Here is a 126,378-nt window from a genome sequence, read left to right on the forward strand (position 1 = left end):
AAGGAGCTTATGCGTCTCAGGATACCTGGCCTTTGCCTCATGAAGGACCTCACTGACATAGTAGACCGGCTTCTGGACGGTCCTGACTCTGCCAGGCGGACTGGATCCTTCAACATGGGCTGGGGACCCGTCGGCCCCCAAGCTGCTTAGCACTTCTCCGGGTCGGAACCCGGCCGGTCCCTCCGAAGTAGGGCCGGTTGCTGGAGCGGAGGAGGCCGGGCCTCCTTCTCCTGCAGGGGGGTCTGCAGGGGCCCCCTGCGAGAGAAACTCGGACCTCTCGGTGACCAGCACCATGCTGATCACCTCGGTCGTTGCTGCAAGATAGAGAAACAGTGTCTCACCTGGGTCCGGAGCGACCAGGACCGGCAAGGAGGTAAGGTACTGCTTCATTTCTTGGAAGGCACGTTCTGCCTCTTCGGTCCATGCGAATGGGCCGGACCCCCTCAACAACTTGAAGAAGGGCAGTGCCCTCTCCGCCAGCCTCGAAATGAAGCGGCTGAGGGCTGCAAGGGACCCCGTCAACCTCTGTACATCCTTGAGGCGCGCAGGGGGCCTCATTGCTTCAATCGCCCGGACCTTATCCGGGTTGGCTTCGATCCCCCGGTGGGAGACCAGGAAACCAAGGAGTTTTCCCGCCGATACCCCGAAGACGCACTTCTCGGGGTTAAGCTTGGTGGAAGTCGCCCGTAACTTGTCGAAGACTTGAGCTAAGTTTTCTAAGAGGGAATTCGACTCTCTAGTCTTGACAACGATGTCATCAACATACACCTCGACTATATCTCTAACCAAATCACCTAGAGTGATGTTCATCGCTCGAGCAAAGGTGGTTAGAGCATTAAGCAATCCATAAGGCATCACTATATAACAATAAAGACCATCCACTGTTACAAAAGCTGTGTGCTTCCTATCATCACTAGCCATTTTGATCTGGTGGAAACCAGAATAGGCATCTATGAAGGACAGCAAATCACACCCGGAGGTGGAGTCTACAATCTGATCTATTCGCGGGAGTGGATAAGGGTCTTTTGGACATGCCTTGTTAAGATTGGTGTAGTCGATGCACATCCGAAGCTTCCCGTTGGCCTTTGGGACTACAACCGGGTTGGCCAACCATACAGGATGGTAGACCTCCTCGATGAAGCCAGCCTGCAGCAGCTTGCGGACCTCTTCACGGATGAAGTTTTGCCGCTCGATGGACTGCTTGCGTGGCTTCTGCCGGACCGGCCTGGCGTCAGGGTGTATCCTCAGATGATGCTCAATCACCTCCCTAGGGATCCCGGGCATCTGTGACGGTTCCCAAGCGAACACGTCAACATTTGCCCGGAGGAAGGCGATGAGCGCGCTTTCCTATTTCTCTCCCAGGTTACCACCAAAGCGGGTGGTCTGGGAGGTCTCCGCTCCGACCTGGACGGTCTTTACGAGAACATCGTCCGTGTCAGACGGACGGACCTTCGGTGCTTTGGCCAGGGCCTTGGCTCGTGAGGTCGAGGGGTCGGACCCCTGGGTGCCAGCTGCAGGGGCAAGCCCCGTAGCCAGCGCATGGAGCTTTTCGACCGCTACAACAGCAGCGGCCCGATCGCTTTGGACGGTGAGGACGCCTGCCGGAGAAGGCATCTTCAGGACCAGGTACCCGTAGTGGGCTACGGCCATGAACCGGTACAGGGCCGGTCTGCCGATGATGGCATTGAAGGGGAGGTTAACTTCCGCGACCTCGAACTGCACGTTCTCGGTACGGAAATTGTCCTCCGTCCCGAATGTAACCGGTAAGGTGATGGTCCCTACCGGGTACACGGGATCGGGGCCCACCCCTGAGAATGGGCGTGATGGAGCCAGCTTGGACTCCGGGATCTGCAGGTGCTTGAACGCCGCATAGCTGATGACGTTGAGGCCGGCGCCTCCGTCAATCAGCACATGGTGAAGGCGTACATTGGCGATGGTGGGTGCCGTGATGAGCGGCAGCACCCCTGCACCCGCCATGTTCTCTGGGCAGTCGGATGGCCCAAAGGAGATGGTGATGCCCTTCCACCGCTGGTGGGGCGCCGCCCTCGGCACCCCTGGTTTCACCGAGAGGACCTCCCGGCGAAGGGCCTTCACGTCCCGTCGGGAGACGAGCTCCGAACTGCCACCGTACATAACATACAGCTTTTTGCGGCGCTCATCCCCGCCGGACTCGGAATCGGACTGCTGGAACAGTCCCTTGAGGTCTTTATTGGGGGCTTGATACCCCAACTCCCTCTCAGTCGTAGCTGCGTCGGCATCAGAGGCTTTCTCCTTGCCGGACCGCCGCGGAGGGGAGGGGCCTTCCTTGGAGGCATGGTCACGCCTCTTGCTGAGACGTTCCGCGAGCTTCTGGATCTCACGGCACTCAGCGGCGCTGTGGCGAGCCCCAGGATGAACAGGGCACGATCCGGGGTCGGTGCGCTGCTGTCGTGGGCGCTTGCCGTGGGAGTTCTGGCCCCCGGTCGTTGCAGCCGCAACGGCCGGACCCCCAATCCGTGACTTGTCGAAGCCACGGCTCTTCTTGTTCTTCTTTTTGCCGCTGCCCGGTGCAGCGACACTGGGCCCACTCGTCTGAGCAGGTCCTGCTTGGGTTGCAGAGTGCCAGACACGGCCCTCCGCAGCCCGGGCGCACTTGTCCGCCAGAGCGAACAGGGTGGTGACTGCTTCCACTTGGTGGGTCGCCAACTTCTCTAGCATCTTCTCGTCTCGGACCCCCTGTCGGAAGGCCGTAATAATAGATGCATCGGAGATACGCGGGATAGTTCCACGCACCTTGGTGAAACGGGAGATGAAGGCCCGGAGGGTTTCCCCGGGCTGTTGCCTCACGGCGTGGAGGTGGGCCTCCACGCCATGCTGCTGGTACGCGCTGGCGAAGTTCGCAGTGAACTGTGCGCAGAGCTCACCCCAGGACTGGATGGATCTCGGGGTAAGGTTCATTAGCCAGGTCCGGGCTGGCCCGGTCAAGGCTACATGAAAGTAACTTGCCATGACGGCTTCGTTACCTCCAGCCGCCGTGATGGCGGTGATATAGACCTGCAGGAATTCTGACGGGTTGGAGGACCCATCGTACTTTTCCGGCAGGTGCGGCCGAAACTTGGATGGCCAGGCGACCGCGCGGAGGTGGTCCGCGAGCGCCGCGCAGCCCACTCCCGACACCGGCGCCTGGGCGGGTTCCTGCGGCCTGGTCGCAGCCGCATCGAGCTCGGGCGCAAGAACCCGACCCTCAACGTTGAGCCGTCGGTTGCGTGCTCGCTCGATGGAGATCCTGGCATCCTCTCCCGCATGCCTGCGGTTGAGCTCTGCCCGGAGGTCTTCGGTCCGTGCGCTCCTCACCGATGGTGAGTGCACTGAACCGGATGCGCCGCCCTGGCGACGGCGCTGCCTGGACACAGACCCCCCCGCTGAGCCCGGGGAAGCCTGTGCCAGGTTGAGGAGGCGGTCGACGTCGTCGCGCCACTGTCTGTGCGCGTCTGGCGACGCTGCCTCACCAGGGGGGTTGCGGAGTAGCTCCCTGGCTGCCATGAGGGGCCCGCTCGGTGGGAGCACCGATTGGGCCACAGAGGCCCGCTCCGCTGCACATGGTGGAGCAGCACGCGGAGCCACCCTGGAGGCGGGATGACGCGAGGCGTGTGGCGCCGTCGACGCCACTTCTTCACCGATCAGGAGGTCATGGTGACCATTTTCCTGCGCCATTGAAGTCGCGAAGGTCGACCGAGCGCAAACCAAACCTAAGTCCCCTACCTGGCGCGCCAAATGTCGGAGGAATTCTCCAGCCGGGTGGCGGAAAGCACCCGCCTAATCCTAGTTAAGGATGGGTTTGGAGGAGACTTAGGAGCACTCGATCGGTGGACAGATGGTCGCAGGAAGGACACGATGATTTAGAGTGGTTCGGGCCGCCGGAGCGTAATACCCTACGTCCACTTTGGTGTTAGTGTAAGCATCTAGGCCCTTAAGGTATGTTTCGGTGATTAATGACAACCATTATTGTGACTAATGAGTTTGTGCAGCTTTATAGATCATTATTGCTCATTGGGTTATATGTCAAAAGAGGCCCCTAATTTTCATTGTTCAAAAAGGCGATCTCGGCATTCAACTCTATAATGTGTCAAGACTAAGGATCTTTCTAGTCCTAAGTGTCATAAGGTTGAGAAGGACACTTAGGTTAGTATAGGTTTTGTAGTTTTGTAGTGATCGCACTATTAAGAAGGGTTTAGGCTTAGTAACTTGAGCATGGACATGGTCATTTGAAAATGGATGCACACAATGGTCACTCAGGTTTCTAGAAGCTCAAATAAGTGGTTCTCAACTTATATCTCAAGAATATTTGGACTTCATTCAAGACTCAAGTCAGAATAGGCAAAATCAGAAAAATCCTATTCACCGGTTTAACCGACGCTTCAAGTTTTATATACGTCGGTTAAACGAGGTCAGCAGGTCTGGACAAATCAACACACCGGTTAAACCGACGTTATTTGAAATTGGACGTCGGTGCAGTTGTCCAGAGACTCGGTTTTCAGTTGATCAGTGGACAAATAGACTCACCGGTTAAACCGACGATATTTGAAAATGGACGTCGGTGCAGTTGTCCAGTGACTTGGTATTTCTGTTGATCAATGGATGATTACACTCACCGGTTAAACCGATGCGACGACGGTTAATCTGCCCAAGCTGTAACGGCTAGTTTTCAGAAGTGGCAGTTTAGATTCACCGGTTAAACCGACGATGACTATTGGAGCGACGTCGGATTAACCGGCGCTACGCAGTTTTCTGGCAGCTTTTTCTCCAACGGCTCTATTCGTGTGAGCTGCCTATATATACCCCTCCAATGGGTCATTCTACTACTCTTGACACCAGGCAACATCCAAACACACATACTATAGTCAAGAGCCACCTTGAGCTTCAACATTTCATACACTTGTTCATTCAATCATTCAAGAAGCAAGATTAAGGACTTGAGTAGAGAGAAGCTTGTGTGCATCCATTCTTTGTGATTGGTTCTTGCTCAAGTGAAGGCCTTAGCTTGTTACTCTTGGTGATTGGCATCACCTAGGCGATCTTGGTGATCGAGGTGATTCTCGCGGAGCTTGCCAAGGATTGTGGAAGCCCGGAGAAGAGATTTGTACGTGGCTTGATCTCCACCACACCGGGATGGTGAACGGAGACTCTTAGTGAGCGCCCTCGTCTTGGTGTCTTGGGAGGTGACAATACTCTTTGTGAGTGTCACAACGTGGATTAGGGGTGTGTGCCAACACATCGATACCACGGGAAAAAATCCGGTTGTCCCTTGTCCACTTTACTTTTTCAAGCATTATCTTTCATGCAATTCATTCATGTGCTTGATTTAGGAATCACTAGTTAGCTCTACCTTGCTAGGCTTTATCTCTTTTCATCTTATCTAGCTTGTGTAGGTAGTCTAGTTATCCGGTTCGTGAATTGGAGCCTTTCTAGTTCTTGCATAGGTTAAGGTTGTTTTATCTTGTTTTAGAAATTGAAAAAGGCCCAATTCACCCCCCCTCTTGGTCCATCGATCCTTTCAATTGGTATCAGAGCCTCGTTGCTCATTTGGATCGTTAGGCTTCACCGCCTAGAGCTATGGCCAAGATGGGTGGTTCGCCGCCTCACTTCGAGGGCAAGAACTTTGCCTATTGGAAAGTTCGCATGGCCGCATACCTTGATGCGATTGCCCCCGAAGTATGGTTGGCAACTAAAGTCGGGTTCACCGGAGATCCCACCCCCGACCAATTAAAATGGAATGCTAGAGCTAGAAATGCAATTTTCGAAGCTATCAGTGAGGAGGTCTTTGCTAGAGTTAATGGCATGGACCTAGCAAGTGATATTTGGAAGGAACTCATTGAAATACATGAAGGTTCCACCAAAGTTCGTGAACAAAAATATCACTTGTTTAGAGCTAAGTATGATTCCTTCAAAATGCTAGCTCATGAAAATTGCAATGATATGTATTCTCGCTTGAATGTCATTGTCAAGGACATTAATGCACTTGAAATATCCAAAATTGACAGTGCATCCATCAACCGCAAGATCCTCATGCTCCTCCCGAAGCCCAAGTATAACATTATCAATGCTATGCTTCAAAAGGAGGATCTCGCCACAATGGAAGTAGGAGAACTTGTGGGCGAAATTCGCGCTCATGAAATGAGCATTCTTGGTATGACCGAAGAGCCAACTTCAAGCAAGTCAATTGCTCTAAAGACCAAGACAAACAAATCCCGCAAGCTCAAGATGGTCAAACAAGACTCAAGCTCAAGCAATGAAGAAGATGATCATCATGAAAGCTCATCCGATATTGAAGATGATGGAGAACTTGCTCTCATGATGAGAAAGTTCACACGCTTGAATGAGAAGATCAATAAGAAGGGCTTCAACTTTGACTCCAAGAAGGGAATGTTCCGGCCAATGGATGTCAAGAACAAGATTTGCTACAATTGTGGCGAAAAAGGACACATCCGTCCAAATTGCCCCAAGTCGGACAAAAGAAGCAAGGACAACAAGGGTAAGCATCGCCATGATTCAAGCGATGATGAAGAAGAGGAGAGGAAGAACAAAAACAAGAGATTTGGGAAGAAGAAGACCCATGATAAGAAGACCAAGCTCTTCCCAAAGAAGAAAGGGCATACCAAGAAAAGTTTTTTGGTGGAGAAACAAGAATGGGTGACCGATGTCTCATCAAGCGAAGACTCAAGTGATGAAGAAGACATTGTCACCATCGCCCTCACCAATGAAGAACCATCTCTACCTCCGCCTCCTATGTGCCTCATGGCAAAAGGTAACACCAAGGTATGTGAGGTAGATAGTGAAGATGATAGTGATGAAGAGCTTGATTCAAATGAATTTACTAACCTCATCAATGAGTATACATCCGTCATCAAGAGGGAAAAGGGCAAAGTTAAAGTTCTTGAGAGCACTCATGCCAAGTTAGAGCTTGCCCACTCCGACTTACTTAGTAAGTACAATGACTTGCTCAAAAAGCACAATGAGTCACTTGTACTTGCTAAGCAAGTTGAAGAAAGCCACAAAAAGCTCAAACAAGAGCATAGGGAGTTGGCTCACAAGTATCAAGAACTTGAATTTGCTTATGAAGTAATTGACCCAAGTCTTGAGAAAGTTGTTAATGAAAAGGTCAATGCTTCTACTTCATGTGATGACCTACTCATTGATGCATATGCCACTAATGTTGTGCCCAAGCTTGCCTCTTCTAGGGAAAAGGAATTGATGGATCAAGTGGCGAGCCTCAAGAGTAGTGTGGAGAACTCTCAAGGGGAGAATACATCCACAAGGAGATTCTCTTTAACAATGCCCGTGACTATGGTAAGAGAGGTCTTGGTTCATTTCCGGAGCCAAACATGGCTACAACTCCTTCTCCGGAGATCAAGACAAGCTTCATCAAGGAAGTTGGCTCATATTGTCAACATTGCCAAGTCACGGGCACACACTAGGGAGTGCACTTTTACCATCACGTCCTCTTCCTAAATTACCCAAGAATTACTCATCAATGTTTCAAAATAATCATTTTCTCTTGAGTAAAGTGAAGGGCAAGGTGAAGGCCAAGTTCATTGGCAAAATTGCTAAGGAGTCAAAGAAGAAGCTCCCAAGCAACTTTGGGTCCCAAAAGCTCTTGTCACACATGTGCAAGGCCCAAAGCTTGTTTGGGTTCTGAAAACTCAAAAATAAATTCTCATGTGTGTAGGTGAACTACAAAGCCGGTGGGAAAACATTGGGTACTTGATAGCGGTTGCTCTCAACATATGACCGGCAATGATAGCATGTTCACCTCACTTGAAGACCCGGCGATCATGAACATGTCACCTATGGTGATAACTCTAAGGGGAAGTCTTAGATTTGGGTAGAATTGCAATTTCAAAAGATTTATCCATTTCAAATGTTTTGTTTGTAGAAGCACTTAGTTTTAACCTCATTTCTATTGCACAATTGGTTGATCTAGGACTAACGTGTGCCTTTGACAAGAATGGTGTTGTAGTGACTCATGAAAAAGACAAGTCTTTTGGTATTCACGGGGTTTAGGCATGGCAATATCTATTTGGTGGATTTCTCTTCAAGCAAACAAGCACCATGACTTGCCTCTTCACCAAGTCGTCTCTTGGGTGGCTTTGGCATAGAAGAATTGGCTCATATTGGCATGAGCAACCTCAAGAAAGCCCACAAGAGAGGGATGATCACCGGCATTAAGGACGTCACTTTTGACAAGAACAAGCTATGCAAAGCGTGTCAAGCCGGGAAGCAAGTTGCAACTCATCATCCCATCAAGACGATGTTGTCTACCTCCAAGCCGCTCGAGCTGCTACACATGGATCTCTTTGGTCCAACTTCATACAAGAGCATTGGTGGTAACCTCTATTGCCTAGTAATCGTTGATGATTTTTCACGTTACACTTGGGTCATGTTTCTAGGCGATAAGGGTGAAACTCCGGAAATCTTCAAGACATTTGCAAGAAAAGCTCAAAGGGAATACGATTCCCCAATCGTGAAGATTCGGAGTGACAACGGCACCGAGTTCAAAAAATATGAAGATTGAAGAATGGTGCGATAAAGAAGGAGTCAAACATGAGTTTTCCGCCACCTACACGCCTCAACAAAATGGAGTGGTGGAAAGGAAGAACAAGACACTCATCACCCTAGCAAGAGCATGTTGGATGATTATGGCACGTCCGAGAAGTTTTGGGCGGAAGCAATCAACACGGCGTGTCATGCATCCAACCGTGTGTATCCTCACCGACTACTCAAGAAAACTCCATATGAGCTCATCACCGGGAGGAACCAAATATATCATACTTTCGAGTCTTTGGTTGCAAATGCTTCATATATAAGAAGAAAAGGCTCGGTAAGTTTGAAAGTAGATGTGATGAAGGTTTCTTTCTTGGTTATGCATCAAACTCCAAAGCATATAGAGTATTCAATCAAACCTCCGGGTTAGTTGAAGAAACATGTGATGTGGAGTTTGATGAATCTAATGGCTCCCAAGAGGAGGTAGTTGGATATGAAAATGTAGGGGATGAAGAGATTGAAGAAGCCTTGAAGAAGATGTCCATTGGGGATATCAAGCCGGAAGAGGTGCATGAAGGCAATGATCAAGGGGGAGGACCTTCCACATCTACACCAAGCACCCCCACGGCACCCCTAGTGGATGAAGATCAAGATAAAGTTGATCCACTACCTCAAGAAAATGTGTCAACGCCAACGCCCCAAGTCCAAGAACAAGAAGAGCAAAATGTTCCACCACAAGCACAAGTCACTCATGATCCACCCCAACAAGCATCCACGCAAATACCGCTAGTGAAGCATGGTCGCATCTCCAAGGATCATCCAATTGGTCAAATCATTGGTAGTCCTTCCAAAGGAGTAAGAACTCGTTCTAAGCATGCTTCATTTTGCGAACATCACTCGTTTGTTTCTTGTATTGAACCCACTAGCTTAGAGGAAGCACTTGAGGACTCGGATTGGGTGATGGCCATGCAAGAAGAGTTGAACAATTTCACCCGCAATGAAGTGTGGGTCCTCGAAGCTCCTCCGAAAGACAAGAACATCATCGGCACAAAGTGGGTCTTTCGAACAAGCAAGATGAACATGGGTGGTGGTACGCAACAAAGCAAGACTTGTGGCAAAAGGGTTTTCTCAAGTCGAAGGTTTGGATTTTGGTGAAACTTTTGCTCCGGTCGCAAGACTTGAAGCTATCCGCATTCTTCTTGCTTACTCTTCACATCATAATATCAGTTATATCAAATGGATGTGAAAAGTGCTTTCTTAAATGGCTTTATTAACGAACTTGTTTATGTTGAGCACCTCCCGGGTTTGTAGATCCGAGGAATCCTAACCATGTTTATAGGTTGCACAAGGCACTCTATGGACTCAAACAAGCTCCAAGGGCTTGGTATGAGAGGCTTCGTGACTTCCTAATCATGCAAGGCTTCAAGATCGGGAGGGTGGACACCACCTTGTTCACAAAAGACGTCAACGGGGACCTTTTTATTTGTCAAATTTATGTTGACGATATTATCTTTGGCTCAACTAATGATTTACTAAGCCATGAGTTTGCTACCATGATGTCTAGGGAATTCGAGATGTCCATGATTGGCGAATTGACCTTCTTCCTTGGTTTTCAAGTCAAACAAATGAAGGAAGGGACATTCATTTATCAAGAAAAATATACTAAAGATATCTTGAAGAAGTTCAAGATGGATGAATGTAAGCCAATCAAGACACCCATGGCAACCAATGGGCATCTCGACTTGGATGTGGACGGTAAACCGGTTGACCAATCTCTCTATCGCTCTATGATAGGGTCTTTGCTTTACCTTACCGCATCTAGGCCCGATATAATGTTTAGTGTGTGCTTGTGTGCCCGTTTTCAAGCTAACCCTAAGGAATCACATCTTTCTGCTGTGAATAGGATCCTTCGGTATCTCAAGCACACTTCTAGCATAGGCTTGTGGTACCCCAAAGGCGCTAGCTTAGATCTCTTGGGATACTCGGATTCGGATTTTGCCGGAAGCCGTGTCGATCGCAAGAGTACCTCCGGGGGTTGCCACTTGCTTGGGCGTTCTCTAGTTTCTTGGTCGAGTAAGAAGCAAAATTCCGTGGCTTTGTCCACCGCGGAAGCGGAATATATAGCTGCCGGTGCATGTTGTGCCCAAATTCTATATATGAAGCAAACCCTTCTGGACTTTGGTGTGAAACTAGGAAGAATACCACTCCTTTGTGACAATGAAAGTGCCGTAAAAATTGCCAAGAATCCGGTTCAACACTCTCGCACAAAGCACATTGATATTCGCCATCACTTCTTGCGTGATCACGAAGCCAAGGGGGACATTTCCCTTCAAGGTGTGAGATCCGAGGAGCAATTGGCGGATATTTTCACAAAACCTTTAGACGAGAGTACCTTTGTTAGGCTAAGAAATGAGCTAAATGTGTTAGATGCGGCAAACGTCATGTAAGTTGTCATGTCATATAGAAAAATGCATACATATAGGACACTTGTCTAACCATGGTAAGATAGTGATGAGCAAGGGTTTAGCTAGAGGTGGTGGTCCACTTGTTTTCCTCTAGGCTTGTAGAAAGGCTCATCATGATGAAGCTTTCCGTGGGATCAAACTTGACAAGTAGATCTTAAATTCTCGCTATGCATTTCTTGTCATATAATTATGCATCTCATGTTTACCTTTCTTTCGCATATGTTTGTAATTTGCATTATCATTGCATGCGTAAAAGTCACAAAGGAGATCACTTGATGAAGATGAGACTTGTTTTTACATGCAAGATCTTAATTCATGAGAAGTGAAAAGAGTAAAGTGTTAGGTGCGTTATTGCCTAGTGAGCAATGTCATGGTGAGTTTGAAGCTTTTCTCCTTCAATATTCCTATGACATGGCTCATACATTTTAATTTGGCGCTTTGTCTCTCTTGCGACTTATCCTTGACCTTGAAAAGAAAAACTATTTAAGTTATTAAGCTATCCTACTTTGAGGGGTAAGGTCGCCTATGCAAGTCCATTAACTTGAGTTTAGTTGAATCTTATAAGTTCATTGGACTTAGCATAGAAAAGTGAGCTGAGAGAGGGTTTTTGGGTTCACCGGTTAAACCGACGTTCAATGGATCTATACCCATCGGTTTAACCGGCGTTACTAAGTGTCAGCCACAGCTCAGTCATTTCAGGCGTTCAACCGGCGTATACACAATTTGCAGCATCGGATCAACCGATGAACAGAACACAATTCTGACCTGAAAATCAACTGTTATTTGCATCGTTCAACCGACGAGTTCACTTTTCAGATCATCGGTTCAACCGGCGTACAGATACAGATTTGGCAGAGCTCCTGGTAAACTACACCGACGCAATCAACCGGTGTTCAAAACCTAAGCGTCGGATCAACCGACGATAAGAAAAATTGCGGGGTCCACATGTCATATTTCTCTCTTGACCGGTCACGACCCTTCACGCGCTCTCTTTTCCCGCTCGACCTCTCGCCTTCGCCCTAGCTCCCGTCACGCCGCCGCCGTCCGCCGCCACCTACTGCCGTCGCCATCCGCCGCCGCTCGTCGTCCGTGCGCCGCCGCTGCTCGCCGTCCGTGCGCCGCCGCGTTCCTGCGCCCGCGCCCGCGCCCGCTCGCGTCCTCGCATCGCCACACGCGCCGCTGTCCGCAGCTCGTGTGCGCCCTCGCCGCCGCACCGCCCGCGCCGCCGCCGTCTGCCGCTCGGCACCAGCCGTGCCCGCGTCTTGCATCGCTCCGCGCGCCCAGCCGTGCGCAAGCACCGCCTGCATTGCGACCGCGCCGCCGCCTTTCACCACTTGCGCGCCACCGCACCAGCGAGCCCTTGCGCCACCGCGTCGACGTCACTGCCGTGTCACCGCGTCTTGTTGCTATCTGTGATCGTGATGGGCCGTGACAAGAGGAAAGGAAAGGAGATCGTGGTTGAGGAGCCCGCGCGCAAGCGGACTCGCGCAGCGAGAGAGGCCGAAAGGGCCGAGATGGTGGCTAAGGCCGCCGAGGAGCAGGCGTCTGGCCGTGCTCGTCCATTTGCGATCAGGGATCCGCCAGGCAGAGGCAGAGGCAGGGGCAGAGGGATGGGCAGAATCAGAGGAGCCAGGGCCACCAGAGCCGCAGCAGCAGCAGCAGAGTCAGCGCAGTCAGTCTCAGCGGCAGAGTCCGAGTCAGAGTCAGCGACAGACCAGTCTGAGCAGTCTCAGGGGCAGGCTACACCTCAGTCACCAGCTCTACGACGTTCTGGCCGCACTCGGCAGACGTCCCCTGCAGAGCAGCCCTCACCTGCGACCGAGCGTCGCACTGGACCTAGGACGCGAGGAGGTCACCAGCCACAGGAGCCTCGCAGGTCCACCGCAGCAGCAGCAGCAGCTCGACGAGCCGAGGCCCTAGCGGCCGAGCGCGCAGTGTTCCGTATGGACACTGTCGTGCGTCTGGAGCCAGGTGTGCTGCTCCAGAACTTGACCAAGGCCAATGCGGCAAAGGTCAAGAGGCTCAGGTGGAGTGTACAGGAGGAGGAGTGGTTTCCCGTGACACGAGACAGCCGGGTCGATCGCAGATTCTGGACACTTCTTCAGGCCAGTTTCTACGAGACCTACCAGAGGCGGGGCCACAGGATTTTCCCTCACAGGGTTCTCGACTGGGTTTCACTGAGGACAGCTGCAGGGGGAGCAGATGTCAGGGAGCACTTCGAGCACTTCAGAGGTCTGCCCAGGTTGCTCTCGATTGAGAGGAACAGGTATATTGAGGATTGGGTCAGGGTTTTCTACGCCACAGCTTGGATTGCCCCAGAGCGCAGAGCAGTTCACTTCATGTTTGGAGGGCAGGTATTTGGATTGTCCAGAGCGACACTTGCTGGGATACTTGGAGTTGATCTTGTTGACGTCTCTCTACACGAGATGGTCTACGGTGATGCAGATCCACCTCGCAGGGCCATGATAGGCGGGATTGCACCTTCTCACGAGGCGATCTCTCAGTGCTTCCGCCAGCCCTTTCCAGCCTCCTACGCCAGAGTCCCCAGCTTGCTGACCCCAGAGGCCTACGCAGTTCACATGGCACTCCGGAGGACTTTGCTCCCGAGGAGTGGCTACCCAGAGGGGTTCACAGGTCTGCAGCAGCTACTGCTTCTTCACATCCTCACTCACGAGCCGTTCGATATTGTTGATTTCATTCTGGCAGAGATTGAGGATGTTATCACTGACGGGATGGGCGTAGTACGACAGTTTCCTTATGCTCACTGGATCAGTTTCATTTGCTCCATGATAGTACCAGCTGAGTCACCCGTCAGTGCAGTCTACCGGCAGGACGAGGTCCCCTGGTTTCCAGTCTACAGACCGACAGCACCCTCAGACAGGAGGAGAGGGAGACAGGCAGATCGTGCTGCCATGGCACGTTTGTCACCGGAGGTACAGGCCCGAGTGGCCCAGGAGGACGAGGCATTACTTGCTGCAGAGGCACAGCTTCCCGGAGGAGATGATGAGATTCATTGGTCAGACCTAGAGTCAGACTCCTCCGAGGATGAGGAGTACTTCCCTGCACCTGCTCCAGCTAGTCATGATCACGAGGCAGGGGGTTCAGGAGAGCCAGCTCCAGTGACAGCTGCTACTACTACAGTTTCAGAGTCTCAGGTGTCTCTGCCGTCTGAGCTCACCGCACTACTACAGCAGCTGGTCACACAGCAGAGGGAGGATCGCCGGGCACAGGAGGAGGCCAGGAGAGCCCATGAGGCCCAGCTTGCACAGATACAGAGGGAGGCCGCCCGAGAGCGAGCCGCTACAGAGGAGCGTTTTGTCGGCCTCATTGACCGAGTATCTCAGAGGACAGACGCTCAGTTTCAGCAGATGCAGCAGGGCATGATGGCGATGTTCGGGATGATTTCACAGTTATATTCTCACACCGGACTCGCTCCTCAGCAGCCAGGACAGTCAGGCCTTCAGGGCACCGGAGCACCTCCACTTGCAGTCACACCAGCTCCGGCCCCTACTGCTCCAGCTTCCTCCGCGACCCCAGAGATCATGTTCTCACTGTCAGCACTTCTTGGGTCTGCGAGTCGTCCTCTCTTCTCTCCTCTGCCTGCGACCTCACTCTTCCAGGAGTCACCCTCTGCCGTACAGTCAGTTGGCCTCCCCGCAGTACCACAGCCACTACCTTCAGGGGGAGGCGGAGAGGTGTCCTTACTTCAGCAGTCTTCACAGCCGGCAGCTTCAGCACTCACCACTTCAGATGTTGACACATCTTCTGCTGAGCCGGCTACTACTTCCACGGACCCTCTCCCAGGCAGTGCTAGCACCAGGGCCTCGACGACAGCCTCGACTACTGCTACACCTCCGGTCAGCTCAGCACCAGCAGGTCCTTCAGATCAGCAGCTACCGGCAGTCACTGAGGATCCACCGTCTGACGACGACGACGACGATGACCCGGATCGCTTCCTCGCCGTCCCGCGGCACCCAGATCAGTAGCCTTTTTGTGCTTTGATGCCAAAGGGGGAGAGGGAGTCAGGGGGAGGATAGCTTTAGAGAGAGCTCGATCAGGACTTTGTTGTTTCTTATTGTATCATATATTGTCTTATATTTGGTTTTAGTTCATGGATATGTACATTTGTCACTTGAGCATGCTGAGCTTTTGAGACATATCTATGGATTTCGTTTGAGCCTTTGAGCTCTTTGGTTCCTTTCTTTCGAGTTTGCCTGTGTTTATTCTTGCCATATCCTTCTCGCTCTCTCGTTATTTATGTCTGTGTTATCATCAATCACCAAAAAGGGGGAGATTGTAAGCATCTAGGCCCTTAAGGTATGTTTCGGTGATTAATGACAACCATTATTGTGACTAATGAGTTTGTGCAGCTTTATAGATCATTATTGCTCATTGGGTTATATGTCAAAAGAGGCCCCTAATTTTCATTGTTCAAAAAGGCGATCTCGGCATTCAACTCTATAATGTGTCAAGACTAAGGATCTTTCTAGTCCTAAGTGTCATAAGGTTGAGAAGGACACTTAGGTTAGTATAGGTTTTGTAGTTTTGTAGTGATCGCACTATTAAGAAGGGTTTAGGCTTAGTAACTTGAGCATGGACATGGTCATTTGAAAATGGATGCACACAATGGTCACTCAGGTTTCTAGAAGCTCAAATAAGTGGTTCTCAACTTATATCTCAAGAATATTTGGACTTCATTCAAGACTCAAGTCAGAATAGGCAAAATCAGAAAAATCCTATTCACCGGTTTAACCGACGCTTCAAGTTTTATATACGTCGGTTAAACGAGGTCAGCAGGTCTGGACAAATCAACACACCGGTTAAACCGACGTTATTTGAAATTGGACGTCGGTGCAGTTGTCCAGAGACTCGGTTTTCAGTTGATCAGTGGACAAATAGACTCACCGGTTAAACCGACGATATTTGAAAATGGACGTCGGTGCAGTTGTCCAGTGACTTGGTATTTCTGTTGATCAAAGGATGATTACACTCACCGGATAAACCGATGCAACGACGGTTAATCTGCCCAAGCTGTAACGGCTAGTTTTCAGAAGTGGCAGTCTACATTCACCGGTTCAACCGACGATGACTATTGGAGGGACGTCGGATTAACCGGCGCTACGCAGTGTTCTGGCAGCTTTTTCTCCAACGGCTCTATTCGTGTGAGCTGCCCATATATACCCCTCCAATGGGTCACTCTACTACTCTTGACACCAGGCAACATCCAAACACACATACTATAGTCAAGAGCCACCTTGAGCTTCAACATTTCATACACTTGTTCATTCAATCATTCAAGAAGCAAGATTAAGGACTTGAGTAGAGAGAAGCTTGTGTGCATCCATTCTTTGTGATTGGTTCTTGCTCAAGTGAAGGCCTTAGCTTGTTACTCTTGGTGATTGGCATCACCTAGGCGATCTTGGTGATCGAGGTGATTCTCGCGGAGCTTGCCAAGGATTGTGGAAGCCCGGAGAAGAGATTTGTACGTGGCTTGATCTCCACCACACCGGGATGGTGAACGGAGACTCTTAGTGAGCGCCCTCGTCTTGGTGACTTGGGAGGTGACAATACTCTTTGTGAGTGTCACAACGTGGATTAGGGGTGTGTGCCAACACATCGATACCACGGGAAAAAATCCGGTTGTCCCTTGTCCACTTTACTTATTTCAAGCATTATATTTCTTGCAATTCATTCATGTGCTTGATTTAGGAATCACTAGTTAGCTCTACCTTGCTAGGCTTTATCTCTTTTCATCTTAACTAGCTTGTGTAGGTTGTTTAGTTACCCGGTTGGTGAATTGGTGCCTTTCTAGTTCTTGCATAGGTTAAGGTTGTTTTATCTTGTTTTAGAAATTGAAAAGGCCCAATTCACCCCCCCCCCTCTTGGTCCATCGATCCTTTCAGTTAGTATTGGCAGCGTAAGCCTGAATGAAAAACGGCCTAGCTTGTGTGTGTGCTACCTGAAATCTGTCTTCTAACGAGTGCACTCTCCCTTTTATAGTTCAAGGGGAGTGCTTACACTGTGCGGGGCCCCGACAGGTGGGCCCGGCCAACAGGGGCCGTTCTACGAGAGATAAGGAGGTCTTCTCCTCGAGCTCCTCTCCGTAGTCCTCTCAATCGAGAAGTTGATGTGCGTATCTACAGCCAGGATATGGCCGCGTACAGCCTTGTCTTGTACAGTGCTTGGTGTCAGCGTTGCCCAACAGTGAAGCCGTGCTGTCACTGTTGGGATGGGACCTCCTGTCAGGGGGCGAGCCGGCGCTGGCTCGTGCCATGCGCACTGTTACAGCGCAAGCCTTAACACGCCTATTACAGACCATCATCACACGCGCAGCGCCGTGACGGGACTGCACACAGTCCGCGCACTGTGCGCGGTGATACGACGCGCCGCCTTCAGATCAGGCGGGCTTCCCGTGGTGTCAGCCTACCTGCCCCGTGTGTCAGTGGCAGGCCGCGCCTTTTGACTTTGGCGCACCCGACCCAGCCACCGCATTAAATGCGGGTAGGTGGAGAGGCGACCCGCAAGGGGCCTCCGGCCGCAGGCACGCGGCGGGGCCGGCCCCGCTCCTCCCGCTGGGCTGCACATGGCGGCACCGGACCCCCTCCCGGGGGAAGGGGGCTCCGGGCCCCCGAGACCGGTCAGAGCGGGCTGGCCTGTGATAGTCCGGCCATCACACGTGGCGCCCCCGGGCCTCCCAGGGGAGACCGGGTCCGCGGGGCTACTCGAGAGCTCTCCCACCCGTCTGGGCGTGCAGAGGCCCCGGACCTCATGGAGCTTGGGGAGGGTCCGGAGACCGTGGTCCCAGCTGTCAGGCCCGGAGGCCGTATGCCACGTGGCCCAGAGGCGAGGGGGAGCGTGGATTATGAGAAGTACCAGGGCCTGGACACCCTAGCAGGAGGTACCCCTATCTGTATGTACCGACAATTACGGAGAAGGAAATGTGATTTATGGGCCGAATGGGGTAGATTTAAGTGAATTCAACTGTGCGGTCAGAGGAATTACCAGACCGCACGAGAGGACATTTGAATCCTTATGCAACTGGTTAATGAGGGGACTAAAGATTAATCAGGAGACACACACTGTGAGTGTTCAATGCGTCATAAATCGTACCACTCACGCTTTGATCTGGGAGCTTATGCCACTTGCAAGCAACGAGGACTGGTTAACTTATCTGCAAAATGCAAGTCATTGGCAGTGGCCACTGGTACTCCTTGTCAGTGTGCACCAAAACCCTTTGATAAACATTGAAGCTGGTCCGGGGGATGAAAATATTGATGAAGAAGTCGAGGAGGCAAACATTGAGGCAGGTGACACCGCAGCACCTCAATGCGTAGCTGATGAGGGGGAGAACATACCCTTTATTGTTGAACAGCTGCAAGACGAAGAACGTGAATTGGATGAAGCAATGAATGCCGATTCGTCTGATGATGACGATGATGTGCCTCAAGATTGGGTAAGCAGCGACTTCAGTCATCTTGTCGTAGATGACGGATGTAGCTGGCCTTCGGATTGCAGGGAGAATGAAATTATCCAGGGTGCAAGGTACCACTCAATTGAAGAGGTGAAGGAAGCTGTTAAGTGCTGGTCTCTCTCTCTTATGCGAGAGTTTAAGACAGTCGAGTGCAAATCTCGTAAGTACGATGTAGTATGTGTGAAGGATGGCTGTCCATGGCGGGTGCATGCCTACAAGGGTAAATGAAAAGATTATTGGGAATGCTCCATTGTCACTCAGCACACTTGTCATTTGCCTGGGGTGCAGAAGAGCCATCGCAACCTCACGTCGCAATACATCGCAAATGAGATGTACGGGACGATAGTACAGAACTTGTCATATGAACCAAAGTCTATTATCAGGTACATTCAGGAAAAGTACAAGTATACCATCTCATACAGTAAGGCGTGGAGTGCAAAACAAAAGGTGTTGGAGATGAGGTTTGGTACGTTCGAGGCTGCATATGATAATGTTCCTCGAATGCTGGCCGTCCTATGTCAGAGAAATCCTGAAAGCTACTATGACCTGAAAACTCTAGACAGAGGAGAAGGTCCGCCCCACATATTGCAGCGGGTCTTTTTCAGCTTAGGTCCATGCATTAACGCATTCCATCACTGCCGGCCTATCCTGTGCATCGACGGGACCTTTCTCACAAGAAAGTATAGATTGCAAATGCTGACAGCTATTGGAGTGGATGGAAACAATCAATTGCTGCCTGTTGCTTTTGCTTTTGTTGAGAGTGAGAACACAGACAGTTGGTACTGGTTTCTGGAACGGGTTAAGCTTGCAGTCGTTCGGGATAGGGAAGATGTCTGCCTGATTCATTATCGTCACGCCGGCATACTGAGGGCAATTCTAGATTTGCAGCAGGGGTGTGTGGAGACCGGAGAGCCGCCCAAGTGGCGTGATATTCGCAGTAGGTGGTGCATGAGGCATATCGGTGCAAACATTTTCAGGCAATTCAAGAACAAGCACCTTATGGATATGTTCAAGAGGCTATGCAAGGAAACGAATCAGCAAAAATTTAACAAGCAGTGGCAGAAACTTGATGAACTGACCGGGAAGAAAAGAGCCGAGGACGCACCAAAAAACATAACTGCACAGGATGAAGCAGAGGCTTTGTGCTCTTTGCCAACAGATACTGCACGTACTCGCAGAAGATCTGGGTCAGCGGTGAAAAAATTTTCTGAATGGATTGAGAATGAACCTAAGGAGAAGTGGGCGTTACTTTATGATACCGATGGTGCAAGGTACGGTATAATGACCACCAACTTCGCCGAAGTTTACAATTGGGTGCTGCGAGGTGTTCGTGGGCTTCCACTGGTTGCAATTGTTGAATTCATTGTCCGCGGGTGTACCGATTACTTTCGGGAGCGGTTCACTAAAAATCAGATATTCATGCGAGATCCAGACAGAAATTTTGGATTCAAGGTAACAGAATATATGACTAAGAAGGCAGAAAGCGCCCGGCTACACCATGTACGGCAATGTGGAACACAGGAGCTCAAGTTTGAGGTATCTCCTAAAGATAGGGCGCGACATGGCATGAGACGTCAAACTCCTGTAAAGGAGTGCATTCTCAAGTTCGATGGAACTTGTTGTTGCTCATGCATGAGGCCCAAGTTGCTGCACTTACCTTGTTCTCATGTAATGGCTGCTTGTGCGGATATTGGACATCCTGTCGATATATATGTTTCACATTACTTCAGAAAGGAGACAATTGCTAGCACCTGGCAGTATGAGATCTATGGGTTCCGTTTGGTTGGATCGTTCACTGAGACAGCGAATCCTGTTATCTATATTCCAGACCCAAGATCATCACGGGTTAAGAGAGGACGCCGTCAGTCACGGCGTATTCGTAATGATATGGATGAGTCAGAGCTCCGTCCGAGGATACAATGCTGCAGTGCATGTAATCAGATTGGACACACGTATAAACGTTGTCCAACCAATGATGCTGGCCCCAGTTGTGCTGAAGCTGGCCCTACAGGTGATGCTACAGATGGAAGACCTCCGGTTGCATCAAGAAGTGGGAGACGTCGCCGATCGAGTGCTAGTACGTCATCAGGCATCATTTAGTTGTAATTTTATTTAAACGTTGTTTGCTCATATGTAATATTTGCTGCGTTGAGATTCTATCAGACCTAGATACGTATTTGTAATATTTGCCGCATTGACTGAAGACACAATATTTGGATTCATGTATTTGTAATATTTGTAATGTTTATTATCATATTATTTTATTTTAAATGGCTTCATGTATTGTACTATCGTAATATTTAGATTCTACGTTGCAAACGTTATCGTTTAACTATCTTCGTACGAGTTTTAGATACCGTAATCTTCCTTGGAAAATTGAATTAAAATTTTATGTGCATACATAAGAGTATGGCGAATGAATCTTATATTTGAAAAAATTCTGAATTTCAAATAGTTTCTGAAACAAATAATCTAAGAAAAAATATAACAAAAATGGACCAGGAGCATAAGATTATAGGTTTTAGAACTTTATAGGTTTTAGAACTTTGACTATATATTAGATATTAAATAATATCACATTAGAGAATAACAATAGATTTTAATTATAAAAGGGTTATAATTAGGTTTAGTTAACATTTCAAATTTGAAAAATTCAAGACAAAAGAAGTTAAATTTACATCAAATTTGAGTTTAAAACTTTGCACAAAGGTACCTAGAGTTTATAGAATAGTCATACCAAACTTCATAAACAACAAACCATGAAATCCTAAAGTTAAGCATAAACTTTCTTTAATTTTAGTTTTAAAATAGGGGTAAAAGTATTTTGTTTCAAACTAAACTCCATTAACAAAAGTTATAGAGTTTGAAATCTAGTTTCTAACAAAACTAGTTTTGCTATTTTTGGATTTTTCTGTGAATTGTTACGAATTTTGGAAGCCAGAAAACACACACACATGAAATAACAATGCACCAGGAGGCATCCCGCCCAGTGGCCGGGCGGGAGGCCTGCTTCAGGGACCTATTCGCGAATAAAAAAAGTTTTCTTATCCGCGAAGAGGTCCCTGGAAATTTTTTTTGAGCATCCCGCCCTATGGTTGGGCGGGAGGCTCCTTTCCGCCCTCCCAGCGGGCGGGAGGCACCCATTTCCCTAAATTTCTCCAACTGGCACCCCTTTTTCGAATTTTGTTTTTTTTTATCCCCTTTTAAAAAAAACTCCTCCGCCGCGGGGCTGCCTGTTTGCGTGGCCCGACGTGGTCCACATTTCTTCTCGAGTGGGCCACGTCGGGCCACGCAACGTGGCGCGCAACTTTTTTTTTCTGACGTAAACAGGCCACGGTCGCCAGTGCAGCCCGCATTGGCGTCGAGATAAAACAACAAGAGGGCTTTGGGCGGATCAGGCCCAGCACAGCACGCGGGCGCGCAGCCCATTGGAAATGCGATCTCGCCGAGCAAACACGCAAGCCCACCTGAGTGAAAGCCTTGCTTGCGGTGAGTCCACATAAGGGCCCCGTTTGCCGTTTGTTCGCTTCCAGTTCATCAAAACAGGGTCAGATGTGGATTTCTGTAGATTGTAGCCATAGTCCAAACTCAAACGGTGTACTCCAGAAGTACAGGATCAGGCTCGATCAGTCTATCTGGTGACAAAAAGATTACAGAATTTTTAAAAATCAACTTAGAATTGTTACTCCACGTATGATGTTAAGATATTATTACTTTTTATATGCCTCACATTCTATAATAATAAGTGGTAACAATTCTTTAAAATACGTTTCTGTTAACCATGTTAGAGATAAGCTATGTTTTGCTGGAATTTTAGTGGGCTTGGCCCATTAAAAAATTCAGAAATTCTAATAAATTGAGTCATGTGTGCAAGAGAAAGTTGTATAAATTTAGTCCCACCTTACTGATGAAGGAGTGGGATGATCAAACATAAATATGAAGGTTGTCTCCACTACTCTAAGTTATGTGATAGAGGAGGGAAGATAAAACACCACACGCGTGCACGCCTCGTCTGGCTCGGGTGGGGTGAAGGCGTGAGACACCTAGCTATGCTGTTTATACTGACTAGTACATGAGATTTATGCATGCTGGTTCCTATGTTTATCATGATTTATTTTATACGGAATTTAATATTGTATTTGTCTATATTCTCAATATGTTTCATATGTAATATGAGTTGTAAGATAGTTGGTTGCTGTACACGATTTGGATCCTCACATAGTTAGAGATACAGTAGAGATAAATTCTTGTTGTAACTTGTAGCAAGTCCAAGTCGCGATCTAAACCAACTCTTGTAATCTTGGGGCCTGTTTAGTTCCATCCGCAAAAACGCAAAAAAGCTGTAAACGCAAAGATGCTAAAAGAATCTTACTAATTTGAAGTATTAAATGAAGTCTATTTACAAAACTTTTTGCATGGATGGGTTGTAAATCGCGAGACGAATCTAATGAGCCTACTTAATCCATGTTTTGCAACAGTGATGCTACAGTAACCATCCGCTAATTATTGCTTAATCATGGATTAATTAGCATCATTAGATTCGTCTCGTGATTTACAACCCATCCATGCAAAAAGTTTTGCAAATAGACTTCATTTAGTACTTCAAATTAGCAAGATTCCTTTGCTACAGTGAAATTTTGCAAAAACTCAAAATGCCCTCGGCTGTTTAGCCCCTATATAACATGCAGCCGTGGTATGCCAAGGATCAGGCAACCACGTTCCATCCACTTTTACAAACCATGGGTCCCACAGATTGGCCTGATTGAAACTCCCATCTACCGCATCATTTATTTCAATTCTTCCCCGAAATTTTATATTTTTTTCCCGCATTATGTTGTTTGCTTCGTATTCAAACATGATGGTGAAGAAAGATGAAAACAATTGGAGGGAAAGGGAAGCACGAACTAGTGCAGGCAGCGAGATGGCGGGAAATGCCGGGAAAGGAATTCCCATCTCCCGCCTCTGCTTCCGGATAGCCCGCCTTTCTCAAATCACAGACACAGGGACCACCGCCGCCCATGTTTGCCAACTGACAGGTGGATCCCATAGCGGACCGCGTTCCTGAGACCCCACCTGTCAGGTGAATCTTCCAGGGCAAGGAGAGGGAAACATTTCGCGGCAGCGGCGGCGGTTCCCCCAAATTTCCCTCCCTTTTCCGCTCCGCGTCCCCAAATGGTTCCCTATTAAAATCCACCCATTCCCCTTCATCCCTCCCTCCGCCGCTCTCCCCTCCCAAACCCCGTGCGCCCAGATCCTAGGGTTTCCCGATCTCCTCACCCTCCCCATCCGCCGCCGGCCGCCGACGAGGAGAGCGCCGCCGCGATGTTGGAGCTACGGTTGGTGCAGGGGAGCCTCCTCAAGAAGGTCCTGGAGGCCATCCGCGAGCTGGTCACCGATGCCAACTTTGACTGCTCCGGGACCGGGTTCTCGCTGCAGGCCATGGACTCCAGCCACGTCGCGCTCGTCGCCCTGCTCCTCCGCGCCGAGGGGTTCGAGCACTACCGCTGCGACCGCAACCTCTCCATGGGCATGAACCTCAATAACATGGCCAAGATGCTCCGCTGCGCCGGCAACGACGACATCATCACCATCAAGGCCGACGATGGATCTGACACCGTCACATTCATGTTCGAGTCGCCCAGTAAGTGGCCAATCGCTTCTCGCCTTGTGTTTTTCTTCCTCCCTGCTTCTAGTGGCTGTTATCTTATTCCTGACCGTGGCTATTTCGTTGTGGAAATGAACAGAGCAAGATAAGATTGCTGACTTCGAGATGAAGCTCATGGACATCGATAGCGAGCACCTTGGCATCCCGGATTCCGAGTACCAGGCCATCGTCCGCATGCCGTCTGCTGAGTTTATGAGGATCTGCAAGGACCTCAGCAGCATCGGGGACACAGGTACATAGATTTATTCAGTAGGCTATTTGTCTTCGTTGCACATGGATGGTCCTAGCTCTTGTCGTTTGAACAGTTGCCATTTCATGATGTAGTTGTCATCTCGGTGACTAAAGAGGGCGTCAAGTTCTCAACCTCAGGAGAAATTGGGAGCGCAAACATTGTCTGCAGGCAGAACCAAACTGTTGACAAGGTACCTTTTAACCCTGTTATCACCCCCAAATTGGAACAAATCCCATCCTCTGAATTTATGTGTGCTTGTAACCTGAAAGCTCTAGGGACAATAAAAGCAAGGGATGTTTCCTTGTAGGTACTTAATATCTGCTGAAGTTACCAAATGTGCATGCATAATTTCTCAACCAGGTCGAACATGCCATACATTCATAATACCTACTGAAGTTGTGAAAGAAATGGAATTCAGATGATAGGCTTTGTCGCCCTAGCTTATAATTTGTTATCCATTACAGTGCCAGCGTTCTGTTAATTTGTCTAGCCAGTACACTAGATATTTCAGAAAGCAGAGGTTGCCACCTTCATTTGGTTGGTTGAATTGGTATTGCTAACACTGAATTGAATCAGACACTTGTTGCTTATTTGATATTTAAAAGTTAAATGCAAATAAGGTTCTCTATTATTGTAGCCAGTGAGTTTTTATCTCTTTATGATAGTGTTTTATTCAGTATGTTTTTAACAAAATATTGCAGCATTAATGAGATGCTTGCACTGGCTAATGGATACTGATTGTATCAATGCAGCCAGAAGAAGCTACCATTATAGAGATGCAAGAACCAGTTTCCCTGACGTTTGCCCTGAGGTACATGAACTCCTTCACCAAGGCATCTTCACTGTCTGACCAAGTGACTATCAGCCTTTCATCCGAGCTACCAGTGGTGGTTGAGTACAAGATCGCAGAGATGGGCTACATTAGATTCTATCTGGCGCCAAAGATTGAGGAAGATGAGGAGATGAAGCCTTGATGACCACGATATGAAGCTCATGTTGCCTACATTTCCTTGTCTTCCAACCATCGTTTGCTTAGCTATTGTTTGCAAGCAAAAAAGGGTGTTATGTGTTATCTCTTAGGCCAGACTGCTTAGCTACTTGTATTTGTGACTGCTCTGTGAATCCATGGATTTACAGTGAATCTAGATTAGTGGGCTTGTGTTTTGTGCATGTTGCTTCTATTTGCCCTTTTCAATTCAGTCATGAAATTCTTTACTGGAGAGCACAATGTGCCTTTGGTAATGACCCTGGTGGTTGCCGGATAAAGAAGCCTTCCTTGAATCTTGACAAGCATCAGGTTCCATGTTAATGGGATTGTTTCCTCCTACGCTCTCGAGAAAGTGGCAATGCATAATTTCTGTGTTGTGACCTGTGACTGCTTCATTTCGATTCATATGAACAGCCTGTGTGAAACTACAGGGCAGCCATTGGTGCATCAGCGCATGTATGCAAATGATTTTGGGGAATGTTGCAATATATAAACACTGGCATCAAAATCCTGATTCACAGGTACGAAGAAAAAAATTCAGAAAGCGAGAATTCCCTCATCTTGTTCTTCCTCTGCTCCCCAGTCTCGCTCCGCGCCTCTTCCTCCCCGTCACAGCGGAGGCGTGCAAGGATGGGACGCCGAAGCCGATGGGAGCTGAGCCGCATCGCCGCTGGATGCCGTGGCCGGCTGGCCGCCGGCCTTCAAGGAGTCGCAGGTGCAGCCGTGCAGGCCATGACTCATTGACTCCCAAGGCCCAAACCCATGTAACGCAAATACGGCCCAATTATCCATTCACCAGCCTAGCTCGTTTATCTTCTTCCTCCGCCAACACAACTCTCTCTCTCTCTCCCTCTCTCTCAATGGCGGGCTGGCCGCAGCCGCTGCTGCCCGGGGCATCCTAAGGGCAAGGCCTCCTTTGCTAACACACCGGCCGACCCGCGTTTGTTTTAGCTCCGCCCCTGCTCCCAGCCCCCCGTGGTGCCGTCCCAGCCTCACGCACCACGAATCCTACCCCATCCCGCGGGGCCGCACGTCCCTGCACCACCGAAGCCGTAGCTGCAGCCGCGCCTCGTAGGTTCCGGCGTTCCGCCACCCGTTGGCGGTGAAAGAGATCACCCACCACGCGGTCCGAGGTTCTCGCCGCCGCCCGCCCGCCGTCTCGGCCGTGAACGTGAACCTGCGCCGAACACCGGTGAGTTCAAAGTTTAATATTTTGAACAGAAAGTTTAGGTTTGATGTTGAAAATTTCAAGCCCGCAGTTTCCAATTCGAGCTGAAAGGTCAAATTTGTCCCTGTTGTTCCCAAATGCTCAACAATACTGTCATTACACTGGTTTTCAGGGTGGATAACGGCAGGGCGAGATGCTGATCCCGTGCGATTGCTTCCTCCATGTTCCTGCACTGCCACTGACTCCATTACAGAATTCTACAGCTTCGGTGCCCTGCAGAGATAAAGGCCTCACTTTGCAGATCAACTCTGTATATGCACCAGCTAGAACCTATGAAATTTGCCCGGAATTGACAGTTACATGCATGGTTGCCAGACAGACTGGCAAAGGGAAGAAGAAAGGCAACTGGATCCATTACAGTGGGTCGCTTCCAGCAATGCTGAAGGCACTGGATGATGTCCAGGATGTCGGGGAAGCGCTCTGGCCATGGAAGGACACACTGAGCAACCAGGAGAGGACGATTCTCCTCAAGGAGCAGAAAGATTGGAGACGGGCTGTTGAGATCTTTGACTGGTTTCGCAGGGAGAGGGGCCATGAGCTCAATGTGATTCACTACAATGTTATGCTATGTACAGTTGGGCGAGCCAGGAGATGGGATCTCGTTCTTAATCTGTGGCATGAGATGCATTCCTGTGGTGTGGCACCAGACAACTCGACATACGGTACATTGATCGATGTATGTTGCAAAGGGGGAAGAGAACATGCGACTTTGCTTTGGCTCGGGGACATGTGCAAGCGGGGTTTGATTCCTGATGAGGTCACTATGAGTATCGTGCTGCAGGCGCTTAAGAAGGCTGGAGAGTATGAAATGGCCGAGCTTTTATTCAGAAAGTGGTCCTCAGACTCAAGTGGAAGGATGGAGGGACACCCTCGCTACAGCTTGTACACTTACAACACCTTGATTGACACTTATGGAAAAGCCGGTCAACTTGAGAAAGTATCAGATACATTCAATCAAATGTTGAAAGAAGGAGTTGCGCCAAGTGTTATTACTTTCAACACAATGATTCATGTTTGGGGTAAACACCATAGAATAGAGCGAGTTTCTTCTTTGGTGAGGATGATGGAGGAATTCCAGTGCTTTCCTGACACTAGGACTTACAATATACTGATCTCACTGTACAGAGAAATCAACGATATTGATGTTGCAGAGTACTACTTCTGGAAGATGAAGGCAGAAAATTTGGTACCAGATGTAGTGAGCTGCCGCACACTCTTATATGGATACTCTATCAGGGGCATGGTCACTAAAGCGGAAGCCCTTCTAAAAGAAATGGATGAGAGGGGCTTTTTGATAGATGAATACACACAATCAGCTTTGACGAGGATGTATGTAAGTGCTGGGATGCTTCAGCAAGCATGGCATTGGTTTGACAGATTCCATCACCAGATGAATTCTGATTGCTTTTCTGCAAATATTGATGCATTTGTTGAGAAAGGATACATAGTTCTTGCAGAGAAGGCTTTTATATGCTGCCTAAAGAAGAAGATGCTCAGTGTTTCTGTCTGCAATGTTATGATCAAAGGATATGGGTTGGTAGACAAGCTAGATGAGGCATGTGAGGTAGCTGATGGCATGGAGAGGTATGACATTTTACCTGATTACGTGACATACAGTTCTCTCATTCAACTTCTGTCAACAGCTAAACTGCCAAAGAAGGCTCTTCACTACTTGAAAAAAATGCAAGCAGTAAAACTGCTGTCAGACTGTGTTCCATACTCTGTGGTAATTAATAGCTTTGCTAAAAATGGTGATTTAGGAATGGTTGAATACCTATTTAGAGAAATGATCACTTCAGGGATCCGTGCTGATGTTTTCCTCTACTCTATTTTAATTGATGCTTTTGCTGAAGTTGGAAAGGTCCAACAAGCTGCAGCATATTTTGGTTTGATGAAAAAAGATGGCTTATGTGAGAGTGCTACAATCTACAATTCTTTGATTAAGCTCTATACAAAGGTAGGGTATGTTGCAGAGGCCCGAGAAACATACAAGCTACTCAGATCATTGGATACTGATACCAACCTTTATGCATCTAATTGCATGATTGATCTCTACAGTGATCATTGTATGGTGAAAGAAGCACGTGAGATTTTTGAAAGTTTGAAGGCCAGGGGAAGCGCTAATGAATTCTCATACGCAATGATGGTGTGTTTGTACAAGAAAATTGGTCGCTACGATGTAGCGCACAGGATTTGCAAGGAAATGCAAGCTCTAGGACTTCTGACTCAAGCACTAAGCTATAATTCTGCGATCCAAATGTATGTATCTGGTGGAAGAATGGAGGATGCTTTTAAAATATTTAAGAAGATGTTGGTGTCGAACACACCACCAAATGATGCAACATTCAAGGCGCTAAATGTTATTCTAGTAAGAAGTGGAGTTACAAGGAAAGAGATTAGGAAGCTAGAATTGATAAGAAGAAATAACACTCAGGATTGCTTGCATCAATGGTACAGGGCAATATCCCTTTCCCTTCAGCTGTAAGATCAAGTGTATGTTCTTTTCAACATAGTATTATTGATCAATCTGCTACAAGGGCACACCCTTTTGACACTGACAATTGTATGAGTAGAAAAAGGAGTACAAGAAAGCAAGCAACTTCAGAACTGATTTCAAATGGTTGAAATCTTAGATGTAGATGCACAATTGCGGCACTTCTGTCTACTGAACTCTATACAGAGACGGTGCATACCATTTTTGAGTAAAAAATGTTGATAGTTGATTGGCTGATGCACAGAGAATTCATGGAAATCATTTTCCCATATGTGTGGATCCTGTTAGATCTCTGCAGGTGAGTGTAATAACTTATATGCCCCCAGTTTCTACGTATCAGAATATAAGGTACATGCTCTTGCAACGTCATGGTTTTGCTAAAATTGAACTGCTTCAGCTTGCATGACTTCCACAAAAAGATTCAGTGATATGATAATCTCCAACTTTGCGATGTTTCTAAGTTCTGCCTGTTGTGATTTTACTTAATTACATCACAGTTACTTGGCAACATAAATTTTCAATAATGGCATCATACTTCTTGCAGTGCCCTATTATGTTATTAATAATTTGTCCTGATAAATCTGCAGTATATATTTATTTGGCTTATATTCAATAAATTTGTGTTCCCTTGTTGGTGGCTAATGCTGGGTTTCAGCTCTAGCCTATCACAACTTCACCGCTGAAAGCCTCAAAATTTAAGTTCCAATTTTATGGCATGATGCGCTTTTCAATTTGTGTCACTTTGTATTGAGGAACATGTAATATTTCACAAAAAAATATACAAGTCAGAACTATAAATATAATATTAATTTTAAACTTCCCTGATCATCATACTCCAGTGCCATTATTATATTATAATATGCTCTTCTATAGCCATTTCTTTTTTCATATTAGCGCATACTTGATCACTAAGGACATCTGTTTAACTTTCTGCCTCCTAATAGGCCTGTATGGTTGGTAAGCAAAAACCATTCTTTTGGCGTTGCGGGTGTTGTACATTTGCAGCACTTACGAAATGTGCACCATGGCTAGTGATTCATCTAAAAGATGATTGAGGAAGTGCAATTTGCTGGAGGAACCCTTCTGATTGGCTTCTGCAAACTGAGGTATATCATTTTTTTTAAAAAAAATTGGTCACTTCATGTTATCATATATGAAATAAATAATAACAGCTTATTGAGTCTATTTTGATAATAGGCAAGAGGGAAACTTTCTAGTATAAGTATTAAAATAGTTTATATGCATCTAGTCATTGTATTTTCTCCAAGCTCAGTGTTGATTCTGTTGGACCAAGGATAAAGGCCCCCACCCCTCCCACTATAACACCTGGGTTTTATGGTCGGGTTGGCTAGGTGGGACGTTCTAACTTGGTACCAGAGCCGAGGTCCTGGGTTCGATCCCTCCCGGCCACGCATTTCCGCTGCGCGATTTCCCCTGCGTCTCTCGTGTGCTGAGACCTGCTGCGGGCTACGCCGGACTCGCACGCCGTAGGGGGAATGTTGGACCAAGGATAAAGGCCCCCACCCCTCCCACTATAACACCTGGGTTTTATGGTCGGGTTGGCTAGGTGGGGCGTTCTAACTGATTCCTCCGTCACATTTAAACTATGTTTTTGTTTCATCCCTAGATCCTTGGAAGATTAATTCTGAACAAGAGTAAGTTACCTACTTACCTTTGATGTTTAGCTTGGACAATATTATCACAATGCATCCCGCAAACCCTTTTGTTAATATTTGTTACTGCTGAGGTCGCTGACAGGAATACTTTGTTTGCTGGTGACAGAATGCCGACTTCACCAACAGCATATAGGTGAGTGCGTGCATGACATAACTTTACCTTTGCTATCTTTTCTTCTATGATTATTTCGTTCATGTAAACTGTGCATGTTCTTTTCTTGAATTAATCATTTTCGGAGCTTCTTTAGCAGCTTGTCTTCAACTCTTTATAATGATTAATGACAGTGCATGGTTGACCAATAATATGCGTAAAAGTATTAGAATGTCCGCTTTTAAATGTTATCAGTAGATATGATTACCATTTTTGGTTTCAGTCTTTGCTATTATGTTTTTATAAAAAAAATATGGCCATGTTGCATCTTGGAGACTGGAAGTCGAAAACACCACATTTTTAGAATTGATGGGATACTTTTTTTGTTTTTACCTGGCTAGTTTTTAGTACTTAGTGGCACAACTGGAATGTTTGGTAAAATAACGATTTGATGAGGAATATGGTTAATTTTCTGATGATGTAAACCCTCAGAAAAGAAATCCAGTGACTTATCTTCCTTTGTCTAGTGCTACTGTCCCATCAAGATGAAGTGCATTTCCTACGCAATATTAATTCATGGAGACACTATCATGCTTATTTGAGAGGACGTATTTTGCCGGTGCGTGGTGGATGGAAATGGAATTCAACGCCATGCGTACTATACCTGGTAGTCGGCCTCGCTCCGGAGGAGGTTCTTGTGGCCGGCCTCACGATGCCAAGTCTGCTGCTGCTGCTCCCTGCCGCCGGCGCCATTGCAACGCGCTGCCTTCGGTTCGCCATCGCACGATTTCACTGCCCGGGGCCCGGGGATAGCTGAGCGCCGTGCTGAAGAACCGCGAGCTGATGCTATGGGCGATGAGAGCGGTTCTCTGTCAGTTTTTTGCAGCCGCTGTGTCTTATGGATGTGTCGGCGTCGGCCTCGTCGCGCACTCAGGTGCGCCTGTCCTGTGAGCTGCGAGGCCGTGGCCATCAGCGGCCGTTTGGGCCTTACGTTTCATGAACAAGAAAAAGGAAGGAGAGTTTGTGCCATTATTCCAATTACGTTTCGAAATCATTGCTCTTGGTAAACTCATGGTATTAGTACTACATAAACCTTGTTCTGTTTATGGTATTGCCACTGCCGTACCAATTTTGGCGTCAAAACTTGCTTGATCCTTACCACTGGAAATGGTACAACAGTAGCATAAATGAAACAAATTTTATGCAGCATGAGTCCGAGAATACTACAAAAGCAATGCAAATATTGATGCTGGAATTGATAGTGACACAAATCTAATATTCCCAAAAGAAAAACCTCTGCCTGCTTCAGGTTGCTAGGCACGTCTCCAGCTTGCCTTGATCCTGCATCCAGTCTCTTATATGGCCATGCCTGTGCCGTTGCAAAACTCCAGGTTTATCCCGATTTAATCACTGCAAATGTCGATAGCATTATATTACGGATACCTCAAGAGGCACTCAGAATCACAGAAGTGGGAGTATGGGATGGGCTGATGGCCAGGCATTCCAGTCACCCAATTACTGCTCAGTGTGGCCTTACTAATTCATCATATGCATGATTATATATCCCTTAGGTCCATAGTGGATATATTTGCAAGTTGACTGAGGCCTTTCTTTACAAGTTAGTCTATCAGACTACAATCTGATATAGCTGCTAACATTCAGATCGACAAGGTGGGACTGACGATCGCGGGAACTTGCTTCTCCTAGTTAGTACTCTTGCATGTCCTGCCAAAATGAAGCATCCTAACGGGAAAAGCATTCAGAACAGTCTATCCATCATGCAGCTAGCTTGATTCTGCCCTCAGACCTCCGTTGGCGTCACCGCTTTGCAAGCTGACCATGGTTAGAAAAAGAACAAGAGTCACAGATTTGAGCTAATATGTACTTAAAAAGTAGAGGCACCAGATTTCTTGAGAACAGCATACACGCTTTTGATCAGAGAGGAAGCAAACTAGCAAAGGATGCTGTATAATTGAACATTGTCCTTCATAATAATCTAACAAAACCTAAGTTGACCAAATTCATGATGAATGTGGAAAATTTTCACCAAATTCACAGGGTTATGCTAGAGCAATAAAATTACCTTGCAAGTAAATTCACAGGCTTTCAGCAAAGGGTTAACTTGCAAGTAAATAAATTACCAGCATCAAAATCACTAACTGAAACGTAAGCTCACAGGAGCTCGTCATATAGCACAATGCCTTTCTCAGAAGTAGTATAAAATCTTGCGGAAAAAGAAGATGACGATATTATACTGTTATACCAAACAGACCAATCCAAATAGAGAGTAGACAATTGGATATCATCACTGATTTTGGAAATGTTTGGAATTAGAAGGGAAGATATTAACATCTTATTTTTCAGACAATCCCTTTTCATATTTAATAGAGACAATGTCTACTTAATCTCTTTGTGGGCCAAAAGGAAGCTTACCTGTGCAAGTATGGCATAAGTAGTACACTTTCAGTGTTTTTCGGCATCATGTCCCGTGCTACTTCTTTCCTTTGTGAACCTCTATCGAAACGACCAGAATTAACCATACATGTTTCCTGACTAGCAAGCTTGAGCTCATGCCCTATTGAAGGAACAAATTAAGGGGAAATCAGTAAGAAGGCTAATGTTCTCATCAATGGGCAAACAATGGCTGTTCAAACTGTACGATCTCTAAACCTGGTAAAGACGTGGTTTCTTGAACGGAAGTTAGGTGATGCTTTAACATCATGTCCTCCTTGAAGATCATCTATATGGGTTAGTTAAGAAACAGATCACGAAAAATACATGTGAGGTATAACTAAATGTTTGCAAACAAGCGTGTTCATGTCAAACTTGTGCTTCTAGACAAGGATTATTTACCTCAGGAGGTAGAGCTAGCTGAAAGGATTGAAGGTTGGCCTGAGCTGGCTCTTGAAGGAATCGAGCTATGGTCGTTGAACTAGTAGGGACACTTTGCAAGACAAGCGATTTGTTATGCCGTTGGTCATGATTTGGTGGATCAAATGAATGATGAGCTACAGAACTTTGGTTCACAGGAAGTAGGGCAACCCCAGAATCTGATGCCTTGACACCACTTTGGTTAAGCGTGGCACACACTTCTGAGGGTGCCAGAGCCTCAGGTACTCCAGATAAGTTTGCTGGGGGTAGATACAGGCCATTCCTCATAGACAACATCTGAAAGAAAAACAAAGAAAGTTATATTAGGTTGCATAAATGAGGAATACATGAATGGTGACTGGAATAGCTAAAGCATTCCTGAGCTACTCCAAACATTACGGACAAACATTTTGTTCTCTTTTATGATGGGAAGCATGCATTGTGATTAATCCTGGCCACCCAAGTGTACATACTCAAAACGGATATATACAACTTTAATGCATCAATTATACACTTATACATCCTGATTACTCTGACTCTAGCTACTAAACAGACCATAATCCAATGTGATACTGGACTTTTTTTTTCCCACAGGAGCCACCATTTTGGCATAATTGTTGCTTGATTCTTTCTCATATACATAAGTTAAAGCAATGGAATTTGATAATTCTCTCATGCGATTCACTTTGGTGTAAAATTTGAAAATCCATCTAAATCTACAAGGTGCTAGCACCAAATGTTTCTCCCTACCTTGATTGATACTAGTATTTCATCTCATGCTTTCACAGTTTTGCAGAAAATTCAGCTACTTTACATTCACATTATCTGTCATCAGCTACTACGATCAAGTAAATGCTCATTTGAATCATTAGTCATTTAGCGTTCACATCTGTTGGTTGGTACTGGGTAGTCCAGCAGCATATCCCAATTGTTAGTAATCAGTAGTAGCAGCAAACTAGCAGTGCAGCATCAGGTTGCTCACCTGCACTTGTAGCTGAAGCTGCTTCAGGTACTCAATGGCATCGTCAAGCATAGAGGCCTTGTCCGTCTGCAATTGCGAAACCATTCCCCAAAAGCAGCAGGAAAATTAGCTTCCTGATTCCAAGAACGCAGAACTAACCCACGCAATAAGAATCAAGAATGGATCACACAAAAGGAGACAAGGTGGCCCCTGCGGTCGACCTTGCTCGAGTTGGGTATGAGGGTCTGCAGCGCCTTCATCTTCTCGTTGATCTTGCTCCTCCTCCTCTGCACCAATTAAACCGGCGGGCGTCAGGGCTATGTTCTCACCCGATCAATAACCAACCAACCGGCAAGAGCACGAGAGCGACAAGGGCCGCGCACCCACCTTCTCCGAGAGGTTGTGCACCTCGGCGGCGCGGCTCCTCTTGCCGCGCGGGCGCGCCGGCCTCGCGGGCTCCGACTCCGACGACCCCAGCGCATCCTAGCAACAAAACCAACCAGACGGCTGAGCACCAACCAATCGTAAGGAGGAAGAATATTGGGACGCGCGGGCGGGCAGAGCCCAGACAGAGAGAAGCACCCACCTCGCTCTCGCAGATGTTGGCCATGCTCTGGTGACGCAGGAACAAATCCAGCTGCTGCGCGTCCATCGCCGGCACCAGCGGCTTACGGATCGATCACACACCACCGCGCGCAGCGGAAGCCCCTACGAGCCAGCCAAGCCAACCCGGTAGCAGAGCACGCGAGGACCGGGACGAGAAGTGGTCGCGCTCTCCCTGACACCCCCTATGGTTTGCGCGCATGCCTCGCTGCCGCGAGCATGTCCTCAGCAGCGACAGCGCCTTCGCTCACTTTCTCCCTCGCCTTCTCCCCCTCCGATGCCCCCGTCTCTCTCTCTCTCTCTCTCTCTCTCTCTCTCTCTCTCTCTCCGTGTTCGTTGGTTTGTTTGTTTCGGCTTTTCTCCGGCCCGAGAAAGCTGCAGCGCAGCGCAGAGCTTTTGAGGGCTCTGCTGCCTTTCGGTTGCTGCAGCGCCGGCCCTTCCGCTTCCGCCTCGGTCCTCTCCTCCTCTCCCCCGGACGGACACCGTCGAGTCGCGTCCGCCGGGGCGCATTTATGACCGGCGACGGGACGCCGGCACGGGGTCGCTCGGCGCTGCCGCTGCTACATGCCCTAACATTTATGAGCCCAACCGCCTTTAATGGCGTGGCGTGTCCAACCCGGCCTCCCACCAGAGCGGCCTGCGACTCGCACGGCCAAGCCATGGCCCATGGCTACAGTCAAGTCCAAGGTTGGGGACGCGAGGTGGTAGTGGTACAATACAAAGTGCAAGCAGGACCAACTCCATGTGTATTTATACGGCCGTACTGTACACGTGATGGGTACTCCCTCCGTGGATGTACGTACACTGTAGGCTTTGAGCTAGGGTGTTTAGAGGGGATGGGCCTCGATCTCGTGCGCTAGGGTGGCCGTCAGCCTGTCCGCCCGCTCGTCCTGGCCGCCGGCGAAGTTGTACACCCGGAAGGCCAGCTGGAACACCCGCCACAGCATCTTCGACGGCGCTGCGGCCTGCGGAGAAGCACCTGGCGACTGTACTGCGCTCGTCTCCCTGGCATGCTTGCTCTCCTGCAGCTCAGCCATGTACAGCGAGAGTGAATTTTGTGTGCGCAGATGAACAAGTGCTATGTGTGTGGTCTGGTAGATGTACAAGTAGTACCTTCAAGGCTAGCTCCAGGCAGTTGGACGATAGGTCCACCATGCACTCCTTGATCCGGACCAGCACGGCGAAGTCGAAGTGGATGTTGTGAGACAGGAACCGCTTCGCCTCCTCGTCTTTGTTCCGCTCTATCATGTCCACGTCGTCTTTGATCTGCACGTGCACAAGTCCGTGCCACCATTGATCAAACAAAAAAAAAAGGTCCGTGTCACCAACCATTGATCAAGCTTGTGACGGACGTGTGCGTCCCAGCAAATTCTACTGGTGCTCAAACGGTCAGACCTTGTTGAAGTAGCCCTCGACTCTGTCAAGCTGATTCGAGAGGGGGGCAGCCAGCTTCCAGCCCTTGAGCTTCGACACGGTGCCATCCAGCTTGGAGTAGAGCGCGGCCGCCATCCTCAGCGATTCCAGCTTCTTGGAAGGGAAGCCCTCGAACCTCGCCAACACCTGCAGCGCAGCTCGCCAGCATGTCAAAAGGCTCGCCGAGGACGAAACAGTTCTGACTGAGCACGATGGGAACCTGTGTCTCGTCGGTCAGGCACACCAGCTGCTGCTCGACGTGTTGATGGAACCTCACTAGCTCAGCCATGTCCCTGGACTCGAACGAGCCGATGGCGTCCTTCAGCTCCAGGATTGCCGCGGCGTGGTTCTCCGCGTCCTCCTCGATTTGCCGGAAGTAGGCCGACCTTCCAGTTCCAAGTTTCCGACAGCAGAAAAAAAGATGGTAAAAATTCATTTCAGCCACATGAATGACCCACCGATCTGTTCATGCCAATGGCGGCGGCGCAGCATGTGCTACTATACCTCTTGGTCATCTCCGCCAACGCATCGGCCATGCCCTGGCCGGCTTCGCTCTTGGACCCGCCCGGCGTCCGGGGCTTGTTCCCGGTCTGTCTCTTGCCGCCGTGCGCACAAGGGCCTTCCACTCTGTCCCGCAGATGCCTGTACAGGGTGCCCATCTGTGTAGACCGTTTCAGCTTGCCCGCTTTCTTGGCGCGCAGCGCGGCCGAGATGTTTCCAGGAGGCGGAGGGGGCGGCGCTCGTGAGACATTTGCAGGCGGCCCTCCTTGCGGCGGAGACGATGCGCTTGCCACTACCTCAGCGGGTTTGTCTGTAGATGGTCCTCCTTGCACTCTGTCTCCGTTCGCCGGAAGTGGCGGCGGCGGCGGCGGCAGTACGCTTGGCACGGCGGCATTGCCGTCCATGGATGACGGTGAGCTAGGCTGACCTGCCTCCATTGACACGGAGATTGCAGAGTCGTCGACATCAACCGTGTCTTGCTGTGCCGTCGGCGCTGCCACCTTAGCAGGCTGTGCGTCTGGGGGTGACACCACTGCCGGGGAGGCATTGTCATCTTGCTGCATTGCCTCCAACGACTGCAGCAGCATGGGCATGCCCAGCAAGGGCATGGGGGAGGGTGGCGGCGCCGACAGTGGATGTGGGGACATAGACGACGGCGTCGACTGTAGCAGTACAGAGTCACCGGTAGGAGTTGACGGTGGATCACGCCTGCTGGTCTGGCCACCCTCCCCGGTGCAACCGCCTTCATCCGCCTCTTGCCTCGGCACCGGTTTCTGAAATTTCAATTGTTTCGCGTGCCTCATTGCACCGTCTGGGCAAGGTGTTGCAACCTCGGCACTGTCTGATGGATGATGGCCGGCACTTCTGCGGTGCACCAGAGATCTGGTGCGACAGAGAGCAGGAGGGAGGCTTCTTTTTTCTGGACGAACTGCTGCTGCTGCTGCTGCTTTTGCACTCGTGGAGCTTTCCATGAAACTGAAGATTTCTTTCGCCACCGGAATCACCTGATCAAAAATCATAGCGACATGCCCACCTACAATCCAGTTTCAACAGTGAGTAATAACTCAATGACCATAAAACCAGTACGATGATACAAGCCTTCTCGTCAATATGTTGATAGCAAAACGTTGACTTGGGCAAGGCAAACTGCATACCTACACGATCTAAGCTCTCGCTCTCTATGATTGTTTGCTTCTCAACGCCCAAGTTACTCAATTGGCTGCGTTCTTGTACTGACATGAGGACTTTGCGGAGGTGAACAAGACCCTGTTTGTTTTTCAGTAGTATAGAAATCAGATTTCCTTAAGATAGACCTTGTTTGACAGGCTACATGCTTTATTTATGGATGGTTTCCAGGGGAGATTTTGAGAGCATTGTACGTATAAAAGGAGTTCAATTCAGATGACAGACCTGCTGTTCAGAGGATGTATGGTTTCCTGATAGGCCTGATAAACATTTCGGATATGTAATCTTCAGAGCCTCCAGGGTATCCAGAAGTAACTGCATTAAGTGGGAAGAACAGATTTGTATAAGCCATCATGATCTCGAAGTGAGAAATATGTAAAGTTTTGGCATGAACCGGATCCAACGCATCGCATGAACTTCGACATGGCAGATCCAGAGCCTCTCTCAGAACGAGGATCTTGCTGATGAGGCTTTTCTCCAACGCCAAGTGATTTGGCAAAGGACTAGGGTTGCAGAAGCCAGTGTCTTCAGCAATTGCCGTCAATAACGCGAGGCCTTCATGTCTGTTGGACGCAGCTGAGGCCTCCTGCAAATTTTTTATCCAGATTAATTTGCCAATTCATCTATTCCTCATCAGTAGAATCCAATTACCCATGTTCATGGATGCATCGGTTGTAGAAGACAAACGAAATTGAGACCTTTAATGGTGGCACATCATGGCGATGAACGGGCACATTAGAGAAGGACAGTGCACGGTGAAGGATGCTAGGCGCCATCCTTGACCGTGCTTTCTGTCACCCTCAACTACTTCTCATTGGATCAATGAAGCCTACACCACAGAAAAAAAATAAGAACACGAACAATTAACTGATCCTGAGAAGTATATCATGTCGTGTGATTGTTATGCTATTGTGGCCGAATGATGTGTATGAGAAGCACTGGGGGGCTCCAAGAGAATCCAGCAATCCCTTTCAGGACATTAGGACTCTCAGAGAGAATGGATGGCCCCATCAGAACAAGGACAATTTGCATGGATATATGCAGGGAGAGAGAGGAAGGATAAAGGAGGGACCAAAGAAACAGATGAAGAATGGCAGGGACTTATTGAGACAGCAAGAGAGTCATGGCAACGGAGCAAAGCTTATAATTAGTGCAGGGGTTGGCTAAAAATAAGGACCCGGCCTAAGGTAGGCATACCAACGTACATGCCAACGCGTGTCATATAGGTTGGTTGGACGAGAACTGAAAGAAATGACTTGGAGCTTTCCGGAACTGAACATCATCGTGCATTTTGGTCAGCTTGCTTGCATATCGTGGCATTGATCAGCACCTGAATATGTACGAGTCTGTGAGCTCCGGACTGACTAGAAATACCGAAATTAATAACCGGAAGATGTTTAGATAGGACATGCCAGTGATATGGTGTTGGAGAAGTTCTTTATCTTCTGTGTCCTTCCGGCTTCAAATGCCATAAGCTTAATTCTTTTCGGGAGGAAGCTGCTCACAAACTTCTTACTAAATTCCATATCTCTTTGCTAGTTTTTTTGCTTCTGCTGCTGCTATGGTATGCAACTTCTTACTAAAAACCTTCTTTAATGGGTTGGGACTTGGACAGATTTCAGTATGGAACATTGAAATCTGTCCCAACATTGGCAATGTCCATGCATGAGTACAAACAGATAGGCCGAGCACTTGCCCTGTTCGCTATCTGCTTGCACGATGCCGCCACTATATTTTTACAGCATCGTTGTTCATGCGAGGAAGAAGACAAGCTCTAGAAGCTCGATAGATTCCACGGCACGGCCGGAGTTACCGATAAGCACCTTCCTATGCTTCACATCGATTGCTCCGTCCGCCAAAAGCCGCATGGCAAATTGCACAATGGCGATGCCCTATGCAAATCTCGATAAATAGGCACTTGTGTGGTGCTTTGCAAACTCCCCCGGCCAACCCCAGCTACACAAATCGCAATGGTAATTACTTGATGAATAGCACAAGAAAAGGCAGAGGCTAGTTGGTACCTGGTTTGACTGGTTCAGAACCATGGGCTCCTTGCATTGCAACGTCGCCGCCTCCCCGTCCTTCTCTAGCACCGGGAGCAGCAGCGGCGGCGATAACGTCGTCAGCAGAGATGGCAGCGTCAGGATATACGCGTGCTTTGCGCACGGCAGCAACAACAGCCTGGAGTGTTACGAGCCTGGTGCCAACACATGGCGCCGCGTGGGCGCGCTCCCGGGTGTCCCTGACGGCCACATACTGAAGGGATTCGCTGTCGTCGCGCTGGGCGAATCCGTGTATGTTATCGGCGGCCGGCTGTGCAAGAGGGAGCGTGGCGCCGCCGCCGGCGTGTACCACGACACCGACGTCAGCGTGAGGGCAGACGTGCTCCGGTACGAAGTGCGCCGAGGGGAGTGGCAGCACTGCGCGCCGCTCCTGCTCCCGCGCTTCGACTTCGCGTGCGCGCCGTGCCGGGGCAGGATCTGCGTGGCCGGCGGGCAGTGCTCGCTGTCCGGCGCCCGGGGTACGGCGGCGGCGGAGGTGTACGACGAGGAGAAGGGCCAGTGGTCGGCTCTCCCCAACATGAGCACGATGCGCTACAAGTGCGTCGGCGTGACATGGCAAGGCAGCTTCCACGTCGTCGGGGGCTTCGCAGAGAGCACGTTGACGGCCGGTGACGCCCTTCTGACGCCGGGAACCACCGTGCTACAGTCGTCGGCGCTGGAGCGGAGCTCGGCGGAGGTGTTACACTGCTCGAGGGGCACGTGGGAGATCCTTCCGGGGATGTGGCAGCTCGACGTGCCCCCGAACCAGATCGTGGCGGTGGCGAACCGGCTGTTCAGCTCCGGCGACTGCCTCAACTGCTGGAAGGGCCACGTCGAGGTCTATGACGGCGAGCTCAATATCTGGAGCATCTGGGACCACTCCGCACTGCCAGACCTGTCGCTGCTGGCCAACCTCCCGTCGTCGGCTCAGCGGCTCTACCTCACCATGGCCGCCGTCGGCACGCAGCTCTATTTCCTCGCCGGGTACCAGGTGCCGTCCAGCAACGACAGCTTCAGAACAGTCTCGCTAGTGCACAGCTTCGACACCAACGCTCCGCCAGGGTTGGAGCCAGCATGGAGCAGCTTCCAACCCAAAATGGAGCCGGATGACATCGAGGACGAGAGCAAGGAGCTGTTCAGCCAGTGCTGCTCGGTGCAGCTCTCCAGCTAATCACACAGAGTCACCACTCCGCCGCATGTGCGTCATGGTTTTCATCGTAGCATCATGCATTGTGTCTCATCTGTAGACCTGCTATTAATCTGGTACTTGTGCTCCTGTGGTGAATATGTTTGATCCATATACATAACAAAAATCTGCATGAAAAAAATGATCTGTCTTCTTTAGTTCCTTTTGACATGACTATATGGAGCAGTAATTCATATGTAGGGAAAGCATGTAACAAAACGAGAACTAAAAGCATAGCATAGAGGATGAAAACTGGCAGACAATAACATCAGCTGATGAATTAATCAAAGGTTTAGACATTCGAATTGTCAGCAAATGGTGCTGAGCATGCACAGATAACTGTCTTAGCCAATACGGCTGCCACTTGACAGGCAGAAGTTTTAAAGAAACAGATCATTAGTAAAAGCATGCGCAGATGCTTTTCATCAAAAAACGCCTATACAAAATTACATACGCCATCGATGACCAAAGCCAGCAATTTGTCAGTCTCGAGTGACAGCTTGTTTATGAGCAGACAAGCTAATACTAACCTACATGCTGGCACTATTACACCCTCATTGTTATAAGAATACAGAAATGAATACTTAGACCGATTCTCCAAGCTACCTGTACGAGATATCAGAATGTAAGACAAAAAGGAAAATTTGATCAGAGGGGTAAGCAACAATTATTTGTAAAATTCACCTTTGCAGGCTATGATCAACATGAGGTTATTTGCAGCAAAGATTTTATTGTTTTGATCATAGTGTTGATGAGTTCCAGCTTGCATCAACAGCATCTAAAATTCTCCGATGAAGCAATGCTCCGGAACATGCTATTATGCCTCTATCCAAACCTTCCAAGTAAATACCCCTTGAGAAGTCCAACTGGCGGCCTCCAGCATCTGTGACCACTCCACCAGCCTCTTGAATGATAACCACCCCTGCAGCATGATCCCATATCTTCTCCTTATATCCAGTTCTTGCAAATTTCATAAATATCTCTGCATCACCTCGTGCTATTGCAGCATACTTCACCATGCTGTACACACGCAGAGGTTGAGTCCTGGAAACAAACAAAAAGGATATGAATACACAGCACATTCAAAAGCCAGCATGACCAGCTGCAGGAGTCACATTTTGGACAACATTTCACTCTGTTTGAACTTTGAAATGTAAAACCAGTATCCTATTTAACAAAAAACCTTGCACCGACCAGTGCATGCCATTTGTATATGTATGAATAAATTTTCAAGCTGGTGAAATAATATCAGCAATGTTACACAGAAAAACAAAAGTAAGAACTCACCTTAACCCTACACTATGAGCAAGTCCTGCTGTAAAGGAATGGCTTGAGTTGGCTTTCTCGACAGGTTCACAAAATGTTGCTGACAATGGATCACTGATGGACGATACTTGAATCTCCCTTGGGTGACGCCAATCAACCTTACCAAAGTCATGAACCAGTGGCTGCATCCAAGCTTGCCCACACCCTTTCTGAGCATACATCACACAACCCTTATGCCAGGACCCCAATGGAGGAGGAGCAACCTTAGACATCAATCTATAGTACTTTTGATGATAATTGAGCCACTCCTTTTTCATTGGATAATTTGGGCACCCAAGAACACCAAGTATAACTTCTCCATCTTCAATCAAGGCTAGAGCAATAGCATATTGATCCCCTCGGACAAAACCAAGGGTGCCATCGACAGGATCAAGCACCCAAAATCTTCCTTTCGGACCTCCGGAAGAGCTGCATTTCCGTATGGCTTGAATAACATCATGAGCTTCGAGCTCTTTCTCCGGGGATCTCAGTCCATATTTTGGAGCTTCAACCAGGCAGCCATTGACAGCCTCAACAACGGATTCAAGCAAAGCCACACCGTCACTACTAGATAGTGTCTCATCATCTTCTTCAGCAACAATCGATATGTTCTCATCATGAAAGGAATTGGAAAGCAACCAGCTTACAATCGCTTGAACACCCCAATCTGGCGTGAAGGAGCACAGCAAAATGTCACCATATGCAAATTACAGAGGCACAAACTGCTGCAACCACATATTAGGCAAAGTATCTCCTTAACACGTGGAGCAATCATTAGACCAAGAGTTGTGTTGTATCAGTTTTCTGTATAAGCTAATATCCTGGAGCAATGAATTCTATTTTATTCTATTAATTCAACCAAGCAGTTGCACGAGGTAGTGTTGTAATTAGTCAGCCAGTCCAAGTACTAATATCTAATCGTCGTCATCAAATGTAGGAAATTATGTTCCACTGCAAATAATGCTGCAACCCAACAGAGGTCGATGACAATTGATAACTAACTAACTATCTGGGCGCCGTTCTATTTAATTATTGGGAGTTGTGACCCAGGTAATCATCGTGTATCCATCACCAGCGTATTTCCAATTTTCTATTGCAGCGCAGTGTACCTAATCCTCATTGCGAGTCCTCAGTTCGATATAATTTCTCATAATGGAGTGAGTACTTCGCGAAGGGAAGGGAAACTGGTGGATTAGCAGCAAGTACGAACCAGCGACTGTGACGGGGGAGCGGTCGAGCTTGGAATGGACGCAGCCGCCGGCGTCAGCGCTGGGGTGGAGGAGCGAGTCCTGGACGCGCTGGCACAGGGTGCAGGCCACTTGCACGACCCGCACCGCCACCTCCATCTCCCTGGCGTAATCCCTCGCCCCGCGGCAGTCCCACAGCCACTCATGCTCCGCCCCGGTCCGGAGATGCCCCGCGGCGCCGACGCCGAGAGAGGACGCCACCGCCGGAGCCGGCGACGGGGCGCAGCGGGGGCGCGGCAGCGGCACCCCGTAGCAGCAGCGGTGGGGGCGGCGGCGCACGCCCCACTCCGGCGCGGCGGCGGCCGGATAACCCCGCTGCGCGGACGCCCAGCCGGTGAGGCGGAGGCTGCCCATGGCGACGGAATCCCAAGCCCGAGCGAACCCGACCGGATTAGCCCTCGTCCGATGGTTGGGCCGATCTAAAATACTAGCGGGAATCTGATCGTTCCGAGATGCTTCGATTCCCACTGCTTTTGTTAGCCGCCGCCGGCGCCCACGACCACGATTGCGAGGCAGCGCAGGTGCGGCAGCAGGGCCCGGCCGTGAGTGGTAACGAACTCCTCCCTCCCTGTCATCCTCTTTGCCGTGTGTGTTCCCACACCCCTACCAGCGCCAGCGCCAATGGAATGTAACATGTTTGCTGGATACGCACGATACTTTTGAGGACGACGAAACGCACGATACATTACAGCATAAAGCATCCAAGATATTCAATCGCGGAAAACGTCTCCAGTAAGTCCAGTTCAATCTCATCGAAACGTCTCCACTGAACAACTCAGGATCATTGCTCTCTCTCAAAAAAAGAGAAAAACTCGGGATCATGGAGTTGGACCTTCATCGAGGGCTATGTTTGTGAATAGTGCCTATGGTTGCGAGTGGTACGAGACAGTATATTGTGTCACCCTCTACATGAAACCGAGAGTTCCAATTCATCATGATCAAAGTTCAACACTGTATTATTAAAAAAAAAAGGTTCGACTCTAGATGCGGTATTTACTCATGTTAAAGAAATTGGCTAATTTATCTATGCTCAGCTTGTAGTACCAATTTGCTGAGCGCCTTTTGGACACCATGCAGAAGCTAAAAAGAAAACAGCAGTTGTCACGTATATAGCGGCATTAAACGTTATCGGAGACCCTGCAATTAGATGACGAAGAAAACTCACAAAGAACGACCTGCTCGCGGGGCTGAGGACCTAAGTTAAATTTTACAAACCTAGAAGTGACACCAAGTACCAAAGTTTCAATTCTTTAGAATTGGCAGGGGCCGCGCGGACGCGTACCCCCTCTACCACAAATTATGACGTCCACTCTCCCACTTGGGGAGATGGTAGACCAGCGCACCCACCAAGTGCAATGTGGGCCACTGATCTAGGCCATGAGCCTTCTTGATCGCCCATCGACCCCGTCCAGGTAAGTATGGAACAACGGAGCACCAGGGCCGCATTATGTAGCAGGCGCGCCCGTCCGCGGCTGGCTGGCTCGCCGAGGTGGGACTAAACAGCGCGCGCTCTGTTGGATCCCGTCCGGAAGATTCAGAACCTTCACGCGGCCCAGGAGACAAGGGAGCGGTGTTCGATTGGGCTGACAAGCGAGACCAGTATATGGGCCAAGTTTCACGCAGGATTTGGACTCGCGCCCCCTTCCAGGCCGATTTGAACATAAGTTTTTCTGTCTGATTTGAGCTCGGATTTAACCGCCAGGAACATTGTCCCAATCGAACTTTGTTTCACCTTGAAGGCTAGAAACGTGTACTACTGCTCGGAGAAAATGAATGGGAATCTTTGAGTAGTAGAAGGCGTAACCTTTTTTATTTACGATGAAAAAAGTCATCATGGCGAGCCGACCTATTATTAATTGGTAAGTTACATCAACAAAAAAAAGAATCAAAAGAATCTTTGGGTAGTAGAAGTCGTAACATAATAACTCAACACAGCTCGTTGGTGCTGAAAATATGCTGCCATGGCATGGCCATCCACGCATCTTCCGTGGCACTGGAGTTTTCTTCCCTTCCATGATGGGTCAGATTCGTGCTTAAAAATGTATCCCATGGCATCTCAATTATAACCTCGAACTTTGCAGTGTGGCTGGCAAGTTGAGCCCGTTTAGGCTGGGTTTGATTGCTTGCAGGGGGTGCATAAATGATGCAATGTGATCGGTTGATGGTATAAAATGGTTCAGATTTGATCCTCCAGTTGCTGATGACATTCTTTTTTTTTGAAGAATTCTTTTCTTTTTTGCTAATGACATTCTTGTTTGAACTGCAATCGGTGGACTAATGAATTCTTTTCTTTTTAGCTAATGACATTCTTGTTTGAATCCAAGAGCCTATCTAAATCCATTCATATAAAAACGCACGGAAAAAACGATCCAACAGCCTCTCCTGCTTCCTCTCTTCTCTATCTGGCTCGGCATCCACTCCTCTCCGCTAGGCATTTTTGCCAAGCGGCTCCGACTCGCCATCTCCCTTCTCGCACTCATTCCTCTTTTCCCGCGGCACTTCCTCCTCCTGCGCGCCCCCTGCCCAGGCAGCAACCCCGTCCTCGGCGACTTGCCGCGTGTCTGCAACCCCCGTCCCTGCCTGCACGCCGCTCGTGGCCGCCCCTTCGAACCCGCGTGCAGGGGTGGAACAGCGCCCGCCCAGCCATCCTAGCCAGCGCGCGGTGGCGGAGGCGCACGTAGCCAGCCCTCCGAGCCATCACCCGGCGGCGGATGAGCGTCCAACCGGCGCCCTTCTCAGCTAGCGCGCGGCAGCGGAGGAGCGTGCAACCACCCGGCGCCTCTCCCGGCCAGCGCGCGGAGGCGGAGGCCGCCTCCGACCCCATCAGAGGCCAAGGAAGCACAGGCGTCCACCCTTCCCCGTCGCCCCTCCCTGCAGGCGCGGCTCGTCCCCGCCGCTCCTCCCCTGCGGCCGAGGAGACGCGGGCGTCCACCCTCCCCTCGCGGCCGCCTCAGCTCGCGTGGCTGCCCCCTTCCTTCTTGTGGCCGCTACACCGCCGCTCCTCCCCATCCCTTGGCGCGGCCATCAAGGCGCTGGGACGGCGCTGCCCGTCCCCAGCTGTGGCTGCTAAGTCGCCGACCATCCCCTGCTGCGGCGACCTTGTGCTGATTTGCAGCCATTCTGACGGATCCAAGGACTCGGGGTCCCCAGCGGGCCCACTTTCCCGCTGGAACTTTGGATAGCCTAAGATCACGCATGAATCAAACAACCGCTCTCCTGGGTCGTGGCTTCCTCCAGACCGCCCAGACCCACGGTTCCGACCGGCCAGCCGATCGGCAGGAGCCTCGACCCGCGTCCCCGATTGAGGGACGACCGGGATCTGGGTCCGTATCATGGTCCTGAACTAAGGCGCCGATCGAACTCTGCCATACATGTGTCGCTGCCCCCGACTGACGAGGTCGGGGGCCGGCCAGACCTTAAGTACTGACGGTCCTTGGGAGCAGGTGCTGAGGATAAGGGTGGACGCCGGAGTCAACTTGCCATACAGGGCCAACCACTCCAATCACAGGAGGTGCAATCCCCTCTGTTGTGGCCGTAGGGGGAATCATTCTATCTGCCTGTCCTCGCGAAAGGATGGGGCATAACACCATCATGATCCGGCGGGCACGCCTCCGTCACAATGGAGTGACCGGGCGTGGCGCTAGGGACGGGGCGTGACGGCCGTACCGTACTTATCGGCGCACGTCCGCCCCCGACCGATGAAGCACGACGCACAGGGACCAGATGAGACGGCCACTCCACGTCACAGGATTTGGATGGTGGTCGCCGGAAGTCTCCGACTGACGGGATGGGAAGCCCCAACTAATGAAGCTGACGACCCCGAGCAGCGGAGTTGGAAGTCCTTTCTTTCTATCCTCGTACCCTTAAACCTCTCTTGGACTATAAAAGGGAGGGTCATCCACCTAGAAAAATAAGAGCCTATCTCTCGATAGATCTGAACAGGAGACGAAACAAGAAACTCATCACATCCTCCACTCGAAAGTTTGTAACTCCCCCAAACTCTCTCGAGCACCTGGGTTTAAGCAATATAATCAATTGACCCCGAGTGGTGATTGGATATTTTGCCTGAACCAGTATAAATCTTGAGTCATTGTATGCTAGGCCACGTCCGATCACAATGTGCAATACACACTTCGAGTAGGTTTAGCTGTCGGCCATTTTCGGAGCCGACACGTTCGCTACTTGAACCTGACAGATGAGCGGGGAACCAAGCTGAAGGCGTCGAAGGGTTTAGGGTTGAGGCGTCGCGGCTGCGGCGTGGTGGCGTCGAGGCGTCCATGGAAAAAATCGCCCCATCGTCGAAAAATGATCAGAAGTGGAGGTGATTTAGGTATGGATAGTCAAATAAGAGAGTCCGTTAGTTTATCCATCGGTCAGGAATCTTTCTATTTTTTTTACCGTTCTCTAAAATTCTAAATTTAGCTAGTATTATATCTAAATTTTTGGAGTTGCTTTAAGCATGTAAATTTGCACCATAAATTTGCACGTCCGGCACAATCTCTTGTCCTCCCATGTTTTAATTTATTGTAATTTGGAGGAAGCTTGGGTGCTAGAAAGTTTCCGGGAAGCTGCGGTATTATGAACAGGTCATATGTTGACCTCCAACTCCAAGAGGAGCGTCGTTCCTTTTAAAAAAAAGAGCAGCGTCGTCGTAAGCTTCTAGCACAGTTGGGTGGAGGCTTGAGTTATCGAGAGGGGCAAGCAACTTCAGTGAGCTTTGACCGTGAGCAAGGGAACGCGATAGGACCGAAGTTGTGTTTGGTTGGGCTGTAATTTTTGGAAAAGCTGCTGTGAGCCGTAGACCGTAGAAAAGCTGCTGTAGAAAAACGGCTGTGGAAAAAGCAGAAGACCATTTGGTCAGAGCAGCTGTGAGCTGTAGGTGAAATACCTGTAATACTCCTAAATATTTGTGGGACTGTATATAAACTAAAATACTCATATAAACATAATATGTTCCCTATTTCGCGTGTAAATGTATATTTTGGAAAGAAAAATATTAAATTTTCTAAGTTTTTTATCCATATAGCCCATATAAATAGAACTGTAGCAATTACATAAGTTAAATGGCTCATAAATAGAGATGCTAGCTCCAAAACAAACCGAACCTCTGCAGAAAATTCTTCTACCGGGGGGCGCAGACGCAGGCTGCCGCCGGAGGAGGGGGGGTGCGAGGGGCTGACGAGCGGACGGGGATGGGAGGTCAGTAGATCCAACCGTTTTTCTCCATAGCAGTGGTAGGTGGGTAACTTTTTATCTTAAAAATCACTTAAAGCAGGGGAAGTATTTTTACATTTGTATTTGGGTAAAAACTGCTTTTAGAAAAAACACCTAGGGCGTTTAGTTTTTGCAATAGGCGTAAAACCCCAGCCAAACGCACGCTCAGCCACTGAGGAGGGGAGGGCGATGAGGGCCTTGGTGATCGCGCGCCCCGGCGGGCCGGAGGTGCTGGAGGCGCGGGAGGTGGAGGATCCACCCGCGCCAGGCGAAGGAGAGGTGCTCCTCGAGGTCGCCGCCGCCGGCGTCAATCGCGTGGACACTATCCAGCGGATGGGCCTGTACCCGTCGCCTGCCGGCGAGTCCCCTTACCCGGGGGTCGAGTGCTCCGGCACCATCCTCGCGCTCGGCCCTAACGTCCCTTCACGGTGGGCCGTCGGAGACAAGGTGAAACGAATCGACCGTTTGTTTCTGCTGCTGCTGCTGATGTGACTGGTTTTGTGCACTTCGCTGTTGCTTTGCAGGTTTGCGCGCTGCTTAGTGGCGGCGGGTATGCGGAGAAGGTGGTGGTGCCGGCGGGGCAGCTGCTGCCGATACCGGAGTGGGTGTCGCTGACGGACGCAGCCGGATTGCCCGAGGTGGCCTGCACCGTCTGGTCAACCGTGTTCATGATCAGTCACCTCTCCCCCGGGGAATCATTCCTTGTAAGGACAATCTTCTACACAGCTGCGTCAAAGGGAACCCAGTAGAGTCACTAATCAGTGAATATGCATCCTCTAGGGAATGCCGGAATGGGATGACATCAGGACTATCTGATCCCCATTTTCATCAGATGTTATTTCTACGATCTTATTATTTACTTGCCGGTTTAGAAATTGCATCCCTTGAGACTGAGAATAGTGTAAAGCACGCCTAAAATAAAGGTAAAAACAACAGAGCCTAAGTCCCAACTCCCAAGCAAGTTGGACAGGCAGAATATAGGTGCTAAAAGAGGTACCAAATTCTTCGCGGGCACATAATGTGCTGCTGAGTCTCTCCGCAATTACTTAACTGTCGGAAATGGTGTGCACAATTGTGGTTCTTAGCACAGGATTAAAGTGAATCTCTGTCTCCTTCTGTTCCTGATGAATGTGTACCTTCAATTTGGCAGGTCCATGGAGGATCAAGTGGAATCGGTACTTTTGCTATACAGATGGCGAAGCACCTTGGAATAAAGGTTTTTGTCACTGCAGGTTTGTTCATTGAAGAAATGATATTATATCAACTGTTCTTTGTGATGTCCTCTAATTCTGTCAAAATATTATAGGAAGCGAAGAAAAACTATCAGCCTGCAAAGGTTTGGGTGCAGATGTATGCATAAACTACAAAACTGAAGACTTTGTTGAGCATATAAAAAAGGAAACCAATGGAAAGGGTATAACCTACCATCTTATTATCTTAGGTTGTTTATAGTATATGCAAGGTTTGTGTTGTCATACTATGCCCCTGGTACCTGAATCCGATAGCACTCTTTGTAGCATTCTCCTTGGAAGAGCTGCCTCTATTCATTACTATGTACCAAGACATCATCGTCAAATTTACTGCTGTACAAGCTGTAATCTGAAAATTCGTTACCAGGTGTTGATGTCATTCTGGACAATGTTGGAGGATCATATCTCCAGCGCAATCTGAACAGCTTAGGTGTTGATGGTAGACTTTTCATCATTGGCTTCCAAGGAGGCGCTGTAGCTGAAGTCAACCTGCAAGCTGTTCTTATACGGCGCTTGACAATACAAGGTATTTTTGGTTGGTTGTTTAGGTCTATAGGCAATGGCAACCCTTCTGAATTCAGTGGTCCTCAGTATGTGTTTTGCCATTTCACTATTTGATATGTTCTGTTGTTCTTCGGCTGTTCTCTTTATAGATGCTGTGTTCTATTTTATTTTAGCTCTTGATTGAAATTCCATGATCTTGTGCAGGTGCTGGACTGCGCAACAGAAGCGCTGCCAATAAAGCACAGATCGTCGGCGAGGTGGAAAAGAACGTGTGGCCTGCCGTCGCAGCTGGCAAGGTGAAGCCGGTGATTTACAAGACGTTCCCGTTATCTGAAGCGGCTGAGGCGCATAGATTGATGGAAGCTAGCACCCACATCGGCAAGATACTGCTGCTCCCATGACTGCGCGTGCTCACTTTTTAGAGGAGTCAGTTTTAGCACATCTATAACTTCTGTAACGACCTCTATGTATCATGTACTTGAGTGGCATGCCGCTTGCCTTTTTATCTTGAAAACTTTTTTTTAAAACAAATTATCTTGAAAACTGGATCCCATTTTTCCCGAGCAATTATCTTGTAAATTGAATCCGTGAAGAATTGATAGCATTATTCGGTGAACCGCGATGCAATGAATTTGTAGCATGGACATATTTTGCATGCGGAACCACCTGATGTTGTCATCCATACAATACAAGTGTCAAGACCACTGCTGATCATGTATCTGCAAACAGTTAAAGAGTGATGGTCTTCGCCGAGCAAAGGGCGTGAAAAACCTCAATGGACATCCGTCGCGCAGTGGTGATCTTAGTACAAAGGATTCTTCAGTTTTTGCTACTAAGACAGACCCAGTTTTCAACTTTGCATTGATATTCTTGCAAACTACCAAATACCAACGCAAAATTATTCAAAACATTGAAAACCTTGCTCAAAAAGGAGCTAGCCGCTATGCTGTACCCAGCAATTTGCATTCCACTCATGAGCTCGCAACCGATCACTTCGAATGAAGTGTGCAGCTCATTGTCGTAACAAACATACTACAAAAACTAAGGTGGCAATATCCTTCAATTTCCTAAATTTGCCGAGCCAGGGCTACGCTTCTCCCGAATTGCACAATGGCCTGAACCACTACCAAGGGACCAAACAGGAAGAAGAAACTCCCAAATTAACAAGGAAGGAGAGGCTTAGCCAGGTACCAAAGTTTCAATTCTTTAGAATTGGCAGGGGCCGCGCGGACGCGTACCCCCTCTACCACAAATTATGACGTCCACTCTCCCACTTGGGGAGATGGTAGACCAGCGCACCCACCAAGTGCAATGTGGGCCACTGATCTAGGCCATGAGCCTTCTTGATCGCCCATCGACCCCGTCCAGGTAAGTATGGAACAACGGAGCACCAGGGCCGCATTATGTAGCAGGCGCGCCGTCGGCGGCTGGCTGGCTCGCCGAGGTGGGACTAAACAGCGCGCGCTCCTGGGAGGGGAACCACGACTCCACACTACCGTTGGATCACGCACGGACGGCTCAAACTCAGAGTCTTCACGCGGTGCTGCTCTTGATCACTCACCTAGGCCCAGCGGTGCCGCAGTGCTTGTTTGGGCTGGCAAGGGAGACCAGTATTTGGGCCAAGCCTGGTAACTTTCAAGCGCCGATTTTGGACTCGTTTTCCTCTCCCGGACCTCCCGGTCGATTCGAACTCCTCCTTGTACGACTAGCCTGATTTTTGAACTCGAGTTTAGACACGAGTATATTCTCGTAATGAAAAGTATTATTCTATAGCATTCTGAGGAAAAGAAAAGGCTGGTGATTAGCTGCCTACGCTCACATCGTCGTATCTTGTCTAGAACTGAAATTCCTTCCCCGTCCATGGTGCGTCCCCATTTTCATTTTGCTCGCCTAACCAACACCAACTGTGGGCCGACGGGTAACAATGCGTGGCTGGCACACGATGAAGCCGGTCCTCGTCCAAACTTATTGGGCCGAGCCAAATCGAGCGGTGCGTTCCAATTTAGGCCGACCCGGGCTCAGTCCACAAACAATTAATTGGCCCGGCCAAAAAGAATAGTCGTAGGCTTCTACCACTACCGCAGAACAGTTCCAGTGGAGTTATCGCAAGGAGCAAGTAACTGCCGCGAGCAAGCGGACGCGAGGAGTGAAGGCAGCCGGAGGGAGGAAGATGAGGGCGGTGGTGATCACGCGCGGCGGCGGGCCTGAGGTGCTAAAGGCCCAGGACGTGGAGGACCCGGCGCCGCTGGGAGAAGGCGAGGTCCTCCTCCAGGTCGCCGCCGCGGGCGTCAACCGCGCCGACACGCTCCAGCGCCACGGCCGCCACCCGCCGCCCGCCGGCGCGTCCCCGTACCCGGGGCTCGAGTGCTCGGGCACCATCCTCGCGCTCGGCCCCAACGTGCCCTCGCGATGGTCCATCGGCGACAAGGTGAAGTGAATCAGCTGCCCTGCCTGCTTCGCTCCAGTGGCAAATTGAGATTTGGCTTCTTCTTCTGTTGTTTTGATTGCTTTTGTTCACTTCACTGTTGCCTTGCAGGTGTGCGCGTTGCTAAGCGGCGGCGGGTACGCGGAGAAAGTGGTGGTTCCGGCGGGGCAGCTGCTGCCCGTGCCGGAGGGGGTGTCGCTAACGGACGCAGCCGGCTTGCCCGAGGTGGCCTGCACCGTCTGGTCGACCGTATTCATGACCAGCCACCTCTCCCCCGGCGAATCATTCCTTGTAAGAACAACACACTCTTTTCGTCACCACAGCTGCGTGGTGTGAACTGATAGAATCCCAGTTCCTTCATCCCAATTTCGTACACCTAAATCACTAAGTGTCCCAAGTAATCTGATGAGCTGATTATTTACTTGTCGGTTTATGAATCACATGCCTTCACTAGCTGAGGCTGAGGATGCCTAGTTTTAGTCCCAAGCAAGTTGGGGCAGACTAAATATAAATGTACTAAAAGAGATACCCGATTCTTCACTGGCGCCTAAATGCCTATTGGGCTGCAGAGTCTATTGTCAGTTACATAGCTGTCAGTAAATGGTGCGCACAATTTTTGTCCCTGATGACTGTGTACCTTCAATTTTTGCAGATCCATGGAGGGTCAAGTGGAATCGGTACTTTCGCTATTCAGATTGCGAAGCACCTCGGAATTAAGGTTTTTGTGACTGCAGGTTTGTTCACTGTAATGGAAATGATATTATAATTATAGTTAAATGTAATTCGTAATGTCCCTACTAATTCTGTCAAAATATTATAGGAAGCGAAGAAAAACTAGCAGTCTGCAAAGATTTGGGTGCTGATGTATGCATAAACTACAAAACTGAAGACTTCGTTGAACGTGTCAAACAGGAAACCAATGGAAAGGGTATAGCCTACCACCTTCTTATCTTTGGTCATTTATCTTGTACGCAAAGTCTGCATTGTCATACTATGCCACTGGTACCTGAATGCTGATAGCACTCTTTTGTAGTATTTCTCCTTGGATGAGCTACCTCTATTCATTATTATGTACCAAGACATTATATTAATTTTTCATGTTGTACAGACTAATCTGAAAATCTCTTTACCAAGGTGTTGATGTCATTCTGGACAATATCGGAGGATCATATCTCCAGCGTAACCTGAACAGCTTAGGCGTTGATGGTAGACTTTTCATCATTGGCTTCCAAGGAGGCGCTGTAGCTGAAGTGAACCTGCAAGCTGTTCTGGCACGGCGCTTGACCATACAAGGTATTTTTAGTTAGTTGCCTAGGTCTATAGGCAATGACAACCCTTCTGAATTCCAGTGATGCTCAGTACATGTTTTGCCACTTCACTATTTGATATGTTTTGCCAGTCTTTCGTGTTTTCTTTATAGGTGTATGCAGTTGTAGGTGTTTTATTTTAGCTCTTATTGACTATCAAAATCCTGTGCAGCTGCTGGACTGCGTGGTAGAAGCCTTGCCAATAAAGCTCAGATCGTCAGCGAGGTGGAAAAGAATGTGTGGCCTGCCGTCACAGCTGGCAAGGTGAAGCCGGTGATTTACAAGACATTCCCGTTATCTGAAGCATCCGAGGCACACAGGTTGATGGAAACTAGCACGCACATCGGCAAGATACTGCTTCTCCCTTGACTGCGCGTGTATTGTTTGAACTCTCGCTTTGGGAGGAGTCAGTTTGGGCACATATACAACTTCTGTAACGCTTCTATGTATGTTCCGGCGTCGCATACCGTTTTGTCTTGTAAATTCGATCCTTGGAGTGCTTATGGCATTTTACAGTGAACTGTAATGTAATAAAATCTGACATTTTCTGTGAACTGTAGTGGAGCATCTCCGGCGATAAACCCCTACTCAAGGCTCCTCTATTTTTCAGTAAGGCTCCTATTTTTTTAGTAAGGGCTTGCTCCAACTTTTTGGAGCTCTATTTTTATGTTCAAACTCCAGCAATAGCCTCTACATTTCAGCCCATTTCAATATAACAGGTGGGATCCATATGTCGGTGTCTATTTTTTTTCCTTTCATGACATGTGGGACCGTTCTCCTCCCTCTCCATCCTTTCTTCCGTCTCCCCGTTCCGGTCCAGTCCCGATCCAGAACGGCGGGGCCCCGAGTGGCGGGGACGCCGGACCTCCAGGCGACCGGGCCTGCGCGCCGGAGCCCGAGCGGTGGTCGCGCAGATCCATGCGGGGGCAGTGGAGGCCGAGCAGCGGGCTAGCGGAGCTCCGGGCGACCGGCGGGTGGCGGAGCTCCAAGCGAGGGCGGTGGAGGCCGAGCAGTGAGCCGGGGGAGCTCCGGACGTCCAATTGAAGCCTCCAATCGAAGGTTGGAGAGCTTTTCCAACCGCTGTGTGCGCCGTCCTCCATGCTCAAGATCTGGGAGGTCTTCACGGAGCAGAGAGCGTGTGTGGCAGGGTGGAGGAGCGGGGACGCTCGGCCAGCCCTAGCCACCCGTGGGAGATAGGGCTGGACGGGGGATTTGGTGCCTCCCTACTAGGGGTTCAAGTAGGACAGCTGATTTTTTTCTCTCAGCCCCTACTAGTAGCTACTACTTTTTGAGCAGGAACTTCAGTAGGGGTATGAATAGGAGTCAGAGTCGAACAGGAGTCTTGCTGGAGTTGATCTAATAAAATCTGGTATACGGACGGTCTTATGATCAATAAATTCTGGTATACGGACGGTCTTATATCATGCCGTTACACTACCTGAATCCAGTTTGTCGCCAGTGGCTACAAAAAACATGAACAAAACTCGTGGGTGATTCAAGCGACTGCGTGAGATAAGCCATCTTCATATGCTCTAATCTAATTCGCACTCTTTTTACGTAAGCAGGGTCTCAACGAAATGTATATACATATATATGCGCATAGGAACTGGAGGATGACCACTAAGCCGGCCCTGGTTTTGATCTTCGCCACTAATTTTTTGCTTCCTTTGATGCATTGTGTATTTACAAGTAGAGAGATAAAAATTGCCAATCCAAAGTTACTAACTTAAAATTAGATATCCTTAATGACAAAAAGAAGCTCACCATCTCATAACTCGTGCCTACAGTAATTTGCATTGCTACTCATGAATTGGCAACTGATCACTTCGGATGAAGCTTGAAGCTCACCATGAATAGCAAACAAAGCAACACTGTGGAAGCCATTTCTTCAATTCACCTATCCCAATTCCATATCCCAATCTAGCTTTCCTCCCTCTGGTGCTGAACAAACAAAAATCTTTGAGATAATCCACCAAAGAAGCTGAAAAACTCCTGCCACTGCCATGCCCTTAATCTTTCGTAGTTTTCAATGGAAGACTGCAATTGCACTGCTGCTTCAGTGATTCAGTCTGTCTCTTCCACATCTCATTATCCTGCAGCAATGAAAATGATTAGGTGGGCCATGCACATAGAAGAGTTAAAAATGGAAATGGGTGGAGAGGAAGCAGAAGCAAAAATTTAAGGAGGTGGCCCAGGGTTAAAGGGCGTGATATAATAGAGATTAAAATAATAAATTTTGACCCCAAATATTACCTTTTTTAACAACTCAAGACGCCTGGCTGTCCCAGTCAATGAGGCCTTAACCTGTGAAGATCATTCTCACATGAGCATTGTATATAGTGTCTGAGGAGCATAGTCACATACAAGTCTCTAGCAAGTAAGCAATACCTTTGAAAATTCATCTTGCAACTGCTTGTTTTTCTCAAATTCTTTGTCATATTTCATTCTCCATTCAGCAGATTCATCCATCGCTTCTAGGTTTGCTTGTTCAAATTGCCTCCTGATGGTTGATGCAGCAAATAAGTAAATAAGTAAAATACATATGGAAAGAAAAGAAAAGAAAAGAAAAGCAAAGCAGAAGCTTAGGCTAACATAAACCAGCAAAAGATAATTGCTCGTTGCCGCTCTTTTTCAAAGCTAAAGATGTGGATGCTAGCCATGAAAACGCCCATATAATAAAGAGGTTGCCAGATGTGGAAGAAACAAGATCACATGTGGCTGAACTTCACTGCAGATAAGCCATTGATAGAGGAGAACGGACCTTTTGTGGCACCAAACAACCTAAACTCTGCCTCTCCGATTTCTTTTCTCTGCTAAAAGGCAGAGCAGCTAACTCCATCCATCAGATGATCCCAAGTGATGTATGACTACATTTGATAAACCATATACAGACATCAGAGGAAACAAAAGTACAGTTACCATCCATCAGTTTTTGTTTCCTCTATCTAATGCCTGAATTTGGTTAGTCAATTGTCTGAATGTTCACCAAGTGAAGATTGTTGGGTTTCGTCAGTTTTTGGGAGCCCGTCTCAATCCATGACTTCCTAACGCTAATGAATAGGACACAACTTCACTGAAACTGATGGACGCACTAACTCGATCCAACCGATGCATTCTACAGCGAAAGCGTTAGTAGTTCAACACATGGATCCATTCATCAGTGATCAGAAGTTTGAGCAAAGATGATTCGATTCCTTCATATATTTTTCTTCTGTGATGACGGAATACGTAAGATTTAGGAAACCAAAATTTGTTGGAGGAGAGAAGGTTTGGAGGCGAACCGGAGCTCCTCGCGGTCGTCGACGGTGAAGGAGGGGTCGCTGGACTGGCGGGCCCAGATGCGGAAGTAGACGGCGGTGCCCATGAGCAGAGCCAGAGCGAACGCCACCATCAGGGCCTGCCGCTCCTGCCGCCGGCCCGCCCCTCCTCGTCCCCCCACCATCCTCCGCCGGCTCCTCCCTCCTCCTCTGCCCTCACAGGTCGCACCACCTCTGAATCTGAAACTCTGTCGAGCTCTCGGACAATCAGACCCGAGCCGAGCCGGGTCGAGCTCACGATGACACGAATCGAAGCAATTGCCTCCTCGCCGTCTCCGGTACAATGTGGGCCCAAATTTTGGCCCAAAGAATCCACTCTGTCGCCGAATTCAGCCTTCGAGCCCACAACTGGTATTAAATTACCACTTGGTTACCCGCGGCTTCCAGGCGCGGAGGAGCTTCCAGGCGCCGGCGGAGGGAGCGGCGCGGAGGCGGAGGGGCGCGACGGGGGGAGCACCACGGAAGAAGCAAGGGTGACGCGAATGCGATCGAATACAGTGCTGAATACCCCTTGGTATTGAAGTAAGTTTCCAATAGCAATTTCAGGAACATTCAAACAGCTGATATTAGATGTACTCGATACTATTTCAAATTCTAATCCAAACGCTGCCTAAGAGCTTCTATCCAGATGTTTCTACCTTGGTTGTACTCAAGTTGCACTCAATCGGTTTTGTACGTATGGTAGTGCTATTTACCCAGCATTACCAAAAAAAAAAAAAGCTTCGGTCTTCCCTTCTCCCGCGAAAGCAGGTTTCAACTGCAGCTTAAGATAACAGTCCACCCCACGTGATCCAATAGTGGAAGAGAAAAATGCATGGCAACTAGCTAGGAACACGCCGCAGAATTACTGATTGATCCTGCAGCGTTTATATACAGGGGAGGGGCACAGTACATGAGCGACCAGGAACCATCTTTATGTTCTATGTCTGGTCGCTGCAGTTTATAGGGTCTGAATCTGAACCAGCCGGGGCGGGGGCACAGGCGGCGGCAGCGTCGGCAAGTATTCCTCCGAGAGGAACACCATGAAGCGGTGCAGGCCGACCGCAGCAGATGTGACCGAGATGACGAACATGTTCCAGCTCACCCTGACCATCAGGACAGGCTCTTCTCTTAACTCCCTCACAAATTTGGAGTATATGACCTGCATCCTGCGGTCTGTTACGACCGCTTGAAGTGCCATCAGGGTTGATGATTCTTCAGACAGCACCAGATGGCCATCATTCTTTCCTATGGTCACGGGCGTCCGCATCCTGGTCTCCGCAACTCGTTTCAAGCCTGCGACGTTCAACATCCACTGGCAGACGACATCTGCAATAACCTTACTGAGGAGCACCCGGAACATCGATGCATCTCTGGAGATCAGATCACGGGCAAGAGATTTTGCATTCTGCATAAGGGTCACATGATGAGCTTAGAACTCATCATTTTGAAAAGATGGCCAGGAGGGCCGGTTGATAAGTATAGGAGTGTGGAGATAAGATGTGATGCATACCGCTGTCATAATAAGTCTCCTAATAACAACGCTGTCCTTTGATAATAAAAGTCTCACACACAGGTTTGCAGTGTGCACTGCCCTCTCTGGTGTAGCTGTAGCACGGTCAAGTGAAGATGTACCACTGATCTCTAGAAGGCTAGCGACAGTCACGTCCTTTGTGTCAGGTTCAGGCAAAGCTCCACTATTATATTTGAAGTTGCTCCTTCACATATGAAAATGACATCAGTAGGTGTATAATCTTTAGCAACAAAACTGACTGCTTAGGTAATTTTAGCACATGCATAGCATATTTTTGAGCAAATCAGAAAACTACCCACCTACCATCTATCATGCATTTTTGTTGCCTCTATTTTCTGAAGTAAGGAAATAACAGACCCCGGGTTGCAGTGCACATAGAACTAATAAAAACAAGTGACGTTGCACTCCAACTTACCAATATTAATAGGATAAATCTTTTTTTAAAAAAAGGTCTGAAGTGATACATAAATATGCAAGCAACATAAAAAAAACCTAAATTTGATTCTTTAGTCCAGTCAATTAAGAATCAATACTTAACTAACCAGAAGATATTGATATCTAAGTAATTCAAGAGAGCACTGAAAGAACCCACATATTAAAATGACCCGAACCAATTTACTAAACGGTAAGAACTATGAAACAAACCTCGCTGAAGCTAACTTTAGAAATGCGGCAACCTTCTGCCATTGGAACTCTTTCTTTTTGTTGAAAATTGCCTGTGTAAGAAAACCGATTGGTCAGGTATCACATTAATGCAGCCTAATCCACAAGGAGGGCAGCATAACATGAATATATTGGTCCAACTTTGGGATTGAAGATAAGAAGGCCCCATTGACGGCCCTAGTACCACACCTACTTCAGAGGCTAGTTCTACACACACTGTTCTAAATGAGATAATGAATGACACCTGATTTAAGAGTCTCCTTGTTGCAAGTGAATTATCGGAAAGAAGCTTCCAAACAACATATGGGTATGCTGCTTGAAATGTTTTGAAATTCTCGTCTGCTGCCACAGCCAGTCCTATCAATAGGAAAGGAAGGAAATTAATAAACCTCTGAAAAACTGTCACCATGAAAACAGAAATATTTGGAAAGAAATAAGCAAGTATGTGTTGAACTAGTTTGGTATCTCAATTTCAACTGAACAAGCTAACCTTCCAAAGAAGCAAGTGACCGGAGAACCAGTGTGTAGTAAGGCGGCATACGGAAGTGATATTTAAATGCCACAGACCAAATTTTTCCAAGCACCTAAAAGATGTATGTAGCAGTAAACAAGTACAAAAGCAATGTGAAAAGAATGTCATTAGCTATGCCACTTAGTTTGAAATAAAAGATAGGCACAAAGATTATTAAACCACCACTGCACTGAGCTGAACCTACAAATAGAGTAAATTACTCACCTTACTGAACTTGATTTCTGGAATTCCATCTTCAAAGGTTACCTCGCCCAATGCGTCCTCCAACTCCTAGCACATGGAAAGGCGCACTAATTACAAACATAAAAAAAAGAATGGCACATACTAGAAAACAGCACTATGTATATACAATATTATGAGTAAAAGAACGTTCACTGAACAATGTACTAAGGCCATGAATTAACTCCTCTTTATACAACTGTAAAAGAGGGAGCATGCAGAATAGCAGATAGACGTGGGAGTCTATCACCACAATCTTTTGGCAAAAAAGCATATTTGCCCTGTAACATTAGAATTTAGGTAATGGTCCAAAAAAGTATCAAGCAGGGAATTGACCTTTAGTAACCATGTGTATTTGATAATATACTCCACAATAACAATAAATAAATCTGGATCGACCATTGTCATCTGCATTTCTTTACCAGAAAGATTCCTAAAGTTTGAATAAGTATACCATATGCCACAGAATAAGTCCATGTTCAACAAAATATACCACATGGCACATGCTGTAAGCCTGTGTACACACTGACATGAGGGGGTCCAAGGCCCATAAGTCACTCACATGGTAGAACAATGAACTTTTTTCAGTGGCACATAGTTTCTACATGAATTCCAAGAATGCAAATGGACTCTGATTAACTATTTGACTTATGTTCCTCATTTTATTTAGTTTATATCTTATGTTTAATCATTTCATTTCAGCCAGACATCAATATCAGACCATGTGAGTGGCAATTCCAAGGAACTGAAAACAAGAAGTATATGATGCCACTCAATACAAAGAGTGGGCCAAATCACTTAAAGCATCCCCCCCCCCCCCCCAACAACACACACACACAACCAAAGAAAAAAGAAAGAAAACATATGTGGTACAGCTGCAGTTTGATGGATTACCATTGTCACACGGCGCAGATTGGTGTTTGGTGGAACTACATCCATTTCAGTCAAATCATAGACAAGGGAAGCCCAATCTCCATTTACTATGTGTATGATGCTTGCAAGCATAGCTCGCTGATGTTTCCTCTCCATCATGCAAAGCAGACCAAAATCAAGAAACCTGATATATTTAGGAAGATGTTATCAACAGTTCCAGAAGTATTTTATCACAAAAGCTTCATGTCAACTACAAATCCACAAAGGAGCTGAAGTATCTCATATCACACGAAATGTGAGGAAGGAAAACCCGAAAGCAGCCATGTATATGTTCAGCCTGTGAACCTATGTTGTACTGGAGCTTACCCAACTCGACCTTCAGGTGTATAACGCAAGTTGCCAGGATGAGGATCGGCATGCAACAAGCCTGTCTCAAGAAGCTGCACTAATGATGCCTCGACACCTTTATTGACCTTACGAGCAATTAACAAGATGTTAAAACATATAGGGCAGCAAGCTCAAATTGAACTTTTGAAATGTACTAATCATTGGTATGTTTATGCTAGCACCACAACAGAAAAAGAAAACCCTCTCAAGATTCAAAACATAGACGTGTTTAAGTGCCATGATGTTGAAATAGATGCAAGATGGTACACGATTACTGAACTACCTAAGTTACAAAAGCTCTTCCCCATAAAACAGTTTAAATTCCAAATAATTTCTAAGAGGAAGCACTGGTTGGTTGATAATAATTTATTAAAATTGTTAGTAAATACCAGGTCAAGAAGGTGAGTTTTTGCTTCCAACTTCTGCTTTTCTGAAACTTCAGTAACTTTTCCAGAAACTCCTTTAGTCAAGGAAAGCAACTCCTTGGGGTTCTCACCAGTCACCCACTCCATTGTTAAAACCTTCTTTCTAGTAAGTTGTTTTAGAACCTTAGGAACTAGCATAAAAGGATACCTAGAATGAACCTCCTGCAAGAGTGGAAATTATTAGTTAAAACACCAAGCCGAAGTACCCAACAGGATGTATATATGTTAGCAAAAAGCATGGGTAGGAGACAAGAGCATAGAAGCACCAGAAATTTGGTAGCGTTAGCAGCTTCAATATTGTAGTCCAACTCGCCGACGAAACCTCTACCCAACTCATCAGCATAGAGAGAAATATTACTTCTTCGTTTGGCTACCTTCCGTATGAAACCAAGCTGAAACAAATTATAGAAAGTAAACAACTGAGTAGAAAAGCATCACATGAATGAGACTAAAGTAATAGAAAATGTTGAGATGCTACAGTCACTAGTACACTGAACTTATAGCTAAAGCAAGTTCTTGAACAGGGAAGATAGCTGCAGCGTTTTTAGGATGGGAGAAAGGTTATCCATAGCGGAAGAAACTTATGTCTAGTTTTCACTGGACAGTTAGTAATGTTTGGAAATGGTACATATTGTTGTTACTAACAAATCCCATGAACAGGGCCTTGCAAACAAATAAAATCACAGATATCATACTAAGAAACAGGATATGGAAGACGACATGTAAAGGGTGTCATAAGGACAACAGAAATCCCCAGGTGATTGAAGAGCAAAATTATATGTTAGATGGAAATATACAGACCCCAAGACGTAGAATATATATGTCTCGCAGTACAGCGGGTAGAAGGTTTGGCCGCTGAACCTTTATGGCCACAAGAGCACCATCAACTGTCCGCCCCTGGTAAACCTGAAGTAAAATTACAAGAGTTTCTTGAGCATAACAGTACATATTGAAAATAACGATGTAGAAAAATGAATAAGAATACATCAGGAATTCCAAATAACTTGCTCCAACATAGCACAAACACGAAGGAAACACATGAAGATATTACCTGTCCAAAGGAAGCAGCTGCTACAGGCTCATCCGAAATGTAACTGAAAATATGTGATACAGGGCACTCAAATTCTCCTTCAATAATCTCCATTGCATCCTCTCTTGGGAAAGGAGGAACTCTTTCATGCAACTCAGCGAGGGCCTAAAATTGAATAGGAACAGATCAATTAATTTCTAGAGACAGAATACAAGGACCACTAAAATGCCAAGCAAGAGCTAATGAAGCAAAAAAAATGCAGAACAAGGAGAATTTTACCTAACCTCACAAATCTCTGAACCTATGATATCAGGTCTTGTAGAAAGGGATTGTCCAACTGCATACATATAAGAAAAGACAGATGTCAAAAGCATTCCGAGCCACATGGTTACCACCTTGTTTTAAATCTGTCAAGCATGACTATCTGACCTTTAACAAAAGTAGGTCCAAGGTCAAGAAACATCTCCTTGAGAAGCTGGCCAACTGTGTATTGAGAAGCATCGAAACCATTGCTGCTGTTGCCACTGCTGTAGGTAGCATCTGCGGTCAACTGTGATCTTTTAGAAATTTGCATCTTTGCCACAGCTGAGACAAATGCAAAGAGTATCTGCGACAAAGATTGACAGTTAACTGACCTATTAGCTACAACAATTAGAAAAATGTATATGTTAATAAATAGCACAGGGGGAGCTTAATCATAGCTCACCTGAATGGTGCGAAAAGCGAGGATATGTGGACGTGAGGCGAAGTACTGAGCAAGGAGGTCGGGATCGTAATGCTGGGGAAGCGGGGTGGTGAGGATGGTGGAATAGTAGTTGATGTACAACTTGAGGGCTTCAAGATCGGCCATCATTAACTCCATACAGGATAACCCTACCACAACAGTGTAAATTAGTCAATAATGTGACTGAAGTAGCTTAATTGACACCCAAATTTTAGAGCTCTTGCTACATTTTGCTAGAAACCTGGAGGGTAGGAGGGTGGAGGGAAGACCGGGGGTTGAAGTATCTGCTGCTGCTCCTGGGGTTTGGGTTTAGGTTGTTGTTGAGCTTTTGACTGCCCCTGGCTTCCCAGGAACCGCCGCGCGAGAAAGCGTTGAGCGCTACCGGCGTACACCTTGAGAGCTTGGAAATCGGCCGCCATTAGCTCCACGCACGACAACCCTAGCAAAATCGCGGAGAAATGGGTCGTCAGCAGGGCGATGTGCGTGCAATGGATTTAAATTGAGATGCGTTCTCGTCGCCTGTGAGGAACCTGGCTGGTACGCGGGAGGAGGGAAGGCTGGAGCTTCACGAGGCAGTTCCTCCACCTCCACCTCCTCCTGCTGCAGCATCTGCTGTTGCTGCGCAGGCTTGGGCTTAGGCTTCGGCTGCTTCCGCTGCTGCTGCTTCTTCTCGAGGAAGCGGAGCCAGAAGACGTCGCGGAGCGGGGCGCCAGCGGCGGCCTGGAGGAACTCGCCGTCGCGGCGGAGCACACCCAGCACCTGGTCCAGCGCTTCGCCCCCGCCTCCCCGGCCCCCATTCCCGCCCGACTGCCGCGGCTGGCGCGGCAAGCTCGGCTTGTTCCGGCCCCACCACGACCGCTGCGGCAGCGGCGCCCACTTCTCCTTCCCGCCGCCGGCGCCACTCACGGCGCAGATGTGCAGCGCGGGCGGCCGCACCAGCGTCGCCATCGCATCGAGCTTCTAGTTCTAGGTGAATCCGAGAAGGACAGGGTGGGACAAGCTCGGACCGTAGTGGTAGACTTGGTGGTGGGCTGGTGGTACATGCGTGGGGAAGAGAAGAAGACCACTGGCCCAACACCGCACACGTCATCGGGTCACCACCGCGTCCACGAACGGCAAACGAACAACTCGCGAATCCGCTTTGGGATAGCCGCTCCTACCTGGAGGCCCAACGGATGGGCCGATCCGATCTCCTCCCCCACTGACATATGGGCCCATACCAATCAGCACGAAATGGACACAAGCTGCACGGCAACACCGTCTGAAGAACATCTCAGACATTCACCACTCACTCAACGGGGGCAAGCAGAAAACCAGATTCAAGCGTCTGACAGAACGCGATATATACCACAGGCAAGACGTCCCAAACATTTTGTTGCCCTGAAGATTACAGGTACCACCAGAAAAGAAAAGAGACAAAGGAGGTACGAAACGGAGACATCATGTCCTTGTGACGAGTTAACACTGACGACAGCCTATATACATCAAGGATGCAGTTGCACGGGTTGATGCTTTGTCAGGCTCCTAGGTGCGTAAGAAGGAAGCTTCCATGGACTGCAGGATGCGTGCCGTGTCAAACCTGAAGTTTCTGAAGCTTCTACCGGGGCGGTTGTCAACATGCTGTGCGTCAGATCCTGCTCTAGCAACAGGGTTCTCGACAGGGGCACCACTGCTTGACGAATTCTTCGCCTTCCACACGGTACCTGCCCAATGCCATGTTATCCTATGTCTGTGATGAAAATTATGGGAGACCAAACTACAAGCTCGACTAGGATCAGAGTGCAGTTAGACAATCTATTCAGCAGAATTGTTAAGGCAAATTTTGTTTGTGGATTGTTCAGAGAACAGATAGCTTCTGTAATCCTGAACACAATGGGTGCACGAGGGAGCAGAAGAAACCTCTAGCAGATGCCTCTGATTTCTGATACAGCATGGGAGGATGCGCGGCAATCCAAGCCTTTAGACCCCTGGAGAAAGAACAAGGTCAGACACAAAACAATGTATAAGTAAAAAATTTATGCTGTGGAAAAGTAGGTGACTTGACGCAGAATAAAAAAGCACATTCTTGGGGTCTCCCCATTTCTTGAGAGAAACTACAACGGTGGCAATGCCCCATAACAGCATCTACCTGAAAAATACAGGAAATAAAATGTTGACCAGAAGATACTTACGTCAAAAATGGAGCAACCATGTACAGCTTCATTCCATTCACTCCACGAGATACCGCATCATCACTAGCTGGTAAAAGATCGTCAATTCTGTGCCATGAGATTTCCTATCAAATTCACAGAGAAAGGTAGCTCAGTTGTATCATTTCATAGTTTTCAAAAGAAAAGGAAAACAATAGAAACAAAAAAGGTGTAATGAAGGAAAGTCAATCAATGAAATCAACAGTAGCTAAAGTGTAGACCATATTACAATTTTTTTTAAAAAAACAAACTGCAGCTGCAAGCAAAGACTGCCATAAAGAAAATGAGGATCTGTGGATTTATTCAGCACAGAGCTAACTTTACCACTTACTAAGCAAAAACAAAGTTTTCGATGGTCAAGCAACTATGCAATATACTACCATTTCCAGTATATTTTAATTTAAAGAGCAGCCTGGCAAGCTATGTGAACAGCCTATCTGCATAAAGTATATATAGAGCCAAGTAAAGCAGCAATAGGAGAAGGGGGGGAGGGGGGGGGGGAGCATTCTGCCTCTCTGCTCATAAGAGTGATCAAAACTTATCATACACTGATTTCCTTCTTTGTTTGAGGTGCAAACACAGTATCTCTCTTAACACCAGTTATGATATAGAGCCGAACTTTTTGTTGTCCAATTGAAACTTCAATGTAATCATCCAAATTTAATAGCGTAGAAACGTCACACCCAGTTTCCTCCAGAACCTGCATTGTTATGCAAGTAGATGTTACTTAGCGAAAATTACTTATGGGCCAAGCCGAACAAGAGGAATTGTCGAATATAAACATTATAACTGATTTAGATTGGACAAAGGCTGAAAAACTATCATCACAGGTTTTCAAGTAGCTCATGCAAAGCACTGGCTATAGCATACGAAAAACCTCTATGCTCAATAAAGTTATGCAAAAATGCTTTGAAGGAGCTAAATAGAGTGATCACATTTATTTTTTCCTTTCTTTGTGAAAAATGTTATAACCCGGAATTCACTTGTTGTCTTTTATATTGATACATCTTGCCAATAGCGTAAAAGAAAAATTAACTCCTGCAGACCACAGCAATGTCAAAGGGGTTCAATACCAATGAAATGTGCATGCCTAGCCAAACAGCCATTTGCCATGAAGGGATAAAAGCATTCAATTGCGAACATTCAGCGTAAGAGCACAGTGATCTAGACATATGAAATGTGCAATGAAGAAAAGTAAACAATTTGTAGCTCAAACCAAGCAAGGACTATAATCATCTAGAAGCAGGAAACAGTGTTCAGTGATATCTAAGAAACCCATTTCCTTGCTGCAAGTAAAATATGCCCAAAAGAAACCGCATCATTCACTAAAAAAATAAAAGAGACTGGAGGACAAAACATGAAACAGGCAGAAGTTTACTTCTCTAACAGCACAGGTGTGATCTTCCTCATCTTTATTCCTCTTTCCACGAGGAAAGCTCCAGCTGGCCCCAGCTTTCCATCCCTTAACAAGCAAGCACTGTAGAGAAGAGGCAAAGGTGAATTAACCTAGAAAAACGATAAAAATCCCAACATATTTGGGCTCCAAAGGATCAAAGAAAGAAGGCAAAGCTTCAATTATGTGTGTGTGCCTGGTTTATTCCAGACCAATGTGTGAAATTGTATGTGTAGGGCAACTTTATTATAGACCATCAATAGTCATGGCTTTTCCTTTATTAAATCGGGCCGATTATAACTGACAGAATAATGTAGGGCATACTCAAATCCAATGTTTGATAAAGAAAAGAAAATGCCGCTCAGCAACCTACATTCCCACTTCTAATTCTCAAATCTTAATCAGGGAACTCCTAAAATGCAATAGACGGGGGCAGTAAAATATCAGTAAATTACCCTCTCATAGGTGTCATCCAGGATGATGGCGCCGGACACAGGGACACGGAACTTGTAATTGTTGAAGTCCTTGTAGATATCATCCAGGTGCGCGATGTAGGGCCTGAGAGCAGTGCAGCTCTTGAACACTGCACACACCACCAATCCAATCCACCACAACAACGCAAGGACAGCGGCGTCAGCGATCAATCAAACCATGGTCTCCGATAGGGTTCAGGCACAGGCGGACTTACTGAGGGAGGTGAAGTCCTTGAAGGAGAGGGACTTGAGGTTGGGGTTGTGCTCGACGGAGTTGTCCTCGTAGAACCAGTGCGCCTGCTCCAGCAGGAACAGGATCCGCTCGAACGACTCGAGCTCCTCCTTGGGCACGTTCAGCAGGAAGCGGCTGCAGAGGCGATTCAGCTCGGATTGGTTTGGATTGATCTGAGTGAATCGCAGAAGAACTTGCGAGATGGGGTTAGGGGTTAGGGGAAATACCTGCAGAGATCATCGAGAAGCTCTTGTGGCGGCAGCTGCCCCCTCGACGACGACCGGTTCAGTCCCCCGCCGCCCGCCATCGCCATCCACCGGCCACCGCGCCCTCTCAGCAGTCAGCACCCTGCTCTCTCTCTCTCTCTCTCTCTCTCTCTCTCTCTCTCTCATCTCCAGGCGCTAGGCCCGCTAGCAGCGCAGTCAGGGTGAAAAAGAATAATCCTGATCCAGGAGGGGTCTTATTGTAAATATAAGATCACGATTAATAACCAAGATCTATTAGAGGATTTTATAAAAATATTCGGTTCACAGAATTAAGGGTTTATGCAAATATTTATATCACCATTACTTATCACGATCTAAATTAGGAATCTTTCGTACTTATAAATCCTCATAGTTGATGAGCCATCTCGTCGCAGCTACTGCCGGTGGCTGGCGCTACTAGCACTAGTCGTTTTAGTTGTAAGTTGCCGCTCTGTTAACCGCACCTGCGTATAAAAATAGCGTTTCGCCAATTCTCTTCTCTGATCTCAAAGGCTGGCGTTATGCGGATCCACACCTATAATAGACACGGGCGGCACTACTTGTGATATTCATGCTGCTATTTCTAACTCCATTCATGTTAAAATCTTACCTATGCTACTACAACTTCCAAATACCTTTTACGTGATGATTCATCTTGTTTCGGCTATGAATAGCATGCAGTCTACTAGTAACGAGGGCACAAAGAGAAGTGTGATTCTCACCAAGCGTCGCCAATAAAAGATTATTATTATTCATTACCTCATTGGCGCACCATCATAACATCTTTTTTGAATGCTGCTTTGTCTATATTTTTATGCCGGGAAGATGATGTACCTCGCACATTTTATTATTCTCATTATTTTCTATAGCAAACGCAAAAAAAAATTATCATTCAGTTCTCCTCTCGCAAGTAGGTGTAGTGCCTCTTTTTCGAAGAAATATTTGGCGTTGTGGGCCTTAACTATTCCTTCCCGTACTTGACTTATACGTGTTCGTAGCAAATTTTTAAATAGCCGGCTATACCTTCCGCTAAACCTAGCTATAGCTGCTATGAAGGTCAGCCGCTATAGCATTTAGCCTGTTAAATGTCGGCTATAGCCCACTAAACGTTGTAACGGCAGCCATGCCGCTAAATGCCTTAGCCGCGATTCAAAATCATGATTTGTAGTGTGCTCACTAGTCGTTGGCGAAAATATCTATATTCAGTGGACTTTCGGTTGTTATATTGTTATTTTGACTAGAGTTGAATTCAATTGCTAATTGCGAGTTAAAAATATATGTTGTTTGGTTAGATTTGTATCCATGCATCAATTATATAAATGCATGACTTGAATTGGAGAGAGAGTTGGGATCTATAGTTTGTGACTGTGCCAACGATTCTCTCGTAAGGTAGAATTTTCTTTAGCTCAACCTCTTATTTGCTGAGGGAAAACAAGTTCAATTTGAAGATGTTTATACTGGACAATCATAAATAAAAATAAGAAAATAATTTATATTTATTCTAATTAAACATCCTCCCTATTAACCTAGAATTTCTTCTCACATATAAGAAAATGGTTCGGTCTAAGCTAAGAAAATGGTTCGGTTCTAAGATAAAGATCATAGTTCTTGAATAAACATTTTAGAAGATTACGAAGGATCCTCGTGATCAGGTACCTTTTCTTTTAAGATTATATCATCAGATATTTCTTATCATTAGGTATTTCTTAGTGAGCTATAAGATGAACAAATTCAATGTTATAGAAAGTACATAATCTTCTTATTGCTCAATCAACAGATATTTATGGGAGCTATCCTCCTCCACTAACTTTAAATTCTCTTGACAACAAACACCTATCGATGGTTGTAAAACCATTCTTGACGCAACTTTGCCACCTACGTGCACAAACACAACATCTCTCTAAGAATTTGCATAAATCTTTTCCCTTTTATTTCATTCATGAGTGTCTTCGTTGCCACGCATTGGTCATGCCGAGTGTCACGATGGGGACACACCTAATGATTTATGCATATTATTAGAGGAACTTTTCTAAATAAATATTAATAGATGCAATATAAATTAGAGGGTCTTTTTGTAAATGATGGGATGTAATTAATAGTCGCAATCATAATTAGATGGCCTTTTTGCAAAAATATGAACCAAACGTCCAAGCTCCTGGTGTTTACGCAATGCGAATAAGAAGACGGAAAGTTGACCGTGAGGGCATTGCTTGGCTTAGCATGGCTTGGCTTCCGCTGAACAGTAGATTAAAAAATCGGTGGAGGGAGACAGCAAAGCAGCGGGGCGCCGGAGTCCAGGGCGAGGCCGCGAGGGAGGGATGGCTGCGCCGGCGCTGAGCCTGTCTCGCTCCCCGTCGTCCTCCGTCTCCTCGTCACCTGTCGATCGTTGTCCCCGATCTACCGCTGTCTTCCGGCGCTACGGCCCGTCCTTCGCCTACAAACCTGCCGCAGGTCTCTGCACCCTCATCTCCATTCCAATTTCAAGTGTAATTATATGCGCGATTGATGCGTTGAGTTTTCTCAGGATAAGTTACTATTTTGGTGCTGTGTGCCCTCCTGTTTGAGAAGTAGTAATTTAATGGTACCCACCACCCAAAATTGTATTTCTGAACTATTCTCCTGATTACTGCATGCCTTGTGAGCTTAAAGCTTGTCATTTGGCAACTTTACAAGCATCAATTTGGCTATTTGGCTTTGAGTATGGTTGATGCCTGGCCCCTGTACTACTGCAAATTAACCTAATTTGCTTATCTGAACCGAACACATTTGCATATTTACCGTGTCAAGAGTACATGTTAATTACATGATGCAAAGTGCAATCACCAAATCTACTTTATCAGAGGAATTTTGATCATATTGATTGGGAGATCTCACTTTGCTGTCATGTGGCCATTGTCCTTGACCTTTTTTCATTCGAACTTCATTTTCAGGAATTTGCTCTGCTAGCCAGGCAATTGAATTGCTGCCTTCGTTGTACCCTGAAATTGTTGTCCGAGATGCACAGCTCGAGGATTGTTGGGAAGTAGCTGACACTCATTGCAGCTCTTTCTTTCCGGATTACAAGTTCCCATTGGACCTTGTTCTACGGATTGATCGTTACATTGCTCTTCTATCTGGATTTTCAGTTCCACCCGGGTGCATGAGGACTTGCCTCGTCGCAGTCAATTCTAATTCTGTAAATAATAGCTTCAACATTGAGTGTGGAGATCCTCGAGATGCCAGATTTCAGAAATACAATCTCAGCAGAGGCTCCATAGCTGGCATTCTTACAATCGACACAGTGGCAGACTATCTTCCGAGAAGGGGACCCCTGAAGCAGAGAAGGTACATCATTAGTTATTAAAATATGTAAATTAACGCCTTTTAATCTATGTGTTTAGTTGTCAAGATAGATGAATGCACGCTATATATATTGCTATATGACTCATATTGTAGTAACATTACTTACTATTCTGTAGTTTTTCTATCTATCATTGGTCATTGCTGGTTACATGCATGTCTTGTTTGACTCGATCGATGAAAAGGAAAACTCTTCATTTTTGCTTTTATGATATATAATTACTATAATCAGCAACTAATGAAGTTTCGATAGCACATATGTTGCATTGAAATATCAGAAAGCTTTCATAATACTACAAGGCCCTTCCTGGTTTCGAGGGCACTGGAGTCTAGGGAAGGAGATATGTATATCTTGATGTGTCATAGAAGAGACCAACAATATGTGCTGGAAAATAATTTAATTTTATAGGGTGATTGTATGCAGTAGGCCGCCTTCTGCTTTGATCTATAAAACCAAATTTGTTCTGATAAACTAATTGCAAAAATGGAGAGCACTTAAATGTATCTTGAGATTTAGTAGAAGTTGAAAAGGCTAATTTGCCTGCATTAGTACATTTCGCCAAATATGCAATTGGACTATTCCATAGCTTTTTTTGTCAAAGCTAAAACATGCTTTGTCAAACTAGTTTTATAAATACAGAGGGTGTTGTAGCTTTTGTTACTGAAAAAATGCTGAGCGTCTGTTCTCTCTTACTAAAGAAACATAGCGCACTCCTTGCCTCAAAATAATAATTGTTGAACATGTTTCCTTAACCCACACTGTATGTTTTCCTATGTGTTTCTTTGCTAGATTATCATAGCCAATTAAATCAATGCCGTAAGATAACATGGTTAACACTTCGTTACGATAAAGAATGATGTGGCATATTTCATATAACCCCTCAGTTACTTTGCAACTGTGGAGAAATTTTTGCGCCATGATGGTCACTGCCATTCTCTCCAATCCTACCCGTTTCAGTCTTGGAACAAACACAGTTATTCAAGGTTCTCGAGATGCTCATAAATATTCTATTTATGGAGTGTCAGTATCGGGTTTGCCAATCTCCATAGCCTTTTATGTTTGCTCGCCTCCCCTATCATGGTTTACTAGGAAACAAAAAGTGGTCTATTGGTAGAGAAAGGTAACTCTGTCAAGTGTAGATTCAATACATGAATATCCATATATAGTGGTGTACACGCAGATAACCCTTTCCTTTGTTAGAAACAAACGACATGGTTCAAACTACAATTTGAACAAGCGGGCCATTCCTAGCTAACTATGTAAAATATGAGGAAACCTTGACCTATCTACAGCTTCCAAAGAAAACACAATGCATAGCCATTCAGGGCAATTAGCACAGTTCATTCAAGGTCTATTGCTGTTGGGTTTTTTTCATGAAGTCCATGAGAATGGTGAATTGATTCTTCATAAGAAAATGGTGAGCTCAATATGAATTTCCTTTTATTAGGATTGGAAGCAAAAGCGTGTGTTATCGCCTTTAGCCTTTCTGGAGAAGCAAGGGTGATTGTATTTAATTGCACAGGTAACAAGGGCAAGCAAAAAAGGAACATTCGATTTGATCAATGACATCTAACATAGTGTGATCAAACAATTCTCAACTGAAGCGGGAAGGGAGCGAACACTACCATCAATTTTGCTATATATGCTTCCGTCTGTTTGGGATGTCTAAAGATGTTCAATTATTGCATTCGAGGATATTTTCAAAATGTGCATGAACAAGTATTTTTTTCCCCTTAAAAGCCACGCAAAATTATTTCCAACTTGTGCAGAACAGGTATTGCTTATATAGCAAATGTCGCAGTGCGAAAGGAGGAACGTCGGAAAGGGATTGCTAAAATGTTGGTCCAAGAAGCAGAGGTGCGAGCGAGGAGTTGGGGATGCCAGACCATGGCATTGCATTGCGATGTAAACAACATAGCTGCCCTGCACCTTTACAAAAATCAAGGTTTCAAATGCATCCGTGTACCAGAAGGAGCTAAATGGCCGGAACCTAAGATTGCTAAAGGAGTGCAATTCAGTTTCATGATGAAGCTGGTGCCTAAGATTTGAGCTGTTCAAGTAAATTGGTCAGAAAATGAAGTTGGAATACGTAGATACTGCATAGATGCACCAGTTGCTCCTTTCACATGTACAGCAGCTGGTACATAGTTGAGCTACTTTGTAAATGGCATATAACAGCCACGTATTGTTGCCCCAAAGTTGTGAGGGCGTTATCACTTCTTCACATGACCTGATCCAGGGCTCCTTACAGATAGCCAGGAGAACCAAATAAAATCTTACAATTTCGACACCCAGTTTTCCTTTATGGCTTTTTTTTTCTACTAAGAATCTTGCGAAGAAAATGTATGAACAAAGAGATTCAGATGATCTCACTGGTGATTGTTCAAAAATTGTTTTCACTGGTCTGTAAGGTAATCTTGGCATGGCGTCGCTGGCAAGTACATGCTTTGTACAGAATTTTCAGTTGGATCCATGTATGTTTGGAACTGCGCTTCCATTGAGCATTTTCTGCTCCTATTTCCTGATCAGCCGATTAATCATTTGCTCGTACAGCCATACAGGTAGCAAAGCTTCAATCCTAAAAAACTGAATGCATCCTGAGACTGGTGCATGCTAACTAACAAGAGGGTGGTAGCAACTGGCCAGGGTGCTGCGTGCGGTCTTAGATGCTGGTTGATACCAACCTGGTAATGGCCTTTCTGAATTGTATTGTATGGTTGTTGGAGCATTGCATTGCTGGTAGCATTTTGTGCAGAGCCCGCTGGTTTCATTGAGGAAATGAAGGGATATTGCTGGTGAGTGGGTAGGGTGGGGAAGAGAGTAGGAGAGCAGGTGCATGGGCCTGAACTGAAGAAACGAACATCTCACATGGGATGCATACCTGCATTGTCCTGGAAGCCCACCCCTCTCATCATCTCTACACCAGCACCAACATGGTAGATAGATCCGTGCTTAATGCATGTGACTCAACGAATTTTCACATCATTTTTGTCTCCCTTTTGTGGCCACCATTATGCTCTCACTAGGCACATACATTGCCTTTGAGATTCAGATCGGCGAAGAATGCTTTTTTAGTAAGAGTATACTCCACGGTGCACATGCATGCTACTGTTAAAAATGCAAGATCGGCTGCAGAGATCAGCTGGCTCAGAAATGTTACTCGATGACTAGAGGAAGTATTTGATGGAATTTCTTCTGATTGGATAGCATTTTGGTTTTGGAAATATGGGAATTTTGTCAGTATCTTCCTCCTTGACTTGTCATGTGGTACATACCAGTACCAGCTTAAGAAGTGAGCTGCAGCTGTAGTGCACCCATTTGTCAAGCACTCGGTATACTAGGAACCACGTCGTGGGCCTCTATTCTAGAACTATTTTTGTTTGAAGATCCGGCAGCAACCGAAATAATATAATTCCGCTGGTAATGTGGTTGGGTGGGGTGATTTGACCGGGACCATTTGACATCTCTGCCGCGGTGGAAATCCCGAGGCAGAATCGTGCATAAACCAATCCGCCGGAACGGGGGCTGCGGCCGGTGGAGTCGCCGTGTCGGTGGCCGACGCTGGCTCGGGGGCATGGCATGGACCGGTGCTTCGAACGGATCGTGCACGGCATAGGTATCATCACCAATGCCTGAATTCACTCTGCAGCAGTTTTAAGTCTCGAGCAGTATTATTACGATTATATAATTCTGCAGCGGGATTTTATTAGTGGCGTGCTTAGAACATACTCCCGTACCATCCCCACATGACCGACGCTCCCTTTCTTCCTTTCTTTCTTTCCCTGACCCAAGCTTTGCTTTTCTTGTACTTTGATTTCCCATTTCTTAGCTGCTATTCATCGGGAAAAGTATAGTTCGAGGAAGAGAATCTCCAAAATAGCTTGAAAAGAACTTAGGAAATATGCAATGCTCGGCGTGCGATCATATACAAAGATCTCATTTGAACAAAGAAATTCCATAGCAACTAATCCCGCAACCGCTCTGTAGAACAAACATAGATATCTTTGTTGTGATGAATTTATTAAAGCTTTTCTGCGTGGAAATCATTTGTAAATGTGTATCGAATTGTATCTGTATAGGTAAGTAGTGCTCGGAATGTTGCCAGGGATGGTCAACCTTTAGTGTATCATGTATCTTTTTTCTGTTTTTTCAAAGTTATCAAAGAAACATATACGCGCAACGGACCTATCTTAGTAGTTGGTCACTCGGGTCTTGGTAGGACCGGACGAGTCTTGCGGCACATGCAGCCAACGTGATCCCATGTTTTCTATTCTCCCTTTCCATTTTTCTTTTTCTTTTTTTTTAAAAATAAAAAAAAAACAATCCTCTCTCTCTCTCTCTATATATATATGCTTGATCATGCGATTCCTGGCCTAAATTTCATCACCTAATGCTCCTAACTAATTGAAAATAGTCAGCATCTGACAATGATGAGCTAGCCGTGTATCTTAGAAGCAATACCGACTTTTAGGTAGCCTCAGAGCACCTGTACGTGCAGAGAGAGGTACTCGTAGCACATTACCATCCATGCGTGCAAATTTCAGATTTTTTTTATCCCTTCTGTTCTAGAAATTCAGATATTTTTCGTTAGCATTTGTGGCTTGCACACACAGTGATCATACTAATTTGTCGGTAACCAAAAATACCACATGGCTCCTAGTATGTCCGTGCGACTAAACAAACGCCTGCTCCAAAGGCCCTGTGTCCGGTGGCGCACCCATCGGCCGTCGTCCTACGTGGCGACGGCGACGGCTTGTCAGCTTGTGCGAGGCTGTCACCGCGGGCGCCTGCAAGTGGCACGTCGGATTCAGGGGCGATGCCAGGTCAGTGTTGCAGGGGCGTCACGCCCCTCCCAGCTGGCAAAGCGCGCGGCCATGCGCGGGCGGGACCCTGCGCGCTAGTATAACCAGCACAGCGACGCATGAACGGAACGGAACGGGAACGGGGTCGCCATCGGCAGCCGTCGGGGGAAGCGTCCAAAACCCCCCTCACCGAATCGCCAGGACCTCGCGCTAAGTTAATCACGGGGGCCCACCGCTCCATCAGCCTGGTTCTTAATTCCCACGACACTGCTCTGTCCGGGGGAGCCTCTGCACTGCGCGGCACCTAACATACAGCGACGGGGCAGTGGCTGACCATCTCCAACTACGCGAGTGGCGGCACCGCCGATTCCTCCCTCCCTCCAATTCGAATTCCGTGGCGCATGTATATGCATGTAAATATATAAATAATTGCGTGACGAGGACGCGTCACTTAACGAGAATTCAGTGTCGGAGTCGTTTGTCGTGGCAATTAGACGGTCGACTTCTGGTCTGCCTTTTTCAGTTAAGCTGTTGCTTTAATTTGTGCCGAGAGATGGCGAGCAGGGATGTGTACGCCCGCCGTGATCGACGTGGTGGGCTTGCGTTCTACTATTTCTATATGACTGCTGGGGAGGAAGAATTCGTGAAGGGAATATCTACAAGGTGAGGGGGAGAGGAATTGGAATTATTGGCGAAAGCTAAGCTAGCTGTGGGTGTGCAAGCAAGACATGGGGCATGGGCTGCATGCCACCATCACCTGATCGGCCGTCTGAACACAAGCGAATGAGCCCGCAGCACAGGCACGCACGCACGCACACAGTAGTGCGGGCTGGCCTGATGAATCCTTCCTTGGAAGGCAATGCTGCTTCGAGCTGTAGCACTGTCGCGTGGACCCTCGTCATGATACGGGCGCAGTGCATGCATGATAGCGCCACCTGTCATTCACTAGTTGCGTCATGCCTTCACGACATGCTGCTGCACCTGCGACCCCGGCGCGAATTTGAGTGGTAGATAGAACCATGCTCTTTTCTCTGTTTGGAGTTTGAGAAGGGACCGAAAAAAAAAGTGCAATACAACATGCAAGCAGAATCAAGTACTGTTTGAATTATCTTTACCATCCGTGCTGAGAATAGGCCGTGCACTTGTACTATACAAAGCTCGAACCATACGTGAAATTTGAGACCACGTTCGTCCAAAGTCACATCACACGCGGCTACTCCTGAATTTTGAATTCGGTTTTTGAAACCAGGCCAACCAAATTTCAGGGGCTAGCTGTAGCGAGATGCTCGATGATGATTACTACCCCGTACCGTACTCATCTCACCGCGATGCGTGCGCGAAGCTGGCCGGCCCACCACCGATGGCGAGAGCTTCAAGTCCACGCGCCGACGCGCGATTCCCGCGCGGGATTGCCGTCTCCGATCCGCGGCCGACGGACGGCGATGGCCGGGGGAAGCGGGGAGAGCGCGGTGCGGGTGCGGCACATGGGGGACGGGCCGACGGATAAGTAGGCTGGCGCTGTCACGTGCCCCCGACCGCGTTTGCTCCCCCTCCCTCCCTGGGTTGGGTGTGAGCTGTCCCCTACCCCCCGCGGCCTCCATCCCCCCCGTGTGTTCGCGAGTCGTGACCCCTGCGTGGCCCTGCAGTCCGAAGCCACTCGCTCACTCTCACTCCCAACCCACAAGCAGCAAGCATAAACGCATGTGTGTATCGGCATTATGCGATCAAACCCCTCCCTTATTCTACTATACTACTGCTATCATTGGTGGCGCGGCCCGGCTGCAGCGGGAGAGACAGAGAGTGAGAGCCCGAGCGAGTGGATTAGATGCGGTCAAGTTGGCATGCATGGATCGATCAGGATGGAGATGGACACACTCACAGTGACACAGCTAGATAAAGCAGCCGATCCCAAAGGCCAAACAAAGGCTATAGAGCGTCCGTCCGGCATCGTGCGGCACGCATGAGGGCGTGCGTAAGGCTATCTCCAACCGTCGTTCTCTGTATCTTTCTTTATATCCTTCATTTACAGAATTCTCTATAAGATTCTCTCCTCTGTATCTCATTTCTCTCCAACAACGTTCTCTATACATTAAACCCTATATTAGAAACGTATTTTGTTCCAAATTTTTGTACGTACGTATTTATCATATCTCAAATGCTATGGACATATTTTATTTTTATTTAATTCAGTGTTTAAAACGTAAAGAAAAAATAGAGAAGAGGAGAGAGAATCTCTATATATAGAGGAAACCTGTAACGTTCTCTATTTTAGAGAACCATTTAGAGAACGCTGCTGGAGCAATAGAGAACGGAATCTTCTCTATATATAAGGTACAGAACGGTTTATAGAGAGCACCATTGGAGACAACATAAAGCGCGTGGGCTCGTACTTGCGGCCACGTTCTGCTTCGACCGAGCTGCTCTCTCTGTCCCCAGGCCTCTTCCTCTCCAGGCTTGGCACGGGCAGGCAAGCCTATATATGGTTTTCTTTTCTTTTCTTTTCTCGTGTCACCTCTGCATCGCCTGCTGGAGATGTGCGAAGCATGCAGTGCGTGTGCGGTGTACTTGCTGCGCCCAATGTCCCGATGCAATGTAGCGACAGATAGATAGGTACGCCGACCAGCCCCCGGTGCGTGACCACATGCACACGTTTTGGGGACCGGAGTGTGGCTCCGCTCAGCGTCGGTCGTCGATCACATCCCGTTTTGGAAACAGCATCCAGGTCAACTAGCAGCTAGGAGCAGTATGGTTGCTCGTTTGCTCAACAAAATCTATGATCAATGGCTACGATTTAATGGGGCAGATTTTATTTTTATTAGATAGATTGCACATCTTTTTTTTCAAAAATACAGTATAGGTTCAGACACTCGTATCCACACAAGTACACCCTTTTTCTTATGAGCACATCTAAAATGTTAATATGACAGTTAGATCTTGAGATTGAGAAAGTCACCATGAACGACTCATTGTAAACAAGTACGTCGCCTACTACTAAAAAAATAACCATTAATCCTTAAAATAATTTTTAAAAATATAAGCATCCGCGCATAGAGGATCATATGATTACAATCGAGCTGAGGAACTCCGCGGAAGCTCATTGCAAACTATAGTATTTCACGACGAACTACTCTCTCTAATTTTAAATGTATGTTGCTTTTCACTTCCGCACAAAAGGATTAATAAAATTAGATCAAATGATCTTGGCGTCATCATTTGTTAAAAAGCTAACCCTCTCATTTCTGAGAGTGTGTGGCACCCTGCAGTTAATCAATTATTAAGTAAGAACAAGGAATAGAATAGAAGAATGGATAAAAGATCAAGTATGATGACTTGCACTTCAAAAATAGTGTATTTCCAACTAAATAGATGAGCCATTCTCTTCTGTTGTGCCAACCTCTTACTTCCCCTGTTCATTGGTAGATGTGATCGCAGCATTCCGGAAACCCAAAAGAAATTCAGTATCTGAGATGTGTATCTAGAAATCTATTCGGTGAAAACTTAGACCACTGAAAAATGTTGTGGGATCAGGTTCGCACCCCAAGAAGACCAATAAATATTATTGCGACATATACTAAAAGAAAGAAAATAAAGACGGAAAAAGTGAGGAGTGCACGATGCGCGTCCTCGCTAGCAAAAGGAGGAAAAAAAGGGTGCACATGACGTGCAATCGTGCATGCAATGGGCTACATGCTACAGGTCATGAAGATGAAGCGCCTGACGACTTGTTCGCCTCTCGATCTTGACCCACGGACCTTGCACACGGCAATGAAGGGAAACTGCAGCGCGCATGCTGCGCACGCACAGGTCGAAGAATCGATCAATTCAGTAACTTGAAAAGATCAGCACCACATCACCGGTAGCCCCTGATACTGATAGTATTGCTTCTTCAACGTCTGGCAGGAAAAATGCCATTTTGACTGAGTACAACCTCGGGGTGAAAGTGAAGCCGAGGAATCAGTCACCTGCAAACAGCAGACTGCAGTCGATGCTACCTAGGACGGTACGGTCAACCCCACTGTCCCTTGTCAACAAGCAAGAATTGAAGAGACGTCACCGCGCTTGATAAGTTACAGTCTGACGAAGCTGCCCCCCTGCAGTTAATCTCACTGTCGCCTGTCAGCAAACAAGAAGAGAAACGGCGACGGAGCGACCTGCATGACAAATGACAGTCCGACTTACGAAGTTACCCTGCAGTTAAGTTAACCACGTGGTACGCGACCGAGTAATACACAAGTATCTATCTTCAGAGACCTAGTTAGCAATATAGTATAAGCAATTGATTTGGCTGGCATCGAAGATCAAACAACCAGGTTAGCTGTGGTCAATGTACCCAACAGGGCATCAATCACCATCACTAGGGCATAGTAGAATACGTACGATAATAATAGAGGCGATCGATCGAGGACGCACATGAGATGATGCCACCTTTGAATCAATCGGGCTGTAGCTGTATGTATCAATGTTAATAAGTTGCGGCAGCCACCGCACGCGCTGACCGCGGGCACGGGCGCCCGGCCAGCGACACCAACATGAGGAGGGGTGGTGGTGGTGGTGGTGCGGGTGAGATGGATCGGCATCCATGCACGCACGCACGCTGGTGCAGGCGCATGAGCAGCAGCAGCAGCAGGTAGCGACCGGGCAACCGACGGCGAGACCCAGGTGAGCTTGCAGCCACATGCTCGGCGTCGTTGGGTGGGGGCGCACCGTCGCATCGGTGGATCACACACATGCATGCATGACTCGTCTCACTACTGGTGATCCATCACTAGTAGTATAGTAATGCGAGCTAGCGTACTCGATTAATAATTCCAAGTTTGGTTTCACCCTGCTACCTCGCTCCATCAATCAGCGTCAAGTTGATTCGGATTACTCGCACAGGCCACTGGGGGTTGATCCACTGCTCCCATTGTTTATTTTTTTATTATGGTTATTACTTATTATACATCCAAAGGCACGCAATTGGATGATCTAATCTAACCTTAAATTTGGGATGCCCTGTCTTTCAGCTTCGATCCGGCCATGTGCGCTTTCGTCTGACACTTGCTTATCCTGGGGTATCTTTCTATTAACCTCGAAATTATTGTATGCCAGATTTTTGTGGTAGTAGTATGTCACCGGCTACATCTTTTGATTTGGGTCATTCCTCCGAACAGATTTATTTTTACTATTTTATTTTTTCCTTTCCACTGCAGGATAATGATCCTATTTTAATTTTCTCCCATTTTCCCCAAACAGGTCGCGTTCTTTTTTTATGAAACATTTTTTCTTTCTCATACTACTCTTTGTTGCACTGGGCCTAATAATTAAAGTACTGATCTGACACCGACATGCAATCCAGTAAGAATTTTCCAGATGCCGAGAATTACACAACGAAAGTGCATTATTATGTGGGGAAAAAAAACTATCGATGCAGTCATAAACTAATCCGCGATCGCGGCTCTTATCACCAAAGCTAAGCATGATGCTGTGCTGTATGCTTGTTTGTCTGTCCTGCTCGCACTTACTAGTCGATCGATCACACGCCAACAGGACACGAGACCATGTTACCGCCGGCCTAATCCCAAGCATGCATGTTACTCCCATGCAGCTCCTCCATCACCGAACGCTCCTGTTCCGGCCGGTCTCACCCGGTGGTTGGATGGATCATAGCTCTCGTGCCCGGGCGATCGCCCATCGCCACCGTATTATATGTACGGCACACATGGCTCTGTCCGGCCGGCCCCACACCCACGTCTGCTTTTCAGCTTTCCATTTCATTATACTAGTTTATACACCGCATTTTTCTACCTAAGAACGCTTTCGCTTAGACGAGAGAATCTTCTGCCGATCCAGCTTTGCAATTGAATACTTGACGCTGTAACTAATCTGTTCCAGCGGTACGTCTGAATGATTGGCCTGCTGCTACTGCTGCTGTAACAATGCAACTTTTTAAGATTGTTTTGTCCAGAAAAACAAAAAAAAAAGGAGATTGTTTTGTTCAGAAGCCAGCAGCCAGCAGCAGAGCACAAGAGTCATATTCAGTTCAGCAATCATAGTTCCCTCGCCTCCCTCGGGATCGACGTTGCAGGCGCAGGGAGTTCTATATGCCAGGGCTGTCAGAGATCGGGTGCTGCCTGTCGTCTGCCTCCACCACCACGGCTTGCTCGGTTGCGATCGATTACTGCTGCAGCGGCAGCATCTTTGCTACCCCAATTACTTGCAGTATCATGCGAACCTAATCTACCTGGCTGGCTAAAGCAAAGTGCTCCGCGCCCCGTGACAGCGCGGTCGGCACAGAGGACGTGATCCTGTGCTGCGCCGTGTCCTGTCCTTGCTCCTCCTCCTCCCCGTGAGCGAGGAAGCCGTACGCGCTCTGGGTGCTCGACCGATCGCCGCTGCCACCAGCACGCACCAAACGGGCGGTTAACGGCTCGTGCCGCCGGCTGGTCCCCGTGATCGGAGTGCCGGTGGCGTCGATCTTGGTCTCGCCGCGCCCGCAACGCATGCATCAACCAACCGCCACCAATTAAGCGCCGTGCGCCCGTGTCCGGGGCTCCGATCGTGAGGCGCGGCGCGGCAGCCGGCAACCCCTCCCAGATCGATCAACTTGGCAATAATGCTGGGGGTCGCAGCGGCGTACAGCCGGGTTTCATTGCGGCACCCACTGTTCCAGGTTCCCTTTTCCCCGTGTCGCTTGCTGGGAGTGCAAGCGACGACGGTCTGGACGGGAGGCAGCGGCGGCGGGTGGATGGGAGAGAGAAAGAGAGGAGTTGATGCGCTCGGAGCTCGCTGATCGGCACTCGTCAGGCAGGCTGCACGAACGGTGAGTGGCTCCGTCCGACACCAACAAATTGAGGCCGTACCTCGCCAGACAGCCATGGGCAAACCTGAGCCGCCGCGGCCGGCGGCACGAACACACGTCAGCGTTCCCCCGCGCTGGCCGATCCATCGGCGCGGGTTGGTGGCGCCTGATGGCAACCTCACTCACTCACCCGGTCACGGTCGGCCCCGTCGGTGGCCAACATATCACGCATGCGTTTCTGGCTTTCTGCTGCGCAACGAAAGCCGAGATTTTTGCCCATGTCAGCCGCGCTCGCGCCCCTGGCCACCGAAAACGGCAGCGGCAACCGCAACTACTGAAAAGGAAAGGGGAAAAAAATGGGCTCAGATGTGCGTGCGCGATCGATTCGATCTACGGGTGCCTTTTGGGAGCCGAGACTGCCGTGGACTGGACGGACGATCGAGCTGGCTGGCCGGCCAATAGGTGGTGATCACTGATCAGCGAGAGTGAGTGTGAGGGGGAGTAAAGCTCAAGGCATGGATGCAAGGAGTGCAACCCAAGTTAGTTACGCTGCAAAAGGAGGGGGGGGGGGGGGGGGGGGGGATCGAGCCGGTGGGGGGCCCTCTCATCTCCGCGCTCATATGATTTGCAGCGAGGCCCGAACCACCATCGGGTGTGCGGTCACTTTACTCCTCTGCCCCTTTCCCCGGCAGCACAACACCTTTCCCTTTTCCTTTTTTTCCCCTCCTCTGCCCACATTTAATCCCTAGTATACTAGCTGTTTTCCGTGCCGTCTCGTTTCGTTTCCTGCCCCTCCGCTAACCGCAGCTGCTACAGCTAACTGCAGCACTGGTAGTACCTGATCTCCCTTGATGACATGGCCAGGACATGCAGGTTTGTTAGCAGCAGCAGAGACGCAACCTGCCGCGTGGCTGCACGCATTATATACTGTACGTCCTGCATGCACAGATCGGACTACAGGTATTCATTCCCTCGGCCTCGATCACTCTCACTCGATGCGATCCGCCACTGGCAGCTGGTGGCGCTGTCAGTAGTAGCATAAAGATAATCCAGGGTAGATCAGGCCTGAATTTCAACTAGCATTAGCACGATGCCACGTAGCGCGCAGTAAGTTCGGTAAGCATCGTCGACCGATCACTCTCACTAACCTGGGACGAGCCACTGCACGAGCACGCCTTACATGGGTTGGGTCACAGGCCAGAACGGACGGAAGCAAGGTTAGGCAGGCGAGCACACTGGCTTCCGGAGTGCTACGAATCCACTACGGACGCGGACGAAGAAATAACGGGGGAGGCGGCCGGCCAGCCGGCGGAGTTAGATAGGGTTTGAAGTTGAACCCATCGTCCACGCCTCGTCTTTGGACCGGGGAAACCGAGCACGCAAGGCGGGTCCGCGTCCTTCTCAATCACCAAGCCAATTCTGCCCCCGCGCGCGCGGCGACCCAGCCGGCCGCCCATGCGGCCTGCCTTCGTGGCCGCGGCCGCTCGCTGACTGGCCGCGGCTTCCGTATGGCAGGCACCGCGCGGCCGCGGGGGTGTGTACAGAATACGGGTCAGCGGACGCGAGAACGGAGCGGGCCAGCGCGCGCGTGCCGCCGGCGGCCCAGCCGACGCGAGCCGCGGCGGTCAATGAGGCGGGCGCACGCGGTGCCCGGCGATTTTTAGGCGGAGGGTTCCGTGGAGCTGCCACTAACCGCGACGGGCGCGGACGGTAGCGTGACGGTGACGGGGTCGGGGTGTTGTGTGGGTGTGGCCGCGGGCAGCGCAGAGGATCCGAGACCTTGCGGTGTGGCTGTCGGTTAGCTAACGGTGTGAAGAGGAGAACCGGCGGCAGCTGTGGCGGGAACACGGCGGCGGTGGTGGTGGAGCAGTAGCAGCAGGAGTATCCCATCTCGTCCCCCTCGTGTAGTCATGTGCCATGTGTACAGGGAAATCGATCTGAGCTGCGTTTTCTCCTTTTTTCTGATTTTTTAGCGTGTTTGTGGGCTGAGGAAAAAAAGATGAGAGAGAGAGAGAAGAGGGGAGGAAACTTCAACGTCACGACAGGAAAGGAGGGGGGCGACAGCTAGCAGTGAGGGAGGAAGGCTCACCTACCGTGTGTCCTCCTCTCTCTCTCTCTCTTCCCCCGTCCCCTGTTCCACACTGCTTGCTTGCTAGTGGTGCAACAACCTGTGGTTGCTTGCTTGTTGGCTGGTGCTAATATAATTACCATCACTAATTATTTGCATGTACCCCCTCCATCGTGGGTACAGTAATTTTGGTGGACTGGATCCATTAGCGACCGAGTGATTTACCAGCGACTTGGCTGGTTGCACCAGCTGGTCTGTTTCGTCGCCTGCTTCTGCTGAGGCAGCCAGCTGCGGCTAGGCCGTCTTCCTCGTCGCCGTCCTCGCCCTGCCGCGTGAGGGCGCTCCTTCTCAAGTCTCAAGTGTAAAAGGGGAGGAGTGGATCGCCACTTCCGTCGCTTCAACCTGCCTGCCTGGCCCCCAACGTTCAAAACCCAGGAGCCCTCTTTTCTTTTTTCCTCTTTCTTCCTCATCTTGATAAAAGCCCTGTAGCTGGAGGCCTCAGTTACCTTCCCTCACGTTCTGCACCCATAATTTAATCGCCACAGCCCACCATTATTTTTTCCTCTCCGAGCTCACCCTGTCGCCTGGCCTGGCCTGTATAATATACTCTCGCCCAATCTTGTTCTCTCTCTCTGTCCTCCATCTCTGCTAGCTTCTCTCTCTCTCTCTCTCTCTCTCTTAAGAGGAGGAAGAAGAAGCCGAGGGCAGGGCACAGGAGGAGAGAGAGAGAGAAGAAGCACAGGGCCAGGAATTGAATTCCACCGACCCACGCACCTCTCAGTCATCCCCTTTCCATTTACCTCCACCTATATAGCTCTCCATAATTCCCCGGGCCTCCTCTCTCTTGTTAGGAGTACAGTCCTCCTTATAATTGGAGTTGTACAAGGCACCCAGCAACTTTCTTCTTCATCTTCCTCCCCCCATCTCTCTCTGTCCATCCATCGACACAGCCAGCCACCAAGCCAAGCAGGAGGAGTAGAGTACAACCAGAGAAAGAGAGTTAGCTCGCAGCTCCTTGATTCCACCCACCACTGTCCCTTATTTACAGGCGTTCGTGATCAGCAACAGCTAGTCGTCAGCTAGAGTGCAGCAGGCAGAGATAGCTAGCCAGCAGCTAGAAAAAAAAGGGGGACCTGTGTTTCTGTGTGCACCAAGCAACCCAGCCCAGGGAGGAGAAGAGAGCTAGCGAGCTTTCCTTTGGCCGATCGTTTCCGAGGAAGAGAGCGAGCAAGCAGGAATTCACACAGGTGAGTCAAATCGCCGAGGGTGCATACCATGTGTTGTGTTCCCATTCCAGTTCCCATCACCTCTGCAAATTAGCCATCTTTTGCATCCAAAATAGCAAGGATTGATCACAGCCAGAACCAAAAATTGCATACTTTTCCATTTGTGTGGCCGTTTTACATCTTTCTTTTTCTTTATCGCATCCTCGAGTTGCCATTTCTTGACAGCCGCCCCGGCTGGCGGCCATTTGTCGCCAGCTTCATTGCCATATCCGGTTCATCCCATGCATTTCTGTAGGTGCACAATTCATTCAACCATCTTTTCAATTCCTGGGAAAGAAAAAGACAAAGGGGAACACACAGAATAAAAGGCCTCCAGTTTGGATTGTTTCTGAATTTGAAGACTGCAAAACTTGCTTGAGGGAGGGAGCTTGCGAAGCTTCCGGTTTTACAAGAACTTGGATAGACACGTTTGAACTGGTGGAATTGGAATTGACTGGGATGGATGCTCAGGGTCACACGGTACTCCATTCCCAGCCTTTTTTTCCACAGCGTCCTTGTCTGTCTGTACCTTTGCATGCACCCCCCCATGCTTTTACAGATACTCCGCTTCCCTTCCTTCCAGTCTGGATTCTCTGGAAGCCGAGGGGACAGGCAGACAGTGGAAAATGTCCAAATTTGAATAGTTGCCACGTACTGCTGCTGCAGCATATTTGGATTGGAGGGGTAAAAGATTAAAATGCGTAGGAAGTAAAAAGACAGGAAGATTCCTTGCATTATTTCCAACCAGTGTGATCGGATCAACGCAAATGGTGAACTGACTGGGGATAATAAAATAAAATATAAAAACGGGCTACTAGGAAGAGTAGAATTCCTCGGGGTTTTCACCCGAGGGCTTGGCAATAATTAGCTGCTTTACCGAGGGGCGAAGGCGCTTCGATTCGAAGCAGCCGCCAGGTGGCAGCGCAATGACGCGTCCGGGCCAATGGCGCGCCTCCACGTCAGCGCATCTCTTTTGACAAATTCCTTGTGCTGGCCGCTTTGACTTTTACACCGGTACACCAGCCCCACCACCTTGGCGGTGAATCAATCAAACGCTCTGATTTTTCTACCTCTTTCTTTTACACGTAAATATTTAATATTTTTTTCTACTAAAATACGATTCATCGCCTGCATGTACTTTCTACTCCATCTGGTCGCCTATGCTTGCTTCAGAATAAAGAAAGCCCGAGAAAATCCACCCGCCCCGCGGGCCGTCACATGCGCTGCTCACATGGTGCGTGGGCCCCGCGCCCGGCCCGCATCATCATGCACCGCATACATATGGCCCTGGAGCCCGCCCAGCCGTCACTTTGAAAAAAAAAAATCTCTCCTCCCTTCTCTCTCCTCATTTGTTTGCTTACAGCTCATCCATACCGCAAAGCCAAGATCACATTTTGATTAGTGCTAAAGGAGGGGTAGACTAGCAAGGTGTGTCATCATCATCCTCCATCCATACCATCCATCCTGCAACGCGTCTTGAAAAGGGAGGGGAGGGATTTGTGTTGGGCAACGTCTCTGCCAAAGATACAAATTCATCCATAGCCATATATGCAGGCGTATCTTTGGAATCAATAAATATTTAGGTGAATAATCCATGTTGTCTTAATTCACTTCCATTTTTAACAATAGCTGCTGATTAATTCATGCATATCCAGTTTGATTTCCTTTGGCGTGAGGATATTCACCCGGCCACCCCTATTTATACGCGAACGCAGGCGATTGATCGGAGACAGATGGCGAGCGCCGGATTCGTGGAGGAGATGATGAGGGAGCAGAGCCTCCTGGAGGCGACCTGCGGCGACCTATTCGACCACATCGACGACTTGCTCGACTTCCCCAAGGAGGAGTCCGCCGCCGACGTGCTCCTCCTGGACGCGCCGGCGCCGGGGAGCCCGCTCTCCGCGCGCATCATCGACGTCGGCGGCCGCGGTGGCAATGCGCCGGCCGCGCCCGCGCCCCCCGCGCTGGAGCCGCTGATGGCGCTGCCCCCGCCCGCGGCGCAGGACGATGCCGCCGCCTTCTTCGCCGCCGCGGGGGCGCCGGTGTTCGACGCCAAGGACGTTGGCGGCCACATTGGACCGGTGAGACCCCACTCTCTCCCTCCCTCCCTGTCTCCGCCGCCGGCCGCGCTCGGGTTCCGTTTGGCACTCCCGCGTACGGCCAGGGCGTGTGTTTACCACGATGAGTCTTCGGCCCGCGGCCGGACGGTGGCCGGCGCCCGTGACCACCGCGCGCATTGCCCTTGCCGGTCGTGCCCCGCATTCATTTAATTTTTTTTCGTATTAAAGTTATCGTGAAATAAGTTCAAAACAGCTGGGCGCCAATGAAGCCGCGCCGCCCCCACACCGCGGGCGCTAGGCAACACACGACACGCGCGTCGGCCACAGCCTGCACACACGGCGGCAGGCGGCTTCACTCCGCCCTGGTGCGGTGCGGTGCGGTGCGCGATGATTTTCTTGTCCGTGCGCGGTGGATGGTTGGGGGGTGGTTGGGGCGGGGGTGGAGGAGCGGGCAGTGTCGGTGGCCGCTGGGATCGTGGGCGGAGTTGGAGAGTTACCACGCCGCCCGCGATTTGGTTCGTTGGTTGGATTGGATATTACGGTCGGGCCCGTATTACGTCGGAGGGCCCGTCGCTGTTCTTGGTAGCTCGCCAGCCCAACAACTAAACCACTGCTGCACTACTAGTCCTGGCCTTTTTTCCTCCCTCTCTGCTGCTTTACGCAACCGAAATTAAACCTGGGGCCCGCCAGCCCGGCCCGTCACTACGAGATGAGCAGTAATTAATAGTAATAGAATAAAATTAAAATGGGTGTGGGGGAAAGATGATGATGTCATGGCAGATAGCTGCAGTAAAGCTGAATGCGAAGTTCCCGCAGAGTCGCAGTGTCGGTGTCGGTGCTGGTGGCAGTGGCGAAAGATTCAGATTCTGGTTTTATTCTGACGTGGCAATGATTCTTTTGGTTTGCAGTGCGATGACCTGGACATGGACATGGCGCAGCTGGAGTGGCTGTCGGGGCTCTTCGACGACGCCTCCATCCCGCACGAGCCGGCGTTCCCGGGGGCCAGCTGCGCGGCCCCCATCAAGAGCTCCGCGCTGGCGGCCAACGCCGGCGTCGCGCTGCTGCCGCCGGACAAGATGGAGGACGCGCTCTTCCGAAGCTCCAGCCCCATCTCGGTGCTCGAGCATAACAGCTTCAACGCTAACAACAACGTGGGCTCCGCGTCCTCGTCGTCCTCCTCGGCGTCGTCCTCATCGGAGTCCTTCTCCGGGAGCGGCGGGCACGCGTGGTCGGCGCCCGTGTCGCCGCGCCCGGAGCCGCCGGTGCTCGTCATACCGGCGCGCGCGCGGAGCAAGCGCTCCCGCCCGTCCGCGTTCACCGGCGCCGCGCGCGCCGCGGAGGCGCCCACCATCCTCGTGCCGACGCCCATGTACTCGTCAACCTCCTCGCACTCGGACCCCGAGAGCATTGCCGAGTCCAACCCACACCAGGCGCCGCCCAAGAAGAAGAAGAAGGCCAAGAAGCCGGCGCCCCCCGCGCCGACCGCCTCTGACGCGGAAGGTGACAACGACGGCGACGCTGACTATGAGGAAGGCGGCGAGCGCTCGCAGCCTCAGGGCACCGTGAGGAGGTGCACGCATTGCCAGATCGAGAAGACACCGCAGTGGCGCGCGGGTCCCCTGGGCCCCAAGACGCTCTGCAACGCCTGCGGCGTGCGCTACAAGTCCGGGCGCCTCTTCCCGGAGTACCGCCCCGCGGCGAGCCCCACCTTCGTGCCGTCCATCCACTCCAACTCCCACAAGAAGGTGGTGGAGATGCGCCAGAAGGCTGTCCGGAGCGGCGACCCGTCGTGCGACCTCCTGCAGTTCATCCGCCGCCGGGATTAAATCGTCGGTCGGTCGGTCTCGTCCCCCTTAGCTATATATGTATACATGTTAGTATGTATGCATGAATGGTTGCTTCATCAGTCGTCAGTCGTCGTCGTCGTCGTCTTCATCGTGGTCATCATCATCATCACCGCCATGGATCCATCCATCTTCACCTGCATGTGTTTCTGTCAGCATCCATCAAATCCATCGCCGGGCATCCTGGCGTTAGTTCATTAGGGCTTTTTTCATCGGGGGTTAGTGTTATTTTATCTTTCCTTTTTGTCTATTGGTTAATTGGTTCCCCTGAATGTTTTTTTGTTTGTATAGAGAGAGAAAGAGAGAGGAGGGTGGGAGAGGAGGGCAGGAGAAATAGATGAATCAGAGTGGTTGTTGCATTGCAATTGCAGTTGCTTGCAAGTTAGGTAGGTGAGAAGGAGAGCTAAACCAGCAGCAGAGGGAGACAGATTTAGAGAGGAAACTTTGCAGCTAGTCAGTCAGTCAGTCAATTAGAAGAAAAGTGTTTCAGCAAGTGAAAGGGGAGTTTGTTGGCTTGCTAATTAGAAGGAGGAAGATTCTGTGAGGTCAGGTAGTAGCTATCACACATCAGGATTTGAAACTTGAAGAGAGGGGGACAGCCATCATCCATCATAGTCTGTATTTGGAGCTTGGTGTACTGAACTCTGAAAATTCTTTTTGCAGTCCATCTATGTTTAGGGATTGATAAGTGTTGTTTGGTTTCTTCTATACTAGTAGTGCTACATTTTAGCGAATAATTATATGAGAATCTCTTTCGTTTCCTCCTGCCTTGTTGCCTCAATCTGTAAGAGCTGTGATCTCCCAATTTGAGGATCAAACCTTCAAGCTCTTCATCTGGATGTGGTGTTGGTGGTTACCTCTGACACGGTTCCGCTATGCTTTACTACTTGCCAGAGATAAAGGAATTTGGGTGCTCCTGTAAAACACATAAAAAGTAGTGACATGAACTGATGAGCATTGCATTACAAGCCATGAGGAATTTCAATATCTGAACTGTATCCATGAGGAATTTCAATATCTGAACTGTATTCTTTTACTAAAATAAATATTAAAAAATGTAAAAATAATGCCTAATGATTCCAAAAGCAGGCAAGAGAACCTGGACAGCTGAGACATCTTTGGTAGATGAGCTGGACAAAATAGGACGGGATCGAGACAATACATAGCTATCGATGCAAACACACTCTCTATGAAAGAGGGATTCATGAAAGCAAATGTGATGGTGGGCTGCGGCCTCCTATTGGAGCCTATCAAGAAGCAATAGGGAACGATGAGCCCAAAAATATGGTAGCATAATGCTGTCTGAACCTCTCAAATTCATCGAAGCAAAAGATGTGCAGCTCAGCTCCCCTGCATAATGCAGAAACGCACGGCAAAGGCCACACCCATTGTTACAGGAAAAACTGGACCAATCTCTTATTTTCTTTGGGGACATAACAATGTCTGAATATGGCTGTGTTTAGCAGACAGGCCTAAGATCTTTACATAGACGATCAGTGATTAGGAGTTTACTTAGACGACTACATTACTTAAGCGCCACCAGTCCAATCTAGCAAGATTCTCCAGTCAGTCATACAACTAAAAGAGAAGGATCAAAACTGTATAGCTACAACATGCCTTATTGTACTCTTCATTCATGCATTGCTTCTCCAAAGATGATCCACCGCAAAGAGGGAGCCACTTTTGGCCTCCTCCAATCCTTTGATTTTGTTTCAGACAGTGCTAAAATGCAGTACAAAATAAATTGAAATTACAAAACCACAACTACGTACAAGTAGAGGCTGATGTTTGGAACAAAGAATTGATCATGTGCAGGCCGAATAGTAAGTTAGCATCCGCGCAACGAACGCAATGGGATGCGATGCTGCCTGTATCTGTATGGTGAAGGGATCAAGTAAGCTAGCCACGTGTGAATTGGATCGATCAATCTCAGAAGGAGGTGCAGTTTGTGGGCAAGCCGGTGATCTGGTCGACGGCGACGAGCTCCTTGGCGGCGCAGCTGAGGACGTCCTGCCCGAGCTTGGCGCCGGCGGCCTTGAGCCCCTTGAGCGAGACGGCCTGGTTGAAGAGGTTGATGACAGGCAGCTTGGACGCCGGCGGCATCTTCCCCTGGGGCAGCAGCGTCGAGAAGTCGTCGGCGACGAGCGGCACCTCGAAGTCCGACTTGTCGTGCTTGAGCACGTTGTCCTTGGCGCTGATGTGCGCGCCGGGCTCCATGTGGTTGGTGGAGAAGCTCGTCTGGTTGGGGAAGTTTGGGTAGAGGCTCACGTACCCGCGCAGGTACATCATGTCGATGAGGAACTTCTTCCAGGACGCCTGCCAGCCGTTGGTGCGCGACCGCGGGATCTGCACGGGGTTCTGCTTGGCGTCCTCCGTGAAGCGCGCCGCCATGTAGGCGTAGAACTCGCGCCAGTGCTTGGGGAAGAAGACGGCGCCCCAGCTGCAGGGGAGCTGGTGCAGGTAGGGCGTGTTGGGGTGCACCTTCCTGAAGAAGTCGGTGGCGTTCCACTTGGGCCGCTCCTTCACCACCTCCACCAGGCGCGGCGTGTAGAGCGAGATGGAGGAGAGCTCCGGCAGGGAGACGGCGGGGTCGTAGTGGTAGGCCAGCAGCGCGTACTTCACCCACAGGTAGTAGTAGGGGGACACCTCGATGTCGTCCTCCAGGAGGAGGCCATAGTCGTCGTCGGAGGACGGGTACCAGCTCTCGCTGACGGCCCGGATCAGGCCGCCCTGGATGATGCGCCGCCGCAGCGTCTTGGGCCCGTGCGACCAATCGAAGGAGTTCACCACCTTGAGCGTCGACGCGTCCACGCGGTTGTCCATGTTGAAGCTGATGGGCACCTCGTCGCCCAGGTAGTAGGCGCTCCGCAGCGAGGTCAGCAGCCGCAGCAGCGACTTGGCGCGGTTCTGCGTGATGATGTTCACCGAGATCCGCATCCTGTTCCAGTCTGCAACATTACATTGATGAAAAAATAAATTCCCCATTACAATTGATTCCCAACTTGCAATTCATGGCGACATGCAAAGATGCAATTAGATGCTTACTTGGCAGCGAGGCCGGCTTGAGCGTGGCCATCCAGAGCACCTTGGACACGGAGCCCCTCGGCAGGAGGACGAGCGCGGTGCGGTTGACGGCGGCGTCGGCGGCCATGCGGAGCGCCTCCTTCACCTTGCCGTCGATGTCGTTCAGGGCGACCACCACACTGGGATTGTGCATCCGGACGATGCCGCGCATGCTGGCGTACACGGCCTGCAGGACGGGCACCTCGGAGCGCGACGGCCCGGACAGAGCGCCGATGCCGAGGTCGAAGATCTTGAACCGCCGGTCCTTGCACACCACCTTGGGCCACTTGAGCACCGTCGCGGCCTCCTCGCAGGGGCAGTGCCCGCCGCCGGACACGACGAGGTACGCCTTGCGCCCGGCCGTGGTGCGGAACCGCTCCAGCAGCGGCGCCAGCGCCCTGACCTCGCCGAGCGAGTGCGCGTAGAAGAGCGCGTCCACCTTCTGCGGGTGCATGGCCGCCCACTGCGTGACGTAGCCGGAGGTGAGCGCGCGCCACCACTGCTCGTCGCGCACCTGCACGATGTCCTTGAAGATGACGGTCGTCTCGGAGACGTAGGCCAGGCGGTGCTCGCTGTCCCCCCACGTCTCCTTGTCGTTGGGGTCGATGGGGAGCACGAAGGAGCCGGCGCCCATGTACTTCTGCAGCTGGTAGCTGAGGTGCAGGTCCTCTCCGGTCATGAACGTGAAGGGCGTCTCGATGAAGAGCGTCTTCACGAGGTCGGCGGGGAGGAACCACGAGCTGGAGAGGAAGTCCACCTGCACGATGCGGTCGATGGTGATGTCGTAGGCCGGGTCTGGGAGGTAGAGCCCCGCCTCCTTTGACCGGAACTTGCGGTAGCTCGGGAAGGTAAAGTCCTTCTGCCGGAACGGCAGGATGCGACCGATGCTGCCGAGCACGGCGTTGCCGTACTTCTCCGTGCCGCCGACGTGGCAGAGGATCTCCAGCATCCGTGTGCCCGGGATCATGTCGTCGTCGAGGACGTAGACGAAGTCGGACTCGGACTGAAGCGCCATCTGGAACCGGCCGTAGTACTTGAAGTCGTAGCCGGAGGCGACGAAGCTGATGCGCGAGTCGTTGTAGCTCTCGACGATGCGGCGGAGCGACGCCTCGTTGGGGCTGCCGAAGGAGAGCACCCAGGCGCGGTGGAACGGCAGCGTCTGCCGCTTCAGCTGGTCCAGCTGCGCGCACAGCGTGCGGCGCTTGAAGTGGTTGAGGATGACGGTGACGCGCGGCACGTTGGGGCCCGACGCGCTCCACCGCGACCGCATCCGGAGTAGCTCCGGCAGAGTCTCGGCGCCGAAGCTCCGCTGCTGGAACGCGAGCACCTCGTCGTAGAGATCGCGCTTGAGGCGGATCATGACCTCGTCCGTGGACTTCTTCTGCTCAAAGTCGATGCTCTCGTGCTCGCACACCTCCTGCGGGGACAGCGGCGGCGCGTCCCCGCCGGGCTGCGTGGCGATGAGCTGCTTCCAGTGATGCGCGATGCGGGACGCCCACGCCAGGTCCGGCTTGACGCGCATGTCCACGGCGGGGCTCATGTAGTAGAGGAGGAAGGTGGCGTAGATGGCGAACGCGAACTGGAGGCACGTCAGCGCCGCCACCAGCCGGGACGAGTTCCTCGCCCCGCCTCCGCGAGAGGACTTGCTGCCCTTGCCGCCGACGTAGTCCCCGATCATGCCTTCCAGGGAGTCACTCTTGACGATGTGCGCGCGGGTGACGCCCATGGCGGGAACTCAACTCCTCGTGGCCACCGCCACGCCTGATTTGAATTAAACAGAGAAGGAAGAGTTTCAGAGGACCTATCGCCTTTTTCAGAGACTTTCAGTGTGCAATGCAGACTGCAGAGTTGCAGAGTGAAGGCAATAGCAAATGTAACTAGTTATCTTGCAACCCTTTGTGACTGTTGAGTGCAAAAATCTTCAGTGCAGTAAAGAAAGATTATATATAGGCTGTGAATGATGGACAAATTGCTTAGATAGTGAGCATCCAAGTGATGCAGTAGTGATTCAGCAAAACGAACAGCCAAGAACAAGCAACACATATACGACTTCCTTTCTTCTTTTTTGATGGTCACGTATGACTTTGTTGATTGTTGATGCAGCTAGTTGCAAAATGACGCATGGTACTTGAAGGAAACACAAAAAAAAAAGTTCAACTGAAATGGGGTAAAATTGTTACCTTGGCTTAAATGAAAAGCCAGCAAGAAACGCTTTTCAGTATTCAGGTGTAATCTGATATGCAGAGCAGAACACAGGTACTACTGAAGGTGCAGCTAGGATACGGAAGAGCATGCAACGAATCACAGGCCGGGAAACTGAAGGAAGATACAGGAGAGTCCAGAGAGGAAGCCTGGCTAGTCTAGCGATCATGCAGGGACCCTAGGTTGCAGGGAGCCAGGAGCCCTGCCTTTTATAAGGCCATAGGGCGAGATTGCAACCCAAGGTCGTTCGGAGACGAGAAGGCAAGTGGCAACGTAGCACATCACATTGGCATTGTACAAGGAGGAAAAACTGAATGGGACGAGCAAATCACTTGCTGGCTCGGCAAAAGACTGAAGCTTGGAGGAGGAGGAACAGGCACGATCGACGACCGTGAGTGCGAGAGAAGCGAGGTCGACCACCAAAGCGAGGGGTGCTCTGAAGCGTGCACAGACGGAGCGGCTCTCGCCTCGTCTGCCGCCTCACACGGAACGGGATGGAAAGACGGGGGTGGTGGACGCGGAGCTACGCGAGCACACGCCTTGCGCCGCGCATGGCATGGCATGATTGCGTCGCGGCACCTTCACATCTCGTCGTCAGTTCGTCAGGCAGGACGCCCATGGACGACGGGAGGAAGAAAAAATGGCTGATGGAAAACCACCTCTCTCTTGAGCCCGTGCGTGGCAAACGCAGCGCGAGCTTTAATTTGTGTCCACCTCTCTGGCTCATCGTGCAACGCGCTCCGGGCCCCTTGGCTTGTTCGCTCTGTCACCTCGTTAATTTGATGCGTCGCCGAGAAGATAGAGATTAATGGAGCTGAGGAAACAAACAACTGAAAAAGTGCCAATGGGTTGTTGCATCCCATCCTAGACCTGAAAAACTATGGGAGTAGGGATAACAGCCCCAATTAAGATCTTCCGGTTTCTCTGCTGGGAAATATATCTTATATGGGCGTTCTCAGTTACAGGTCACCTCATCACAGGATTGGCATCTATCGTTTCAGATTCAACAGTAGCAGAAATCACGTTTGAGGAATCTCAGGGTGAAGCAGCATCATTTCGAACAAAATTTTGCTTTTGTGTTAGTGAGCAGCATCATTTCAAACATAAGTTAGCTTTGGTAGTTCAGTTAAGACTACTGACGAAGTACCAGTGCACTTTTGTTGGCTGTTGCTGCATGAAAAGGAAACAATCTGAAGCCACGAGTGAGAGCGTGGATCCATGTTGTGCATGCATGAGCCCTACTACTAATTCTTATCTTTTCTTTTTCTAAAGTGGATACTGCTAAATCTTACTGTTGACATAATTCCTTAGCAGCACTCGGTTCGGTTCCCGAGAGGAGAGAGGGAGATGTGCACGATGTCAAACACGTAGCGTAAACCCTAGGTAAACCAAGGTACAAGGTGACAGATGGGAGTACGATCGATCGAGTTAAGACTTCGTAGGGAGAGGATCGGAGATTGGTGATAGCATCGCACGAGGACAGACGTGTCGAGGCGACGAGGGAGCCAAGGAAAGGGAAAAAGGGTCGCGTCATGCAGCTAGTCCAAGCGACGACACAGACAGTGGCAGGGGGCTGCCATTGCAAGCGCGTCGACCACCGGCGATCACGGATCGTCTAGAGATCAGCGACGCGGAGCTCCAAACCAGACTGGAATGTACGCTATCGAGTTTGCTGCTAACTGGGGACAAAGATGCCAGTGTCAGCTAATTAAAGAAATTAACAGATCCTGCCTTTTCTAATCTTAATTTCTCCCTAGCTGTACTCAGCCAAGGAACAATCAATTCTGCGTTTGTGTTGGTCTTGAGCCCGGCAACACCATAATCTGACATGAAGTATACCAAGTAGCAGTACCGGTAATATCTTTCTAGCATGTAGCAAATTCTTGGGAGTTGTTCTGAACTGAAGAAGATGCAGTTCAATGAAGAACCTATCATTCATTATGCACAAGTCCAGTTGGATTTACAGGTAGGAAGAAACTATAACTATTTACAGTTATAGGAGCAACCATTTTAGTAGTCACCACCTAAAAGGCAGTAGTAACATGTGATTGTTTACTGAAAGGCAATTGTGCCACTAGTGTAACTAAGGAATATGCCAAGCATTAAGCTTGGACTGGAGTAGATCGCTGATGACCTGTGCAATCTCTTGGCACGTTTGCCGAGCTCATGTTACTGCAGCCACTGCACAAACGCTGTACTATACTGTATGCTAGTACCCCGCTACGGCATACGTGCTTACGTAGTAACGTACAAGCATGAGCCTAATTCCTTTAGGCTTTAGCTCGTTGACCTCGATCAGGAGGCGTCGAGTTGCGGCCACCGTGGGATTCTCAAAAGGAGAAAACCGCGGCCAACAGATTCAGTAGCTACCACGCTACTGCTGCTGTAATGCCGTGCAGCAAGTCAAACGGGGATTAAAAAGAAAATTGGAGGCCAGGGAGGAGCACATACGCTCGTAGGTAAGTTACGGATGCGTAAACGCTGGATTGATCAGAGGACGGTTCCGATCTCGCTCACGGCTTACTGGTTTAGTTGAAGCTGCCCGGCTCTGAACATTTCTGAATTGCTGATGTTGTCATGGATGAATGGATGATACAGAACCTTGCCGCACCTCCAATCCTCCATTTCTGACTTGCTGGATCCACAACCTTCACGTTCGAACGTTGGAGCGTACCTGACGGCAAGGGCGTCACCAGCCTGCTAGTGCCATCCACTTTGGCAGTCCGCAGGCGCCATTGTAGCAGTTCAGGTCACGCAAGCAGCCAGCGTAACCAGTTCAGGTCGCGGAGGCGTTGCAGGACGCAGACACGAACATGGAGCCTGAGATGCCCGCGGAGGGGAGAAGAGTGCGGGGCTCATGACGTGGTAGAAACGGGATACGCAGACGCCCGGTGACGCTTCTGGGCAACAGACAAGGTAGCTGCGACCTGCGAGGGAGGAAGACGCCGGGATGGCGGCAGGCCCACATGGAACGCGATGCGGCCAGGGGATCGGAAGCGCACCGGAAAGGCGGACGCGGCGGCCGCCGAGATGGACCAAGGGAGGATGCTGCAGTGCTCTGGGGGTCGGCCGGTGGTGCTGATCGCGACGCCGCGGCGAGCAGGAGAGCGCGCGGGGACGGTCGGGGTGGACGGTATCTCGATTACCGTCCAGCCCGGACGGTATTCCAATTGCCGTCCCTGCCTGGGTTATGTGGATCGTTGGATCCGGAGGCTGCGGCCACGATTGGACCGGAGGGACGGAAGAGTAGCTTCGCCTGGGCCATGCGGCGGCCCAGTTAGTTAAGCCCACCTTTTGCTGAGCCCGATAGAGAGATCTGGTTTGCATCTTGCTGCCCCTCGTGCTCGTCGTCGTCGTCGTCGATTCCCTTGGTTCATCGCTGCCTGTTCCATCCATCCATCCAATCGAGAGAGAGCGCGAGGTCAGATGACATGTCCGGTTTTGTGGTGGAATTGCATTGGCTTGCCGCGAGCGAACGAATTGAATAAAAACAAGGTGCGCTTGCGGGAGGCCATCTCGGGCCACTGGTGGAGCTCGTCGGCGACGCGGAGCTGGAACATGAAGCCCTCGAAGGTTCGGTCGACGTAGCTGCGACTTTTGTAAGGCCAGAAGCCGACTAGCCGAGCACCACCGAGGACGCCGGCCTCCTCCATGGCGTCGCGCTGGGCGACCTCGCCCATGGAGAAATTCCTGTGGACATCGTTGACGCGGCCGCGGAGAGGCGTGCGAGGGGTGGCTCCTGGCGCCCGCAGGCCGTGGAGGCATGTCGGCTGCGCGGAGCACCACGTCGTTGAACCAAACGCGGAAGCGGCGCGGTCCATGGGCAAGTGGGACATAGGGCTGAGCGCGCGTGCGTCGCCGGCGTCGTTGTGGTGCCCGTCACCGTGAGGAACCGAGAGCCGGAAGGGTCGTCCCCCATCCAAGGAGGACGACGATCAGGGATGATGGCGGTGCCGTGGAGGTGGCGCGTGCCTGCAGTGGTGGCGCCGTAGACGGAAAGGTCGCATCGCCGAGGCGAGGCCGCGCCGGCGGGGAGCGCACGCCCAAGTCATGTCGGTGGTCGGGAGTTTGAAATACCGACCGCCTGGACGGCATTTCGTTTATACTTACCAGGCCTGGGGTCCAATAACCGTTCGATCCGAAGATTGCGGCTCGGATTCCGCCTGACGAAGCTACCCGGGCCGAGGGGAGGCCTCTCTACCGGAGCCCATCTTTTATGGCGGCCCCGTTGGCGAATTTGATGGCCGCTTTGGCGGCCCAAAGCTTTCCCCTCTGCTCGGTCTTCCTATTGGCCAATTGTTAATACTTTTTTTTTGAGAGGGGCCAATTGTCAATACTAGATCAGCACATAGCAGCAAACAAACGGCAAGTTTGAGAGCACGATTTTTGCATAATATCGAGCTTGTAAAATAAAGCAGTTTAAGCCTGTTTTTAGAGTCAGCTAACTCCAAAGTGTTGCTAGTTCTAGCTCCAAGAGCCGTGCTAGTTAAGTTTCAAGCTATTAGTCCAAGAGCTAGAGATGCCCGTCCGGCTCCAAGCTGCCGTTATATCTTCGATAGTCATTCCTACTACAATAGCACTGTACACACAACCGCCGACTGGAGTACCGCACAGTAAAGTCAAATTCGAGACATGTAAAACTACAGAAAGGAAAGAAAACTCAACCACATGGTACAGCCTTTTATTGTCCCTCCAGCAAGAATGCTGAAACAAATAGTATGTTTACCGCAAATGCAACCTATAGCAAATTATACAGTTACAACTACATGGGAGCTTGTAATATCAAGGCTTTGCATCCAACACAACACAGTAGTTGTAGCGTCGCCCTCGTTCACCTGTTTGCTATATGCTATTTAGTAGGTACAGTATCCATCATGGATTGTAAAAAGAATAGTGACGAAAATTATACCCACCCACACCCAAAAGGATCAAGAAATCATACACAAAGCAAAACCAGGTGAGCAGAAAACATATGCCTTCTAAACTGTTTATCAACCTCCAGCCGCATAATCTGTGGTGTGGCAAGGTGATGCCTCTCATCTCACCTGTATCCTCCATATGGCTGATGACCACCGTATGCAGCACCCATTTGATTGTAGCCAGCACCGGGCATTCCACCAGGACCCATTCCCATAGGAGGCCGCATCGGCATCCCCTGGTTCATCCCCATGTTCATTCCTCCCATCAGTTGTTGGTTCATCCCCATCCCCATTCCCATCGGTTGTTGGTTCATCCCCATTCCCATTCCCATCGGTTGTTGGTTCATCCCCATTCCCATCCCCATTGGCCGATTCATCCCCATTCCGCTACCATAACCAGCACCTGTACCCATACCCATGCCCATGGGCCTGCCTGCACCCATTGGGTTGGGAGGTGGTGCCATGGCACCCGCACCAGCCCGACCAATGCCGGAACCAGCTCCCATGGCTTTGCCCATGGTGACGGTTGACACCACAGGCGCTTGGTTTATTTTCTTTTCTTGCCTTTTCTCCTTGCGATTGATTGAATCAAAGTCAACTCCAATATCAGCATGAGGGTTCGCTTTTGCTGTAAAACATATGCAATGAGGTCAGACAACACAAAGGTAGGCTGTTGGCATTGCAGAAAAAGAGAACACATGACAAGCAACTTACGTCCAGAAATGTCCAGATTGACTAGACCACGGCTCAGAGTATCAGACCAAAGCTTAGACTTGGGCTCGAATTTCTTCACTGGCTCAGTCTGACTAACTTGCAAGGCTGAAATGAGTGTTTCTGGAGGAGCTGATGAACTTGAGTGCAACGGGAAGCTGGTGGCAGCAGGCACTGAATTTGGCACGCCAAGAGGCTGGGATGCTCCCCGAGAAATCAAAGCTGGCTGTGGAGCTGATGTTCCAGTTTGAGGGAGGAAGCTAGGCTGAGATGGTTGTTGGTTTGCTGGAGCAGTGAACTGAGAAGTCTGTGGAGGAATGTAGGACGGAGCTCCACTCTGTGTAGGAACCCCAGAGTGGCTATCAAAACCAGCCCCTGATGTTGGTTGCGTAAAGAAGTTTGACTGCCCTGATGGCAGATTGGGTGCTACAGGTTGAGGACCCTGAGAAGGAGCAAATGATGTGGCCACAGCCTGGGGAATTTGAGACTGGCTGGCAGCAGCAGGATGAGGTGCTTGTGAATAAGCAAACGCGTGAGCAGCCTGAGGTGCTTGAGGAGGAGCAAATGCTGTGGGAGCAGCATGAGTAACAGGCGATGGGCCAGCAACTGCAGGCTGAGGTGCCTGAGAGGGGAAATTAGTAGAAACTGGTTGTTGAAGAACCGCGGATGGATTCGCAACTGATACCTCTGAAGGAAAGGAGGTTGTGTTTGCAAAAATATCTTGCTGCTCAGGTGCAGTGTTCGATGCAAAAGTGAGATCACCAAGGGTATCTTCAAAACCAAAGCTTGCGGCAGGAGCAGGCTGGAAAGGATTTGCATCTGCACCAGGTCCAGTGGACTGGAAAGAACCAGCAGGCGCAGCATTTGTCTGAGGAACTGCAGGACTTTCATCACGAACCGCCTTGAAAGGAGTAGGATCCCCAAAAGGATTTGATGCATCTATCTGTTGGAACGTTAAAAGACAATAAAAAGAATGCTTAGATTAGAAATTATGACTAGATAGATTAAAAGGAAACACAACAGAACCATCACCAAACGAAGTTACTTGAAGTTCAATTCAAAGCATTCCTACAGACGGAAATTCTGTCATTACTACTACAGGCGCTTCAAGGTTAGGAACAGTTCTAAATAAACAGATATCACTTTGTTAATAAGGTATTCCCCTTATAGCATTTAGCTTATCTAATCCATCAAACTCCACAAAACTATGAAAAACTCTTACATTGTTTTCAGTAGAACAGTTGCAAGTCAATTTAAGAACATATGCTCTGTAAAACTGCATCACAATCCCCACTAGAAGAAACATACTAATGCCAGTAAGTTATGCACATACCTCGCCAAATCCGGAAGAAGTTGGTGGCATACCCATGAAATTATTTGTCTCAAAACCTGAATTTGCTGGTGGCTCAACATTTGATGTGGTTGTTGGTTGAGGCACAGATACCAAAGCCAGTGAACTAATAGGATCTGATCCAAATAAATCCATCTCCAAGCTATTCACCACTGGCGCAGGGTTCACAGGAGAGGAAGAATCTGAAAAGGGGTATAGATCAGCAGAAATAGTATCAGTACATATTGACCACAAAAGATATTTATACCGAAAACATGCCAGGTTAGACACCATTCCACAGTACAGTGTTCTGGTAACTGAACAAACCACAAAATAGTCCTTACATACTGATTCTCACATTACTTCAGTTTACACGAGTGATGTACTTACTGCCGAAAAAAGAACAAGCTATACCTGGTACAGATCCACGTGGATCAAACTCATCAAATCCATTAGGCTCAGCGTGAGCAGTTGGTGGTGCAGGTACATCTTCGACAGTATTATCGTGAACCCCATTCACCTGTTCTGCAGGAACACTTGTTGCAGGAACAGAAGGAGAGGACACCTTTGGCACAGCAGCAGGAATACTTCCCCCATTTCTGAAAGTGTTAGTTAGGGGTTATTGCTCAGCCAAGAAATTAAAGCACCCAAAATAGACTACTCACCTGTCAGCGTGAAGATTATCCTGGCCATCTCTTGTAACATCTTCGTAGTTTGGTGGTGGTGAAGCAATCTGCTGGTTAGAGAGCTTTCGTTCTATAGGCCTGTCAACGCAGGTAACACAACTTAGAGGGCACACTCCAAAAGGAAAATGCTAAGAAGTTGTGTAAGTGACCAATCTCCATTATTTACCTCTCATCCTGGGTAGGCGCATCGGCGTTGCTGCCACGGCCACTGCAAGGAAAACAGAAGGATGTTCAGATCCAAAGACCCCTAAAATCCGATGAAAAGTATATTATTGATTTAGTAAATACTATTCGGTATATTAGTTGCCAATACGACTATGGCCATAAAGCAAGAATTTCAAGTTGAACTAAAAAAGAAAACAGACCGGGATGAATAAGCTTCATCATCCCCATATGAATCCCTTTCCCGACCATAGCTCCTGCGGCCAGTTCCTTCAGCATATTCATGGTTGCTCTGACTTCCTTTGTACTCATCTTCTCTATAATCTCTACCATAGCGTTCATTGGAATCTCTGGAATAACGATCTCCTTCCCGATTGGGTGTATCTCCAGGACCACCATATCTGTCATCGTCCCTGTATCCATATTCTCTTTCCCTCCCATTTCCATTTCTGTTATCGTATCTACTGCCATAGCTGCCCTCAAGACGATCATTGTCATAACCGCTACCGTATCCACCTGGGCTCCTGTGTGTTCCACTGGTGGCAAATGCACTCCGGTACCTAAAGATGGCCAGATAAAAGTAATCAATAAAACAAGAAGAAACATACATGCCTGTAAAACAGTGTGCACTGACCAATATGAATAGCAAGGGATGAAGCTAGACTATACTCACTTGTCCCTGGTCGCAAGCGCTTTCTGCCTAACTTCCTGTATTCTTTCTTTATCATTAACTAAACTAACAAGGCTCTGGGATTTCCTCCGCACATTGCTGCCTTGATCTCTCCCAGAAGAATCAATGTACTGGAAGTCAGCAAGTGTCTGGAATTTAAGCATAGTGTCAGAGAACCAGGCAAGTAAGATACCAAACACCTCCGCTGCCACAATCTAACATTATGATGGTTGTGAACATATAATGCTGAAAACTGGGTGGATAGCATTACCGATATCTGATATGCATGCTCTCTTATGTCATCAATAACTCGCTCGGTACCATGCGCAACCAGGTAATCCAAGACAATCAATCCCTACCACACATGAGAAAAACGGAAAAGAGAACTTCAGTTTCAGTTGACCAATAAAATCATAGCAATTATTTATAATATAAAAATATTGCCAAAAGCAGCACTAAAACCTATATTTAATATTCATGGCTGCAAGAGAATTTTACCTTGTAAACATGCCGCCAATTTTTACCAGTGTCATTGATCCTCTTCCACACAATATTCATGATCATCTGATACTCATGACTGCAGATGGACATGCAAACCGCATTATACCAGGAAAGCTGGTTTCTGTTTGATAGATAGCCAATAAAAAAACAGAAAGGAAAACATACTAGTTATGCGTTGCTTGAGCAATGTCTGCCAGGAGAGATCCATGTGGGCCCCATGGCTCGTTGCTTGTGGCGTCGAGAATCTGTGCACAAATTATAACAAGAACATCATTCTTTTTTTCTAACAGCTGGCAAGGGAAAGTAAGAGCAACCAACTGAATTTGCCCATGAACATGCTTGAGATCTTTCACCTTTTGTTCTATTCTGGGAACCTTGAGGACATTCTTATTCACCTCTCTTTTTCTGCAGCAGCAGGAGGAGATGAAAACAAATTACTAGGTCAATCCATGCGACAAGCAAACAAGTAACGCTCGCAATCACACACAGTATACGACAGGAATATAGCATGGAAACTACGTACATGTCCCGGACCGTTTGATTGAACACTTTCTTCATGGCTCCCTTTCAAATCAAGCTTCTTGTGCCCAGCTCTATGTCCTCCTCGGTTGGGTACCTGCACAATCCATTCATCCATATGATCCAACTATGATCGAGATCCCATTATAAGCATCCTCATTTCTTTTCGGACCCCGACTCAAAGCTCTAAGCATGAATCACAGCGCTCCAAACCAAGCTCGAACCCCCAAAAAAAAATGAAGTCGATATAACCCGGCACCAACATCGAAACAGCTCCAACAACCACAAAGGGGTCGCTAGATCTTCGCTGGCCGCGCCGGTGGCAAACTAGCGGCAGCGTCCGTACAGCACGCCCCAGATCTAGCAGCACCGACAACACCCCGTCACCCGTCGAGATCCGGCGCGCCGAGCATTCCACGCCAAGCTCTCCAAACCCACATCGACATCCGACGGCGCCGCCGGGCGAAGCGATAGCAGCAAGAGTAGAAACAGCAACAGACAACGATCGGAAGCGCACCTGAGGAGGCAGGCGGGGCCGGTGCAGATCGGCGGGGCGCGCCCCGGCGAGGCGCGTCGGCGGAGGCGGGAGCGGGGGCGGGGGGAGTCCACGGGGATTCCACTCGACGGGGGGCTCGGAATGGGGAGAGGGGAGGCGGGTGGCGGTGGTCGTGCGCGGGTCGCGCCCGCTTCCCTTGGCTTTCCTTCCTTTTTCTTCTTCCCGAGCTGTCGCTCGCTCGCCGCGACGCGCTGCGATGCGAATGGGTTGGCGAGCAGGGGAGGAAAGAGAGACGAGGCGGAGGTGGTACGCGAATATTTTTTTGTTTTTTCGTTTCCCCTTTCGCGTTGGTTTGGTGCGCGAAGGAATAATTAATCAGCGCTTACCAGAAAAACAGAATATTAACCGACGGTGATTTTTAAGTAAAAACCAAGGAAATCTTTTGATTCTTTATTACATTCTCGCGTTAAAAAATTGGTGGGATTAAAAACGAGGTGGGGCTGGGAAAGGGAAAGCACAGCTTGGATTGACGATGAAACGCGCAGGGGTGTTCCCTGTTTTGAAATTTCAAATGCTGGAGTAGTTTTCTACATGTGGTGAGCGTGTGGCCTGGCTGGCTGGCTGGCTGGTCGGTGGGCCAGGCTGGAATGGAAAGAGGGAGGCCCTCATTTTACGACGGCGTCAACCGTCAAACCCTCGTTTCTTCTAGAGGTTGGGAACTTCCAATTTTCATTTTCTAAAAAAATACTATAGCTAATAACGACAGGTGAAAAAAAATTCAGAATTACTGCCTAAATCCAGTGGCAAACATGCATGTGACAATCAGAATTACTCCGGCTCCCTCATCTTTTCCCCTTTTTTTTTCCTTCGATTTTTCTGGAAAACAGGCACTAACCCACACGAATGCCATGCCGAAAGCACGAAAAGCAATGTTCTTTCGTCTCCCAAATAAGAAAACGGGAATGGAAACGGGGGGAACATGGCTGCCATCTTTTGGTGATGGCTCTGCTTAGCTGGCCACCAGCCGCGAGATCAGTAGCTCGCTGATCCCGACGAGAACCACACAGATCTCAACCGTGACACCGAGTAGGAAGCCCACCCAAAAAATACACCGAACAGCCGGAGGTTGGAGCGGGGGGTCTGGCTTGGCATCGCGTCCCCTTTTTTCCCATAAGCAGAGGCCTCCCCGTACCATCAGCAGTGCACCGACGCAGACGCCATGATTAAAGAAGACGAGGGAGATAGTTTTTTTTCCTCATGAAAAAGGGATGAGCAGACTGGAACGTCTGGCTTGATGATATCCGTAGTTAATTTTGATGATGCGTGCAAGGCGATGATGGCTCGCTCTGGCTCTGACGGAGGAGCGAGCGAGACCGGGCAATACCAAACGATGACACAGCGGTGGTATTGGTATCCAGAAAGGAATACGTACGGCTATACAAGTCAGCCGCGGGCAGCGAGTAGATTCTGGTGTCAGTGCTTGCGTACGTACGTACGAATCGCTTTCGGTGCTTGGCGGTAGGAGGAACAGGTCAGTCAGCCTGGAACTCCTGACCATACCGATTGCAGTTGAAGCATCGACGTCAGCCCCAACAAGTCACCAACCGACTCAATTCGTCGCCATCCTCCGTCGACCTAACCGGGCCTACAGATAGAGCTCAGGAGACTCCACGGGTTCACCAATCACCCCGGGCTATATTGGGCCGTGCAAAGGGAAGGAGGAAGGAGAAGCAATGAAAATGAAATGTCTTGCTGGGCTGGTTCGCTCGGCCCACTAGCTTTTCCTTCTCGTCTTTTGTTTTCTGCTTCCTCCCCTCTCACTGCCTCACGGCCTCACCGGCCCGTTCGCCGCCGGTGCCGTGGTTCGTGGTGGGCTGGCGGCGACGGCGAGCACAGCCGCAACCATCCTCCGCCGCTTACGTACGTCCTCCGCCGCCGGCGGACGATTCCGGTGGCCGGATAGCGAAACCGACTGACCCGCACCGCGACCCCCAAAAGTTCCCGATCCCACCCTGGATCCCGCTTTGCGGCTTCTACAACCTGCATGATTACAATCAGGGTCAGGTGATTCCAATCTCTGGCCATGGTGTCGGGAAATCTACGCGCTTCAAAATCCTTACATGTTCCACGCTCCACCGAACCGATTCTAGGGAACAGCTCGTCTACCGAAGGAGGGAGGAGGAGGAGGTTTGCCTTGTGGATTCAGCAGCAGCTCTGCGTGGATGATCCCTATTTGCTGTTGCTGATGCTGAAACCTCAGGTATTTCATTCACTGCAGCCATGGTGCTCTAGACAAGCATTCACTGTCAATAGAGGATAAGCAAAAACTGTAGATGCAAAGAACCAAGCTAGCAAGTAGCATACTTTCAAAACTTTCCTTGCGTGATGCAGCAATGCCACACAGCACAACTGAGCATCCAAATTTCTGACAACATCGAAATGCCCCGGCACAACATAGACCAGGATCAGAATTCCATTTCCATGAAGAAGCAACAACCCTTTTCCATTTCCAGGAAGAGGGAAGTAGGGAACAAACCTTGCAAGGATCAGGATCAAGTATCCCATTCCCCTCAAGGAATACACCAATGTATACCCTTCTCTTATGTACATCACCACACAAAGAAGCTAGTACAATACTGGAGTATACCAAGTCACCACCAAGGGAAAAAAAATAGCCCACCCTCTTGCCCATTCCCCGCCAGGACGTATACCATCCCCTAACCCAATTACAAAACACCTTACTCTCACCATTTACCCACCATCACCCCAAATTGAATTTACACCATTGCATCTCCTTATACCACACAAACTATACCCCCATCCCATCCTCCCACCACAAAACTAAGAACTTTAACGACTACGTCCACTAAGAAGCAATTAGGCTTCAGGCAAATCCTTGGCATCACCAGAATGCAGTTACCTTGGCTGCGGGCGTGCTGGGAATGATTTTGCATGCCTCATCTGTGGAGTTTGTCGAGGGGTTGACGAGCGGCTCATTGTCTGTGAGCGCAGCAGCATGTCGATCATGGATGAAGTCTGATATGCCTGGATTAGGCTCTCACTGTCTGTGGAGTCACCGCGTGCAGTTGCCCTCTGCCATGAATGGGAGCTCAAGCCTGAGAGAACATATGCCCGACCAGATGCCTCGTACCTTTGGCGATTGGCCATCCTATCTTGCATCTCCTTCAGCTCAGCATCCAATGCTTGGCACAATCGATCACCAGACTGTCCTGATGCCGATCCCGTGATCATTCTCCGGCAGTCTTCTAGTAATGAAACAGCATTTGTCAGGTCACCACGCTCTGCAGAAAACCTTGCTTCAGCCATGACCTCAGCTGCATGAAGACGGTTCTTTTGGCGGTCCACCTCGATAGACACACTTTGTACAGAGACGAATGCTGGCCTGGAGATCTTCACTTGCACATCAGCCATATTCACAGTCTCCTTCATCAGTGGATCTTTGTAGACACAGCCAACCTTGAGAAGTGCCGTTTCCCCATAGCCTGGGGGAACATTTACAGACACAAGAAAATCCCTTTCCTCTTCAGCATACAGGTCTCCAACATCTATGGAGCCATTCCTCTTATCATCTGAAACTCTGCTAGAATAGCTGCCCGATCTGATGGAGCCAAAGTGCACGTCAGGGTGGAGGCTCTCCACCTTTACATGCAGACCTTGTGCAACTACGCTCAGAAGCCCTCCAATGCACTGTGCAAATGCATCTTGGATAGCAGCCTCTGTCTCGATGAATGAAAATGTCCCACCAGAAGTTTGTGAAATGGAGTGCAGCGATACTGAGTCATGGTCAGCACCAAATCCAAAGACATGAACAGGTACCTGCTGGTTACCATTAGTGGATGGCAGGAGGGCACAATACTCTGGTGCCCCTTTGTGTACACCAGCAGTTGGTGAGACAGTATAGGTATCTTGACCATCCGATAAAAGGATGATGCTGCAGACTGGATTCTTGGCCTGGCGTTCTTCAATAACCTTGGAGCCTTTCCTGAGGCCCTCTGCAATATTGGTCCCACCATTTGACGTCAATGAATTAACAGCCAGCAAGCTTTGCTGCCGACCAGACTCAGTCATCCGACGAAGGGGGAAGAGTCTGCGCGCTGATGATGAGAAGGCGATGACGGAAAGACGATCTGAAGAGCCAAGGTTTTGAATGACAAATCCCATAGCCCTCTTTAACAATGCAAGTTTGGTACCAGCCATGCTTCCGCTAACATCAAGAACTGTGATGAGATCAACAGGGGCACGAGCTGTGCTTGGTCCATTGCCATCTCCGAGATTGCTGGGTGTCTGCAAATGCTGAGCAAGGGGTGACTTAAGATGAATTAGAACAGTGAAGTTTCTTTCTGATGAATTTTCAGGTACTTCGGTGAACTCAGGATGTGTTTTTATCTCTACTGTTCTCAAACTGCCCTGCTGAGGGTCTTTGGTTGCTTCACACGACAATTCCAAGGGTTCATCATCATTGAAAGTACTAGGGTCATTGTCAGGCAGCAATGCAGCCAGATGATGAAGCCTACCAGAAGAACGGGCACGAGGAAGTGGTCGCAATATAGTCATATGGCCTCCATTTTGATTCCCATTAACTGGATTAATCCTTGCATTTACTTGGGGTAATTCAGCAGGCAACGGTCCTCGAAATGGAAGCTCCTTCCATTTGATACGGCAAACTGGGCAGCTGCTGCTTCCGTGCTTAACATTTGCAGAAATACAGTGGAAGTGGAAGGTATGCGAGCACTCTGCTGTGAAGAGAGCATGACCCTGACCAGGCTTCATCGTGGTCAAGCATATGGCACATGTTTTCTGAAAAAGGAAATGTAGAATAATAAGAAATAGACTTTGGAATAATAGTCAAAACGTGTAACATTTAATAGATAACACCACTGCTCCTATGGTACGTCCAGTACATGCTGCAACTTTTGAGTAACAGGCTAGTGACATCTAGAATGAACAAAGATGTAAAACTCCGACAAATACTAGTAGGCAGAGAGGCAGGGTGTCCTTAAGCCTTTGTTGATCCATCTTTTGCAGATAAATTCACAATGATGAAAGGGAAGTCAATAAATTGTTTGATACTTTGATCACAAAAGAGATAGATTAGTGCTGCCAATCGTTCATTCCAAACTGTGGTCAGAAGCCGTAGTTTTGGACTTCTGTTCAAGAAGTAGACATTCTGAAAACTATATAGAAGAAACTTGGCTTCTGCCGGGAAACTAAATATACAACAATCAGGCATGTTGCAACAAGCAACCCATGGTCAAACTTATCGTTAAGGATTATCCATTGAGATAGATGCCTTAATCTGAATTAGTCATTGCTGACTAGCTAATACACCTCACCCCAGAGGAAAAGAAGAATAAAGGGGCGATGACCTCACAGGCTCAGACAAGCAGACTAGTTGCAACTTAATTGCAACTGGGCCATGATCAGAATACTTTCTTTTGTAATTTTGGCATCCAGGCGCCCCCAAAGCGAAACTATGGTGGGCTCTAGGGAATCCGTGACTCCCCTCACCCCTGCTGCAGTTGCAAGTTGGAGCAAGAATGCACAAGGGATCTGAGAACAGTGCCCAAGCTGTTCTGAAAAGGATGCTATGCCTCCGCAAAAAGAAGTGAAGCGAGAGGGGCTGGGTGGACAGTGAGAGGAGGGAGGAAAGGGGAGGGTGGAAAGTGAATGATGAATGAGAGAGGTGGTGTGGTGGTGGACTATGGGCTATGGGCTATGGAATGTGTGAGTGAGCAAGAGAAAAAGGAGGACCCCATGGTTAAAGAAAGACAAACTCCTCCACTTCATGATGATATTCCTCCACCATTGCCACCTCCGCCCATCTCCTCCTGCATCCCCTTTTTCTACTGGTGTTGCTCTCTTTTGCGCGTGTGAATGTGTGATGAAAGCTACTGGTAGCACTGTTGCATGCATCATTTGGAGCAAAAGAGCATCACAGCACAGGTGTACAACTCAACCTGAATGAACACTTGCTACTCCTGTAAAAATGTTTTCTTTTGTTTTTCTTGTTTGGAGCTGGCTTAGCTTGCTACTGCAATTGAAAGACCTAAAGAAATCAGCCGAGCACGCGTCGATGGGTCTTTTAGACTTGTACATGGATGGATCTTGGCAAGTTACAGCCTTTTTGTACATGCCTAGTAGATGGAGACTGGTGGAGAATGAAAGACGGTACCTTGAAGGATTTGCTGCCGGATTTGGAGAGGCGGAGTCCGGCGGAGGTGGGCGTCGGGGTGGTCGGCATCATCGCGCCGGCGCCGCCGTTCACCTTGCCGTTGCTTTGCTCCGCCGAAGCCGCCGTCGGGGTGGTGTTAGCGCTGGTCGCGGCGGACGACGAGGACGCCACTGGCGACACGAGCGCCGCCGTGGAGGAGCCGGTGTTGGGCGAGCTGTCGTCGTCGCCTTCCAGCGTCCGGGGCACGTAGACGCAGAGATTGAGCCCTAGCGACATCTTTGCCTTTCGCCATCTGCTCTCCATTATACTCGCGCATACGCAGCTGGGCTTGAAGCTGCTGCTAACTGGCTAATAAGCTGAGCTGACTGTGAGTTGAGCTCCTTGTTGCTAGAAGGAGAAGAAGAAGGGTGGGTGGGTGCTGGTTGGGTATTTGGTGGAGAGGTCAGAGGCAGATTTGGCGGCGCCTTTGCTCGGTTTGGTGGCTGGCAGGAGCCGCCGCGGAAGCCATGACCATGAGAAGCAGCAGCACCCGGAAACCGGAGAGCTTGTAGCAGCTTGGAAAATCAAGAAAGGGAGGTAAAGAGGAAAGAGAAAGGGAAAGAGGCGTATGGATGGATGGCTATTTGACCTAAGCGACACCAAGCAGAGTGCGCGCGAGACTGGATGAGAGAGAAAGGGGGGAAGGGAGGGAGCAGCCTTTTAACAAAGAGGAAAGCAGCAAAGCGAGCACAGGAGGCCACCTATGGAGGGGGAAAAGGTTGGGAAGAGGTGAATGATGGCGAGGAGTGAAGGGGAAGAGGAGAGTCAGGCTCGGCTTGGGAGTGATGACCAGTCACTCGCCTGTGCTGCGTGTTTGTATGGTGGGGGAGCTCTGAAGTCTGAACAACTGAACAGAGCGGACCACCAGCTCGGCTGAAAGGGGAAGACACTACTGTATTTGCTGCGTATTTCCATGCGCTTTGTGCGCCACGCCGAGCTGGATCTCTTGTTTGCTTCGGCAGCAGCAGGTCAGCCCCGTGCTCCGCAATTTTTCAGAAGTTGTACAGGTAATTTTCTGACATGCTTTGTTTCCTCTTTTTTTTATTGCCACAAGCCCCGATGAAAGAAAAAGAAAAGAAAAAAAAAGAAGGCCGGGTCAAATTCTTTTGCTCCTTTTATATTGTGGTTTGGTATAGTTCCTGGTGCTTGCCCCTTTCGTGTCAAGGGTTTCCTCGCGTCGCCGTTGATGGGCACAGCCATTTACCATTTTTTTTCATGTGAATTGAAACAAGATGCACACATTTCATCCAGGATTCCAGGGAAGTGAAGTGAAGTGGGATCATGCAGAGCAGAGCGAGACCTTTTCCGGAGCTGAACCTAAAACATGTCCGAAAATAGGAACCCCAGCTAAGCAACCATGAGGCAGTGCCGGCCGCCCAGACTACTATGGGGAGAGAGTGAGAGACCCAAAAGCAAGGAGACGGTGACGAGGAAGAATACAATACTTGAAAACAATGGTCGTAGAAAAGCAGAGGCTCCTGTGACTGACTTTGTATAAAGGAGGGAATGAGAGCAGATGCATGGAGCGAGTGATGTGGCCGGCCGGCCGGCCACCTTTGTGCCCTGCCGTGATGTCTGTCCTTGCGCACTGATGAGGTCAACTGCTACTTTGGCGGTACGACTTCGAGCTGGTGGTGAGCGATAAAGCTTCAAAAGCTTTCAGCACCCCCATTCCATCATTCGAATCGAGCGACGGCCTGGCCTGGGTTAGATAGCCGGGAGAAGGTATCGTGCGACATGAGCTCATGTGTTTGTTCTGAAGCCATTTGGAGGCCATGGCATCATCGTGCTAAGACGTGCGCGGCATCAATAATTCAAGATAGGGAGAATGGAAGACGAAGAACTTGAACATTCATGCGTTGCAATCATCCTGCTGCATCGGTGATGCTCGTGACTTGCATGCATGCTGCAGCACGCACGGTACAGTTCGTCTGTGAGTGTAGGACCAGGATGGTACAGCACGATAAAGCACGCACGGTACCAGGATGGGCGCACAGGCACGGATCGAGACGGTACCGCTGACTCCCGGGGCCGGCGCAGGCGCCGGTGAGAAGTGGACAAGCCCTAGAGTCAAAAACCGACGCCCCCCGTGTTGTCAATTCCCTGCTCCACCACCTCCCCTCGCCGCTCCACGCTGTGCACGCTTCTCAGAGCCGGCCAGCGAATGGTCCCGTCCAGGTCCAGCGAGCTCAGCGGAGCCCCGTCTCGGCGGCGGCGGGGAGCGAGACGCCACCGGCCGCCATCACGCTCGCCGCCGCCGCCCGTGTTGCGGCCACCGCGCGTTTCACCGTGCCGTCGAGGCAACGAACCGGCGGCATACAGGGCCGCGCGCATGCGGCGTGCCGACGCCCACACGACGACGCGAGTGAAATCCCCGGGCGGCAGCCGGCCGTGCGCGTGTGTGGACTGAGTGAATTCCGGCACGTTGCTGGTGAATTAAGCCGGGGCGGGAGCCGGCCGTGCGCGTGTGTGGCCGCTGGACGGGTCGCGCGACGCCGCTTGCCTGGTTGCTCGATGCCGTTGATGGCCGCTGCAATCGGCCGTCCTCTGGGCTGCGGTGAAATAGCAAAATGGCATCTTTTCAACTTGGACGATGGATGAATGCGATATATTTTTTTACAGCGACACGAGGGCAGAAAGAGTGAGGGCCGAGTGCTGGGTGGGAGGCGGCCGAACCGGTGACATACAGAGCGCAAGGGAACGAACGACGAGCATCGGAGCCCAGAGGAAGAGGAGACTCTACTACTTTTTCCCAAGAGGAATAGTAAGAGCTGCCTCGTACTGTTAAATTATCGGCAAACCTGTGATGACTCTCTGAGTAAACTCAGACCACACGTTAGTACTATAAGATATCTTGGTTTGAATCTACTCGGCTGCTAGCAGTAGTAGAGCACACAGCTGGAAGTAGAACCAGACAAGCTGGGGTAGTTTACTCACGGGCGGCTTGGTGGTGTTGAATCGCTCGTGCGCGTCCACCGCATTCTTTGACCCCGGCCGGGAAAGGTGAGGGAGAAGACGCATCATTGTAGTGCCCACGGGCGGCAGGCGCCGGCCGGGAAACCTGATGATCATCCCTGGACGCGCCGCGCGCAGCAAGCTAAGTGCTCAGAGCTTGAGTGGGCGGCATGTGCTGCCCGGGAGTGAAGTGAAGGGTCGAAGCGGGCGGGGTCCGATTCCAATACGACTAGGCGACTGGTAACATGCCTGCCGATGCCGGCCCGGCCGGGCTGTTTGTGCGTTGCTCCGGCGCTGGAGATGCCAGGCTGGCTGCCCGAGACGACCCCGAGTCGTCCCCTCCATTGCATGCCGTGCGCTTTTCTTTGACCTCGCCCGTGCCCGTCTCCATGATTGTTGCCACCACCCACCCACTCGGACAGCATCAGAGCGCGCACGTTGCTGTGCTGCGCCTGTGCCCCCGTCCCATTCACTCACTCCACCAGTTGTTTTTGGTACTATACTACTACTAGTACCAATCTTATTATTCTTTTTGTATATATGTACCAGACACGAGCCATCAGCACTGTACTATACTAGTACCGTATCAACTAACAATTTTCCTACCATAGCATGCGTCCATCTTTGAATTGGGATTCTGTTACTACGAAGAGAACACAAATAAACGCAGCAAATATCTTCTCGCTCAGACTTTGATCTGGCCGATGCGAGCAGTCAGCAGTCAGCGGTGGCAGTGCTAGACTAGTAGACAGACACGTACTAGTAGATGCGGTCTTCTAGGTTGGAATAATCCCATCTCCCAAGGACGCGAGGAGAGCAGAGCAGGCGGGTCAAAGTCTCTGGGCACCCATACACAGCTGCAGGCAAGGAGGAGTCCCAGTCCGGACCCTTTACTGTGCGAAGTTTCAAACCCTCGCATGCCCGCGCGCGCTGCTGAGCAGGGATCCTGAATCCGGCGGTGGGTAGATCGTTGGTGCTCAACTTTGTTTAACCTTGCTGTCTGCGTGTGCCCACCTGCCCTTGGAACCTGCAGCAAACACCGGCGTCCGTCGTCCTCCTGATCGGAGCTGGAAAGATCGGTCTACGGGTATCCCGGCCGTAATCTACTCCTGCCTTCTGATGGCCGGGTCAGCTGCTGGCCCTTCAGATTGCGTAGGCGTAGGCGTAAACAACGCAGACCTGGAGAGGCACAAGGAAGCTCCGCGGCAAATGGAACTATACTATATTAATGGAACTTTCACACACCAAAAGTGAAAAGATTAATGGAACGTTGCAAATGCAGATGATGCAGCTGCGGCGGTGGCATGAAAAGGCGGAAGTTTCCTGGGCCAGTGGATTTATGGATTGGATGAGCTAGCCGCCCCTTTCGCTTCGCGGCGCCAACCCAATCCCAATCCAATCCTCCACTTCGACCAGCGATAGCTTTGACCTCCTCCTCCTCCTCCTAATAATCCAGTAATCCACGGACGGATCAGCTAACCTTATTGCACCCCGGAACACAAAGTAGTGTCACAGCGGCAGGTGCCAGGTGGGCCCTAACGACGTGTGGAGCATTTGGAAAACGGATTTGCGAGTTCGCCTCGTGCCGCCTTCGCGAAAGCATGGTGGACCGGAGCCGGGCGCTCTGGTCTCCGGTGCGCAACGTTACAAAAGAGGAGTCCCGCGATTGGCCGCCGGGGGCACCAACCAGCCCGAGCCGAGCTGTTGCGTCCCGTCGCTGTTGCGTCCCGTGAAAGGAGGCGCCTGCCCGCCCGGCCGCCTCCCGCTCTGCTTTCCGGACACTTGTTGGCTACGGCCGGTGGTCGGTCAGCCACGCGACGGCGGCGGGCGGCCGCGAGGCGGTGAGGGGAAAAACACCCCGTGTCGCGTGCCTGCTGTCCACGCCCGCGACATGTGCTCCGCGACCGGCGCCGCGAGTCTCCGAGATGGCGAGATGCCCGTCTCGTGCCGTACCTTTCGTGCTTCGGCCGGAGGCTGGAAAAACGAGAGGTTTACCTCATCTGCACGCTAAGAATATGCCATCACAAATTTATTGTGGTCAGCAGCGGGGTGAAGACTTCTCAGGCGCGAGCGCTGTCAGAGCTGATCCGAGAACAGTTACATGTATCGGTCTCTACTGGTAGAATCTTCCCCGTCCATGGGTTCTACTGAGATTAGACCAAGCCAAGTCGAGAATTACTGGCGGTGGAGCTTGCGATGTAAACCAGGTTAAATTTTAAAACGACTAATGGCTCACCTTGCCTCTTGATCAGGCCGTTCTGCTACGTGATCACTTCGACCAATAAATCATATCAGAGGAAGATGTTCAGTAATTCGTCCGGGCGTGTGGGTGGCCATGCTCCGAGGTTAGGTCAGGTCAGATCATGCTCAAAAGCACATGCCCACTGCCAGGTGCTAGCCCGATGTATGTGCCAATGTCTTCAGAAACCCTAGGACTTCAGGCTGAGCAGGATCGAGCCTGCAGTCTGCACAATTCTTCTCATGGCGAGGGATCACCCGGTGGTCGTCCTCCTCGCCCTTGGAAGATTGCATGCACAGTTGCTTTCTACGCACAGACATTGGCCTCTGGATCAGTCTCTGCACAGGCATCACCAGGCACGCATGTGGTTACCAGCACGCACACCGTAACCGTAAGCTTATGCGGTCATTGTGCATTACACCGTCGCTGGCAGCTGGCAAGAATACACGTACAGATCGAACCGTTCACCAATGAATAATGCAAAGATTTTTTTGAAAATGTATGAATGCAACGATCGATGTCCCTTTGCGACGCCATCTTTTGAGGAGACGCTGTCAGCTTGTCAGCGAACGGAGCAAATGTTGTCGCTCGTCCTATGCAGCGAAGAACAGGTCATCTGAATGGTCGCCAACCACTCCAGTGCCTCATCTTCTAGATCCTAGGAGGGTAGAGATCTCATTGCGCCCTTGCAGGAACATGGTACCATGCTGAATTTCGGACGGAGCCAGCTGGCCTCTCTTTGGTCCCTTCTCTGCAAATCGGGACATCAAAAGGAATCTGCAGACTGCATGCAGATGCAGCGATCCTCCTGGCCAGTGACCGCCGCAAAACAAAGCCTGAATGATTGCCGGCATGAACACACAGATCTGCGCACACTGGGTCTATTCTAGTAGCCGTAGGAGAGCTGGCAGCGGTGGGAATAACATTAGCATGCCCGTCCACCATGCAAATCCTCCAACGCATGCAAATGTGAATGAAAATATGAATGATTCCCAGCTGCGATGGACGCGCCCATCACATCATCTTTTGATCTCTGCGCTTCCTTTGTGCCATTCCTGCTGCTCTATCCTCAGAATTTATGCCCATGTAATGTACCACCAAGATACCATGAGAATACTATGGTGGCTGCTTTTGGGGGAGTACCTGGTCTGATTGACGTGTGCTTTCTTCAGGTGGGGGTGTTGGTGCTGCCCCCTTTGGCAAATGCAGGTTTTGTTCAGGTTAAAAGCGCGCCTTTGTGACATGCAAATAGAGCTACAACGTTTGCATTAAGGTACTAAGCACAGCAGATCATCTCGTTCCATTGAACTAGAGGAGCGCAGAATTCTTTCTTTTATGTGTTTCTCTTAGAAAAATGGTAGAAAAGAAGAAGTGCAGCAGAATTGGGACTCTGCTTTCCAGATTCCACTTATTTTTTGTAGACTCGAGGGCAGGTGTTCAGTAGTGGAGTACTGCTAATAGCGGTGGCCTAGCCTTTACTCAATTCGAACGGCCACCGATTACCGAATAAACTAGTAGGTATTGGTCCGGTTAAGAGAATAATCAATGTGATGTGGAGGGCAATGTGGTCTGTCGGACACTAGTTAAAAAAATAATAATACTATCAGTCCTTTTTTCAGCTCGGATCCCACTATCATCATAGGACGGACAGCCAGACAGAGTGATGAAGCTAAAAAACAATCACAACTGAAGCGTTTAAGATAGTTTTTTTCCAAGGGCGAAAAAGTTGCGGCGTTCAGAGCTCGAACTGAAAGGCCTCTGCATCAATGCATTTCCTTGTCGTAGCCGGGTCATATTTAGATGATCCATCTGGCGTCACCATCCAGCGGCATGTGAGGTGTGCTATTGGAGTTGGGGAGCAACCACACAACAAACGCTGGCGTGGCTGAACGGAGATGGGCGGATGGGGTCGGGAAGAAACGAGCAGAGCCAGCGAAGAGAGGCAGCAACAGGCGCAGGCGCATGCTTGTCGTTTGGCCATTTGCCTGCTCAAAGGAGGATTAGGTGGCGGCGTGGTATCATGTCATGCTGATGCTGATCAGGTGCGGAGGCGATTCTGTTGAGGACTAGAGCGCGTGCGTGCGTCGGTTGGGGCTATAAAGTGGAGGAGGTGAGGGCGCACGCGTTAACCCTGGTGAAGCATGGGTGATTACCCTTTTTGCAAGGAATGGGCAATGGCGCCGGTAACTTTCGTACGGGGAGCAGAGATAAGCTGTCCTTGTTTCGGTGGTTGTGTCACCCCATTTGAATATTTGATCCACGATTCAACTCGTCTGTATGATGGGCCGACGGCGAGTCATCTCAAACGGGGAAAATGAGCCCAATATAAGTTAGACTGATAAAGGAAAAAAGACATCTAATGGGCTCCGCCGATGGTCCAACATAAATGAGCCCAACTAGTTGCCCCCACTATACCAACCAACAAAACAAAAACGGTCCGCTGTCCGCCCTAGATGTCGATGGGTCGATCCGCTGATGGACCCGACAGAACCTGACAAGGCGGCCCAGTACACTTGGCCTGGGCCAGATGCCGTTTGCACTGCTCTCGCGCTCTGGAAAGAACTGAACCTGACCGCGGTTATCTTCAGAAAAGAAACAGGAACAATAATGGAACATCCACTGAATTTATCAGGAGTCATCGTATTCGAATGTAGACGCTCACACTGTGCCGCCCAACCGCCAAGAGAAGTAGGGACGGCAACAGACTGTCTGCACTCTGGTTAGCAGGCATTAAAGTTGACAACAATCCGGTGCACGAAAAAGACACCTGACGTGCACACTTGGGAAGAAAGGAACGGTGGTTTCAGAAAAGAAACGAGCTGGCGGTTTGCCCTGCTCCACCTCCAGTAAGGTTGCAGCCTTGCCTTCCCCCGTCGAAATCGAAAGCTCAGATCAGATACTTGCAGCAGCCGGCGGAAGGAACGTGAAGGGAGATCAGATGGCAGCCTCCCCAGCTCCCCCCTCCCTCCATCCATCCTCGACAACTTTTTCAGCAACGAGAAGCGGGCAGGAGCTTTGGACGGTGTTAAGCGCACCACACTTTCTGCAACTTGCGCCGCTTCACATGGTTTCGGCTTGAGCTGCTGGCTTCGCGACCATGGAAACGAGAGGGGCGAGGCTAGGAAAGGTGCTCGGTGCTCACGGGATAGGGCTGTTTCTTCGCCCGCCGGTGCTGTTGCTACGGAGGGAGGAGAGCGGTTGCTTTTGCGAGCAGGGTGCGGGCCGTGAGCGAGCATGCTGCTGTATCTAGCTCAGTGTCCACCAGCAGCCGGAAAGTGGAGGTCTGGAGGAAGTAGACACTAGACAAACTCACTGCAGACATGACCTAGCCTTTTTTCAGTCTGAGGATCGTAGTCTGAGCGAGTCAAGTCCCGCATACGAGGCTAGCTAATCGGCATCCATTCAAAGTTAGAGCAACCTCAGAAGCGACAGGCGCAAGCACAGCCAACGGATTCAGTATCAAGCTTGAGGTTGCGGCATCTGGGATCACGGCAAGAACTGCTGACATCTGTATCAACAGGACAACGACCGTCTCATTTCCAAGACTGAACGTGGAACAATGATTTTGTTGGCAACTGAAATCACCAGCAAAGCACAGGATGCCCAAGTATTCCCTTCTTTACAGGTCAAGCACAGTTATATAGTGTACTGAAAACAGAGCGAGGAGAAACCTCACTGCCTATCTGAAAACCATTTGGTATTCCCATCAACACATCAACAGATAAGCACCTTCTCAAGTCTCAAGTCTCAATACACAGCAGGGTATTCATCCAAGGTTGAGATATAGGAAGAAGCACAGAAATTCGATAGCAAAATGGAAGAAACACACGACTGAACTGTACATAAGTTTTTCCCCCTTTTTTTGGATCCATTTTCTCCAGAACAAGTCTAGTTCTCTCTTCTTCAGCCGGAAGAAGACTGTACATGGGTTACAGAGAGCAAACAAGAGCAACGACATTAACAAACTCAGGAAGCCCCCAAATTCCTGCTTCATGCGTGTGAGCCCTCGCCTATGGTAGATTACTGCTACTGCTACAAACTAACAAACTATGGCACTACTGTCCATCGACGATTGCCAGAAACGAAGCAAAAATCAACTGCAAAAGGTGGCTCTACTCCTCTTGGACGAACGCCATTATCTACACTGCAGATGGGCGAAGCGGAGCATCTGAATTCTGAATCAGCAGGCCACCGCCGCACTTCCCCCGCGGGACACGATCCATGGGTGCCCTGCAGGTAGAAATTAACACCAAGCCAAACATCAGCGAACATTTCCGGGACGACCAGATCTGCAGATGGTGCTCAAGGGAGCAATGGAGATGGAGTCGATAAGGACAAGGGCTGGCTGCTCTTCTTACTTAGGACTTGCTCGGCGGAGAACCTGCGGGAGACGTCCTTGCAGAGCATGCGGCGCATGAGGTCCTTGGCCTCCGGCGAGACCCCCGCGAAGGCGCGCGGCGGGAATCGCAGGTTGCCGCGGAGCACGGCCTCGAAGATCTCCCCCGCGGTGGCGCCGTAGAAGGGCACGGTCCCGGAGAGCATCACGTAGAGCACCACCCCGGCGCTCCACACGTCCACCTTCTCGGTGTACTCCTTCCCGGCCACCACCTCGGGCGCCACGTAGTAGGGCGTCCCGACGAGCCCCGTCATGGGGCAGCCGTCCCCGAACCACCCCGCGGAGCCGAAGTCGCCGAGCCTGAGCGCGCCGCTGGCGTCGAAGAAGAGATTGTCCGGCTTGACGTCGCGGTGCGCGACCCCGCGGCGGTGGCAGCCCGCGAGCGCGTCGGCGAGCTGGGCCGCGAGGTCGGCCGCCTCGGGCTCCGGGAGCGGGCCCGCGGAGACGAGGGAGAAGAGGTCCCCGCCCTCGCAGAGGTCGAGCACGAGGTGGACGGCGTCGGCGTCCTCGAAGGCGGCGTGGAGCGCGACGACGTGGCGGCTGGCGGGCGGCGGCGCGGACACGAGGAGGTGGACCTTGGGCTCCTGCTCCGCGAGCGCGAGGTCCAGCGGGTCCGCCTCGAGCGCCCGCAGCGGCGCCTTGGGCGTGGACTTGAGCGCGAAGGGCGCCCCCGTGGCGGCGGCGTAGCAGCGGCGGACGGTCCCGAAGCGGCCGCGGCCGATCTCGTCGCCGATGACGTACTCCCGCCTCAGCGCCTCCTCGCCGCCGGCGGTCATGCTACCGCTGCCGGGTGGTGGTCTGTTGGTTGGGTGGGTCGGCGTTGGTGAGTGGTGAGTTGTGTGCTGGTCTCCACCCGCCGGGCGGCGAGGACGCCTCTATTAATGCAGCAGCACCAGGCACCAGCAGGCAGCGGCAGCGTTCGGTTCAGGTGGGGGCCGGGTCCGAGGGGAGCCGAATATTCCACGCTGCCTCTTTTGGCCGCTAGCTAGCCCCCCTCACGCATTCGGTTTTGCCTGATTAATTAAGATCGCACCGCTGTGATTAGTGGGAACGATTTAATTGGCAATTAAATTTGACCCGAAGAATCCTTGATTCCAGATACGTGCTCCCTCACATAATGAATGGCTTGCCCAAACCAATGATTCCGCATTCTTTTTTCCTCGCGAGAAGAAATAAATTCTAGTACAATTTCTTTTTCTAAAAATGAACACTAGATTCCGGATTTTTTAGGGGTGTTTGGTTTGGAGGGGCTTATTATAGCCCCACTAATAAGCCCCTGATGAGTCTCTTTTTATCCAAATATGAAGACTTATACCTATAAGCCCTATAATAAACGCATAGATCCCTTCAAAAAATGTTTATAGGGCTTATTTTCTATGGACCCCACCAAAATATCCACTCTTTTTTCCCATTATCCTTGACTCCCTCGCTTACAGGAGCATTAATAGGAGGTAGAAAGATCATTATCAACTACAAGAGCTTTTTATATTTTAAGCTCATAGTAAATTTCTCTATACGAGGGATTTTTGGACTTATCTTCAAACCAAACACATTTTTAGATTAGGGCGGTTTTGGATGGATTTAATGGAGATGCACGGCCGCTATCAGACAGGTGACAGCATGGCCGGTGGGCCCCAAAGACAGTGAATTAGGGGGGGTGGGGGGGTGGGGCGGCAATGCAATGCATGCAAGGTAGTACGTGGCCTCTCTGGAGGGTGACGAGGTCGTCCTGTGGCCGCATCTGCACGGTGGGGGCATGCATGGTCTCCATCCATTGTAAATTTGTAATCCTTTGATCGATCGATCACGAAAACAAACAGTATTTGAGTGAGGTTGATCAAGTAGTAACCTTGCAGCACCGACGGTTCCGAGGCGATCGAGATGGAAGCCTGCGTCCCTGCGTTGTTGTTGTTTTGGCTGGGTCCAGAAGTTGGCACCTCGATCACGATGGCTCCGAAGGAACGAAATGGTGCGCTGTCGTTCTGTTGTGGCGCTGGGCGTTCGTGGCGATCGAGCACGATCCATCCGCTAAAATACAAGGGATTCCATGACCAAGACTGTTGGATCGCCTGCCTCGTGAGCGCCTATATGCACACAATGCCAAATCGGCCGGTACCAGCTGCTGCTTTATTTCGTTCCTATCTACACCCCATGCCTCCATGGCTCCATGCACAGATGATGCAAGCTACCTGAAGACTGGGCGGAACAAACAAAAAATCGGGATGTAGATTCAGGACGTGCGGTGCCATCGACCAAGGCCCCGTTTAGATCACTTCAAAGTTCTAAATTTTTACACTCTCTCCATCACATCAATTTTGGGACACATGCATGGAGCAGTAAATGTATGTAAAAAAAATAACTAATTGCACAGTTTAATTGTACATCACGAGACGAATCTTTTAAGCCTAGTTAGACCATGATTAGATAAAATTTATCAAATACAAACGAAAACGCTACAGTAGCAAAAAGTTCCAAATGTTATAAAAAGTTGCGATCTAAACGGGACCCAAGACGTAGTTACTTATGCCACGCATGTGGCTGAATGTGAATACGCACAGGCAGTGTACGGTCGGGTAGTCCTTGCTTCGTTCTGGACGTGATAGCATTGATGTACGTACGCGGCGGCGGCCAGCACCGTACGGTGGCTCGTACTGCACTAGGAACGACGTAAAGGAACGTTCGGCGCCGCCTCGCCTGCGGGTGCGGCCCTAGAATCTCGAAACCGCGGGACAGATGACAGAACCGTCAACCGTCGCTGTAGAGATAGAAGAGGATTGCACGCGCGGTCGCCGGCGGCGCTGCGAGATCTCAACACCTGAACGCCGCCGCCGCCGCGCGCGCGCACGGCGAACGGGTCGATCGCAGCCGCCCGCAACGCCAAAAACGTTGCGCCCCGGGCCCGGCGCCCACCCATCTGGACAGTGGCCGGTAGACAGAGACCGCGGCGAGCCAAGCGATCTGCGAACCCGGCCGCTCCGCGAAGCCGTCGACAACGACTTTGACATTCGACGGAGGTTATCAGATCATTACTGGAGTCCACGCTTTGGAAGCTGAAAGGTGCCACTTGGCGGCTACAGCACCGGCGGCGACCTGTCTCCGATTCCTCGTCCGTCCGGGCGTATGTATTCTTTGCGCCGGCGGGCGTACACAGTTCTGGAATCTCAGGAATCGCCAACATGACCGGTAGCGCGCCACTCATCCGGAGGTGTGACGTCACTGATGAGAGGGACAGCGAGAGGAAGGGGACGATGGTTTATACAATATTATATGGATGCATGATTGCCTGTTTGATTAGTGGTAAAGTAGCAGATGGAAATGGACAAGTTGAGTTTGAGTATGCATGGTTGGGCAACAAATACTACTTTATATGCGGGACTGTGCATTATGCATGGTGGGGGCGCCGCGAAATGATATTTTCTATACCTAGTTGAATGCTAAACACGAAAAAATATCCCTCCCACCGGTCTCCTGGGGATTAAACGACAAACGCTGCCACGACGCAGGCCACTGCCACTCCATGCCGTCTCTACTCTCGCTGGATATACTTGTTCTAATTTCCTCCGGCTGCTAGGTGCGATATGCGTGAGTTGCGACAGAGACCTCGCACCAAAATGGAGTTCTTTATAGACCTCTTTCGGGAGGTGGTTAGCTAAATTTTTGTCAGCAGGGGCATGAGAAAGAAATCTTTGGCAAACTCCAAGGACATATTGACATGTCTGTGTCACTGTGTCTGTGCTTACGACTGGTGCAGTGCAGGCACAAATTAAACTATATTGCGTGTCCTCTTGCATGCATGGCGGCGTTTCTGTAAAACTAGCTCGCTGTCATCTGTTGTGATGAGGTGAGCCGCCACCTTGGTCATTGGGCGTGTTTAGAATCGACGCCGGCAGCATGCCTATACCTGTTGACACAAGTGGAGATCCATTAATTGTTTCTTGTAACAGATAAATACTGCGCATCCGTAGACTGCGGGGGATCGGAGAGCTGACGGCACACTGCTGTGAGAATCTGTGATATCTATAACCCAGCAAGCCAGTGTGTGTGATCCATCTCCACAAGCCAGCACGAATATTGGCCA

The 126,378-nt window shown here is 49.4% G+C and overlaps 17 protein-coding genes and 2 non-coding genes across 23 annotated transcripts; 7 read left to right on the forward strand and 12 right to left on the reverse strand.

Annotated features, from left to right (window-relative positions):
* Positions 1-23,635: 23,635 nt before the first annotated feature.
* LOC112877603 (proliferating cell nuclear antigen) lies at positions 23,636-25,634 on the forward strand. The gene is made up of 4 exons (XM_025941948.1): positions 23,636-24,097; positions 24,201-24,353; positions 24,446-24,543; positions 25,106-25,634. The coding sequence occupies exons 1-4, from the start codon at positions 23,779-23,781 to the stop codon at positions 25,325-25,327; spliced, it is 792 nt and encodes a 263-aa protein (XP_025797733.1). The 5' UTR covers positions 23,636-23,778; the 3' UTR covers positions 25,328-25,634.
* A 337-nt stretch (positions 25,635-25,971) lies between these two features.
* On the forward strand, positions 25,972-28,765 carry LOC112883891 (pentatricopeptide repeat-containing protein At3g23020). Its single transcript, XM_025949151.1, has 3 exons — positions 25,972-26,533; positions 26,682-28,526; positions 28,628-28,765. Exons 2-3 carry the CDS (start codon positions 26,703-26,705, stop codon positions 28,628-28,630), a joined length of 1,827 nt encoding a protein of 608 aa, XP_025804936.1. The 5' UTR covers positions 25,972-26,533; positions 26,682-26,702; the 3' UTR covers positions 28,631-28,765.
* Positions 28,766-31,959: 3,194 nt separating this feature from the next.
* LOC112883903 (transcription factor EC-like) lies at positions 31,960-35,756 on the reverse strand. Of its 2 annotated transcripts, none has more exons than XM_025949179.1 (8): positions 35,249-35,756; positions 35,050-35,145; positions 34,884-34,949; positions 34,684-34,749; positions 33,684-33,998; positions 33,501-33,558; positions 33,264-33,405; positions 31,960-32,663 (listed from the first exon to the last, which is right to left on the reverse strand). In XM_025949179.1, the coding sequence occupies exons 1-8, from the start codon at positions 35,312-35,314 to the stop codon at positions 32,615-32,617; spliced, it is 858 nt and encodes a 285-aa protein (XP_025804964.1). In that variant the 5' UTR covers positions 35,315-35,756; the 3' UTR covers positions 31,960-32,614. The 2 variants fall into 2 exon arrangements, with proteins under 2 accessions (XP_025804964.1, XP_025804956.1); XM_025949171.1 differs by having other exon boundaries at positions 33,501-33,570; positions 35,249-35,743.
* A 197-nt stretch (positions 35,757-35,953) lies between these two features.
* LOC112883881 (uncharacterized protein At4g04980-like) lies at positions 35,954-40,496 on the reverse strand. Its single transcript, XM_025949142.1, has 9 exons — positions 40,386-40,496; positions 38,759-38,950; positions 38,590-38,679; positions 38,334-38,445; positions 37,183-38,212; positions 36,899-37,064; positions 36,661-36,825; positions 36,379-36,531; positions 35,954-36,287 (listed from the first exon to the last, which is right to left on the reverse strand). Exons 1-9 carry the CDS (start codon positions 40,407-40,409, stop codon positions 36,093-36,095), a joined length of 2,127 nt encoding a protein of 708 aa, XP_025804927.1. The 5' UTR covers positions 40,410-40,496; the 3' UTR covers positions 35,954-36,092.
* LOC112883896 (F-box/kelch-repeat protein At1g16250-like) lies at positions 40,400-41,684 on the forward strand. The gene has a single exon (XM_025949159.1). The coding sequence runs from the start codon at positions 40,408-40,410 to the stop codon at positions 41,575-41,577; it is 1,170 nt and encodes a 389-aa protein (XP_025804944.1). The 5' UTR covers positions 40,400-40,407; the 3' UTR covers positions 41,578-41,684.
* Positions 41,685-41,897: 213 nt separating this feature from the next.
* On the reverse strand, positions 41,898-44,808 carry LOC112880615 (PAP-specific phosphatase HAL2-like). The gene is made up of 4 exons (XM_025945630.1): positions 44,108-44,808; positions 42,880-43,564; positions 42,277-42,636; positions 41,898-42,198 (listed from the first exon to the last, which is right to left on the reverse strand). The coding sequence occupies exons 1-3, from the start codon at positions 44,496-44,498 to the stop codon at positions 42,333-42,335; spliced, it is 1,380 nt and encodes a 459-aa protein (XP_025801415.1). The 5' UTR covers positions 44,499-44,808; the 3' UTR covers positions 41,898-42,198; positions 42,277-42,332.
* Positions 44,809-45,403: 595 nt separating this feature from the next.
* Positions 45,404-45,564, reverse strand: LOC112879115. Its single transcript, XR_003225941.1, has one exon. It is a non-coding gene; the product is annotated as a U1 spliceosomal RNA (small nuclear RNA).
* A 3,937-nt stretch (positions 45,565-49,501) lies between these two features.
* LOC112900830 (quinone oxidoreductase PIG3-like) lies at positions 49,502-51,728 on the forward strand. 2 transcript variants are annotated; one of them, XM_025969626.1, is made up of 6 exons: positions 49,502-49,805; positions 49,883-50,062; positions 50,509-50,590; positions 50,665-50,772; positions 50,976-51,134; positions 51,317-51,728. In XM_025969626.1, exons 1-6 carry the CDS (start codon positions 49,548-49,550, stop codon positions 51,511-51,513), a joined length of 984 nt encoding a protein of 327 aa, XP_025825411.1. In that variant the 5' UTR covers positions 49,502-49,547; the 3' UTR covers positions 51,514-51,728. The 2 variants fall into 2 exon arrangements, with proteins under 2 accessions (XP_025825411.1, XP_025825418.1); XM_025969633.1 differs by lacking the exon at positions 50,665-50,772.
* Positions 51,729-52,327: 599 nt separating this feature from the next.
* On the reverse strand, positions 52,328-52,488 carry LOC112879125. Its single transcript, XR_003225951.1, has one exon. It is a non-coding gene; the product is annotated as a U1 spliceosomal RNA (small nuclear RNA).
* A 709-nt stretch (positions 52,489-53,197) lies between these two features.
* On the forward strand, positions 53,198-55,473 carry LOC112900556 (quinone oxidoreductase PIG3-like). Its single transcript, XM_025969409.1, has 6 exons — positions 53,198-53,540; positions 53,649-53,828; positions 54,190-54,271; positions 54,358-54,465; positions 54,672-54,830; positions 55,017-55,473. The coding sequence occupies exons 1-6, from the start codon at positions 53,283-53,285 to the stop codon at positions 55,211-55,213; spliced, it is 984 nt and encodes a 327-aa protein (XP_025825194.1). The 5' UTR covers positions 53,198-53,282; the 3' UTR covers positions 55,214-55,473.
* Positions 55,474-56,394: 921 nt separating this feature from the next.
* LOC112900576 lies at positions 56,395-58,768 on the reverse strand. Its single transcript, XM_025969425.1, has 4 exons — positions 58,126-58,768; positions 57,233-57,344; positions 57,098-57,148; positions 56,395-56,937 (listed from the first exon to the last, which is right to left on the reverse strand). Exons 1-4 carry the CDS (start codon positions 58,284-58,286, stop codon positions 56,854-56,856), a joined length of 408 nt encoding a protein of 135 aa, XP_025825210.1. The 5' UTR covers positions 58,287-58,768; the 3' UTR covers positions 56,395-56,853.
* Positions 58,769-58,871: 103 nt separating this feature from the next.
* On the reverse strand, positions 58,872-65,475 carry LOC112900551 (uncharacterized protein sll0005). Its single transcript, XM_025969407.1, has 17 exons — positions 65,058-65,475; positions 64,769-64,966; positions 64,510-64,676; positions 64,233-64,410; positions 64,088-64,140; positions 63,825-63,968; positions 63,575-63,679; positions 63,040-63,165; positions 62,738-62,935; positions 62,328-62,434; positions 61,983-62,145; positions 61,074-61,139; positions 60,828-60,921; positions 60,582-60,694; positions 60,320-60,390; positions 59,654-59,858; positions 58,872-59,548 (listed from the first exon to the last, which is right to left on the reverse strand). The coding sequence occupies exons 1-17, from the start codon at positions 65,473-65,475 to the stop codon at positions 59,102-59,104; spliced, it is 2,853 nt and encodes a 950-aa protein (XP_025825192.1). The 3' UTR covers positions 58,872-59,101.
* Positions 65,476-65,842: 367 nt separating this feature from the next.
* On the reverse strand, positions 65,843-69,206 carry LOC112900566 (mRNA-decapping enzyme subunit 2). The gene is made up of 8 exons (XM_025969416.1): positions 69,042-69,206; positions 68,798-68,949; positions 68,565-68,692; positions 68,095-68,193; positions 67,264-67,416; positions 66,699-66,802; positions 66,427-66,494; positions 65,843-66,230 (listed from the first exon to the last, which is right to left on the reverse strand). Exons 1-8 carry the CDS (start codon positions 69,125-69,127, stop codon positions 66,052-66,054), a joined length of 969 nt encoding a protein of 322 aa, XP_025825201.1. The 5' UTR covers positions 69,128-69,206; the 3' UTR covers positions 65,843-66,051.
* Positions 69,207-71,279: 2,073 nt separating this feature from the next.
* On the forward strand, positions 71,280-74,693 carry LOC112894252. Of its 2 annotated transcripts, none has more exons than XM_025961907.1 (3): positions 71,280-71,510; positions 71,990-72,383; positions 73,922-74,693. In XM_025961907.1, exons 1-3 carry the CDS (start codon positions 71,378-71,380, stop codon positions 73,923-73,925), a joined length of 531 nt encoding a protein of 176 aa, XP_025817692.1. In that variant the 5' UTR covers positions 71,280-71,377; the 3' UTR covers positions 73,926-74,693. The 2 variants fall into 2 exon arrangements, with proteins under 2 accessions (XP_025817692.1, XP_025817684.1); XM_025961899.1 differs by having other exon boundaries at positions 74,169-74,693.
* Positions 74,694-86,346: 11,653 nt separating this feature from the next.
* On the forward strand, positions 86,347-91,980 carry LOC112886116 (GATA transcription factor 8-like). Of its 2 annotated transcripts, XM_025951909.1 has the most exons (4): positions 86,347-87,297; positions 87,572-88,898; positions 89,031-89,396; positions 90,284-91,980. In XM_025951909.1, exons 3-4 carry the CDS (start codon positions 89,049-89,051, stop codon positions 91,199-91,201), a joined length of 1,266 nt encoding a protein of 421 aa, XP_025807694.1. In that variant the 5' UTR covers positions 86,347-87,297; positions 87,572-88,898; positions 89,031-89,048; the 3' UTR covers positions 91,202-91,980. The 2 variants fall into 2 exon arrangements, with proteins under 2 accessions (XP_025807694.1, XP_025807686.1); XM_025951901.1 differs by lacking the exon at positions 87,572-88,898 and having other exon boundaries at positions 86,352-87,297.
* Positions 91,981-92,659: 679 nt separating this feature from the next.
* On the reverse strand, positions 92,660-96,651 carry LOC112872448. The gene is made up of 3 exons (XM_025935530.1): positions 96,463-96,651; positions 94,265-96,043; positions 92,660-94,167 (listed from the first exon to the last, which is right to left on the reverse strand). The coding sequence occupies exons 2-3, from the start codon at positions 96,006-96,008 to the stop codon at positions 93,149-93,151; spliced, it is 2,763 nt and encodes a 920-aa protein (XP_025791315.1). The 5' UTR covers positions 96,009-96,043; positions 96,463-96,651; the 3' UTR covers positions 92,660-93,148.
* A 4,483-nt stretch (positions 96,652-101,134) lies between these two features.
* Positions 101,135-106,757, reverse strand: LOC112888452 (clathrin interactor EPSIN 2). The gene is made up of 14 exons (XM_025954675.1): positions 106,500-106,757; positions 105,987-106,079; positions 105,817-105,868; positions 105,629-105,708; positions 105,461-105,539; positions 105,234-105,317; positions 104,966-105,111; positions 104,496-104,852; positions 104,297-104,338; positions 104,110-104,208; positions 103,859-104,043; positions 103,448-103,647; positions 102,118-103,057; positions 101,135-102,031 (listed from the first exon to the last, which is right to left on the reverse strand). The coding sequence occupies exons 2-14, from the start codon at positions 106,019-106,021 to the stop codon at positions 101,526-101,528; spliced, it is 2,805 nt and encodes a 934-aa protein (XP_025810460.1). The 5' UTR covers positions 106,022-106,079; positions 106,500-106,757; the 3' UTR covers positions 101,135-101,525.
* A 2,155-nt stretch (positions 106,758-108,912) lies between these two features.
* On the reverse strand, positions 108,913-113,450 carry LOC112884223 (E3 ubiquitin-protein ligase WAV3). The gene is made up of 2 exons (XM_025949584.1): positions 112,672-113,450; positions 108,913-111,296 (listed from the first exon to the last, which is right to left on the reverse strand). Exons 1-2 carry the CDS (start codon positions 112,972-112,974, stop codon positions 109,395-109,397), a joined length of 2,205 nt encoding a protein of 734 aa, XP_025805369.1. The 5' UTR covers positions 112,975-113,450; the 3' UTR covers positions 108,913-109,394.
* Positions 113,451-121,688: 8,238 nt separating this feature from the next.
* LOC112900013 (phosphoenolpyruvate carboxylase kinase 1-like) lies at positions 121,689-123,203 on the reverse strand. The gene is made up of 2 exons (XM_025968711.1): positions 122,263-123,203; positions 121,689-122,134 (listed from the first exon to the last, which is right to left on the reverse strand). The coding sequence occupies exons 1-2, from the start codon at positions 123,074-123,076 to the stop codon at positions 122,085-122,087; spliced, it is 864 nt and encodes a 287-aa protein (XP_025824496.1). The 5' UTR covers positions 123,077-123,203; the 3' UTR covers positions 121,689-122,084.
* Between the last annotated feature and the right edge of the window lie 3,175 nt (positions 123,204-126,378).

The sequence above is a fragment of the Panicum hallii genome, chromosome 1 (assembly GCF_002211085.1).
Source record: "Panicum hallii strain FIL2 chromosome 1, PHallii_v3.1, whole genome shotgun sequence".
Classification (NCBI taxonomy): domain Eukaryota; kingdom Viridiplantae; phylum Streptophyta; class Magnoliopsida; order Poales; family Poaceae; genus Panicum; species Panicum hallii.

Bases quoted from the DNA above. Each gene is read 5' to 3' on its own strand.
- LOC112877603 (XM_025941948.1), top strand. From the start codon at position 23,779: ATGTTGGAGCTACGGTTGGTGCAGGGGAGCCTCCTCAAGAAGGTCCTG. The intron at 24,098-24,200 runs GTAAGTGGCCAA...GGAAATGAACAG, and splicing joins ATTCATGTTCGAGTCGCCCA to AGCAAGATAAGATTGCTGAC. The intron at 24,544-25,105 runs GTACCTTTTAAC...GTATCAATGCAG, and splicing joins AGAACCAAACTGTTGACAAG to CCAGAAGAAGCTACCATTAT.
- LOC112883891 (XM_025949151.1), top strand. From the start codon at position 26,703: ATGCTGATCCCGTGCGATTGCTTCCTCCATGTTCCTGCACTGCCACTG.
- LOC112883903 (XM_025949171.1), bottom strand. From the start codon at position 35,314: ATGGACGCGCAGCAGCTGGATTTGTTCCTGCGTCACCAGAGCATGGCC. The intron at 34,950-35,049 runs GTGGGTGCGCGG...TAATTGGTGCAG, and splicing joins TGCACAACCTCTCGGAGAAG to AGGAGGAGGAGCAAGATCAA. The intron at 33,406-33,500 runs GTTTAGAGATCG...TTCCTTCAATAG, and splicing joins AGAAACCACGTCTTTACCAG to GGCATGAGCTCAAGCTTGCT.
- LOC112883896 (XM_025949159.1), top strand. From the start codon at position 40,408: ATGGGCTCCTTGCATTGCAACGTCGCCGCCTCCCCGTCCTTCTCTAGC.
- LOC112883881 (XM_025949142.1), bottom strand. From the start codon at position 40,409: ATGGTTCTGAACCAGTCAAACCAG. The intron at 38,446-38,589 runs GTCTGTCATCTG...AAAAACAAACAG, and splicing joins ATACATCCTCTGAACAGCAG to GGTCTTGTTCACCTCCGCAA. The intron at 38,213-38,333 runs GTATGCAGTTTG...ACTGGATTGTAG, and splicing joins CGAGAGCTTAGATCGTGTAG to GTGGGCATGTCGCTATGATT.
- LOC112880615 (XM_025945630.1), bottom strand. From the start codon at position 44,498: ATGGGCAGCCTCCGCCTCACCGGCTGGGCGTCCGCGCAGCGGGGTTAT. The intron at 43,565-44,107 runs GTTCGTACTTGC...CCTTCACGCCAG, and splicing joins CTCCCCCGTCACAGTCGCTG to ATTGGGGTGTTCAAGCGATT. The intron at 42,637-42,879 runs GTGAGTTCTTAC...GTTTGTTTCCAG, and splicing joins GCTCATAGTGTAGGGTTAAG to GACTCAACCTCTGCGTGTGT.
- LOC112900830 (XM_025969626.1), top strand. From the start codon at position 49,548: ATGAGGGCCTTGGTGATCGCGCGCCCCGGCGGGCCGGAGGTGCTGGAG. The intron at 49,806-49,882 runs GTGAAACGAATC...GTTGCTTTGCAG, and splicing joins GGTGGGCCGTCGGAGACAAG to GTTTGCGCGCTGCTTAGTGG. The intron at 50,773-50,975 runs GTATAACCTACC...ATTCGTTACCAG, and splicing joins AAAGGAAACCAATGGAAAGG to GTGTTGATGTCATTCTGGAC.
- LOC112900556 (XM_025969409.1), top strand. From the start codon at position 53,283: ATGAGGGCGGTGGTGATCACGCGCGGCGGCGGGCCTGAGGTGCTAAAG. The intron at 53,541-53,648 runs GTGAAGTGAATC...GTTGCCTTGCAG, and splicing joins GATGGTCCATCGGCGACAAG to GTGTGCGCGTTGCTAAGCGG. The intron at 54,831-55,016 runs GTATTTTTAGTT...AATCCTGTGCAG, and splicing joins ACGGCGCTTGACCATACAAG to CTGCTGGACTGCGTGGTAGA.
- LOC112900576 (XM_025969425.1), bottom strand. From the start codon at position 58,286: ATGGTGGGGGGACGAGGAGGGGCGGGCCGGCGGCAGGAGCGGCAGGCC. The intron at 57,345-58,125 runs GTTCGCCTCCAA...ATCAACCATCAG, and splicing joins GACGACCGCGAGGAGCTCCG to GAGGCAATTTGAACAAGCAA. The intron at 56,938-57,097 runs GTAATATTTGGG...TCATTGCTGCAG, and splicing joins GTCTTGAGTTGTTAAAAAAG to GATAATGAGATGTGGAAGAG.
- LOC112900551 (XM_025969407.1), bottom strand. From the start codon at position 65,475: ATGGCGACGCTGGTGCGGCCGCCCGCGCTGCACATCTGCGCCGTGAGT. The intron at 64,677-64,768 runs GTTTCTAGCAAA...CTGTTGTGGTAG, and splicing joins TCCACCCTCCTACCCTCCAG to GGTTATCCTGTATGGAGTTA. The intron at 64,141-64,232 runs GTCAGATAGTCA...ATATGTATGCAG, and splicing joins TGGACCTACTTTTGTTAAAG to TTGGACAATCCCTTTCTACA.
- LOC112900566 (XM_025969416.1), bottom strand. From the start codon at position 69,127: ATGGCGATGGCGGGCGGCGGGGGACTGAACCGGTCGTCGTCGAGGGGG. The intron at 68,693-68,797 runs GTAAGTCCGCCT...TGGTGTGTGCAG, and splicing joins CAAGGACTTCACCTCCCTCA to TGTTCAAGAGCTGCACTGCT. The intron at 66,231-66,426 runs GTTTCTTCTGCT...GGCATTGGGCAG, and splicing joins ATCAGAGGCATCTGCTAGAG to GTACCGTGTGGAAGGCGAAG.
- LOC112894252 (XM_025961899.1), top strand. From the start codon at position 71,378: ATGGCTGCGCCGGCGCTGAGCCTGTCTCGCTCCCCGTCGTCCTCCGTC. The intron at 71,511-71,989 runs GTCTCTGCACCC...CTTCATTTTCAG, and splicing joins CGCCTACAAACCTGCCGCAG to GAATTTGCTCTGCTAGCCAG. The intron at 72,384-74,168 runs GTACATCATTAG...CAACTTGTGCAG, and splicing joins GGACCCCTGAAGCAGAGAAG to AACAGGTATTGCTTATATAG.
- LOC112886116 (XM_025951909.1), top strand. From the start codon at position 89,049: ATGGCGAGCGCCGGATTCGTGGAGGAGATGATGAGGGAGCAGAGCCTC. The intron at 89,397-90,283 runs GTGAGACCCCAC...TTTGGTTTGCAG, and splicing joins TTGGCGGCCACATTGGACCG to TGCGATGACCTGGACATGGA.
- LOC112872448 (XM_025935530.1), bottom strand. From the start codon at position 96,008: ATGGGCGTCACCCGCGCGCACATCGTCAAGAGTGACTCCCTGGAAGGC. The intron at 94,168-94,264 runs GTAAGCATCTAA...GTAATGTTGCAG, and splicing joins CAAGCCGGCCTCGCTGCCAA to ACTGGAACAGGATGCGGATC.
- LOC112888452 (XM_025954675.1), bottom strand. From the start codon at position 106,021: ATGAAGAAAGTGTTCAATCAAACGGTCCGGGACAT. The intron at 105,318-105,460 runs GTAAAATTCTCT...CATGTGTGGTAG, and splicing joins ATTGGCGGCATGTTTACAAG to GGATTGATTGTCTTGGATTA. The intron at 105,112-105,233 runs GTAATGCTATCC...CTTAAATTCCAG, and splicing joins AGCATGCATATCAGATATCG to ACACTTGCTGACTTCCAGTA.
- LOC112884223 (XM_025949584.1), bottom strand. From the start codon at position 112,974: ATGGAGAGCAGATGGCGAAAGGCAAAGATGTCGCTAGGGCTCAATCTC. The intron at 111,297-112,671 runs GTACCGTCTTTC...TTCCTTTTTCAG, and splicing joins CCGGCAGCAAATCCTTCAAG to AAAACATGTGCCATATGCTT.
- LOC112900013 (XM_025968711.1), bottom strand. From the start codon at position 123,076: ATGACCGCCGGCGGCGAGGAGGCGCTGAGGCGGGAGTACGTCATCGGC. The intron at 122,135-122,262 runs GTAAGAAGAGCA...TTCTACCTGCAG, and splicing joins CTCCGCCGAGCAAGTCCTAA to GGCACCCATGGATCGTGTCC.